The following is a 129,709-nucleotide window of genomic DNA, read 5'->3' on the forward strand; positions in this document are numbered from 1 at the left end:
AGAGGTGTCCGCATGCAAAGAGCCCGACGCAGACCCAGCACTTATGAAGACTGAGATTTTCTTACAGGACACTGGAATGGCATCCTGCCTAGCTGAAGGAAACATTTGAGCCGCCTTGGCTGCCCGCCCTTCAGGATTGGTTAGCAAGCACTCCATTTCAGTGGAAGCCCAGAATAACAAAGGCTTCAACAGAGTAAACGTGTGCTTCTCTCCCACGTGACAGGAGCCCAAGCTGCCCTGTCCAGCTCCTGCCTTGCTGCATCACTCAACCAGGGCTAGCTTTCAGTCTGTGTCGCTCCATGGCCCCAAACAGCGGCTGGTGCTCTAACCATCACCTTACATCTCTCAGACAGACAGGAGGGTGGAAGGGGAAGCCGGCAACGCTGCCCCAGCAGATGAACCCTTTGCTGGAAGATCTGCCCCAGAGATGAGGAATGCCGGGCCCTGCACCAGCGCTTCCCTCTGCCCCACCATACCATGGCTGGTAGAAAGCGGGTTTTCATCTTTTCTGCTCACATCTCACTGGTTGGAGCCCCATCCTATGCTACATTGGCAAGGCAGCAGCACTTTAGCTGAGTGTGTCATGGGCTAACTAAAACAGGCTCAAAGGAGGTCGCTTATCAGATAGACCCACCTGCTGGCCTCACCTGGAGGAGACCTGAGACTGGCCACCCATAGGGCCCAGTGGCTGGGACTGTACCCCACACAATAATCTCAGCCCATAACAATGGAACTTTCTGGAAGCAACCTTGAGTGTCCTACACCAGTCAGGCATGGGCCATGGGGGCAAGGGCAGTGTGGACAGGGTGCCAGTGGGGCTCCACCTCATCGTTTTAATGCCACTCCAAGCCCAACATGGGATTGGCCCAGGAAACTGTGGTACCTTCTTCCTGGCTGTACCCAAGCTGATGGAAGATGGGTCCCTGTTTCTTCTCCCAGCACCCTCCCCCCCCCCCGCACCTGCTGCACACTGACCTTGGGGACCAGTATGAGCGGAGTGCAGGTGCAGAGAATGCCTGACCCTGGCCCCGCTCCACCAGTCCCAGGGGCCCATGCTGGGTGGCAGGAATATAGCACATCCTCGTGCAGGGGACTGGCAGGGCGGGAGGGAGCTGGAGGAGCGACAGCTGGGCTGGGTTAGATTTAGCTTGCTGAGAGCCAAATGCGTTGGCCGGAGCCGCTGGCTGGGCCTCAGTGCCAGGGAAGCTGCACACCGGATGGGAGGGGCAGGTTAAACACGCCTGGGAGCCTAAATGGAGACAGAGAAGGAGTTCTGGACAAAGAATGGAGGTGTTTTCTTCTTCCTGGTGTTAGCCCAGGCTGGTGAGGAAAGCTAGTCAAAGCCACCCTCCTTTCCTGGCACCGCCATGCTTGCTCCATAAGACGGAGCCAGGGACGTGAATAAGAAGCAGCCAGGTAACTGGGGTCCTTCTGGGAGAGGTGATCAGGGAAGACACAGTCAAAGGCTGCCTGTGTACCAGGCTGGGTTACCACAGAGGGCAAGGTGCCCTGCCCTGGACCCCAAGTTGTGGTGGAGAGGGTCTCACTGGACACAAGCTGATGGCAGTGTGCAGGACCCCAGCTGGGTTTACTGCACTGATGTGTCTGTCTTGAAATTGTCAGGCCACATCTTCCTCTCAGAGCTGCCACCCTGTAAAGGGAATGGGCTGGGCACATGGCTAACGCCTTAACCAGCTCAGGGACCTATTCCCTCCAGGTATGGGAATGGGCCTGGCTATCAGGTTGGGGTTGTTTGGGGAAGATGAAGGGGCTGATAAAGGACCTCTCTCTTAGCACTTTGCCAGGGCTGGGAAAAGCCAGGAAACCCAAGATATCCTTAGCCCTGGCTTCAAAGGGCCTCAAGGCAAGGCCTCCCCAGGACACCCCTGAGAGATAAGAGCTAATTCAAGGCTTCCCCAGAATCCTAACCTCAAAAGCAGCCTGGCCTTCTGAGCCCTTGGTCCAGCTGCACACAGTAAAGGATGGAGAAATAGTCCCATTGACAAGAAGGTGTGAGTAGATCAACACAGACAACCGGATAGGACAGAGCCGACCATGCCTATAGGGAGAATGAAATGACCAACCCCATTGGGCACCCTAGGCTGGGATCCCACAAGTCACCGACCACACAAGTCGGGAGTGGCCATGCACACCTTTAGTCCCAGCACTTGGGGAAGCATAGGCAGGTGGAGCTCTGTGAATTAAAGGCCAACCTGGTCTACATATAGAGACCCTGTCTCCAAACAAAACAAAAACCATAGTCCCACACAGGTGACTCACTCAAGACAGACTCTAAGGCCCTGGGTGTACAGAGTGTGTTTGTGTCAGGTGTGTGTGCTAACAGACGCATGTACCCAGGCCAAGGACCAGAGGGAGTGGGGGTAGAACTCAGGAACCAGAAGGAAGGCAGTCGGGAATCTAGGCGGGGACAGCACAGGAACCTGGGGCGCAGACACAATCCCTCAGAGACGCAGGGACCTACGTGGTCTGCACTGGGCGACTTTGGCTCCTCTCAGTTCTCGGTTCTAGCACTGCCGTTTTTTCTACACATGACCCCTGTTGTCCCAGCTGGGACAGGTAAGCACTAGCGCCACTCAGCTGGTTTTTGTAGAACTACAACCTCAGGAGTCAGTACTGTGTAAGCCCTTACAGGCGTCAGTCCCAACTCCATAAGCCCAGACTGCCACCAGCGCCTCAACTCTGCTGTCTTTGACAAGTCTGGCAGGCCTTTGGGGACAGCCTAGTCTCTGATTTCCTGTTACGCTCTGACTCTGTGTGCTATGAGTGTGTCAGGTAAACAGATGACTGTGTGGGATGCAGGTGTCAACAAGGGTCTCAGATACCCACCCACCCAGCCATCCTAGGCCTTTCTGGAGATAGGACATGTTTCTGATACTGACTTGTCTCTATAGGGCGGGTCAGCTTCCTACCGGTGCCCCAGCTCCTCCTGCTGTCACCCAAACACACATTCACAGGCACACATACAAATACACATATTCACAGGTGTGTAAACACGCACACCCCTTCACCCCTTACTCTGCATCCTTCGTCTCTCAAGGATCCAGGGACTTGAGTCATTAATTGCATTCACAGCCCTGCCCTGAGCATGGTTTGGCTTACTTTTATTCTCCTGACAGATGCCTGTTCCCTAAGGAGCAGCCTGGACTCGCAGGGGACATTGGGAGTAAATAGAGTCACCTCACAGCGGGCAGGGTTTTCCAAGCTGCTCTAAGCCAACATGGACTCACCTTCTTTATCCTTCTGTGTTTCTGAGAGCTTCAGGGAGGGTTCAGGACTCTAACCTCTTAGGTTAGAGGGAGTCCACACAATGCTGTGGGAACCGGGTATATTCACAAAGGTGCAGGCACCACCCTGATCAAGGACTCTGGTTTAGCACAGCAGAGTGGAGAATCCCATCCTGAGAGCACCCTCTGGGATGCCGGTGGGTTGAGTCTGAAGGTATGTGACTGGGAGGGGTTTTCAAGTGGGGCATGGGAAGACGTTGGCACCTAGGACACTTGCTCCACTTGGCTGGAGTGCCCTTCTGCCCAGCCATGAGACTCCATGGCAACCCCAGTGAGTCATTTCAGCAGGTATACTCACCCAGGACAAGGACAGACTAGACAAGGGAATGCCTGGTCCTCCCCATGACCCCAGGAGCAGGAGGCAGTGGTTGACCACATGGAGAAGTCTAGTATAATTGGGCCCCTACTTGACCATCTAGCCTCTATGCCACCAGACTGGGGTCTACATCAGAGTGAGCGTCACTAGGCCTGGTCACAGTGACATCACGTGTGTGGTGACTACAGAGAGCAGAGGGCAGGAGATGGCAAGACCAGGAGGAGCACTCAGCCTGGACAAGCCATGGTGCCAATCAAATGCACAGAATATGGAGCCATGACCTTTGCAGAGAAGGTGGCATTTCCCAGGGCAGACAGCAGGTGGCCAGCCACAGCCAGCACAGGTCAAGAGTTCACGCAGAGACCAGGCAGAGTGGTGCACACCTTTAATCCCAGCACTGGAGAGGCGAGAGGCAGATGGATCTCTGAGCTTGAGGCCAGCCTGGTCTCCAAAGTGAGTTCCAGGTAGCTATGGGTACACAGAGAATCTCTTTCTCAACCCCCACACAAAGAATCCAGATGGAGGAATACTCAGACTTACCTAGTAAGAACCAGGCTAAGGGCATAGAGGGGCTCAATGTGGGTGCCAGCTAGGCTGCTGGGAGGCCTGTGAGGACAGAACACTGGGGGCTGTGCCTCTTCTTTCTCTAGAGCAAGGCTCTCTATTAGAGCACCTGTCCCCATCTCTGGAGACAAAGTAGTCGGAGAGTTGGCCCAGCGATGCTCCATCGCGTGACATTCACCATTCACAGCTGCTTGGAACAACTCTAGTCCAATGGTCCCAGCAGAAAGCTGGCGATAAGAAGGGGTGGGAGCTTGGCTGAGTGGGCAGGCAGGCCTGCTGTTACCGTGTCACAGTCGTGAGAGGTTCCTCCAAACATTCCAGAGGAAAGGGTAGAGGCTTCTGACTGTGGGCTGGGCTCCACCCCATCATCAAGCCCCACATCAACCCTCACCCCGCCTGAGGGCCTTGCAGGGACTCTGGACTCTGGGAGAGGGCAGCTTCCTCTCTTCTCTTTGGCTTTCCTGTTGTGGTCGACTTGGACAAGATGCCTGCATGTGCCAGGGCCGAGTTCGACCAGCTGCAGGTGCTCATCGCCCACCCAGATTCCACGGGTGCCAGTGTGGACCGTGGTGGCACCTCAGGGAGCAAGTGGTCTTCCGAGACACCGTCCCCTGTTACGCTACAACAGCCTCTCCAGCAGCCTCGCCAGCAGATGTGGCATCAGCAGACTGATGTCTCACTCACTCTGCCTCACCCCACTGCTCACTCTGCCCTACAGGGCAGGGTAGACACAGGTTCTCAGAGAGCTGGCCCAGCAGCCCTCACAGACCCCACTACCCCTCCTCTAGCCAGATCATGTCTCTTCAGGACAGTGTGTGGGCTTCTCGGACACCACCAGCACAGGCTACTTGGTTGACTGGGGAGCCCAAGGGCACCTGCAGGGATGATTGCGGCGATGGCTGCCAACGCGCACCTCCTCTCTTCTCCATGGTCATTATGGGGTTCAAGTTATATGGACCCATACCATCACAGACATTTGCCACGGTTGTCAGAGACAGACCCGTGTGACAGACTCTAAGGTGGTTGCTGCAAGGGGAGATATCGGGGACAGTCTGGGAAGGAAGCAAACATGGGGAAAAGCAAGCTGGAAAAGAAAGCTGTTCTCTGAACACCCTGATGCTACTGTTCCTGAATCTGGCCTTCCCTGGACTTTTGAGCCCTAAGGAACAGCAACCGTGTCTTTCTTTAGAGAATTTTGGAATTGGGTTTTGTCACATTTGGCCAAATAGCAACTCTAGCTCCCGTCTCCTTTGTCCTTCCTGACACCTGGTTCCTAAAGTCACAGACAGGGCAGTCGGACCCCATGTGTTCACAAACCATGGCCTTAGACAACATTTTCATCACATTTGGGCCCTGAGCTTGTCAGGATGCGCCTGGAGCTGGCTCAGAATGTCCCGGGATGGGGGTGGGGGGACATGGAACAAAAAAAGAAAAATCTGCATTCCCATATTCAAATGAGCTTCTGCAGGAGAGAACAGGCATCATTTCCATTGAGGAAGTAACGCGGTGAGGGACCAGACCCTAGGGCAAGCTCCTTGGCCGCTACAAGCTGGACAGCTGTCCTGCAACTAGCCCTTGGTGGCCCCTGTTCCTTCATTATTTCTCATTAGTGAGCCATGCCCACGCACATCAGGGGCAGAGTTCTGCAGGCAGTGGCACCAGGCTCACCCTTAGTTCAAAGGAGAAAGGTCTTTTCTGGCAGTGAGAAAGAAAGCTGGAGGCAGAAGACCCACTGGGACAGCACCAGAGGTTGGCACTAGCTAAGCTGAGGCTGTGACCTGTGGTGGGTGTCTTCAGCCCAGAGCGACTCTTGTCCTGGTCCCCAGTAACGCATTCTCTTGAGTGTGAACTGCAATTCAGTCTTGGAACATTCAAACCCAGCACCCTGCTCCATGTCTCGGCTACAAACACTGTGCTATGCGGTACTTAAACCCTAAACTCTGGAGGTAGGCGGGACTTCTTGTCCCCTTTCCTCCACTGCTTGTACCAGCCTTGAAAGGCATCCAGAAGTCCTCAGGTCCCCCACTTGGACTTCATTACACAACCGCCTGCAGCTGGCTCTGGGCTTCTGCCCTCCTCCTGCCCAGTTAACCCCACTGTGGCCGGGGATCTTTTAAGATGCCTCTCAAACCCTCTCGGAGTTCCCGAACCACCCCTAGGAAACATCAGCATCAGCAGAAGTCTCTCCACTTTCCTTCAAAAGCCCTCCCGGCTGCCCGTCTATGCTTCAGCCTCACTGATTTCCTGGCTCTGTTAGACTGGGCCACCCTTTTCTGCCACTATCCGCATTCCCAAACCTGTCCCCCCCCTTTTCTATGTCTATAGTCCATGACCTAATAAACCCCTCTTAGTGGGAAATCCCTTTGAGAACAAGAATCTGGTCCTAGCCCACTGGGTCTCACCAGCTATGGTAAAGACAGGAGGTGAAGAGAGTGACCTATGAAAGAGACCTGGGCAGAAGCAGGATAGTGGGTCCCCCCTCTCCATGCACCAATCCCCACCATGCTGCAGCTATCCCCTGTGTGGGTCTTGGGAGCCTACCTTCATGTTTAAGGGGTCTGAATCCCGGCTGTGCCACATTTTTCTGCTGACCAGAGCTACTCACCCCTCCCTAATGTCCTTAGCTGCTGGTCCCTGCTCCCGAGGAGCTCCAAGAAGAACATCATGTTCCCTGTTGGGTTATTGAAAGGGATACTAGGAATGGCTTTTTTACTTTTTACCCCTCAGCTCCAGTTCCTTGACACTTATGTTTGCCTTTTGCAGATGAAGTTCCACAGAAATGTCTCTGATTCACAGTATATAGCCTGCAGGACACTAGCTATCTTTCTAGGCCGTTGTCTCCACCCTGTGTGCCTGCAGAAGGCTGTCCCTGCAGCACAGAATGCTGCTGCTCCTCCAGGGCGTGGGGTTCTGGTTTTGGACCACTCCCGGCCTCTTTTACTGAGAATTGATTTCCTAACCAGATACTGCATATGTGGGTACATGTGCCCAGAGATGGAGACTCTGAAAGCTCTCACATGGTGGCATAGGCTGAGTGGGTAACCTGAACCAGAATGAGGCCACAAGGTTGGCTCCTTACTAGGTACGCTCCTTGAAGGGCTATTTCTTTGGAGTTTGCTCCTGAGATGGGTCCATGGCCAGGCATCCAGCACATCAGGAACAAGGGTTCAGCACATTGGATTAGAGCTTCTGGGCCCACATGAGCCTCCAGTGTGGCCACCGCACTTTGCTAACATGCCAGTTCGTAAGGTACACTCAGGTGGGTGTCTGCACATGATACACACACTGTCATGCTCATATCGCATGGCATTCACATGGTCCCAAGCCAAGGCTCCCTGTCTCCATCCTCAGGCCTTTTCCTCCAAGGCTCCTGGCTCACCAGGACACTGGGCATTGCCTCTGGCCTTGTATTCCCTTATCTAAATAAAATTCTTCTTGGGCGAATCCTTCAGGGTAGGGTGCCACACAGCCACCTTTCCTATTTATACATTGCCTTGGTCCAATTGGTGCCAGCCAAGTTCCTGAGCCTGTGTGCTTGCCAGTGAACCAGGACTACAACCCTTGAGAGGGTGAACTCTAGGTCTGTGAGTCCCTACACAGGTGACCCTACATAGAGCATTGGCTTTCAACCTTAACACTGTGACCCATTAATACAGTTCCTCACATTGTGGTGACCGCCAACCATAAGATTATTTTGTTGCTACTTTGTAACTGTAACTTTGCTACTGTTATGAATCATAATGTAAATATCTGATATGCGACCCAGAGAGGACATGACCCAGAGGTCGTGTCATAACATAGGGTGTCTGGGGGTTAATGAGGTCATGCATGCAAGCAGTGAGTCTGGCCTATAGGGGGCACACATCACCATCAGCCACTGTCCTTATTAAACCTCTGGATTAACTTAACCTCCCTACCTATTCTGGCCTCCAATTTCAGAAAAAGATTTCCAGGCTCCAAGAGATTGCGTAGCTTCCTCCCAAGATCACGCAGCTGAACCTTCCACGCTAGGGTCTGAAGTGACCCTAGCTGGGTGTCCTTATGAAGCTTGGCTTCCTCAGAGTTACTATGAGGGTGCAGGGAGCTGTAGGACGTGGGCACCCTGCCTGCTCTCCATTTGTGCTGAACATAACACACCAGCACCACAGACAGCTGTGGGGCCATGGAGTTGAAGTGTGTCCACCCAGCTGCTGGCCACCAGGGAGGGCTCTTTGTCCCAGGTGGTCCCTGGGTAGCTCTCTGGGGGTGGGCAGCAAGTAGAAACATCTACGGAGGCTTAGACAGGAGCAGTTCCTGAAGGGAAGGGAGACACACAGCAGGTGGGCCCCTGTGTTACCCAGTGCTGAGTTCTTCAAAAGGTCCCAGCTTTCACTTGTGATTTGTGGGCCAGATCAGAGTCATGACCAATGCCAGGGCAGAGCTCAGAGTGGGGCTGTGACTGACTAAGACTTTAACAAGGATTTTGCAAACTTTTATTGACTGTCTCAATCCTGTGTTGAGATGGGGACACTGAGGCTCCAACCAGTAAATGAGATCTAGAGGTACCTCTACATGCCCTCCAACTCCATCTGAGGACTCCGGGAATTCTGAACATGTCCAGTTTGTCTCACTTCGCCAGAGGTAGTTGAGGGAGCAGAACTTTGGGGGAGGTGCCGAGTAGGGCTGGTGCAATGAACTCTGCCCAGCACCACAGGAAGACTTGAAGGGCAGGGCGTGCTTGACCGTGCCCACAGGTCAGGTGGAGTTTGCTGCCCAGTTTCAGGACACATTCTATTTTGACCACTAGTTAGGTGCCTGATCCCAGCTCAGCTTCTGGAGAAGTCTGTGTGGTGAGGAGGGGAGCCTCGGGGCTTGTAATAGCAGAACAGGGAGGAATTTCTGGAGAGGCTCTGTTGGAATTCACCCCTCCCCCTGCAGGAGCTTCCGCCGCCGAAGGTGCTATTGAGGGGTAGGAACTCCTCTTTTCCAGCCCAGAGGCTGGATCATAAGAAGGCCTGTCCCCACCGCCCAAAGCTCTCCGAGGACCACTTGGAATTGGGGGAGGGGCGAGTCGCCACATGACCAGCAGCAGGCTGTCAGTGTGGGGTGCTTGGAGCAGTGCCTGGGGTCCCCCTCCCCCACAGTCACACAGACTGCCTTTCTGTCCGCTGTGAGGCATCCACTGATGTGTGCCGCTGGTGACAGAGGACAGTCGCTGCTTCCCTCTCCCTCGGGCACTGTTCCCTGTCTGCTGTCTGACGACTATTCGTGGGTCCCAGCCCGATGCCGGGTAGCTGTTTCCCTGACTATAGATGTCTGTGTGTCAGAGCGTGGGTGTGTCTGTCTATCTGCTGGAAGCTTCTCCTGCTAACTCTGTCCTTGACCTCCAGTATCTGTGTCAGAGGAGGGGGGCCGGCTCTCCTCCTCCCCCCTCCCGTGGGCACTAACGGAGCTGCCACCACCCTGGCTGCACCCAGAACTCAGCGACCTCGCTTGTCCACTGCAGCTTGACCACCCTAGTCTGAACGATCTCGGAGCATTGGTGGCCCGAACCACGCTGCTTTGTGGGTCGCCCCTCCACCCAGGGCTGCTGAGTCCTGGGTGAACGTGCTCAGCTCTGGGCTGGGTCCGCTCAGGCTCGTTTTTTCCCTTATGTAACTCCACATCTGTGTGCGCCTTGCAGGTCACCCTGGACCCTGTTCTGAGCTCTGCCTAACCACGTGGAGACTGAGACCCACAGCTCTGTGCATATGAGGCTAGAGAGAACCCCTGTCCCCGGCGACTTTTTCAGAGACCCCTCCCCAATCCTTCTTTGGACATTGCTTACCCCAGAAACCTACTTTCCCAAAGCAATATGCAGGAGGCAATCCTGGGGCGCAAGTTCCCCAGAGCTGGGGTGCAGCCATTTCCCCACCCGACCCGGGCCCTGTCCCAGGACCTCACAAGCTCAGGGGCAACGGGCAAGGGTTGGGCAGGGATCACCAGGACTGATGGCACGAGAGCGGACAGATAGCCAAAGGACCAGCTTCTAGGTTCGACCTAGACATGGCCCCCAACCCTGTGGTTGGTTAGTGCCCTGGTCGGGCTCTCCGCCAGCCGCCGTGCGCACCCGGGCAGGGGCTCTAGTCGGCCGGCGGGCACGCGGCGCTGTCCGTGGTGCTGCCCGCGCCGGGCGGGGCGGAGGCGGGACGGAGGCGGGGCGAGGGCGCCAGCCAATGGCGGGGGCTCTGAGCGGGGCGCGGGGGGCGGCGGGCCGGGCGCGGGGCGCACTCGGCTGCGCGCTGAGCTCGGGGTGCACCGACGCGCCGCGGGCGGCTGGAGCTCGGCTTTGCTCTTGCTGCAGCAGCCGCGCCATCCGCCCCACTTCGCTCAGATTTCGACCCCAGCCCCCTCTGCACCGCTCTCCGGGACTCCAACCCAGGCTCTCGTACCCGGCCCCGCGGACCATGCTCCGGGCGCCCCCCGGAAAACCGGGCTGGGTGAAGAGCCGGCAAAGACTAGGCTCCCGAGCAGGGGCCCCACCCGGCCACCCTTCTCTTGGCCCACACCCTGCCCGGTGTCCCTGAGCCGTGTAAGCCTGCTGGGCCATGGAGCGCGCGCCGCCCGACGGGCTGCTGAACGCGTCGGGCGCTTTGGCCGGTGAGGCGGCGGCCGCAGGCGGGGCGCGCGGCTTCTCGGCTGCCTGGACCGCTGTCCTGGCTGCGCTCATGGCGCTGCTCATCGTGGCCACAGTGCTGGGCAACGCGCTGGTCATGCTCGCCTTCGTGGCGGATTCGAGCCTCCGCACCCAGAACAACTTCTTTCTGCTCAACCTCGCCATCTCCGACTTCCTCGTGGGTAAAGCCCCCAGACCCCGTCCGCTGCCAGAGTCCAGGGGCGCAGAGCCCGGGCTGGGCAATGGGGCTTGGCGCTCCGACCTGGGGTGGCTTCTTAGGGTCTGGGCCTGGGGAAGGGACCTCTAGAAATCTTAGGATGGTGGGCACTGGCGAAGTTCCTCGCCTTCCGGGCCGCAGGACGGGGGCTGTAGGGATGTCCCCGGGGATGCTGCCCCAGTCGGCGGGAGTCAACAAGGCGCAAGGCGCAGCAACCGCGGGTACAGCGCTGGCTCCTGCGCCGAACCAAACAAAGGCAGCGGCGCCGGACTCAGGATGCTGTGAGGACGCTGGGCGGGGGGTGAGGGGGTGACATGGAAGGGGGATTTGGGGAGCTGTACTAGGGAAGGGGACCGTGAAGAAGGCGCGCGCGGGGGGGAGGTGAGATGAAGGAAATGCTCCTAGGAGCTCGTTCTCACGTGTCCAAGCTCTGCTCCCGACTGGGGGAGGGGGGGGCGGGGCAGGAGGTGGGGGCCGGAGCGCCAGACACCTGTTGGGGCTGCGAGCTGCTGCGTCTCCTAGACGCTGGAAGCCGGTTTGGGCGGCGAGAGCGGCTGGCGCGGCTGCAGCCAAGAACCTTTTAAGCCAAGAGAAAAATCTTTCTCGGTTTTTAAGCTGAGAAGGGAGGCTGTCCAACAGCCAGGGTAGGAATGGATGATCGGCTCCAGGACCAGACAACTCGGGAGGACATATACCCGGGTCTTTTCCTCCTTGGCGGTTGATAGGATTGGCAGGAACACAGGTTCTGGGTCCAGAGGTCCCTACGTGGAGGTCCTTCCTCCTGCCTCCAGGTCCAGGAGACATCGGTTTTGTGGAGGCTGGAGGCTGGCAGCTGCCCAGTTGCGTAGGGGCGGGGGGGGGGGGGCGGCGGATAGGGTAAATAGAATTGCTGGCCCTAGAAAGGTGGTGCTCTATGAAAGCCAGGTTCTGCCCTCTCTCCATGTGGTCCGTCGGTCTGGCTCCAAATCCTGAGCCATGGTCCCACCGCAGCTGCTCTCCCCTAGGTGCCTTCTGCATCCCGTTGTATGTTCCGTATGTGCTGACGGGCCGCTGGACCTTCGGCCGGGGCCTCTGCAAGCTGTGGCTGGTGGTCGACTACCTGCTGTGTGCCTCCTCAGTCTTCAACATCGTGCTGATCAGCTATGACCGATTCCTGTCCGTCACTCGAGCTGTGAGTTCTGGGATGTGGGCATTCGAGTTTACTCTGTGTGTCGGGGGCACTGGACCGGGAATGGCTGCTTCTGAGCTGTAGGCAGATGCCTGGTGGGCTTGCTCCCTTTTGACATGTGAGCCAATTTTCAGTGACCATTAACGGCCAGCAGTACTAGCATGGGACAGGAGGTTAGCTTGGAATCCCATAGCCTTGCAGGAAGGGGTGCCGGTGTACAGCTTCTGTCCTGGGTATGTCCAGAATCCCTGGAACTGAGGGAGGGTCTTCATCCTTCCTGCTTTTGTGTATACGAAAGTGTACACACAGCCCCAGGAAGGCCGGTCACAAGCTCCACTGGTGTTGAGTGGGTCCGGCAGCTGTTGCTTCATCGTTTCTCCTTGATGGCTCACTCACCTTAGGTCTTATCAGGGGCAGCCTAAGGATTGACTTGCAAAGTGCACCAGTATGAAGCCCTCTTGAGCCTCCCTAGGTTCCTTCTTCCAACCCTTGACCCACTGAGAGAGTGGTGCAATCACAGGGTTATTGTGATGGGAGCCCAGTATAGAGCTGGCATGTGGCAGGTGTGCCCCAGACCTGTGGTTAGCACAAGCTTTGATTGTTGGTCTTGTGGTTTCCAAGGTGGCCATCAAGGACACTTCTTTCAGCTGTTTCACTGAGACTCCATAGCAGGATTGTTGCCCCCTTGTGCACCCTGCCTCTTGTTTACTGGTTGCACTTGGAGACTAGATGCGCTGCTTCTCGGAAAAGATTAGCTGACCCCACCTCGCCACCTTTTCTAGGCATTCTCCTTCTAGAAAAGGGTGTGGGTAGGGGGGTGGTCTCCAGCACTGGGCCAGCTGGCAGTTTCCTTTCTGTATTCCCAGCTCCACTAGTGGAGGAAAGGAAGTACTAGAACAGAGACAGGGCAAAGTCAGCATGACTAGCCGCTGAAGAGGGCTGTGGCCCTTGCAAGAAGCAAGAATCAGAAACAGTTGCATGTGGTTCCTGGGTGTGGCAAATGCTAATCTGGGTGCTGGTGGTCAGTAACCAGAGGCAGGACCCCATGGAGCTTGGAGCTGGTTGGGCATGGTAAAGAGGTGAGATTCTGGTCGGCTGTGAGTGGCTCTGGGTCTCTGGGAGAGAGGCAGAGCACCCATCAGCCAGGGGACACAGGCAAGGGAGGGCTTGTGGAGAGAAGAGCCATGGCACCTTGCTCACGGCCGACATGGAGTCCCAGAGGCTGCTCTGAGCTTCCACTTCCTGACCTCTTGATCTGTACGACCCCCTGCAGGTCTCCTACCGGGCCCAACAGGGGGACACACGGCGGGCGGTGCGGAAGATGGCGCTCGTGTGGGTGCTGGCCTTCCTGTTGTATGGGCCTGCCATCCTGAGCTGGGAGTACCTGTCTGGTGGCAGCTCCATCCCTGAGGGCCACTGCTACGCTGAGTTCTTCTACAACTGGTACTTTCTCATCACGGCCTCTACCCTCGAGTTCTTCACGCCCTTCCTCAGTGTCACCTTCTTCAACCTCAGCATCTACCTGAACATCCAGAGGCGCACCCGCCTCCGGCTCGACGGGGCCCGTGAGGCTGGTCCAGAACCCCCACCTGACGCCCAGCCCTCACCACCTCCAGCTCCTCCCAGTTGCTGGGGCTGTTGGCCAAAAGGGCATGGGGAGGCCATGCCACTGCACAGGTATGGGGTGGGTGAGGCAGGCCCCGGTGTTGAGGCTGGGGAGGCTGCTCTCGGGGGTGGCAGTGGTGGGGGTGCCGCTGCCTCACCCACCTCCAGCTCCGGCAGCTCCTCGAGGGGCACTGAGAGGCCACGCTCACTCAAAAGGGGCTCCAAGCCATCAGCATCTTCAGCATCCCTGGAGAAACGCATGAAGATGGTGTCCCAGAGTATCACCCAGCGCTTCCGGCTGTCACGGGACAAGAAGGTGGCCAAATCGCTTGCCATCATTGTGAGCATCTTTGGGCTCTGCTGGGCCCCATATACACTCCTAATGATCATCCGGGCTGCCTGCCACGGCCACTGCATTCCCGACTACTGGTACGAGACGTCCTTCTGGCTCCTGTGGGCCAACTCAGCCGTTAACCCTGTCCTCTACCCGCTGTGCCATTACAGCTTCCGCAGAGCCTTCACCAAGCTCCTCTGCCCCCAGAAGCTCAAGGTCCAGCCCCACGGCTCTCTGGAGCAGTGCTGGAAGTGAGCTGCCGCTCCACCCTTCCGTGGCCGTGGCCTGGCACTTGTTTCGTGGGCCCTGCCTTGTCTGTGGCCACTCTAAATGCCATGACAGCCTCTTAGATCATCAACCATCTTGCAGTGGGGGAGCCTGGTAGGCTAGCCAGGGGGCCCTTGCTGGTGGAACTGGAGCGTGCTGGCCGGCTCTGCCACCACATGCTCCTTCACCAGAAGAGACAATTCAGGGGTCCCAGGCATGTGTTCCGCCTCCACAGACAGTGCTGTGCTAGTGGTGCCCGTGGTGTCCCCTTGTGCACACTTAGTGGCTGGTGTCCTCTCTGATGCAAACCTTGGTGTGTGCTCCAGGCTCCTGCCCCAGCAGTGTGCCCTGCATGTGCACACACCCGCCGCACACCCGCCATACACTGTAACACCTTCCCTCTTCCAGACAATCTGGGGACGATGCCCTTTGCTGCCTCTGTCTCCTGCTTAAGCCCAGAGCCTAGTTCCTTTGTCCCTCTCCCTTCAACTCTTTGCCCCACAAAGTGGCAAGTGCCCCCAGGAACCTTGAAGCCTTTCTCTGCTTTTCCATTCTGGATGTTTTCAGAAAGATGGAAGAGAAGAAAACACGTCTGTGAACTTGATGTTCCTTGGATGTTTAATCAAGAGAGACAAAATTGCCGAGGAGCTTGGGGCTGGATTGGCAGGTGTGGGCTCCCACGCCCTCCTCCCTCAGTGCTGCAGCTTCCGGCTGAGCCGCGCCAGCTGCTTCTGCCCCCCTCCTCCAAGGCTTGGGACGATGGCCCTACTGGCAGTGATGCCTGTTCAGCTGGCCAAAGCCTGCCCTGCTTGCCCCATCTGTGCGATCAGAATTTGAGGGTGGGTGCATGGGTTGTTGGGCAGAAGAGTTCGTGACTGTGCCCTGAGGGCCCCGGGGCTTACAGGGGAGTGGGCAGGAGAGCAGGCTGGGGATACCTGGGAGGATCGCTTTGCCTTGTCCTGTGTACCCACCTCAGACTTCTGCATGCTCTGCTGTCTTTGTGCCCTGGTGTGCTGCCTCTGCCAATGTGAAGACACAATAAAGTGTATTTTTTTATTGGTGCTGACTTTTGAGGATTTTGTGGGAGTAGCAGCTATTGTTCAGGGTTCCAATTGGAGGCCCCATGGAGACAGAAATGTGACCTTGGTGTTCTAACTGGGGAACTAGGTGGGAGAACCCAGGCTGTCGCCCCAGGGTTTCGTTCCCGCAAAGGACAATTCCCAGCACAAAACTCCTGAAGGACTTGTAGGGCAGAGCCCCAGCTGGTGCCCCTTTCCAGGAGGGTAACACAGTACTGGGATGGCTCACATATGCCTTCAGAATCCAGGTGGGCAGCACCAACGTAGCCAGTCTGTTCCAGGACAGTGGCTCAGCTTTCTTGACAGAACCTGTTCATCATCATGGCCCTGACTTTACACGTTGGTCTCCCGGCTGTGTTCTGGCAGGACACAGGCCGCAGGAAGAGCCTTGGCCATGCTCCGTGCTTCAAGAGAAGCTTGGGAAAGTGGTAGCAAAGGAGCTGATGTGACCAGAGAGGGCTTCTGGGGTTATGAGGACTGAAACTGGACTCGCGGAGACTGAGAGATGGTTGGAAGTTAGGGGCAGTAGGAAGAAGACAGGATGGAGAGGGGGGTGATTCCGCTTTCAGTGGACAGCCTTAGGGCTAGCCTCAGCACCCAGAACAGGACAGCCTGTCCTTCGGGTCGCCTCACCCCCACCTTGATCTTCAGAGCTTTCTCACCTCTGAGCAGGGCAGGAACTTGCCACCATAGCCTCACTGTAGCGAGGGTCACCACACACAAGCAAAGCTCCACGGTAGCTCAGTGCTGCACAGGGGAGCATCCGCAGAGCTCTCTCCTCCTCCAGATGTTCTCCCTGCAGCTGTGCCTGCACTTGTCTTTCCCAGCTATTTGACAACTCCCAAAAGGCAGGACACCCCCCCCCACACACACACACACCTTTCTCTCTCTGGATTTGAGAGAGATCCTCTGGGCTCAAGCAGGACCTTCTTCCTCAGTCCAATCTCTAGGGTCCCTCCTTAGTCACTAGAGTGTGGAGTGAGCCTGGGGACTCTGGACCCTCCTTCACAGCCCTTGTCCCCTGCCTCACCGGGCCCTATTCTGGGCTGTTGGGAGTGCTGAGAGTGGATGCCACATTCTTTACTCAGCATCCTCCCCATCTTGTCCCTGAGAGCTGAGAGGTTTTGTGGCTCCCCCAGCAGGCTGACACTAGCTCCCTCACCCTTCACCGGGGCCTGGCCTCCCCAGCGGGTGTCTGTCCCCAAAGCCCTGAGAGATCTGGGGAAGGACAAAGACTGCTCTCTCCAGCGACGGGCACTTCCAGCATAGCCAGCGCCCAAGCTGCCCCTCCACCCGGCCCTACTAAATGGCTACAAATTGGAGGATAAAAGCACAGGCTTTCAAGCAATTTTGCCTTCAATCTCTGGAAACTGCCGCTCCCGGAGTCGCTGTGTGAGGACGGAGGAGGAGAGAAGAAAGACACGGAGTCTATTGGGCCCGAGTCTGCAGCAAACAAACAGGCAGAGGGGGCCTTCTGCAGTCCCAGCCTGGAGGATGCGGAGCTGTGCTGGGACTCAGCGGGGCAGCTGTTGTTTACTGGGCACCTACTGTGCACTGGTACCAGGGAGGTGGGTTGCCCACAAAGCAGCACAGATGTGGGCCCTGAGCCAGAGGTGGCAGAGGACCCTTGAGATAAGCCGTAGAGGACCAGCTATCCAAGATGGAACAGACATCTATTTGGATTATAAATCAGGGCCATGGCCAGGTTGAGGGCCACCCGGAGGAGTGAGGCTCAGAGGCAGCAGGGTCCCGTAGGTGCTGACACTGGCTGACACTGGTGGGTGATGGCAGAAGTCAGTCATCTCTTCACCTTTGACACTGGCTCTGAAGATGCCGCACAGGGAAAAGGTCCTGACACATACTAGCTGGGAACCTTCCCAGACTAAAGGAAGAGCCTAAGCTACTGGGGGCCCCATCAGGTAAACCCAGTCCTCTCCTTCACAAATGGAGAGATGAGTCAGAGCCAGGGCTGTGAGTCGGGGTGGCTGGGGTCTCCTTGGTAAGGCTTCCAGAGTCATAGGGCCACCCCTCAGTCCTCCATCCCACCCCAGGGCTTCTGGATAGGTTCCAGGATGTGTGGAACATTTCACCCGCAACTAGCAACGCTCCTGCTGGGTGCTAGTCAGAGTAAGCACCCTGTGTCCTCATAGGGACCCCTCAGTACTGTGCACATTCTCCGTCCAGATGTGGCCCATGTCACACATCAGCAGTTGGCGAGGAGCCAGAATTTGGAGCCAAGCCTGATGTGGAACCCACACTCCTTCCACTCCATTGCTTCCTCACTGAGCAGGACTGTGTTTCAGATACCATGGGACAGCAGGGGCTGAGCCATCTGCAGGAGGACAGCATCCAAGCTCCTATGACCTTAGCGCATAGCGGCTGGCAGGGGTTGTCCCAGGATGGGAAGGAAAAGCAGGGTGTTTGAGGAAGGCTCTGTTGCTCTTAACACAAAGCATCTGTTGTTGAGATTTTAAGATGGGGATTTATGCAGCTCAGGCTGGCTTCCAATTCATTATGTAGTTGAGGATGGCCTTGAACTTCTGATCCTCCTGCCTCTACCTTCTGGTGATAGCACTGGGAATGGAGCTCAGAGCCTCAAGTACACCAAGCAAGCACTCACCAGAGGGCAGAGTTACCCCTCCAGTCCTTGCTGAGCTGGGTGGTGGCTGCACACACATTTAATCCTAGCACTCAGAAGGCACAGGCAGAAGAATTTCTGAGTTTGAGGCCAGTTGTCTAGAGAGCGAGTTCTAGGATGGCCAGGACTACACAGAGAAATCCTGTCTCAACCCTTCCAAACAAACAAAACAATCAAACAACAAAACCCTGCACTTGCTGGATGCTCATTGCATACCCTCTGCTGAGCTGGGACAAGGAGTCAAGAAAGCAGCCGCTGTCTTCCCTGGGCAGCAGCTGAGTCAGTGCCGCGGGGAAGAAAAGGGAGGAACAGTGGAGTCAAGGCTCAGTTGCCCAGGTGGTAGAGAAGTGTGCTTCAAACAGACACTGAGACTTTGAGACCAAGAGTTGCCTCAGCCTCCCCAGCTGGTCTGTGCTGAGGGTAAAAGTAAAACCTACCCATCTTAAGGGAGTACCCAGTCCTCCACCTGCCCATGCCAGTGTGTATGAGCAAGCAGGTGGGGGTGGGGCGTCGGGGGTCCTAGGCTCTCTCCTCTGCAGCTTGGGCTCAGTAGCTTGGGCATCACTTGGATACGCAGTCAGGAAGGGCTCTCCTGCCCCCACTTGCCCGTCTACCACCCACCAGCAGGAAGTGGCTCCTGGGCACTGCAGGTCTCCTGTCATTACTACAATCGCTCCGTGGTTGGCAGTGCCCGCACCTGCTGTCAGTGGGTAGTGCCACCCTAACCAGTCATTAAGTGCTTGGGTCCCAGCTCCCTGCAGGAAGGCAAACTTCCAGGGGTGGGAACTGGTTAGGGAAGGGCCCACCGTCTGTACCTGTACCCGCCTTCCCACAGCTTCTCTCTGTCTCGACCCCACAGTGGGGCAAACACAAGATCAGGAGTGGCTGGCAGGATGGGGAGTCGAGTCCAGACTGGCTGTTTCCTAGCTGTGTGGCCCCAGCAGGTCCCTCAGCCCCAGGACCAAAAAGCCCTTCCTTTCCCTGGGGTCTAATGAGTACAAAGGGACTTCTCAATCTTGATGCTATGGCCTTAAGGTGCATGGATGACCGCAACTGAGGTGGGGACACCCCGACTCTAAAGGAGGCTTTGGCTGTACAGAGGCCAGGAAAAACCTGCCTGTACTTGGGTCATCATGGTACCAGTCCAAGGACTGTGCCCAGATCACAAGGACGCCAAGGGCAGCTTTGGGTAGCTACACCGTGCCCCAGACCCTACTCTGAGACCTTTTCTTAAACGCTAGTTCTCCAATACAATGACTTCTATTGTTCCCGTTTTACAGATGCAGAAGCTGCGACACCGAGGGAGGGGTTAGGCGACTTCACATTTCACAGCTGAGAAAAGGTTGAGCCTCAGATGGCTCCTTCTGGGCTTACTTCTCAAGTAATTTATCGTCCAGGGCTTACCTTCTCGTATCTCTCTTGAGCCTAACCTGAGAGGCCCTCCACAGAACCGGTTCTTCCTTGCATTCAGTTCTGTGGGGCCACAGGCAGAGGCAGGGGGTGCAGAACTCCAGGGTCATTTTTGACTACACAGTGCATTGAAGCCAGCCTTGGCCACTTGCAGCTTTGTCACGCAACCAAATGAAATCAAGAGAGGGAGTCGGGTGTGGTTTATGCCTGTAATTCTAGCCCTTGGGGAGTCTAAGGCAGAAGGCTCATCTTAGCACTTTGTGAGTTCAAGGCCAGCCTAGTCTACAGAGCGAGTTCCAGGACAGGTTCCAAAGCTACACAGAGAAAGAAATAAACAAATAAAGGAAGGAAGGAAGCAAAGAGAATAAAACAAGACCCAAATCCTGGGTGCAAATGTTAAACACTGCAGCTCCACTGGCATCTGGGGATGCAGTGCCTTGACATGAGCTACAATAGGCAGCTCTGCTCGCAACCCATGGTTGGTCTAACTCACTGCCAGTGGGGCTCCTAGGCAGACAGCTCATATTTCTGGTGTCTCCAACACCCCGGGGTCTCAGTTGCAGTTTGGGCTTCACCCCCACAGCTTCACCTATAGCCTTCTTGAGGACTTCGGTTGTCTTAAGCTGTTTTCTTCTTTAGACAGGTCTCCCTCTGTAGCCCAGGCTCATGACAACTCTTCCGCCTCAGTCTTCCAAATGCTCAGGTCACTATGTTCAGCCCCAAATTCCTGCTGCAAACCTGGCTAAAAGCAGCCAGCAATATTCACGCCACAACCCCAAAGGCTGAGCGGGTTGAGACTTCATGAACTAATCCTTTATTTTGATTCACTCTCACATAAAGAATCAAGGCAGAGCAAAATATAGACAAATTCCTGGCCAGAATATATATAAATGATGACTTGTGCAGACCCCATAGTCTTCATATCTTCCCAAAATATCGTCAGGACAATCTCCTATACCTACTTCCTTCCGTCATTCTGCCCTGTGAGCTCCCATCACAATGGCCTAGTAGAAGGCACACTCAGAGCTTGGCACAGTGCTGCACAGCTATAATCTGTGCTCATGAGGCAGAGGCAGGAGGATCTCTGTAAATCTGAAGCCAGTCTGGTCTACAGAGCGAGTCCCAGGCTGTCTAGGGCTACATAGTGAGACTCTGTCTCAGACAAAGAGAGATTACTGACCCAGTGGTTTGACGTGGGAGTGTCATATCAATCTGTTGATTTCATTGGTTAAGTAATAAAGAAACTGCTTGGCCCTCATAGGTTAAAACATAGGTGGGTGGAGTAAACAGAATAGAATGCTGGGAGGAAGAGGAAGTGAGCTCAGATGCAGGGCAGCTCCTCTGAGAGACAGACGCCATGCTCTCCTCTCCAGAGCAGATGCGATGAAACTCCAACCCAGGATGGACGTAGGCTAGAATCTTCCCGGTAAGTGCACCTTGGGTGTTACACATATGAACAGAAATGGGTCAAGCAGTGTTTAAAAGAATACAATTTAGCCGGGCGGTGGTGGCGCACGCCTTTAATCCCAGCACTCGGGAGGCAGAGGCAAGCGGATCTCTGTGAGTTCGAGACCAGCCTGGTCTACAGAGCTAGTTCCAGGACAGGCTCCAAAGCCACAGAGAAACCCTGTCTCGAAAAACCAAAAAAAAAAAAAAAAGAATACAATTTGTGTGTTTTTATTTCGGGTCATAAGCTAGCTAGGCAGCCATGAGCCGGGCTGTGGGAAGAGGCCCACAGCTCCTACTACAGTGGTTTGCTCTTCTAATCCCAGCACTTGGGAAGAGGAGGCAGGAGGATTGCTGCAATATAAAGCCAGCTTGGGCCACAGAGAGACCCTGTTTGAATAAAATGAAAGAAGACAAGCTCATCTTTCACAGTTCTAGGGCTTCTCTAGCCCACATCTCCAAACTTCCAGATTCTTCCTATAGACTCCGTAGAAACTCTTTAGTTGCCCTAAAGGCTTATGGGCTGGGTGTAGTCACAGTGACAACCCCACTTCTCTGGCACCATCTTTTGGTAACAGGTACACTGGTGTCACTGTAAAAGAACACCTGACAAAAGCAACCGAAGGGAAGAAGGACTGAGCTGTTCCAAAGGTTTAGTGTGTACTCACTCCTCTTGATAGCTGGGCGGACATCATCAAGGAGTGCCTTTTTATTTTATTTATTTAAAAGATTTGTTTATTATGTATACAGTGTTCTACCTGCCTGTGTGGATGCCTGCAGGTCAGAAAAGGGCACCATATCTCATTACAGATGGTTGTGAGCCGCCCCGCAGTTGCTGGGAATTGAACTCAGGACCTCTGGAGGAGCAGCCAGTGCTCTTAAGTGCTGAGCCATCTTTCCGGTCCTGAGTGTCATTTTCAGTAGCCAGGAATCAGATAGAGAGAAAGGCTGTGGCCATGTATAACTTCAAATGTTCCCTAGTGCTTTAAAAAGACATTTTATATTCAAATCATAAAAGGAAGACACAACAATGAGGAGGAGGAGCCACAGACTTTCTCCAGTTCCATAACCTAGATCCAACACCCCTTAACCCACTGTGAGCTCCAACAGCCCGTCCACGGCGCGCGGCTTGCACTAATGAGGCTTCTCACCCGGCAGTGCCACCATGAGGGCAGGTGTCTTAGCAGAGGAAAGCAGTTGCTGGACCATCCCATCAGACACCAGGAAGGCAGCAGTTGCAAGCAGTTTTTGTCTCTGGGCTCCCTCCCGGGCCCATCTCTCAGCAAGCAGCTCTGAGCACAGCTGAAGACCAGGTGACCACTGCAGCTGGGCCCTCTTCCAGAGATGCTCCCTAAACTCTTCCTTTTGAGGTTTCTGCAGATCCACATGCTGTGGCACATATAAAATTCCCTTTACCTGGTTCCCGGTAGAACCTCAGGCAGGATGCCCAGCAGCTGCAGGGCCAAGCTAGCAGCCTGACATCTGCTTCAGCATTTTCCCATCCCTTCCCATCCCGTGTACGTGCATGTCATGTGAGCTCGGTTCTGCATGGCTAACCTGGCACTGCGGGGTAGTATCAACATGAAATCCCATTTGCTCATCCTCAAGTGCCCGTTCAGTGGCATCAAGTGCACTCATGCTGGCAGCCGCCACTGTCTGCTTCAGGAACACGTTTTGTTTCTAGACAGGGTTGATGCGTAGTCCAGGATTCATCTTCTTGCCTCAACCTCTTAGCTGCTGGGACTATAGGTAGGTTTTGCTGTGCCTGGATCGCAACAATGCTTTCATTTTCTCACTGGTGCCCGATATTGGCCAAACACCAAGTTCTAAGCTGTTTTTCACACATGTAGACTCTGAGTATCAGTCCTGCGGCCTGCCCCCGACCACCTGGGCTGCTTCTCTAGTTCTGGTGGTCAGTTAGGATCTTGAGGATATCTGGGTTTAGAGTGGTACCCTTAAAAAGAGAATAAGTCTGGTGTGGTCTCTCACACCTGAAATACCAGTACTTGGAAGGCTGAGGCAGGAGAATTCTGCATTTGAGGTTATCCTGAGCTACAGAGTAAGACCCTGTCCACAAAGGGGGGCAGGGAGAGGAGAGAAGGGTAGAGGGGCAGGGAGGGAGAGCAGGGTAGAGGGGCAGGGAGGGAGATGGTCCATCAAGACGGAAGCAGGGATTACAGTAACGCAGGCACAAGGCAAGGTCCCCTGGCACCGACTCTGCAAAGGTCCTTCCCAGAGTCTTAAGAGGCAAGGCTCCCTGACACCCGCCAACCCAGATTTCTGGTCTTGTCTTATACGTAGACAGTTCATCTCTGTCCCACACTACTTCTTGGGTCTCTATCTCTGCTGGGCTTCTCCACCAGAGTAGGCCCAGGTTGTGTGTGTGGGGGGCATTGTGGGCCCAGATAGCAGAGTGTGAGCCTTGAAGGCCCAGCCAGTGTCTCCTTGTTGGTCAGGGCAGACATGGGGCACCCAGACAGGAACGGTGGGGGCCAGGCTGTACTTATCAGCGGCAGCCAACGTCCCATGCCATCTGCCATCCAGTCATTTCCCGTGACATGCGTCAGCACGGAGGGAAACCTGGTGAGGTTCTAACTGGTTGGGAAGCCTGCAGCACCCCTTAGTTCTATTTCAACAAAAGCAGGAAAGATAGGGCAGGGGGCTCTACGTGCAGAGAAGGAAACAAAGTGGAAGAGGAACCCTACAACTTGACAGACCTGGCTATGAGGATGAGCTGATAGCAAGGCTCTTTCCTGGTATATCCCTGAAGCCCCGCAGGAGCTGGAGGCTTGGGTCCTGGAGTGGCAGGTCTGAGCGGGGAGCAGAGCCAAAGGTTGGGAAACCTAGGGGAACTCTGTACCCCAGATATTGGGCTCCATCCTCAGTCCTGCTTCCTAACCAGTCAGGCGGCACAGATGCCACAGGCAACCAGTGGCAGATGACTGTCAACAGGAGACAGACTGTGGAGCCCCAGCAAAGGCAGGCTACACCTCACAGGCAAATGTGCCAGGAGGGAGCACCCAGGAGCAGAGAAAAGCTGGCTTGCTGTGGTGTCTGGGAAATGTCACTAGTCCATGGGGACAGGTGTTAGAAGATGGGAGGAATCCAGAAACATAGGAGAGACTGGGAAATAACACGGGGCAGATGTGTGCTCCAGACAGCTGGCCACGGCACAGCAGCCCCTCTCTGCCCCCAGTGCCCGGATGTGTGCTCCAGACAGCTGGCCACAGCACAGCAGCCCCTCTCTGCCCCAAACAGTTATCGGGAGCCCAAACAACTCTTTGGAAATGGCCAAAAGAGAAGCATGGCATTCAGCTTGGAGCAGGGAAGGGATGCTACTGTCTCTCAAGTGAGCCTGGGACCTGTCCCTGCAGTCATCCCACACCCACACGCACTCACTAGCTACCTTGTTGGGGTCAGAGCCACTGAGGGTGCTGGGGAACAGCCTACAACCGTAGGCCCTACACTGGAGGCCATCACAGCTCCATGCTGCCTGTGGTCCTTCCATGAAACAAGGCAGCCGTAGCCACCTCAGAGACGGCACAGTAGGCATCTGTTAAGATGCTGTTACACAGCCGGGCATAGAGGTGCGCTTGATAGGCAGAGGCAGGTGGATCTCTGAGTCTGAGGCCAGCATAATCTACAGAGCTAGTTCCAGGATAGACAGGGCTACACAGAGAAACCCTGTCTCGAAACCCCACCGCACCTTAAAAAAAAAAAAAAAAAAAAAAAAGCTTCTGCTGCCAGGTAACTGACCACCACTGGGCCCGACTTATGGGGAGTCCAGTGGAGGTAAAGTCTGTGGGAACAGGTGGACTGGGCTGTGAGCAACTTGGGGAGGGGGAATTGCCACTGCAGACAGTGGTTTCTTCTGGGAATGGAACTGTGTTGAAAATAGGTGGTGAGATGGTTGCACAACCTTGGACGGCTTACACACACGTGGTGGCACTGTGAACTATTTGAAAACAGGGTCTCATGTAGCTCAGGGTGGTTTCAAACTGGAATTGGAACTGAGGATGTGACCTTGAACTTCTGATCCTCCTTTCAAATACAACCACAGCATGTACCACCGCCCATCACTACTTCACGTGTCTTGCTGCAGATGGAACTCAGAGCCTGGCATATGCCAAGCAAGTGCTTTGCCACCATGCCACACCACAGCCTGAAACAGTACAATCTTTGTTTTTCTTTTACGTGTATGGGTGTTTTGCCTGCAAGTATAGCATGCAGTGTCCTTGAAGGCCAGAAGAGGGCACTGGATCCCTCAACAGGAATTACAGACTGCTTTCAGTTTCCAGGTGGGTGCTGGGAACTGAACTCTGGTCCCCTTGAAGGGCATAAGTGTTCTTACCAGCTGACCTGCCAGCCCTCCCCTCCCCCTTTACTTATTTTGTGTATGGGTGTTTCCCCTACATGTATGTGTGCACTGTGTGCATGCAGCAACGGCATGACCTGCAGACACTTATCTGGAAGATGGAACCGGAGCCTGTGGGGAGATGACAGCAGCTGGGGAGGAGCCCCGCTTCAGAAACAAGCCCGGGGGCGGTCCCAGGATGATGAGCAAATGCGCTCTGGGCATGGTTCTGGGGAAGGCTTTCTGGCGTTCCTCAGTAGCCTGTGTAACTGAGTCTGGACTGAGGACTGTTGTGGTTCCCACGACTCGGCCGCTCTGAGGAGTCAGCCCACCCCCGGTCTCCAGGCCCTAGGGAGGCGCTCTGAGGTCTCCAGAGCACGGCGGCCGCAAAGATGAAAGCCAGTGGTGGATAATTAATGCTCTCAGGCCTGGCCTGACTACAAAACCCTTTTTGGTGGACTGAAAGAGAAAGCCACAGACATGAGACCCGCCCTGGCCTCGCGAACACCAGGACCTTTGAAATTATAAGACATTAGAATAAAGCTTTGCGGAAAAGGACCCCGTGTTCCAGCTGCAGATCACAACAGAATTGCTCCGGAAAGCTGAGGGCAGGCTTGCTGCTGCAGCAGCCCCACCCCAATATCCAGAGGGACACTTGTCCGTGTGCCAGAAGCATGACTAGCCTCACTCTAGGGCAGGGGTCCCCCGAAAAGATGGGCCTTTTTGTTTCCATTTGTCTCTTCATTGTACGTCTAAGGGCCATATTAGGGCATCAGCTTCCCTGGGGGAACATTCTGGGACATATGGTCCCTAGCCCGTGCCAGCTGGGGTCACTCTCCAAAGTGCAGTGCCTGGAGGAGTAGAGGTCCCTCCTGCGGAAACAGGCCCGTGTTGACTCACAGGGCAGGGCAGAGCGGTGACAGCACCTGTCACCAGGGACAGGTCCCCTGCCATTCTTTCACACACCTCGCTGAGTTGAGGCTACCTATCAGGAATAATGTCAGAAATTCAAGGTTCGCATCTCCCTTGGTTGACAACATGCTGGCGCATCACGGATGCACAGCCAGAGGCTGCGTGCCTGGTCGGATATTGGGTGCATTCAGTCGTGAAGCTCAAGGCTGCCTTGGTGTTCAGCCCCCACAGAGCTCAGCACAGCGTTCTGGGAACAACAGGGAAGGAGCTGGCCCTCGCTGTTCTCCTCAGTCAGCTGGCACTGGGGAACAAAGTATGGCCACGGCACCCTGCCTTTCTGACATGCTGGCCCAGTAGCCAGCATCGGGGCTCTGCAGGACCCCCACAAGGAGACCAAAGGCTGCTCTGTCGCAAATGCTGCCATGCATGAGAAGCCCAGCCGTGGCTCTGCTGCTGTTGCGTTTGCCCAGACCGCCTGGCAGCAGTGTTTGCTACCTTCAGCCAGCAGCACTGTCCTCCTACTAATGAGGTGTTAATTAGCACAAATGAGTCAACCTCAGCAAAGCAGGCAGCAAGGGTGACAGGCACACCAAGCACTGGGAGTCATCCAGGTACCAGGTGGCACAGAATACTCTATACCCTAGGCCAGAGGGTAGGGGCAGTTTAGGAGTATGCCTGAAATTGGTGGGAAAACAAAGACATTGACACACTCAAATATCTGCAAGTACTTTCTCTCAGGTGCTAAAAGCTGCCCACATTTTACAACACGCTGCATGCCCTGGGCCCACTACCACCTGAGAGGCTGGCGACCCTGTTCCAACTCGGCCTCCATGTGGGCATCGTGCAGGGCCTTGAGGTGCAGAAGCAGCTGCTCGAGGTTCTCTCCAGTCAGTGCTGACAAGGCGATGACCTCCTGCCCGAGGCGGGCCTGGAGCTGGGGCAGGTGGGCTCTGGCCTGAGGGATATCAATCTTATTTGCGACGATCACATGGGACCTCTCAGACAGGCCTTCTTCGTACTTCTCTAGTTCATATTTTAAATCATCAACCTGAGTCCATGGCTCAGGTAAGGAAAGATCTACCACAAACAGGAAGAAGCGACATCGCTCAATATGCCTGAGGAAGCTGAGCCCCAGGCCCTTGTTCTGGTGTGCGCCTCGGATGATGCCCGGGATGTCTGCCACTGCGGGAGGAAAGAGCTTAGTGTCAGGTCCAAGGTCATGTTTGGCTTCTCAATGCCACTCTCAACCTTGGGTCAGGAGGCTCCTCTCAGGGAGACCCCTTCTGGCCCAAACCTCATGTTCTACAGCTGCCCTTCCAGGAACACTTGAAACTGAAGTCATTCATCTTCTCCCAGGCCCTGAGCCCCCGGGTCTGCAACATGCTTTGGAATATCCGGGTGACAGGCACAGTGGACCAATCTAATGAGCAGGCTTTACACATTCCTGTCTCCCAGGCTTCAAACATGGTTCAAAAATGGAGATGGCTCCTACATTCTATGGCTAATTTGATTATGGATACAAATCACTATCGTGCACTTTGCAGATATAAAGTGCTGTACAAATAACCTTACCAGCAGGCTTGCTATTTTTAATGGGTACATTATCTTCTGGAAAAAAGTTTTCCTCTTAAAATGGTACAGGAAAGGCTTTTTAAACCACATGCTGTCTGCATGACGGATGCCGCCCAGCTCCACAGAGAGAGCTAGGAAGGCAAGACGCAGCCCTCTCCTCAGGCTCAGACTCCAGATCACAATTCCCAACTACAGAGATCAGATTTCCTGGCTGGAAGGGGAGGGGCTGATTTTGACAGAGAACAGACTCATTAAAATTGTTTCAATCAGGGAAAACAATGTCTCATTTTAAGTGGGAAGCTAAATTCAGGGGTTACATAATTGCTCTCCTGAATCACTAAGGCCATTTAAACCCATCCTCTGGCAGGGTTTTGGAGGATCTACCTGCTACCTGTTGGTGGCCTTCATAGTGAACGATCCCCACGTGAGGGTTCAAGGTGGTGAATGGGTAGGAAGCCACAGCAGGCTTTGCATTTGAAATGGCTCGAAGGAGAGATGATTTCCCAGCATTGGGGAAGCCAACCTAGAAAAGAAAAAGTAAAAGTGCTATGTGACCTCATGGAGGGTCATGGCTGGTATAGAGGACGGGTGACCTCATGGAGGGACTTGGCTGGCACAGATAGAGGACAGGTGACCTCATGGAGGGACATGGCTGGTAAAGAGAACGGGTGACCTCATGGAGGGATTTGGCTGGCACAGATAGAGACTGGGCTGGGAAGGGGAGTGTGCAGGTACCTGCTTGTCAGCAACATACACAGGCGATGAATGAGAAGTGCTGTCCTCTCCAGGTAGTCGCTGCCCCACCAGCAGGGACCCCCCCCCTCAGACTGTGGCAGTCAGGGACCTACCATCCCAGCATGCGCCACTGTCTTCAGCTCCAGGTAGAGGACCCGCTCCTGACCCGGTTGTCCAGGGGTGCAAGTTACAGGGGCACGGTTGTCATTGGCCAGAAAAAAGCGATTTCCTTTTCCTCCTGCACCCCCCAGGGCAGCGACGTACTCATCCCCTGGGTGAGACAGGTCAGCCACAACCTCACCTCCCTCTTTCACCAAGGTACCCACGGGAACCTGAAAAGCATCATCATCATGAAGGTCTGTACCAGCCAGAAGAGGAGGGAACACTGCTAACTACTCTCCTCGTCACTACCACAAAGGAAACGTCCCAGCCCTGAAGAGATTTTACAGGCCTAGTCTTGTGCTCCATACTGCATAAATAAGAAAATCTCCCAGCCCTGAAGAGATTTTACGGGCCTAGTCTTGTGCTTCATACTGCATAAATAAGCTGTCATGGCAACACTTGCCTCTAGTACTCAGGGGCTGAGGCAGGAGGATTACAAGTTTAAGGGCAGCCTGGGCCACACAGCAAACACAGCCTGGACAAGGGACTCTTCTGAATGTTTCTATAGTGTCAGAATCAACGAAGCACCAGGGAACCAGCCCTGTGTGAGCACGCCACCCTCATCCACACTTGGAAGGGGGTGTGTTCTTGGCTTCCTCTTTAGGGTCAGAAGCAACATGGCACACCAGTGCAAAGGAGTCTGTGTGGGGTGTGACTCCTACGACAGACTGCTGTCCAGTTGCTGGCTATGGGGTGTGACTCTTACGACAGACCGCTGTCCACTTGCTGGCCGCCTTCTGCTCCTACCTAGGTGCCGGTAGTCATCCGTGGACTCAGTGATAGGACCCAAGGGAACAGTGGTCATTCCAGCTCCTCAGCTCACCTGGATGTAGAGGATGGCACCACCTCGTCCAGAGCAGTTTTTACTGCCACCATCTTCTCCACTGAAACCCTGATACCGGGACAAGACTGAGGACAAGGACTTCACTTGCCGGTCAACTAGAATGAGAACAGAATCTTCTTGTGTGTTAAGACACAGCCAACACAGCTGTCACGCAGAGAACAGCGGCCTCGCACTTATTACCCTTGCCCTCCCCTGGCCTGGGCATATGGCTGGCTCCCCACACTCTCCATTATCCTAACCAAAATAGAATATGACCTTTTCTTAGACAGAATTTTATTATGCATCCTATTAGCCCTGGCTGACCCGAAACTTGCAACAGGAAGGCATCACCATATGAAGCAAATATGACTATTATCAATTAAAAAAACAAAAACAAAAAAGTCACCTAAGGGGCTAAAGGGATGGGCCAGAGATTAGGAACATTGGCTGCTCTTCCAGAGGATTCAGGTTTGATTCTTAGCACCCAATGGCAGCTCACATTGGATCCAGGAGATCCAATGGCCTCTGTGGGGCACATATGTGTAGACACACAGACATACACTTAGGTGTAGCATGCATACACACAAAATGAGAAAAATAAAAGAAACCAGCAAACTCATTATGCTATAAAGATGCCTGCACCTAGCTCCCTGGGCATTCACAGCTAGCATGTGCGCAGTAGAGCCCAGGCCCTCTGCTCCCGGGGCATTCACAGCTAGCATGTGTGCAGTAGAGCCCAGGCCGTCTGCTGCACTTTCTGACCCTGTTACATGTTATCTATCATCCAAAGTCACTCATCTTAGTACACTGGTGATGAGCAGCCATATAATTTATAAAAATGGTATCTATGCATCAGGGGTGAATGCAAATGCATGACAAGATAAGACAGTGGATGCTCCAACCACTAGTGAGGCTATTTTGTTGTCTCCTCCCCAGCTGCTCCCAGGGCACATGCCTCTCAGGATGATATGGCCACCATTTCCTCCATCCCCGCCATCAGGGCCTCCGAACTCCTTGCGGGGCTCACTGTGGAAACAGCTTATGCCGGAGCCTCCATTTCCTCCACGGACCAGCACTCTCCGGCGATCCACAAAATGTCTTTTCTACAGAGAATATAAGGCACCCAGAGATGTCAGCAACCCTGAAACCTTTCCAGGAGACACCCATACACGTGAGTACCCCCTTGGTACAAGCCCCTCTACCAGCATCAGAGGCTAGCCATGCTAAATGGCCCTCACAGAGCTCTCCAAAGCCACTGGTGAGGCCCAGCTCCCAGAGGTCACCAGCACCTGAGGGCTGATGCCAATCACTGCCGACACAGTGGGTGTCTGGTATGGCATGCACACTTCAAAAGGGAACTCAGAAATTCTAACCTGGAGAGCACAGCTTGTTTAGGAAATGTTTCCTGAACAAAGTGTCCTTCCAGCTTCTTTCAGGCAGAATTACATTGTTAAAACACCAGCTCTGTCTTTACCAGTGGAAAACGCTGCTGCTGAGGAAGGAATGAGGTGGAGTTCTTGGACAGCACCCAGGCTCTAGCTATGAGGAAAGACGACTCTCCAGTGGTAGCACCTGAGGGCTTATGTGTGAAATGCAGGAAGGGAGAGAGACCCTTCTCAGGAGGGCTCTCTTTAGGCTCTCAATACAGTGAAAGAATAAGAACTAGCCAGCTGGGCTGGAGAGATGGTGCAGCAGTTAAGAGCACTTGCTGTTGTTGCAGAGAAACTGGTTCCAATTCCCAACACCCACATGGCTCACGAACATCTGTAACTCCAATTCCAGGGCAGCCAAAAGCCCTCTTCTGATTTTTGTAAGCAGCAGGTATGTTTGTGGCACACATACATACACGCTGGCAAAACACTCACACACGGTACACACCAGCTCATCCTTCAGCTGGAGCCCCCTCCTCCTTCCCAGCACTGGATATTTAGAACATTTATTTATTTTATGGGTATATGTGTGTGTGCCGGACTATACGCATAGGTACCATGTGTGTGTAACGCCTGTGTCAGATCCCTGGGAACTAGAATTACAGGTAGTTGTGAGCTACTCTGTGGGTGCTGGGAACCGAACCCAAGTCCTCTGCAAGAATAATAAATGCTCGTAACGACGACAGAGCCACTGCACCAGTCCCCAGGACTGGGCTGTTTTTAAGAAAAAAGGCGCCCAGTATTCTCTCCTTTTTAAGGTCCTGGATTTGATGCTTTGCACCACAAAAATAAATAAAAAGTCTCCAAAAAGAAACATCCTAGGATTCCTCGGCAGCATGAGGAAAACCATGAGCTGCTACTTTGAAACGATGCGAGTTTGTGCTGTGCCAACAAAGATTCCACCTCACAGGAAAGAGCACAGGCTGAACACCACCAGGAAAGATTCGAAACAAGCATGAGCGGCCAGGAGGAGAGAACCCTGGGAGTCTAGGTGCTATGTCCCTCAGCCTGCCTGCCAAAGTTCTTTTCCCTAAGAAGCATGGCTTTTTCTCAGCTGCTCACCTAGAGACCCTCCACTAGGAGGAAATGAGAAAGCCCTAATGTGTAACTTCTTTAGTCAAAGGTTCTGGCAAACAGAATAAAAACTTTCTAAGGGCTGGGGAGAGGGTCAGTAAAGAGCTCCATGCAAGCATAACAGCCTGGGTTTGATCCCCAGCGCCCACATGAAAGTGCTGGTGTGGCCAGGGGTGGTGGCGCACACCTTTAATCCCTGCACTCGAGAGGCAGAGGCAGGTGGATCTCTGTGAGTTCGAGGCCAGCCTGGTCTAAAAAGCTAGTTCTAGGACAGGCTCCAAAGCCACAGAGAAACCCTGTCTAGGAAAACAAAAACAAACAAACAAACAAAAAAAAAAACCAAAAAACCAAAAAACCCAAAGCAATTTAAGCGCTGGAGTGGTGGCATGTGTCTGTACAGCAGAGATAGGGGCTCTCTGAAGCTCCCTGGCCAGCCAGTCGCTACAGCAAGACTGGAGAGCTCCAGGCCCATGAGAGCCTCCGACTCAAAGGAAGTAGACAGTGTTCCGGAGGATGACACAGAGATGTCCTCTGGCCTTCATATACACAGTGCCTGCACACACGCATGTACCTACATACGTTATACAAACCAACCAACTAACAACATCTTGTTCAGTATAAGCCTTAAAGAACTTAAACTAAAGATATACCCAGTCCCCAGGTTCAAAACAGAACTTGAATACTCAAAGACACCTAACTGCAAATAAATAAAAGAAATGTACGTAAAAATACTTTCAGGAGAGTTGGGCAGGGTAGCACATGTCTGAATTCTCCCACGAGGGAGTGTAGTGGCATTTCAATTATATTTTAATAAGTAAAGCTTGTCTGAAGGTCTGAGTGTAAAACAGCTCCCCTGGACAACCTTACAGCCAGCAGCAATGATACACACCTTTAATCCCAGTAGCCACACTAGTTACCATAGAAACTGGGCAGTGCATGACTTTAATCCCAGAACTAGAGAGGATTATAAAATGGGAGGAAACAGCTCTCAGACAAAGTCTCATTCTGAGATTCCTGGAGGCAGGATCGCCGTTTCGGACTGAGGTCGAGATAAGAGCCAGCGGCTGGCTGCTTTGCTTTTTGGGTCTTCAGGTTGTTTTATTTATTAAAATACAACTGAAATGCCACTACATGGAGACAGGAGGATCAGAGTTTAAGGTCATCCTCAGCTCCACAGGGAGTTAAAGGGTCTGGATGACATGAGTCGCAGTCTCAAAAAACTAAAATAAGGGATTTACTTGCCTAGCATGCAAAAGGCCTGGCTTCTATCCCTAATACCTTAAACCAACCAATCAAATCAGTCCTAACTCCACCTGGCCTTGACTCCTCCTGGGCTGCTGTGTTGCTGGCAAGGGTTTGGCACACAGGCCCCTCTTCAAGAGCTCCACGCAACCCTCAGTAGCACCGTGAGGGCAAGTCATGGTGGGATAAAGAATGCAAAAGCTGCGCTGCAGAGACAGCTGAGAAGTTAAGAGTACTTGCTGCTCTCCAGAGAGTCATGTTTGGATCACAGCACCTATACCAGGTAGGGCACAATTGCCTCTAACCCCAAGGGATCTACCCTTTACTCTGACCTTCACAGGGATGTGTGCACATGTGTGTGCATGCACATACACACACACACACACACACACGGGAGAGAGAGAACTCAAATGTGTCTTCCCTAGGCTGAGACTCACCAGTTTTTTCTCTGACAGCGGCTTCTTTCCAGGGGCTTCCCGGTGCTTAGCGTGGTCCTGAATGCCCAAAGAGAGCAGTCGAGATGATGCCTGCAGTGCATGGAGCTGGCTGGGCTTGAGGGCAGCCCACGTCGATGCAGCCCACTCTGAAACACCCAACACAGCAGAGGACCTCGCCAAGATAAGTCTGGTAGGTATCATAGCCCTAACAAAAGTCAGAAGGATCCAGTAAGACACTTGAGTTAAACATGAACTTCTGACAAGAGCTGGAGCAGGGCTTGGCATGTGGCAGAATGGCGTCAGGAAAAACAAGAAAACTGATGGACTGAGCTGGGGTTTGTGACGTGCATCAGCCTATCTGAACTCAGGCCAGGATCTGTGCATGCAGGATTTAGATAATTGAATCTCTTACAATGGTGAGTGAATCTCCCTGGAGAATGTAAGGTGCCTGCTTGTTGAGATTATTAAAAGGGAATCTAAACCTCAAGTCAGAATTTCTCCAAAGTAAAAATGGTCATTTGCTGAATTGTTATTGAAGAGTGTGCTGTGCTCTTGGGTAGCTTCTGTTAAACAGGAACACAAGAACACTGGACAACGGCAGCACACACCCAGACAAATGTCACCTTTGCCACTTTGCTGGGGACCTAGGGAAGGTCACATGGCTGTTGACTCAGCCTCCTGAAAGTGGAAAGGCTGGGCAAGGACAGGCCAACCCACACTGCACTGTGTGCCCTGTGCTTCTGTCCTGCTGAGAGTACAATGAACGCATCTCGTGGTCTCGGTCCTCTGCTCCCCGGGGACACAGCTCCCATCCTTTCAATTTCCTGAGAGATGAGAGCGATGGGAGCATCTGACCCAGAGCCACCGAGCCCCAGTGACTTCTGCTCTAATGAGGTTACGTGGGCTCTTGCAGCTCCAGGGTGAGGACCAACTCCCACCACACACTCTGCACCAGGAAAAGCAGCTAGGGATGTAAAGGCACGCTTCCAAGATAGCACAAACCATGTGGGTACAGGAAAGCGGGGCTGCTGAATACACAGCACGCTGGGCCATACTCTGGCTCCACAGGGAGGGACACTCCAGTTCGAAGGCCTCTGTCTTACTACGTCCCAGGGACCTAGGGAGGCACCCTGATTCCTGCTCCTTTATCCACCACCAGTTTATTAGTTTTATACAGGCACGTCTTCCCAGGGCAATCCACGAGCTATTGGCAGTAGGGCCAGCAGAAGTTCATCCTGGAGTGCTATGGGTCTCAGCACCTTTCCATGTCTTCCTCCAGCACAGTCCTGCAGACAGCCTCCTCTGGGAGCCCTGGAACACGCATCTAGAGGCTGTGTGACACTGCTGTCCCCTCTGATGGATACAGCTGGGAGTGTATAGGCTCCCTGGCTTCTCCCTCACACTCCACACTTACACTTTTAGTCAGGTCTACACCCGTCTGCCTGCACACACACACACATACACCTGCTGGAAACTAAAGTTCACAGAGTGTGGTGGCTTCAGTAAAAACGGCCCCACAGGCTTATAGGGAGCAGCACTATTGGGAGGTGTGTCCTTGTTGGAGGAAGTGTCACTGGGGGCAGACTGTGGCTCACTCTTCCTGTCGCCTGCTGATCTGGACACAGAACTCTTGGCTCCTCTCCAGATCATGTCAGCCTGCATGCCACCATGCTTCCCACCATGCGGACAATGAACTAAACCTCGCAACTGTAAACCACCTGCAATCATTAAATGCTTTCCTTTATAACAGTTGCCGTGGCCATGGTGACTCATCAGAGCAATGGAGACCCTAACTAAGACACATCCACTTGCCATGGTGTCCCTTCGTAGCTATAGACTCCAACTGAGACACAGGGCCATTCCTGCAGTCTAGCATTGCCCAAAAGCTTTCTGTCTTGGTGACTTCCTTTCTCCTTATGACTTTTCTTTATGTGTCCAGTAACCAGCCTAGCCTCATGGCCCATTCCCTCCTCTCCCATGCTGGGCCGCCACTTACGGGGATACCCTTCTCCTCTTACCCTTCTATTAAAGTGCCTCCCCACCCCCCACCCCCCAAGATGTATGTATTTCTCTATGTATCCCTGGATGTCCTGGAATTCACTCTGTAGACCAGGCTGGCCTCCAACTCAAAGTTTTTTTAAAAATTTATTACCATATTTAATAAGTGTTGGTGTCCTGCCTACATGCACAAGCAGTACATGCATGTACTACATGTGTATCCAGTGCTTTTGGAGCCCTTAGAATTGGAGTTCCAGACAGTCGTGAGCTGCCAGGTGTGTCCTGGGAATGGAACCCTAGTTTTCGGGAAGTGCACAGACATACTTTTAACCACTGAGCCCTCTGAAAAGTTTTTCGTTTTTGTTTTCATTTCTACCAATGCCAGGGATTGAACCCGAGGCCCACATATCAAGGAAAATGCTCTACCCCTGAGCTATAAGCCCCGTCCAGGAAAGTATTTTTTTAAGTAAATTACTTTGGAATGACTAGACTTAGAGAGAGGTGATGAATACACTTCACATGTGGGACTCTGAGACTCACTCAATAGCTTGTGTCAAATGGACATTATTTCTTACTATTGTTTTCTAAGACAGGGTTTCTCTGTGTAGTCCTGACTGTCCTGGAACTCACTCTGTAGACCCAGCTGGTCTCAGACTCAGAGATCTGCCTGCTTCTGTCTCCTGAGTGCTGAGACTAAAGGTGTGCACCACCACTGCCTGGCAACCAAATGGACATATCTTTAAAGATTCAAATAAACAACAACAGCAAACAACCCTACATCTCCTCAAGAAATTGCATTTTCCAGGAAACAATAGTCCCAAATTTTAGACTTGGTGGTAGATTCCTGGTAAATGCTATCAAGAAATAACCCCACATTTACACATACTAGATCACTATCCAATCCACCTTATGAGGTCAGTGTAGCCCAGAACTAAAACCCAGGTTTCACAGAAAGTAAAATTAGAGGCCAATAACCAGCAGGGTCTGGTGTGAGCACAAGGCCACCTCTGCAGCTGGGTCCCAGCTGGTGTGCCATGAATGCCTTAGCAAACAGGAGGGACGAGTGGCCAGGCCTAAGCATGCCACACTTTATATGAAAGCATGAATGGTACCCGGTACTTAGGGGGAGGCAGGGATGCCCATGCTCACGCCTGCAAACTGGCACTTTAGGATGCTCCAATGGTCAAAGAATGAGGATGCTGTGGGGCAAGGGATGGCTCAGTGACTAAAAACGTGAACCGCTCTTGCACAGACCCAGACTCAGTTCCCAGTACCCGTGTCAGGCAGCTTAACCAGCCTCAGTTACATAGTGTGAGGTCAGCCTGAGATACCTGAGACCCAGCTTTAAAAACCAATCCACCAGGGGCTGGAGAGATGGCTCAGAGGTTAAGAGAACTGACTGCTATTCCGGAGGTCCTGAGTTCAATTCCCAGCAACCACATGATGGCTCACACCCATCTATAATGAGATCTGGTGCCCAAAACCCTATATACATAATAAATAAATTAAAAAAAAAGAAAAAAAAAAACCAATCCACCAATCAAACTAAACCAAGCAACCAGCAACCAAATACTCCAGTCTCCTAGTATACCACTTGCAGAATTCTGCTTTTTTTTTTTTTTAAAAAGTGGTTTCCAGGGATTAACTCATTCTGTCTACTTAAAAGTTCTATAAAGCGCCGGGCGGTGGTGGCGCACGCCTTTAATCCCAGCACTTGGGAGGCAGAGGCAGGCGGATCTCTGTGAGTTCGAGACCAGCCTGGTCTACAAGAGCTAGTTCCAGGACAGGCTCCAAAACCACAGAGAAACCCTGTCTCGAAAAACCAAAAAAAAAAAAAAAAAAGGTTCTATAAAGCAATTTATTTTATTATCCCCATTTTACAGAGAAAGACACTAAAGCAAAGAGCAGGAATGTAACTTACCGAGGTCCTAAGGTAGTGGATGAGAGGGGTGGAGTGGAGTAGGAACACATAGGTTAAGGGGAAAAGCAAAATTCCCGAATCTGCTGTGGGCACCTGCTGGCCATTAGCAGCTAAATCTGCAAGGCACAGGCTGTCCACCATCCCAACACTGGCGGAGCCAAACCCAAAGGTCAGGAGCAGCTGCAAAGCCACCTGGAATCAGGCCTGTGTTGGTGTACTGGTTTGGTTTGGGGACAAGGTCTCACCATATAGCCCTCGCTGGCCTGGAATTCACAGAGAACTGCTTGCCTCTGCCGCCAAGCACTGAGACCAAACGTGTACCACCACAGCCCACTCCTTTCCAAACTCTCAATCTGTGTGCAGACTCTGAGTGATGTGGGTCTCTGCCAGGGAATAAAGTCAATCTTCTTCCCATTGCTGTTCAGCCTTTAATTGTGTTCCTAATGCTATTTCTGCACCATCTCATCCAGTGTCTACTAGCCACCTGGGACTGGCAAAGTTAAAATTAAATAAAACGGAGCTGGGGAGATGATGCAGTGAACAAGAACCCTTGCGGAGTAAGCATAAGGACTTGAGTTGGGATTCGTTTGTTTACAAAGCTGGGGTGGCCATGTACCCATAATCCACATGCATGACAGGGAGCCTGGAATAGGACGATTCAAGGGGCTGCCTGGTTAGCTTCAGACTCAGGGAGAAACCCTATCTCAAGAGAACAAGGCAGAAAGTGACAGAGCAGGACACCTGATGTCCTCCTGCCCACACAGGTGCATGTGTGTACAATGGCACACTCACATGCATGAGCATGAACTCTCACAGAAAGAGTAAACGAAATGTAAGATCCTAGTTCTTCAGTGCCACAGGCCACACAGGGCAACAAAGCTCAGGACACTGCCATCACAGACAGTCTTAGTGGGCGGGGGCTACCCGAAGCACACCGAAGAGGAAGCCTAGAAGAGTGTGCTCTCTTCCCTTCTAACAGACCCTCAGTTGGGCCTGAAGCCTGACAGCCAGATACTTTAAGGCTATACAGCAGGGCTTTCACAAACAAGGAGAACGGACTGACAGTGTGAAGGGTTTTACCCAAGACATAGTCAGTCTACAGCTGCTATCCAGGATGCTGAGTTCCTGGCTACTGTCCACAAAAGGTATCGCCAGGCATCTTCTGTACTGATTTTACACTGTATTGATTGAATTTATTGTGTAGCTGGGATTAGAAACTTGTCACAATATTTCCACTGAGAAAAAAAAAAGCATCCTGGGAAAGGGGATATAGTTCCATTAGTAGAATGCTGGTCAGTCTAGCATGTACAAAGCCCTGGATTGAGCCCTAGAGCCACACAAACCAGGTATGCCAGGCCAACACTTACCCGTGTCCTCAGCACCCAGGAGAGTAGGAAGGTCAGAAATTCAAGGTCATCCTTTATTGCACAGCAAGTCCAAGGCCAGTCAGGTAGCCAGAGAGACTTGAAAACCTGTCTTTGAGAGAGAGAGAGAGAGAGAAGCACTTGAGAAACAGTTCCATTTCTTATGTTGTTCTTTCATAGGATAATCACCGGAAGCATGGCACAGGCTTACCCAACACTTATCCTTCAACTTGGCTCATAGTACCTACAGTTAACTAACTTAATTCTAAGCATTTCGTTTCCATTTTGCTAGAGGATATTAAATCCCACGGGGGCATTACTGTTTCTGCTATACACTGTCACGTTTCATTACATGTATTTGTGATCTACTTCGCTTTCATGTGGAAAATGTTTAGAAACTGGATTATTTTGTCACTTGACAACGCACATTACATTTTCTTTCTCACTTAATTACATGTCAGTCACAGGAGAAAAAAAAGTGTCCCTGCTGTGTGTGGTGGCATATGCTTTTAATCCCAGCACTCGAAGCCAGACAGGCATCTCTTGAGTTCCGGGCCAGCCAGGGTTACATAGGGAGAGCTTGTCTCAAAAACAAAATAAAGCCACGTGTTCGTTCCGACAACGCTGCTGTCTGGCGCTTGCCCTAAGGGGTCTTGTGGGTCTTTTCAGCAGAGCAGACGGGAGGGACAACTGCCTCCTCCCCCAGCACTCAAGGTCGCCAGGAGGGGTTCCAGCGCCAGCAGGGAAGCCCCTGGCAGCTCCGGAACAACTGTTCCCTAGTCTAGTCCTTCAGGCTCCTGCGTAGGAACAAACTCTGGCCGAGAACCAGCACAGATGCATCTCTATCGGTCCTCAGTGAGCAGAATCTTCTTTACCTGATTTAAAAAAAGAAAAAAAAATGCTCCCACAAAGCAGCAGAGGCTGGGATTCAGGATAAGTCAACTGCCGGAGGGAGGCAGCACACTGCACCGCCTGCATCTTACAAGCGAGTCTCGACCCGGGGAGCGCATCCATAAACGCTTTCCAAAAGACTGGGCGAGGGGCAGTTTCTGCCACTGCTTTCTGTTCACGGTCTCACTATGCTGCCTAGCCTGGCCTCGAACTCCTGGAAACCCTCCGGCCTCAGCTTCCCGGCATGCTCCGCCACACTCTAAGGGAAAGGGCACATCTTCAGAAACCAGTGTTGTGGGCTCGGGGTGGACCGGCCATCCCCACAGACCTCGCCACCCAGCCAGCCCTCAGTATTAGAACACACACCGGGGAAAATACACCACGCTCGCACCCACCGGCTCCGGGCAGCTACGCCATCCGGCCGCACGACTGCTTCCGGGTCGAGCTCCGGCCGCGGCTGCGCAATGGACCAGCGCGCAGACGCAGAAGGCGCGCCGCCGCCCCCAAGCCCGCGTGCCTCTGCTGGCGCCGACGGGCGGCTTCCGATGGTGTCTGCAGCTCCGCCACTCAAGAGGCCGAGGCAGAAGGATCGCCGTGAATTCCAGCCCAGGAAAAAAGCCAGGGTGGGGAGCACGCCTTTAATTCTAGCCCCTGGGTTTGAGGCCAGCCAGGGATGCACGGTTGAGTCTGTCTCAAAACCAAACGAAAAGGGGTCAAAACGAGAGGGTACTGCGTTAACAAATAACAAGGCGGATTTAACCTGCTCGATAAACAGAAATGAAGTAGTGGCTAAAAAATGTTTTAATGGAAACGTAGTCTTCCTCTTTTTACAATTGCGAATGGACGCTCGTTACTGAAGCCCACGTCTGAAAACGGGCACGGACAGGAAAGGCAGACACTTCTCCCCGGTCCGTGGCCTCTGCAGACATGGCCAGTCTCCCACTGTGCTGTGCTCTGCTTCTGGAGAGGCGTCCATCCTCCAACCATAGCCCCCGTTGCGGGGCTTCTGCCAAGCACATCTGAAAACCTCAATCATCACTGGTCACGTTCACCAATTGTTGGACGGGTTCTGGGAAACAGGAGGAAGAATGAGCAGCGATTCCCAAATCTCCCACTTCACCTTTTCTGGCCTTCGGTAGGAGGAGTCATAAAAAAAACTGCACAGTCAACCACACCTGCATGAATGAATAGTCATTTCAGCTATGACTCCCCGAACATTTACGTTACAGAAGAAAAAGCTGTAATACAGTCAATGAAAAAGAACTGCTGGCATTACTGTTCCCCACAAAATTACATAAAAATGAACAAAACATTAAATAAACATTATTATTAATCATTAAATATATTAACACCAAAATCATGTATAAATTAGGAAATAAATGTACAAACTATTTCACAAAGTGCTTTTAAAAATATATACACAACATTCAAGAAATTCTTAATGTAAGACATTTCAGATTGAAGTTTTGGGGTGATACATTTTTTTTAAGTGTCCTTTTCTTTCAAAAAGTATTAACACAGCACTTGCACACACACACACACACTAATACAGCCATTTAACATACACACATACTAATACAGCACTTAACACACACGCTCACACACACACACAAACATACATGCACACACACACATAGAAGGCATATTCCCAGATTGGCAAGGAATAAAAACCATTTTCACAGTTACTTAAAATGTTTCGACATTTTCAACAGGAAATTTTAGGCCCCAATTGAGCTTGTAGACGAGTTTTATAAAAATTGCCAGAAAAGAAAGGAGCAAAAGAGATGACTCCCTAAAATGAAGTTGCCAAATACTTGCGTCACTTAGCAATCAAACTCGTTTCTGTAGAGTTAATACCGTCACACAGCCAGCCTTGCCTGTGTTAAGAGATTCCTACACCCTAAGCCTACAAGACACATCTGCCCACGCTTGTTGGTGTCAGCCCCACAGGAGAGGGAGAATGTTCTAGACTAGGACTGCAACCAACACAGTCCAGTTTCTTCAGTCTTCATCTCTAAGTAAAACAGTCCTTGCTCTGTACTTCCCAGGAAGGCTGTCAAGATTAATTCAAGTAAAATCCACAAAAGTGCCTTGCAAATCCTCACCCACTGAGCTACCGGTAAGTTTTATGTTTTAAAAACTATCAACTGAACCACCAGGTGTGCATGCCTGTAAACTCAGTAACTGGGAAGTGGAGGCAGGAGGATCATAAACTCAAGGTCAGCCTTAGCCGTGCAGCAGTGAGTCTGTGGCCAGTCTGGGCTAAAAATACAAATAAAACAAAAGCTTCAAACTGGATAGGCCCGATGCATCAGGCCCTGGATGCTTGTGTGTGTGTGCGCGCCTGTGTGTCTGTGTATTTGTATCTTCTTGGTTTTTCTTAGAAATACACCAGCACTTATCTTGAAGGTTTTTTCCCCTTTTCATAGTAACATGATTATTATCCAAATAAAGGCTGAGAGATGCCAATGCTACATTATATGTGGTATTTTCCTTTGACATTAACTTTCCAAAAAGTCTGTGTTAGGTGTTTTGCACAGAATTAAAATGAGATTGAACATCCTAGGGATGTAAAGAAAAAAAAGAAAAAGAAAAATCACTCAAATTTCACTATATAAAACGTGTACTTTTCATTTAAAAGAACGTTAATAAAGCTATTTAGACTTGTTAAAGATACGATGTGGATTTCAGATTTCCCTAATGCAAAGGACACTTGCTTGGCAATCTTGAACTTGGAGGTCCTGAAGAAGTAATACAAACACTTGCCAACTTGTAAAATTTAGCATCGGTACTTTCAATTCTCCTTAAGTTTAGGACTGGGCATACTCTTGAAATGACTATTAAATAAACACACAGCTGGTAGACAGTGAGCCTTGCTCTTCAGAACACTGTCCTCCCTGGGACAGGTCACCCTCACACTGCCCTCATGGACACTGATCCCTCTTCACTGTTTAAAGACACAGACTTTTTAGGATCACGAGGAGTGGAGAGACACAGGCAATGGGTAAGTTCCAGAAAGGATAGCTCATCGTCTTTCCACGCAAAGCATATTTTCTTTGTTACAATGACACACGAAACTAGTCCAAGACACAGGTGGTATTCCCAAGCCCTATCTAGGCACAGGAAGAGATGGCCACCCAGGGTTGTATATGTGTGCCAAGCTAAGGGCAGTCAGGTAAAGAAACACTTACAGTCCACTTTGCAACAATGGTGTGAGGAGCACACCGGGTCTGTTCACAGTAACATGGATCATGGTACCTTTTAGATATTGTCTCATCACTGGGCACAGAACATGTGATGACAGTATGACCCCCAGAGCTAGCTAAAAACATTGAGGAGGGGTGAGGGGCAAAAACAGGACAACCTCTCCATTGTGTCGATATACAATACTTTACACAGCACCAAATACTTCACACCATCGCAGCCAGTCGTGCACGCGTAGCATCATACCCAGCATGAAATCAGCCTGCGTCACATGCAGGCATGGCACTGGGCGCAGGGTAACCAACATGTCATGACTCATCAGAACTGCCACTGGCTTGTCCAGAACGTACTACCACGAAGGGTCCAAAGACAACACTCTTCCCTTATTGCTGGTAATTTCCATACTGGCCCTAAAAGAGAACAAGACAAAGATTACACCTCTTTAGTCTTGAGTGGCAGGGTGTACACCCAAACAACAGGAAGTTTCTTCTCATAGCCAGACCCTGGATCATAGGTAGGAAGTGACTTCAGAAGCAAGCAAGCTAATAGCCTGCCCAAATCCACAAAGTGAGAGGTAGCCCTTCTCCAATCCAAAGGTATCATAGCTTGTTTTTTTTTTTTTGGGGGGGGGGTTGTTTCTTGAGACAGGGTTTCTCTGTACACCTGCTGTCCTGAACTCTGGAGACCTGGCTGGCCTTGAACCCACAGAGACCCATCTGCCTCTGCCTTGGACGCGTGTGCCACCACCACGGTGGCCCTGCCAGAAGTATCATGTTTTTAGCCTGACAGTTACTCCCCACCTTATTATTTCCCAGTTGGGACAATCATTTATTGACCTGATTTGTTTTTATCAGCTTTACTGAGAGGCAGGTGCTGGAGGACAACCCTTCTGTATGCTGGAAATATATTTTTCTCTCATCGATTGATAATAAAAGCTGCTTTGGCCTACAGCAAGGCAGGAAAGCCAAACTGAATACAGGGAGAAAGACGGGCAGAGTTTAGGGGGATGCAAGTCAGCCTGGTAAAAGCCACGGCCACATGGCAGTACATAGATTAATGAAAATGGGTGTGGAGGCCCCAAAATGTGAGCCTATTCCACCTGGTCTGCAGGGCAGAGAGTTTGAGCTTATTCAAAGTTGTTAACAAGTATAGCTACACACCCTGACCTAGGGTATAGTTACTTGGTGTTTTGGACATTAAGATGGCCCATAGAGGTGTATCCTCTCCACCCTCATTAAAGGTCAGAGAATTTAAGTATACTTTTGCTCCTTCTTTTGAAATAGGAGGTTTGGCCTTAGGGTACCTGGTCTGGGGGTGGTTCATTGCCTAAATAATAGAATACTTTTCTCAAGAATTAATGGCTTGGTGTCTCAAGTATTAGAGCAAGTAACTGTTCTGGTTGTCCACTGTATCATGTTAAAGCAGTCTTTTGCCTTCTTCTCCCTTTTGTATTGGGCTATAAAAGTGTGGGAAAAAAAGCACAGGCAAATTCAGCACTCAGAACTTAATGTGCAAGAGGCACTGAGTGGCCCTCCTGATACTCTCCTATGTCTCTGTTTCTTATCTCTGTTCCTCCTACCTAAGGTTTCTAATCCTCACGCCCCTACCCTGGAGCCCCTACCCTGGAACATAAGAACCCGCCGTGGTTAGGAGCCTGGCAAAACTCACCCCAAAAAGGTGGCTCCCACAAATGGGTTAATTTAAAAATAAGAGCTAGTTAGTAATAAGTCTGAACTGCAGGCCAAACATCCTGTAATTAAGCCTCTGAGTGATTATTGTAAGTGGCTGCGGGACAGGGCAGGACAGAGAAGCCTCCATTTAGAGGCAGGGCCTGTGAAGACAGCAATGAGCCCTCAGCGATGCACTGGGCTCTCTGAGAGGTAGGGCCTGGCTATGTGCCTTACCAGACATCATGCTGATCCTCTAGGAAAGGAGTCCCCCTGTGCCCTGGGCTCCTTCGAGTGACTGGTGGAACAGCAGGGCTGGTGCCAACACAAGCTTCACTCTTAGGAAATAGCTTAGCTGGTTAACAAGGTCAGTCAATGCATAATCTGAAGAGAGACCTGAGCTTGAATACAGCACAGCTGCAGCTTGGAAGAATCCCGTGCCCAGGGGAGGACTCTCTCAGCTTCCTTTCTCCACAGAGCCCACAGTGAAGAGTCTGACAGAGACAATCTGCCAGGTGACGGCACAGCAGGCGGCACCTCTGTAGAGAGTGAGTCTAACCCAGTGCCCTCAGGCCAGCTAGTTCTTCCTGCAGGGATATATGGAGCCATTTCTTGATCCTCAAAACTGGGGAATCGAGTGGGGGAGTGGTGTGCATCTATGGGTAGTGGCTAGGGACACTAGGAAACGTGAAATACACACAACTGCTGCCTGTACTTGCCTAGGCCCATCAGCCAACTGACTGGACTGGGACCTTGAGACCCACAGCTAAAACTCTTGTTTTCTGTATCCCACCCAGACGTGGTTTCTCTGTGTAGCTGTGGCTGTCCTGGAATTCACTCTGTAGACCAGGCTGGCCTTGAACTCACAGAGATCCAGCTGCCTCTGCCTCCTTGAGTGCCGGGATTAAAGGTGCCCACCACCACCCAGCTCTACAGCTAAAAGTCTCACAGGCTGCATTAAAGGTCTGAAGAGAGGACACAGTCCTGAGATGTCCTGCTGCGTCTCTAGGGGCCAGTGATGTCATGACACTCAGCCTATAACTAAGTTAGCATGCCACTCGTTGGTCCGCAAATTCTTGAGATATTCTTTTTTTGGCCTCTGGGAAAGAAGTATCTGTGTCATCAAGATCACCCTAGCAACTCCAGCCCCACAGTGGCTGTGCACCACCGCTGTCCTGGAAGCCAGCTGGTACCATCTGTCATTCCTCGGGACCATGAGAGAGATCCTTGCCATGCCTCACTCGACACTTGGCAGACAGCACTTCCAGAAACATCCAGAAAGCTTGCCTGCTCATAGCCATAAGGCCGTTGCTGCTGGGCGGAAGGTCCTGTCTGCGACGCTCTGTAGCTTCCATACTGTTGGCCTTGTCCTTGCTGGTAGCTTGAGTACTGTGAGGGGGCTCCCTGGGCAGGGCCTGTGGAGACAGCGGAGGTTGAGTGGCCAGCCATGACCAGTCGTCATGTTTGTGAACACCCAGATACCAGGCACCTGTCCCTCAGTGGTCAGGCTGAGTGCCATCTCTGACAGTTCTGTGAAGACCTGGGACTGTGCCCAGACACACGTGGGGCACTGAGGGTCTGTCCCTAGCACACTGGGCCTGCCACCTTGCAGAAGTGGGTAAGGGGCTTCTCCAGAACCATCTGGGGTCAGTTATGGTGGACACAGCAAAGCACAGTATTAAATGGCAACAGGAACAAGGGAAACTAGGAGGCCGAAAAGAAATGTCCGATCCCGTGAAAACTAAGTTGCAGGCTCAGGAAAGGATAAAGTACAGCACCTGCTTAGTTATCACCTGTGTGTGCATGTGTGATGCTGAGGACAGAACGCGGATCATCACAGATGGCAGTGCTCCACCACGGAACCACGGTCCAGCCCCTATGAACACTAGGCAGGCTTTCAATGCTACAGCTATGGCCTGTATGTAAGCTATTGCTCAATGCTGTTTTCCTTTCTCCTGCATACCTCGTGCATCAAGCAGAAACCAGAAGAGGGGAATCAGATCTCCCCCTGGGACCGGAGTTTCAGTCAGCTGGGAGCTACCGTTTGGGTGCTGAGAACCAAATACAGGTCCTCTGCAAGAGAAGTAAGTGTTCTTAACAGCCTAGCCAGCTCTCCAGGCCCCAATCCTGGCTTCTGAATTGAAACCACTGTACTGGGTAACTGACGATCTTAGATACGGGGGAGGCATGTAGTGATATTTTATTTGTGTTTTAACAAATAAAGCTTGCCTGAAGATCAGAGAAGCAAAGCAGCCAGCCACTAGTTCTTACCTCTACCAAATCCTCAGACTGAATGGGGTATCCTGTCTCTACGAAACCTCAGACTGAATCCTGAGCTCCTGTCTGCTCCCAGCTTATATTCCTTTCTCCGCCCAACCTTATCATTTCCCGTCTCCATTTCTTCAGTGCTGGGATAAAAGGTGTGAGCCACCACCACCTGGTTCTGTTTCTCTTTGAGACTGGATCAATCTTGTGTGTCCTGGGTGGCCTTGAACTCACAGAGATCTGTCTGCCTCTGTCTCCTAAGTGCTGGGATAAAAAGTGTGTGCCACCAGCGCCTGGCCTCTAATGTGGATCGGTCTGCAGTCTGATCTTTAGGCAAGCTTTATTTGTTATAGCACAAATAAAATATCACCACAGAGGCAGGATACTAGCTACATGGGAACTCTGTGCACAATCCCCCAACCTACCCAGAACCAGCATCTTTGCCAAAATAAGCTTACTAAGCATCTGCCTAAACGACAGCATCACAGTATATGCGGTCCTCTTACCATAACCCTGCTGCTGTCCGGGGTAGCTCTGTTGGTTGGGGTACTGCTGCTGGGAGTACGTCTGCTGCTGCGCTGAGCCCTGCTGGTACCCAGTCTGCTGCTGACTGTACTGAGAGTTTCCTGAAGGAAGAAGGGGGCACAGTCTCATCTCCGGGCACAGGACAAGCGAACAGTTATGGAACCCTTGCACCGTGTCTCCAGAGGTAGCATGTTTCCACAACGGCTCAAATAGCATAGGACATTTTTGTCTTATTATGTTACAAAACACAAATGAAAAGCCAGACAATACAAAATGGGTGAGGTGGCTGCTAAGAGAGAGGCTAACAATCGTGCTGTACACCGAACTGTCAAGTTCTGCTCCACACGGTCGATCTTAATTGTCAGAACACCCTAGGAGACACACCCGAGTGTACCTCTGAAGGTCTTTCTTGAAAAGCTTAAGTGAGCTGGGCAGTGATGGCGCACGCCTTTAATCCCAGCACTTGGGAGGCAGAGGCAGGTGAATCTCTGTGAGTTCGAGACCAGCCTGGTCTACAAGAGCTAGTTCCAGGACAGGCTCCAAAGCCACAGAGAAACCCTGTCTCGAAAAAAAAAAAAAAAAAAAAAAAGAAAAGAAAAGCTTAAGTGAATGTGGGTGGTACCATGTCATGGACTGGGGTCCCAGACTGGATAAAGAGGAAAAGTGAGCTGAGCACCAGCATTTGGGTTTTTTCCACTTGCAGACGCAGCTTCATTGTGACCAGCTGCCTCAGGCTCCTTCTACTGTGAACTGTTAGCACCGCTAGCTCTGGGAGTGTGTTTACACACTGGGGCACAGTATGGGTCCCACCATGCTCCTTACCCCCCTCATAGTAGTGCTGTGTGGAATCCTCAAACGAGCGGTCGTAGCTCTGCTCTGTGTAAGACGATTGCTGGTAGGCGTAGTCACCGTGGCCTGCAAGAGACAGGTGACTTACTGTCGCTGGAAATGTCTCCCTGCCTAGGCCTGCAGCACTGAGTTCAGGTCAGGGGATGAGGGGGATGAGGCTGAACTGGTTGAGCCTATCTCTCTAAGCCCCTTTGTTCTGTCTGTCTGTCTCTCTCTTTCTCTCTCAAATGCAGACTCACTGTGAGGCTGCTCCACGTTGTGGAGAGAATCAAGCTTTCTTGACAGCACTGGCTGCTCTCTCCTGCAACTGTCCAACTCCTGGGGCTTCCTGGGTAGTGATGCTGTGACCATGAAAAGGTCTTTGGGACAAGCCGCCATCTGAGACCAGGCATCATGGCTAGCTACAGACTTGTCTCAGCCACCTACCCTGCTCTTATTCCCCAACGCACCTGCCTCATGCTATGGCTTAAACCAGAGACCTCCGTCGTTATCTCTCAAAATGTATACTTAAGATAGATATTTATTGAGACAGAGTCTCCTGATGTAGCCCAGGCTGGCTTCAAATTCTTAATCCTCCTGCTTCCGTCATCCAATAGCTGGCGTTTACAGGCAAGGGCTACCATACCCAGTCCTTAGGATCACTTTACATGCCATGTCCACAAATTCACTTAAAGGGGACAACCTGCAGAAGTGAGGGCAGGAGGCCGGACGTTGGGACCTACCATGTTAAACACACCTGCCAGTGACGGGTGGCTCTACCCAGCTCAGACTCCTACACCTTCTAGGAAAAGGAAGCAGAGAAAACCCAAGGACATGGATGGTGTCCTACATGGAAGGTTTTCTTGTGGGAGACCAGCCTCAGCCACGCCCCAGAGTGCTCAAGCTGAGGGGACACGAGGCTGGGTCTGAAGGGCGGATGAACAAGCTGTCAGGAGCATGCCTTACCGTCTGGGTAGTACTGCTGACTCATGGGCTCTGCAGCTCCCTGGCTGTGGCTGTACTGTTCGCTGTAGTACTCCTCCTGACCTAGGTACTGCTGGGAAGAGCCTGTGGGGATGTGACCAGACACTCAGGACAAGGACACAGTGGGTAAGACAGGCTCACACACCTGGTTCAGCCATGCTAAGCAGCCTTGTCCATGGGAGGAACACTCCCAGGACCATTCAAACACCAATCCTCCCTCTCCTATTAGCCCAGCTGCCTAAACACTCTGGAACTGGAACAACCACCATCTGTCCCTTCAGCCCAAGACACCTGCTCCCTGGGCTAGCAGATGCTCCCTGGGTCCCCACTGCACCTATAGGCCCAGAGTCCTTGCTCATGCCAGGGACAGACATTATGGCACGTGGGGCAGACCACTGGCTCTTTACCGTGGGCTGGATTAGGCCTCAGCCTTACCTTGCTGGGAGGGTCGGTAGGGCGCCATGGGCCGCTGTCCCATCATGCTGCTCCCTTGGCCACCCTGGCCCATCATGGCAATGGGTGCCTGGCCCTGGTAATGCTGGCTCCCGCCCTGTGCTGAGTTGTAATGGGACGTGGCTGCCTGCTGGTGCATCATGGAGACTGTGTGACAGGACAGAGACCCCAAAGTAAGCGTGAGCACGCGCTAGGGTGTATGGGGGGAGCTGTGTCCCCTGCAAACCTGACTCTCTCCTAATGCTACTTGTTCATCACTTCCCATGTAAGATGGCATCTCTGCTTCCAAGTCAGACCTCTAACACTGTGAGCCATCCCCAAGCCCTGGCACGAGGTCAGGCGTCAGCTCTTACTACTAACGTTTGGCTAACATAGGAAAGGTCACTGGGCAAGAAGAGGGTCCTCAGGGCCCCGGCTCCTAACCACAGAAACTACAGTACTTCCTTCCTTGTCCCTAGGGCTTGTCTTGAAGCAGTCAGTGTCCTCTTTCCATTTCTTGAGCAGCAGCCATACAGCCACTGTGGACTGCACCCGCCTGTTTGCTGGCCTCTCTACACACTGCTCAGAACTCACTGGAACAGCACTGCCCAACAGAAATGGGACAAGAGCCATTTACTTTAAAGCCTGTAGTTAGTCAGGCCTGGTGAGCAACCTGTCTCCCTAGCTACTCGGGGGATGGAGGAAAGAAGATTCCAAGTTCAAGACCAGCCATGGCAATTGCGTGAGGGGCTGGAGCTCACTAGAATCCTTGCCTTACATGCAAGAGGCCCTGTGTTTAGTCCTCAGCACTGGGGAAAAAAAAAGAAAAGCTTCTGGTATCACGCTGAAAGAATAAAATAAGCCAGGCAGCGGTGGCGCATGTCTTTAGTCCCAGCACTTGGAGGCAGAGGCAGGTGGATCTCTGTGAGTTCGAGGCCAGCCTGGTGTACAGAGCCAAGTTTCAGGACAGCCAGGACTACACAGAGAAACCTTACCTCAAAACAAAAACAAACAAACAAACAAAAAAAAGAGCCGGGCGGTGGTGGCGCACGCCTTTAATCCCAGCACTCGGGAGGCAGAGGCAGGCAGATCTGAGTTCGAGACTAGCCTGGTCTACAAGAGCTAGTTCCAGGACAGGCTCCAAAACCACAGAGAAACCCTGTCTTGAAAAAAACTAAAAACAACAACAACAAAAAAAAACAAAAACAAAAACAAAACAAAACAAAAAAAACAAAAACAAAAAAAGGTGAAGCGATCTTCAATAAACATTATAACAACGTGTTTGCAAAACAAATCTACAGCGCTATGATCACAGAGAACACAGGAGACACTCCATCTTGTTTTGTAATGTTCCTCTGAAACCTACCTGACGCTCAGGGAACATCTGGATTGGGACCTGCCCTTTCCCAGGTACTTCCTGATCTCACCATCAGCACCCACCATCAGGACAGCCCCCAATCCCGGGTCCCTGCTCTGCTGAAAGGCCTGGACCTCCAGCTTAGTATTTGTGACCCTTCATTTTTTATACTTTTGGCCTTTGCCCAGGGTTCCCTGTGTGGGGAAACCCTATACCTCACCCGAGACCAGTGTTTATCCAAGTCCCACAGCCAATGGGACTTGGGATTCAATTTCCTTGGAATTCCTAAGGCCTCTGAAAAACTACTCCAGGCAAGTCACTGTGTATCCACTAACCTGGCCTCGTGGAAACGCCTAGGGAAGATCCACAGCACCCACCAGGAGGGCTGCCCCTTAGGGTCACACAGACAAGCTGCCTGAGTTTGCCAAGGTTTAGGAGCTGACCAGGGGTGTGGACCAGTACCTGGGTTCGACTGCATGTTGATGTTGGTCCGAGACACATAGTTGCTGATAGCACCTTGGCCTTGCATGGGGACACTCTGTGAGGTGGGTCCCGAGTGGCTGTAGCCAGGCCCAGTCCCATGGCCACTGCCTGACATGCTCATGGAGGTTGTGGGCAGTGTGCTCTGCGCCGTCTGCTGCATGGACACATGGTTTGGACCTGCCAGGAAGGGTAGGAGACAGCATGTCAGGCACTGGAGGCCAGGGATCCACTTTAAGGTAAAGACATCCAAGTTCCCTTCAGACGGTTTTGAGCAGGAAGGTTAATCCCTGGTCAATAACACCAGTAACACCAAGGGAGTGATTTACGCACAGACACATAGCATTGTGTCATGGTTGCTGAGATCCCCCAGTTGTCATTAGTTCTTATGCTGCAGCAATAGCAGCACCACCACCTCTTCATTCTAGGGGACCCGTGCAGAAGCACACGTCTGTACACTAAGTGGACAGAGTCAAGTGGAACTGGGCACGTGAAGTAGCTTCATGCCTTCTGCACATACACGCAGGCTTAGCAGAGTACCCATGGCCAGGACAGTGGGAGAGAGGTGGGCAATCACAGGCTAGGACAGCACAGTTACCCAGCTCTGCTGGGTGTGGGCTGACCCTGCAGCCGGTCAGTCGCCTATGGCTGGCTACCTTGGTGACAACGCTGCAGCAAACCTGCTCACCATTACCGATCTGGCCCTGCATGAGGGAAGCAGGGGGCAGGCCTGTGCTGATGGCATCACTGAGGCTGCCCTGGGGATGCAGGCCCTGGCTGGAACCGCTCTGGCTCAGTGCTCCGGGGCCCAGGTTCATGTTCTGTGTAGGTGGCTGTAGAGGACACAAAGGTTAGGACAGTTAACTCAGAGTGAGCACCAAGAGCCACTCCAGAGACATAGGAATTGCACAGCTACTTGCCAGCAGGGGTACGGGGCTAAGACAGAGACCAAACATGACATTCAGTGATGTGGGAGTCCCCTGTGTGCTGTGACTACCATTAATGAATAAAGAAACTGCCTTGGCCTGTTGATAGGGCAGAACTTAGGTAGGCAAGGAAGACAGAACTGAATGCTGGGAGAAGGAAGGCAGAGAGGGAGACGCCATGGAGCCACCAAAGTCAGGCATGCCAAATCTTTGCCAGTAAGCCACTGCCACGTGGCGATATACAGATTAATAGAAATGGGTTAAATTAATAAAAGAGTTAGCCAATAAGAAGCTAGAGCTAATGGGCCAAGCAGTGTTTTAGTTAATATAGTTTCTGTGTGGTTATTTTGGTTCTGGGCAGACAAACAAGCGGCCTCCTCTTAAAACAATTCAGAACATAAATCAGTTGGCCAAGTGTCTCAATGTCCCATCTCATCAATGACCTGCATGAGCTGGCTTCCTGCACTTTTATTTCCTGTGTCCCCTCCCCTCTCATCCTCTATCCCCTCTACATAAGGTGCTCAGTTAAACATAAGGTGTAAGGGAGACGGATCGTCGCCTAGATCAAACAGTGGCTCCAAAGGTTTGCATGCACGTGCTATTTGTACCTAGCCAAGAAAGGGAGCCCTTACTCAGGCCTGGTGTTGAGAAGCCCTATAATCTCAGCTGAGAGGTGGAGGCAGGAGAATGAGAAGTTCAAGGCTTGAGTACAGAGTGAGTTCAAGCTCAGGCAGGGCAAAATAGTTAGATCATAATACACTAGCATTTATTTCTAAGAAATAAAAGGACAACTGAGGACATCACATGCACACAGCTCTAGGTTCAATCCCCCAGCACTGAAGACGAGAAGGGGTGTGTCCGGCAGGACCAGCTGCTATCTGCACAAAAGTGCCCAATCGACATCACAGCTGACTGAGGGGTAGCACCATTCACAATGCCTCCGCTTTCCAAGGGGGCAGTGGTAGCAGGGGTTGAACCATTCCTGGTAACGTGTCTACCCTGCACCTTGTAATCAGCCCTGGTCATCCTGGGGTGGCTCCTTCCCTTGGCCTCACTTGGTCACAGGCACACGATCCAACTTCACAGTAAAAATTTAATTTGGGGAAAATGCAGTTACAGAAAATTAAACAGACAATAAAATATTTATACTAACATCTGGAATGTGACTGCACAGGAGATTTTTTTCCCTTTCAACTGCCTTTTATTTTTAAGACAGGGTTCATATAGTGTAGCTCTAGCTAGCCTGGTTGGTATTTGGGGTTTTTTTTTGTTTTTTTTTTTTTTAAATAATTATTTATTTATTATGTATACAATATTCTTTCTGCGTGTATGTCTGAAGTCCAGAAGAGGGCACCAGACCTCATTACAGATGGTTGTGAGCCACCATGTGGTTGCTGGGAATTGAACTCAGGACCTTTGGAAGAGCAGGCAATGCTCTTAACCGCTGAGCCATCTCTCCAGCCCCAGCCATCTATCTCTCCAGTCCCCCTGGTTGGTATTTGATATACGGCCCAGTCTGGTTTCAAACTGACGGCGATCCTACTACCTCAGCCTCCCAAGTGCTAGGATTTAAAGGCATGCATCAATCTCGCTGAGAAAGATTTGTTTGGCTTTTGTTTTTTTAAAGTCCAGGTACTGCTCCCACAGACACTGGAAGTGCTCACACCATCTGGAGCCCTGATACGATAAATGAGGCCCTGCATTCAAGCCTCAGCACCACAAAAACAGAAAATAAACAGAAGGGTTTGCAGCAAAGGCACAGAGCCCCCTCCTGTCGGTCATGACACAGCTGACATTCCTTCAGTTGGTTCTGGGGTCACTTCCCTACGCTAAGCAGTCAAAGTCCCAATTCTACCTGTCTGGCCATTATAACCTCACCCACGTGATGGGGTTTTCCCCAGAATCCCTCCTTTCTGCTGCCTAATAGCACTGGGTTGCTGCTGGTCACCTGCCTACTAAGGTGACATACTCAAAAACTGGCTGCAGCACCTACCGCGGGAAGCAGTGACTGCATATTCTGGTTGGAGTCTGCTATGGTGGCCAGGTAGACCAGGTTCCGGTGCAGGATCTGCTGGTACCTACGGGAGATGCAGACAGGTAAAACAGGACAAGATAGAAGCACGGTCTACCCAAGTCAGCCTTGACCTCACACTGGCCCCCAGGACACTCTGGAAACGGAACGTTGCAGCTCTCCACAGTCTAGGGTGGGGAAGGCAGGGAACAGGTCCAGTCAAGTTCCAAGCAGGTTCCCGTTCCGTGAGTGAACCTCGGGAGACCCCGAGATGTGTGCCAAGTGAAAAGAGGCCGTAGGTCAACGGAAAAGGAGGAGAGGCCTAAGCATGATAGATGGAGACCAGGGAACAGAGCCCTGCTAGAGTCAGACACCAGGCTAACTCCACAGCAGCCGAAACAGGAAGGGGCCAGGGACTGAGGACCCTCACCCACACGTCACACCAGGCAAGGTCTCAGGTCGTCTCAGACAAGCTGCACCAGGTGAGCACCAGGGCCTCGCACACTTGATACCTCGTGAAGGCGAGAGAGACGTCTAAGGTACTTTGCCCACACAGAGGCACAAGTGGTCTCCTGGTTGGGTCTACTCCTGGCCCATCGATGGAGTCTGTGGAAATCCCAAGCCCTAAATGGTGAGGGTTCCCACCTCACCTGCATTCCCAGAGCCAAATCTAACCTCACTCTGTTCTGCACCCAAGGAAGCTTTCCCAGTGCACAGAGGAGGCAGCGTCACATGGAGAAGGCAGTGTGGAAAAGCCCAGGGGAGGGCTGGGTCCTGGGCCAGCATGGTTACTACTTACTGTGTGCACTCGGCCGTCTTGCCCTTGCTCTGGTAGTCCAGGATGCACTGGATCAGATGGTGATTCTCATCCAGCATCTGGAGGGGAGGGAAGCAGGGCACATGCCAGTCACACAGCAGCTGGTTCACATCTGGACACCAGGATCCTTGGGGAGAGTGCTGGGGACACTCACTCCAGGTCCCAGGCCCCTACCTAGAGAGTGCCACAGACCCTCAAATCAAGACTTCACAAGAGGGTAGAGGCAGCTTACATCTCTGAAGGCTACATTCAGTCTAGGTCAGTGAGGGAAGGCAATGAGACATCACGGCCAGCAGGAGGCACTGCAGATACGTATGACCAGGCTACACACGGAGGGAATCACGGGGCTACTAATCGACAACCTCATTCCTTTGGAACTCTTCCAGCCCTGAGCACAACACGAAAAGAAGCGGGACAGAAGACCCAGGCTGCACTCTGCGGAGATCAGCACTGTATCCAGACTCTCTCACACATAATAAAGGGTCCAGATTTGAAAACAATCTCATGGGGTGATAGGTGAGCGGTCAACCGTGAACAGGTCGGGGATGGGACACGGGCTCCCAGAACTGTTCCTAGGCCAGTGTCGGTTCCCAGCAGTAGGAAGCTGGTCCTCACTCCACCAGGCATGGTCCACCCTCAGCACTTAGCACCGCAGGGAACTAACTGGTCAGACACGCAGACCCCCAGGCCACACCTGACAGGTGGCCATGTTGGAAGGCATTGGGCTGAGCTCCCAAGGTGTCCTGGAGGCACTGACGTGTCTGTAGGAGAATCCAGCACTCTTCCCAAACCCCATAATGTGAGGGTCAGACCGCCACAGACCCCAGGGCTGGTGCACATGGGCTGGCAGGGGCTGGCACCGGTGATTGGCAGCACTGAGGGGGACGACAGGGACACCGGGCATGAAAATGCCCGGGGGTGAAGGGAACGTGCCTAGCATGGGCAGGTACGGTATACAAGAGCCTTCTACTATTTAACAGTCACTTGGGGCAGTACTTTAAATCACTGAGAAAGGCAGAGGGAGAGGTGGCAGGGGACAGAGGAAGTGTGGCAAGTCAGTGGGCACAGGACAACTGGAAGGTAGTGTTGAGTCCCTTTCTACCTGGCGTGACCAGTCTCCCCGAGGGAAAAAGCCTGGCACACCTGCTACCTCCTGTGCCTTAGCTCAACAGCTCACAACAGGCAGGTCCTTCCTTCACCAAGACACACACTTGGCCTGTTCCTTTACGCTGCCCATTGCCCCGCCCTCTACTTTGTAGCTTGGGTCCCTGAACTACTTCTTGCTTGAGGCTAGCTGCCCACTTCCACCCCTCAGCCCGTACAACCTCAGGGGTGGTCTCTCCTGCCCTGCTCCTTCATAGGTTAAAACACCTCTCTGTGACACAGATCCTGGACTCAATGGCCACCAGGGGGCGCTGCTGCAAGAAGCTGCTGCTGGTCAGGTAAACCTGATCTAAAACTCAGGGTTGGACTTTCTCCAGGTTACCTAAAGAACAAACCTCTGATGAATGCCCCCATATACAAGGCTCCCAGCATGCTCTTCTTCAAGAAAGGGCTCTCTCCAACGACACAAAATAACCCCCCCCCCCCCAGCATGCCTAGGATGTCAGCCACAAGGCAGACAGAGAGGTCAGGGGCAGCACCTCATGGTACAGCCACAAGGCAGACAGTGCTACATTACAAAGTACCTAGCATTTTATAGGCACGAGGTAATACTGAATTGTTACCATGTTCTAAAATTTTAATTATGTGCATACGTGTTTGCTTGTGTGCTGTATGTGCAGACACATATGCAGGTACCCACAGAAGCCAGAAGAGAAAGGTCAGATCCCCTATGAGTTACAGGTGGCTGTGAGCTTCCCAATGAAGTGCTAGGAACTGAGCTTGGAACCTCTGCAAGGGCAGTGCGTGCTCTTTTTTGTTTTTCCGAGACAGGGTGAAACTCGCTCTCTAGAACAGGCTGGCTTCAAACTCACAGAGATCCGCCTGTTTTTGTCTCCCAAGAGCTGGGGTTAAAGGCACAGCCACTACCATCCGGCTCAGTGCATGCTCTTAATTGCTGAGCTAAATCCCCACCTCATGCCTTCTTAAAATAGCAAATGGGATGCTGGTTCACTTAGTTTAAAAACATTCATAGGAAGTGGGGCATGGTGGTGCGTGTCTTTAATCCCAGCACTCAGAAGGCAGAGGCAGGTGGATCTCCGTGAACTCAAAGCCAGCCTGGTCTACAGAGGGACTTCTAGGACAGCCAGGGCTATTACACAGAGAAACCTATCTTGAAAATCCAAAACCAAAACCAAAACCAAACATTCCCAGGAAAGACAGGCGCATGCAGAGAGCTCCAGACCCTCACGGATCTGCTTGCAGGAGACAAGCACAGTATAAAATCCCAGGACAGTAAGAATGGGACATGAGCTGACGGGTGTGATTCTAGGGAGAAAAGCAAACAGACAGAAAGAACTGAACCGCCCCAAGACACTGGGTCTCAGCCAACTGTATGGAGAGCCACCCTGGGGAAGTCCCAAGAGGCTCAAGACAGCAGGGATGGGAGCAAGGGACTCCTGAAGTGTCTCTATGGAAAGGGGGAAGGCAGAGAGCACCCCACAGGGAGGACTGCGGAGCCTCTGATCCTGTCCCCAGTCTCAGCAGGGCTAACCCACGATGGCCAGCATCAGCCTACGGAGGAAGCCTGTCATGTGAAGGGCAAACACTAACACCAAAGGCCGGGATGCGGGTCAGGGGTAGAGCATTTGCCTAATGTTGCAGAACTTCAGTCTGGTCCAGTCAATGGCCAGAACTTAGAGCAACCAAGATTACAAAGGGGAAAAAAACAAACCAAAAAACAAAAAAACTATATTCAAATCACAACAATAAAATCAAGTCACTATATAAATGCAAGACAACAAGGCTATTAAAATTAACACAGGAAGCCTGTTGTGGTGGCGCACGCCTTTAATCCCAGCACTCAGGAGACAGAGACAGGTGGATCTCTGGGAGTTTGAGGCCAGCCTGGTCTATGGAGCAAGTTCCAGGACAGCTAAGGCTACAAATAGAAACCCTGTCTCAAAAAAAACAAAATAAAACGGGCTGGAGAGATGGTTCAGTGGTTAAGAGCACTGGCTGGTCTTCCAGAGGTCCTGAGTTCAATTCCCAGCAGTCAAAGGGCAGCTCACAACCTTCTGTAACGATATCTGAAGCCCTTTTCTGGCATGCAGGTATAAATGCAGACAGAGCACTCACATATAAACAAATCTTTTTTTATTAATTTTACATTTTTTATTCATTTTTACATACCAACCACAGTATCCCCATAAGTAAATACATCTTAAAAAAAAAAAAAGCCGGGTGGTATTAGCTCACATCTTTAATCCCAGCACTCAGGAGGCAGAGACAGGCATATCTCAAAAACCCAAACCTAAATATAACACAAACAAACAATAAAATTAACCCAGGGGCTGGGGAGATGACTCAGGATAAACTCACAACCTGACTCCCACAGGTTGTTCTCAGCCTTCATTCCTCTGCCATGGCACCCATGCACAGACACACTGAATAAATCAATAAACAAACGTAGTTGAAGGCTAAGCTGGCCTAGTGAGTTCTCGGCTACACAGTGAGACCTTTCAAAACTCAAAACAAACCAATGGGGTCGGAGAGACGGTGCAGAGGTTAAGAGGGTCCACCGGTCTTGCAGAGACCTAAGCTCCTAGCACCCCATCAGGAAGCTCACAACCTCCAGACTGAGGTGAGAAGACCCACCCACTACGAGAGGCACCGTTCCATGGCCTGAGGCCCTGAATAAAAATCTGAACACAAATGGTCACCTCATCTCCCTGCTTCCGCTGAGATGAAAACCTTCCATCCTCTTAAGACACAGGACGTGAGCCGGGCGGTGGTGGCGCACGCCTTTAATCCCAGCACTCGGGAGGCAGAGACAGGCGGATCTCTGTGAGTTCGAGGCCAGCCTGGTCTACAAGGCTAGTTCCAGGACAGGCTCCGTAGCTCCAGAGAAACCCTGTCTTGAAAAACCAAAAAAGACACAGGACGTGAACAGGGAGGTGAAACATTCCATTCTTCAGGGAAATCCCTTAGGACAGAAAGTAAAGCAAATACCTTTCGGGAAGTCCCTAAAACTGACCAGAATTTCCAGGCCTCTGCCACCCAAGAGTATAAAAGCAGGAAGGACAGCCGAGAAGACTCTCAGATGAGCCTACCCCTGTAGAGAGGCTCAGACCAACGGAGCCACCTGGAAAGGCTCGCGGCAATCTGTTGGCCTGCCTGCAGCCCGTGCAGTGTGCTCGCTCCGGGGTTCGCTCCTGCGCGCTGTCGAGAGTGCTGGGGAGGCTTCTGGTAATGGAGCTGTCTTTGGGTCATTTCTACGTCCACAAGTAACCCCAATAAAACTCAGACGGGCACTGCAGGACGGCTGGGGCGAGCAGACGTGTCACACAGCACCCTCTGCTCCAGGCTATGGAAGTGCTATGAGCAGCTGCCTGGAGTTCCTGCCACCATGGCTGAACCCTCCAAGTGTGAGCAGAAATAACTCTTTAACCTCTTAAGTTGCTTCCTATCAGGCAAGGAGATAGGGATCCACGATCTGAGGATATTTCTAGAAGGCTGATGACTAACCTTGCTGCAGACCTACAGCTAGGGAGAAGCCAACGAGCCACCTCGGAACACTCACCCCACTGTGGACGATGTGAATTAGCTGTGTGAGCCTTTCAAAGCACGCGCAGGCAGGACACGCAGAAGGCACAGCCTTGCAGTCTCACAACCACGTTTAATACTTAGGTCCACTTTGCAATGACTACACCCACGATAACGCTCGTGACCGCAGATAGACTATTTCCACCTTCCTGAGACAACATACATGTCAGTTCCGGTCTCGTACATCTTTGGATGCTTAGAAAATTTAGTTAGCACAGCTCAGCCCGACCAAGTCGTCCTGACTCCATGAGAATCTCCGTGCAGAAGAAAGATACACAGATGGCAGATGACGTTAAAACCCAACACGCTCAGATGAACTTGAACTGGGTGCCAGAAACCGCCTCTTTACAAGAGTCTGCACTGCCCAGTTTTGTAGCAGGATTTCTTTAGGGCTACCAACCAGCTTCCAAATAAAGACACGGAAACTTCTTATTAATTATGAATGCTCAGTCTTAGTTTAGGCGCATCTCTTCCTAGGTTTATAACTTATTTTAGCCCGTTTCTTTTCATCCACATTTTGCCTCAGGGCTTTTTAGATTTCCTTCATTTGTACGTCTTACTCCACGTCTGTCAGGCTGGCGCTTGCCTCCCTGGCCTCATCCTCTTCTCCCTACCAGCCCCGCCTAGCTATCCCTCCACTGCCTAGCTATTGGTTGTTCAGCTTTGTAGCAGATCAATCAAGTGCCTTCCGCAGGCAAGGTAAAACAGCAACATATCTTTACATAATTAAATAAATACAACATAAACAAATGGAACACATCTTTTCTTTCTTTGTTTTTCGAAGGCAGGGTTTTCCTGTGTAACAGTTCTAGCTGTCCTGGAACTAGCTGTTGTAGCCCAGGTTGGCCTCGAACTCAGAGATCCGCCTGCCTCTGCCTCCCGAGTGCTGGGATTAAAGGTGTGTGCCACCACTGCCCGGCTACATTTTTTTCATAGTTAAAGTAATATTCGGCAACAGTTTTGTACCGTTTCCGACAGAGCTCTTGCCAAAGGACACTGAAGTGATCTGACCCGTTCTCCACTGCTCAAGCGCCTTTACCTCAACGCTGTCTTCACTAACTGAGGCCCAGAAAGCACACACGAACTAGAACTGACGAAAGAGAATTCGAGCCTAAGAAGCCCGAGCAGCCCTGCTTTGCTCCCCTGCAGCCGCAGCCCAGAGGATCCTAAATACACATGCCTAAAACCGGGCACAATCTGAGACGTAGCCGAATGGGTCATATCCACAGCCTGCTCTACACAACATCCCATAATCCCTCTCCTTCACTGCCCACACCTTCAGGCCTTCAATTCCTCCTTCACACACCACACACTCGGCTCGTAGGCTTCAAGACATCATCGGTTCCATGCCGTCTGCTAGTGGTCATACCTGGCGCTTACTGTACCTGCTGGATACAATGTGTTCATCACCTGCAGCTTGGGGACTTTCCTGGCTAGAAACAAGCCAAGCTAAGGCTGGACACTCATTCTTCGTATGTGTTGGGAACTGTGTGGCGGGCCCCCACAAAAAGTGAAAGCGTAAAAGCAGTCAACATTTTGGTGCTCCAACGAGGGGCTAGAACAAAAGAAAATCCAGCAACACATGCCTAGGGTAGAGAGTCTTGTACCAAACAGTACAGGTATTCGCTTCCCAGGCTGACAAAGGAGGGGGTGTAAGGAGGTGGGGGACACTGAATCCTGCTCTAAGAGCCTCTCCCCTTTACTGGGGAACAGATGGAAAGGCAAACAGCCTTGGGGCATAGATGCCTCCCCTGGAATGTCCAGCAGGAGTGCTCCCAGCCAGGCTTCCCAAAGAACCATCCCTGCTTCTCCCCATCCTCGGAAACACAGGGCTCGAGCTGAGAACCACGCAGGGTGGCCCCTTGTCTGACAGGAGGCAAAGAAACCAAAGGACTGCTCCCACCCCAAGGTGGATGCCAGACGGAGTAATGAGGGGTATCATTCTCTCCCCATTCCAGGGATGGGAAGAGAGACTCTGTGCTCCCTAAGGAAGACTCTCGCTCAAGAACAGCTACCCACGAGCCATCATTCCGCCACAGCAATGGCAGACACACTTCCACAAGCCATTCAACACTGTGGGGACAGCTCTAACTTTCCGAGTGGCCAAGTTACCCTCCTAGCTGGATTACTGGCTGTACAAGCCTAGACACCTGAGTGTTCAGTCTCTGGAACCCATGTAAAAAGAAGGAGGAACTGATTGCATGAAGTTGTCCTCTGACCACTACAAGTACACGGTGACACGTGAACCTGTGCAAATAACAACAACAATGCCAATACAATCAGCAACAGATATGTAACTTTTATTGTGCAACTGCTCTGTGAAACAGCAGGGGGCGTTCAGCTGTCCCTCTAATAGGCATGCAGCCATGGGAATCACTGTCCTGTACCAGGCTAATTGCATCAGCTGCACAATGCCGGTCACAGGTATACGATGGCCTTTAGTGGAGAAGAAGGTTGGGCCACTGGCATCTGTGAAGGCAGGAGCCAGCTGCAGCTTCATGTCAGGATCCCAGGCATACCTGTCCAGGCTGTCCTCGGCAAAGCACACTTCTGACTACATCTCTCAGGTGCCAATGCTCTGTCACCACAAGGTCACCTGCTCCAGGTCAGGCCAGCCCTCCAGGCCTCCACTCTGGGTGCCCATTCTCTGCACATCTAGGATTACTCTTGGCTTGTTCAAATTTCCTGACCTCACGAAACATCTATACTTGGAAGGTGGGCCATCTTAAGTGGACCAAATTAATGTTACCATTATTCTCATAAGAGGGAGAATAACAGACAAGGAGGTGCAGGAAAAGGAAAACAGAGACCTCGCTGCAGACAAGGACACCAAAGGCTTTGGCAGCCACCAGAAGCTGAGGAGGAAAGGGGCAGCCGTCTCCCTCAGGACTGTAGGAAGGCAGGTGGTCAGCCACTCCTTCACACCTTGACAAGTGAATTACAGACTGTTATCTAGGGAAATGCAGGCCACTAGTACATCCACTTAGGCAGAACTGTGTGTAAATTCTGCAGGACGTACTAGCTGCATCCAAGTCCTAAGCAAGGGCCCAGCAAGGAATACCTCAGTCACGTTCTAACTCACATGCCACAAACAATACCTCAGAGTACTACAGTGGCCTTGTGACTGTCAAGAGAAGATTAGGAGGATACATTTGTGTGGGACCTTGAAGGTTGAGGGAGTCCTGTCACTCCGAGAACAAGCTGTTACTTCCCTAGCTTCCACCGGCCTCTCAGGAAACCCTGGCTCTCCCCAGGGATCTCAGCGTGGACAGGCTAGCACACACTGATTGTGCATGGAGTTCAGGCATTTGTGAACGCCAGACAAGAGTTCTCCCACTAAGCTATATCCCTCGCTCTTGGCTTTGATACAGAGTCTTGCTAGCTAGCTTGGGCTACCCTTGAACTTGTCATGTAACTTAGGCTGTCCTAAACGCTTCATCTTCCAGTCTTAGCTTCAGAAGGTGATCAGTGGTACATCATCAAGCAAGGTCGAAGTACCCATGTGAAGTACATATGACGCATTCTCCTTAAGCCTTCCTACGTCCTCAGTAAAGGACGCAGAGAGGCAGCAAAGGGATGGTTGGCCCTACCAGGTCAAGCACCTAGACGGGATAAAGTGAAGATCCGCTTCCAAAGCTGTACAGGCTGTTTCTGCCTGGACTAAGGTCAGTAAATTTCCCCTCTCTGCAATCTGATGTTTGCGGTGGTGCTCCAACACACTTTAGCCTAGAGAACCCGAAGAGCTTCGATGAGCAGGTGTGACTACAAAATCATGGGTAAATGCTGAAGCCGACGGTGGCTTTGAGAACGGTCTCTCTCAAGCTCCAACAGCCAGAGTGCCGGGATACTGCCGGGTCTTCCAATGTAGTGGCCATCAACCAGGGCTCCCAACCCATGGCCACAGGGGACGGCAGCTCCTGGAGCTACCACAGAAGGAGTTCATAAGTTCCCACTTAGCCTCCCCAGTCACGTTGCTACTTTAAATGCGATAAAAATCTACAAAACTGGGCTCAGTACCTGGAACGCCTTGGCACCCCACCGTTTTCACAGTCAATGAAAAACCCACACTTGAAAACCTGCTCAAGGACCTGCCAATTTCGATAATCATTATATTCCAAAGGAGCAGGCCAGCAATGGGGCTCTGGGAAACAGGTGACAAGCTCAGGAAATCCCAAGACCCTAGGGTCATGAGGGACTAAAAACCTGGCTCAAGAGAATTCAGAATTCTTCTGTAGAAGGAACCCGAATTGAGAAAAGCCAGAGCTTAGGAACAGCTTCAGAACCGAAAGACAACCAGTAAAAAGCTGAAATGCCCAAGGCAAAACTTAAAAGCTTTTGTTAAAAGAAGTCCCCAAACCCGTGCAATCGCCTTCTCTGTAAAAACAGTAGCCCGAACTAAAGGATGTGCCCAAGGCTGTAGGACGAACCTCGGTTGTCAGAAGTCTGCGCGCAGGCGGCTGGGCTCGCGGTTGCTCAGTGACCCGAGCGGGGGCGGGGCTGCGCTGGCCGCAGGTCCACCGCGTGCAGCGAGCTCGGGACACTGCTGCGGGCCGTGGGGATGACACGCACACTCTGGATGCATCCCTTTGTGCCGGGCACCGCAGCACCTCACGACAGCGGCCAGCTCGCCGCAGCGGCGCGCCCCCAGGCTGCCCGCGCCCCCTTCTCCACTCGCCAAGCTGCGCGCAAAGGCGCGCGACCGTCGCCACCAAGGCTGTCAGCGGAGCGCGACGAGCCCCCGCCCCGGCTGGAGGAGCTGCGGGCCCCGGCGTCCCGCACTGCTGCGTCCGCTGCCAGGGGCGCTCTCTAAAGACACCGCGCGACGCGCTCCGGGGGTCTCCACTCCCTGCGGCCGCCGGGCCTCCGCTGCCAGCGCCTCCGGCAAAGTTGGCGCAGGCTCTCGTGGGGGCGCGCGGGGCCGCCGTCAGGGCTCCGGTACCCGGGCTGTGCCTCGGCTTTGTTCGCGCCCCGTGCCCACCCTTTCACTCCGCACCCCCGCGGCCCTGCCCACCTTCTGGATGGTCTGTTGTGTAACCTCCCCTTTGCCTCTCGGCCGCGCCGACGCGAAGGCCACGGACATGGTGGCGGCGCGGACTCAGTCCGTGATCATTGGGGTTTATTCTCCGGCTGCGCCCCACGGCCCGAGGTGCCCATTCTCCGCAGAGCGGGGGCGGGGGCGCGGGGGGGTGTGCCGTGCCGTGGGCTCGCCCGCCTGCCTGCCGCCAATGCGCGCCCGGGCCTCCCGCGTCCCCGCGCCTTAAACCACGGCCTTCCGGGACAGGACCCCGCACGGAGTCCCCCGGTGCCCGGCCCGCGCTCTGCGTCCAGCCCGCCGCCGCCGCGCCGCCCCCTGTGCTGGGCTTCGGTGGTTCCGCCCGCCCCGCCCCGTCGCGCCGCACGTCCCCCTGACGCCGGACGCCGCGGACGCCGGCAGCGTGGCCCGGGCGGGCGGGGCGCAGGCGGTGAGTGTGCGCTTTTGAGCGGCGGCAGCCCGAGCTCGCGCGTCCGCCGGGATGAGCTACGACCGCGCCATCACCGTCTTCTCGCCCGACGGCCACCTCTTCCAAGTGGAGTACGCGCAGGAGGCGGTCAAGAAGGGCTCCACCGCGGTGAGCCGGCCCGGGCGAGGCCTGTGCGCGGCAGGGCACACGGGGAAGCAGGGCACGTAGCCCTGGGCGCGGGGGCCGGGGGTTCTGCTTGCGGCGGGTGGCCTGGGAGGTGACGGGAGCTGAATGGTGGCCACCTAGGAAGGGAGCCGGGCCGCGGGGCCTGCGCCGCGCTCCCTGGAGAGCCGGGGGCTGCAGCTGCCAGGTTTTCCCGCTGCAGGGCGTCTCGGCGAGCGCATCCCCGCCACTGGGCCGGGGCCATCTTGGTGCTATTGGCACGGCGCGGGCCGCGGAGGCCGCAGGTGCGCGCGGGCGTGGGAGGCTGGCCGTGAGTCGGCACCCGCAGGGACTTGGGATCTCCCAAGTTAGGCCCAGATGGGCGTTGTGAACAAAGGGCGGCTCGTCGTCCCTGCGACGGTGACAGGCTGCTTCCGGGTTTGTTTGCTCCACCGACGCTGTGTTCTGGTTCCGGTGGACCTTTCTCCCCGCGCCCCAGTTTTTTGTTCCTTAGCACCGTTTGCCCCCCCCACCCCCATGCGTGCATCAACCGTGAGTTGGTTTTGTTTTTTGTTTTACCCGAGTCACCGGGTCTTTGGGGAAACACACGTGGTTCTGAGTCTTGCAGCGCCTGTATTTTTCAAGTATTTAAACTTTGAAACTTAAGCCTCAAATCTTTCGGTGACCTAACCCATCTAAAAAACTCTAGTGTGAGCAGGTTTGGAGGGGTAGGCCTGTAATCCTGGCATTTAGCGGTTGAGGCTTGAAAATCTTACAAGTTCAAGACCAGCCTGGACCTATAAGTGAGAGAACCTCTTTACACCCTCTCTTCCTCTGTGTATGTATGATTTAAAAAAAAAAACAAACAAACTTACTTTTACTTTATGTGCATTGGCGTTTCGCCTGCATGTATTTCTCTGTGAGGGTGTCAGATCCACTGGAACTGGAGTTCCAGATATTTGTACGCTGCCATGTGGGTGCTGGGAATCGAACCCTGGTCCTCTGGGAGAGCATCCAGTGCTTTTAACCGCTGAGCCATCTCTCCAGTCCTAGTGGGGAAAACAACAACCAGTGAGACAGCCGGCCAGGTTGCTAAAGCGCCAGCTTTGCCAGGCAGAATACCTGGTCTTGTCGTGTCCGTCCTGTCGTGTCCGCCCCCGTGTCTCCCCCTCATCTGCCCCCCCTTGTGGGGTAATTTGATCAGTCTGTGACACTCCAAACTGTCAATAAAGTTTACCTTGAATTTGGGGGCGGAGCCCCTGACTAGCAGAAGGGAATTAGCCATAAAGAAGCCAGCAGTTTTGATAGACCTACAGGAAGGAAAGGGCAGGGCTAGGGTTTGAACTGCCTTTTGGTTCTGGGCTCTTGAGGTGTCTCCAGATAAAAACCAAAGGTCAGCTAGTTGCTACTCAGCCTCTTTGAGCTGTCAGGCTTTCACCCCAGTCTTTGATTCTCGGGTCTGATTGATAAATAGAACGATAGAGAATTAATTTAAACCTACACATGGCAGCCGCCAAAGCCCAGTCTGGAGGGGCTGACTGGGCACATAATGCAGGCAGTGGGGCCGCAGACAGTACTTAAAATATCAGATTCCTAGCCGGGTGGTGGTGGCGCACGCCTTTAATCCCAGCACTAGGCAGAGGCAGGCGGATCTCTGTGAGTTCGAGGCCAGCCTGGTCTACAAAGGGAGTTCCAGGACAGGCTCCAAAGCTACAGAGAAACCCTGCCTCGAAAAACCAAAAAAAAAAATCAGATTCCTGTGCGGTCAGTAAGCCAACAGAAACAGCATTTGGTGCTCCACAGATGCAGCAGTACTTTCCCATCAGGACTCCTAACCCACAATAATGACATGGAGACTTAATTATGAAAGCTTGGCCTTAGCTTAGGCTTGTTCCCAGCTAGGTCTTATAACTTAACCCATTTTTTTAAAAATCTACATTCTGACATATGACTTGGTTACTTCCTAGTACTGTACAAAAATCACATGTGCCTAGATTCCTTCTCCCAGTTTCTCTCTCTCTCTCTCTCTCTCTCTCTCTCTGCCTGCCCAGAAGTCCCGCCTATTCTCTTCTGCCTAGCTGTTGGCGATTTAGCTCTTCATTAAACCAATCAACATCTTTACAGTGTAAACAGATATTCTGCAACACCCATGTGTTTGTTTTGTTTTTTAAGTTAGCTTCACAGAATGACATCCCTGGCATCCCATTTCCTAGGAGACAGAGACTGGAGGCTACGCTAGTTTGCTGGTCAGCAAGTGTAGCAGTCTGCCGGGTTCAGTGAGACTGGCTCTGTCTCAAACATACCTCGGAGCAGCTGGGGAGATCGTCCAGCAGTTAAAGAGTGCAGAGCTTAGTTTTCGGCACCCAGGTGGTCAGTCTCAAAACTGCCTTTCATTTCTGCTCCAGGGGATTAACACCTCTGGCCTTCATGCACACTCGGGGACACAAAACCATAGGAAAGAAAGCTTTGGAATCTGGAGGTGCCTGTCCCCAGTTCCCCCAACTGGAGCTGCCGTTGTACCCAGTTAGCTTCTCAGAACCTGGAAGCACAGAAGAAACTTGTAAAATCCAGAGCAGGGCTGGTGCGGACTGCGCTTCTCCCTTGGTAGAACCTCGTAGAAGGTTCCTGCAGCTGGAGGAGTGGAACCAGGTTGCTGCCCCACTGGAGAGTGAGCTGCCACCTAGTTGTGCCCTCTGCGCTCAGCTGGCTTGTTGAGGGATTGCTGCATGTTTCTGTTCTCTCTTGAGTACTCTGGGCTTATGGTGGGTTTTTTGTTTGGTTTGATTTTGGTTTTGGTCATGCTAGGCAAGCACCATTCTGCATCCATAGCCCAGCTTCACTTGTTTAAACCATGGCCACTTCCTCCCTTCCACAGTACGAGACATAATCAGGGAATGGTGTGTCAAACTCACAATGGGTAGTGGTTCATTTTGTAACACACTAGATCCTACCAGCAGGATGTGTGGTGTGAGGATCCATGATTGTGGTCTGGGGCTTTGTGCAACTCCAGCTTCCACTCAGGCCTTGGGGTCCTGTGCAGCACCGTTTAGCTGCAATGCTTTCATGTTTTAGAGGTGTGAGATTGAACACTCGGGTCCTGATATTGTCCTAGTCCACAGAAGTGGATCCAGTTCCTTGGTGTGGCACAGTGTGTTGAGCGATAGGCCGAATATAGGTGGCGTACCTTCCTGTGGGACTGTTGCCCCAAGCTGTGTGCCTGGCCGACCCCACCCCACTCTGCTCTGCCAAAGGTTAACAACTGTCCTGCTTATTATGTAATTCTTAAAAGTGACCTGCGTTCTCATTTAAGGTTGGTGTACGAGGAAGGGACATTGTTGTTCTTGGTGTGGAAAAAAAATCAGTGGCCAAGCTACAAGATGAAAGAACAGTCCGAAAGATCTGCGCTTTGGACGACAATGTCTGCATGGCGTTTGCAGGTACAGGTTGCACCAGGGTGGTAGGGGGAGCCCTGGTGACCAGTTGGTGGGGATAGGCGGTTGTGACACATGGAGACTGGCTAACGGCGACCCTTGAAAAGAAAGGGATTTGGACATTAAGAGACAGCAGTTGCTGGGTGATGGTGGACCCTCCTTGCCGCTAGCACCCCAGGGATGGCGGTTACCACTTTCAGCAGAGCCAGCTTGGGAAGTCTCGTTCCCTGAAACAAAATGAGGTGCAGGGTAACTCGATTCCAAGTTGTTCGTATACTTGCTTCTTGGAAAGCTTGCAGAGGCCGGTGTGCCACCCTTGTACTCCCGTGTAGTGACGAGTTACCCTGGCAGAGCCTCTGCTCGTGTTTCAGGCCTCACCGCTGATGCACGGATAGTCATCAACAGAGCCCGGGTAGAGTGCCAGAGCCACCGGCTGACTGTGGAAGACCCAGTCACTGTGGAGTACATCACCCGCTACATTGCCAGTCTGAAGCAGGTAGGCGCTTCCTCAGGCACTGCTGTCAGGGGGCCGTGTGACCTCATCTGGCCCCTACAGCACCGTTGTCTGATTCTTCTGACCTGGAGCCATCCTGACTCTGGTCTCTAGAGGTGAATATAAGATTTTGTCTTGCTACTTAGTCTAAGCTACCATTTGTCAAGCAGTTGAGAGGGCTGGAAGGCACCCCTGCTCTGTGGTAAGATGTGCTCTAGTACTCTATAGACCACCTTGTAGCTGGAACATGTCTGTCTGTGTTGAGGAGACTTCCAGTAGTCTCAGTTAAGATGTGTGATGCAGGACACCGGACACACATGCAGGCAAATAGATACAAATAAATCTTTAAAAAAGATACATAATGCATTTTCAGTCCTGGGTGTGTCTTAGAGGAAAAGGGAATGTTACCATCTGTGTGGCAGGTCTCTTTGGATGGGTTTAGTTGTCACTAAGCAGTTGTGGTTGTCGCTTCCTTTCAGCGCTATACTCAGAGCAATGGGCGCAGGCCATTTGGCATCTCTGCCCTCATTGTGGGTTTTGACTTTGATGGCACCCCCAGACTCTATCAGACTGACCCGTCGGGCACGTATCATGCCTGGAAGGTAAGTCTGTGTCGAAACAGTGGGACTTTGGGCATAGGGAAGGACTAAAGCGGCATCAGCAGACAGACAGCAACCTCTTAGCATGTTCCGTGTGTACTGCCTATTTGTCTCACGGTGCTTCTATGAAAGCAACACATTCTACATTGCTGTTTGGCATTGCATCAAAGAGGGCCTAAATTGAAATCTCCCCAAGTGTCTCTTGACAACGAAAGAACTTCCATTCTTGGCAAAGGATCAACCAGTGCTAATAGCCTTAAAGGTAGGATCAGGGTCAGTGCCACCGCCTCCCTCTGCTGGAGAGCCATCTGCAGGCCATGGAAGAAGGCAGCCACTGGCCAGCCACATAGACTGGCTCTACTAAGACCCATCTGTTTTAGGCCAATGCCATAGGCCGGGGCGCCAAGTCAGTGCGTGAATTCTTGGAGAAGAACTACACGGATGATGCCATTGAGACAGACGATCTGACCATCAAACTAGTCATCAAGGCACTTCTGGAAGTGAGTGCACATGGGACACCCCAGGCAGAGTGGGCCTGCTGTGTCTGAGGGGGTGGTGTGACTGGGACAGTCAGGGCTTGCCTTAGGGCAGAACATGAGAGGCTGTGTGCTAAGTCAGGGAGGTAGGAGGCGAGCAGGTGAAGCCACAGTAGCTGGAACACAGGTATTGGGTTCCTGTATGAGGAGTTGCTGTACAGACTGGAGGTTACGTACGTATCCTCCACAGGCCTGACCAGACACACACCTGCATTTGGGACAAAAGCCATAGATGTTCACTCCCATCTGGCTGGTCTGGTCATGAACCAAACTTTAGGTCCATGTGAGGTTAGACACACCTAATTAATGCTTTGCTTTCTTCAAGGTGGTTCAGTCAGGTGGCAAAAACATTGAACTTGCTGTCATGAGGCGGGATCAACCTCTCAAGGTAAGTCTAATTTTGGTAGAAGGGTTCAGATATAGAGGGGAGAGCTCCTACCTTACATACCCAGTCTGAGGTTCCAGGTGTGTACAAATACACTGACTATCGATGGCATTTTCATAACCCTCCCCTGGCCCTGTTGTGTTGCTTCTGAAGAGGTCACCTTCTCATAGGCCATTGGTTGTGCTGCGGCACTACCTCCCTCCTCTTGACTAACAACACTCCCAATGCCCTTCTGTTGTGATGTGCTGTGTTCTGGTGTAGACTGCCAACACCCGCTCTACTGCTGTCGGGGCCACTTGCCTTATTCCAAGCAGCATAATGCAGGCCCGCAGAAGTAGTTGCACCACCAGGTGGAGGCGTGCTTACACCTTATGCAGATTAATTATAAATGTGCTTCTTGTGGGGTAGATTCTAAATCCTGAAGAAATTGAGAAATATGTTGCCGAGATCGAAAAAGAAAAAGAAGAAAATGAAAAGAAGAAACAAAAGAAAGCATCGTCATGAAGTGTGCGGTATTTGGAGCGGCTTTCAGCATTGGTGTTGCAGGCCTTCTGTCTGCTTCTCCCGGAGCCCAATAAACATCTACGTTTTTTAACTCTGTCTTGTGATGCGAGCACATCATTCGGGCACAGCTGTAGTTAGATGGGATCTTTGCGTGAGTGCTGGCCTCGTACTCTCAGCATGTCTGCCTAAGGGTCCAGACCCAGGGTTCCCAGAGCTTTCTCCCAAATAACTCTGGAGCCATGACTTGCAATGGCCTTGCATGCGAGGCCCGGGTCCCTTCCTTAGTGCTGAGGTTTGGTGCTAGTTTTTTTTAAAAGATGGCTCAGTACAAAACACTTGGTGTTCTTTCAAAGGACCTGGGTTTGGTTCCCAGCACTTACTTACATTAGATGACCGACGGCTGTCTGTAATGCCAGCTCGTGAATGTGGTATATACTCAGTCATGCATACATACACGAATCGAACTTTAGGTGGGTAGTGGCACAATGCGCCTTTAATCCCAGGGGAGGCAGAGGCAGGCAAATCTGAGTTCAAGACCAGGACAGCCAGCCTACATAGAAACCCGAGCTCCATAGTAAGACCTCCCATGCCACCCCCAAAAACAACTTAGTACTGACTGTCACCGTGTTGTTTTTTTTGGCCAAGAATGCACTTCCTCTTGGCTTCTTAACCAGTTTATCATTCTACCAACTGCTTTGGCTTACAGCTACAACCCCCACCCCCTTAACCAGTTATGTTAGAACAGAAATTCTTTGGCCAAATTTATGCCTATTATAACGCCTATAAACTACTTGTGTCTTGGCAGAGAAAAACCAGTTTAACTAGTTTAAGGTTTGTAGCATATATACTCTTATTAGTAAAGGACAGAATGTCATCGACGGTCCCAAGGCTGCCTGCCACCTTCAGCCTGCCAATCCACCGACCACATTATCTGTCCTGGATACTGCTACAGCAAAGCAAGGTGGTTTACACTTACACCAGTTTCCATCCATATCAGACTGGGGTGCCCAGTGAGAACCAGCCTTCCTTCTTCATCTGTGGTCATTGGGTCACTTTTCTGGCATATACCTCCAACTCCTAAGTAGCCTAGGTGTGCTCCAGGCCTGACTAGTTCTTGCTTCTGGGTAGGCCTGGACATGACAAAGGCGATGGAGGCAGCATTTGAAGGCTTGAATGTTTATTTAGAGTTTGCATTACCCCAACAGTAGCCCCAGTGCTATGTTCTAGTCTCAGCTATGAAGTCCTACAAAAATAAACCCAAGCTTTTGCAATGTGACTTCATCAATACAGAACTAGAGCTTTATAGCTATTTTGAAGGGGTTTTGGTTATCAAGGTGCTTATTTTCAACAAAATGCCCTGTCAGTCGAGGATGCATGCTTACACAGAAAATCTGACCCATTTACTCATGCAACAAGTTTATGTTCCCACCCTCCCTCCACCTCCTTTAAAATAAACACACAAGAACTATTTACAATTGAGGAAATAAGGCCAGTGACCTTTTAAAAAAAAAAAAGACTGGCTCATTTCAAAGTGGATGAGAATACTTAGGTGCAGCCAGAGTCTTCTAACAATGGCTGACCTGGGCCAGAGGCAGACAAGGGCAGGAAGCCGGGCACACCACATCCCTTGTCTTGGATCTCGACACTAAGCCTCAGTAGCTGTGGAAGCCAGGCTCTACAATGAACTTCTTCACTCATCCCTCTGTCAGCCTCCAACACTGAACATCACTGGTTCATTACACAACATGATCCATGAAACCCCACCCCCCTTCACTGCCCTTGGCCCTCCCACCCCATATGACTGGTTCACCCTGTGCTGGCCCTGCCTGGCTCCTGAGACTTCCCATTTTAGCAGTTGGGGTACCAGGCCAGCAGCACCAGGGGCCAGATGGGTTGCAGAGACATTTGGACACCACATGTGCCAAATAAAATTTGGTTCTGTTTTAAGAGTCAAAGCTGTCATTTAAAAAAAAAAAAAATTACAAAGTGAGGATTGAGCCTTTGCCTATAGAAACCTTTTTGCAAAATACCAAAACCTTACAATTAGTCTGTGTGCAACCAAGAAGAAAATGTAGGTCAAGATACCTTCACAAGGTCACCCACAAAATACTTCCCCCAAAACAAGTGGTTCTAATCAGACCACATCCAAGTTTAGGTTGAGTCCAAAGCTAAGTAGCTAAGTAGCATCCAGACGTGGTGAACAAGATCACTTCTCCCGGTGACTGCAGCATTCACTTCCTTCTGTCCTCTTCAGGAGCCTGTGAAAGGACAAGAAGTCCGTGTGTCCAAAGGCACCTGTCACACGGCTGTCTATTCCCTCACCACCATGGGGACCAGGAGACGGAGGAAGGAAACCCTGGCCCTCCACATCCCACCCAGCACCGCACAGGACTTCAGCCAGACTTATTTCTGTGCGCGCAGCTCTAAACACAGTCTAGGAATCTCACCCCACCAGGGATCCAGAAGGTTCCTCACTTACTTGTACTGCACCCTCACACCCGGCCAGTCCCAGCTCGGTGGGAAGTGGGGTTGCGCCGTGTTGTTCCATTGCCTCTGCCTCCTCGGAATCCACCACGTGAACTGCGGCCCCGAAGGAACCTCCCAGATACCCCAAAGGTCTCGGTGTTCAGCTTCCTCTCTTCTGCCCATGTTGTTCGCCTAGAACTAAACCAAAAGATAAGATGTGTTAAGATCTAAAAGTAAGCTGGGCGGTGGTGGGGCACACCTTTATTCCCAGCATTGGGGAGGCAGAGGTAGGTGGATCTCTGTGTTTGAGACCAGCCTGGTCTACAGAGCAAGCTCCAGGGGCAGCAAGAAAACCTTGTTTGAAAAGGGAAACCCTGTCTTGAAAAACCAAAAATCAGACTGTAGTGGGCAACAACTGATGTTTCTGAAATAGGCTTTGTCCTTCAAATAGCAGTGAGAAGGAAGGATTGAGCTACTGCTGTGGTTGCCAGAGGCAGGAGCACACTACCCTGGAGCGCACACTTTTATACTGCACACCAGGCCTACGGTGGCTCAAGACCCACCTCTATCACAAGAGTAAACAATGGACACAAGTGGACGACAGCGAAGCCCAAAGAGCCATCCAGGTCAGCTTCCACACCAGCTCATCTTCAGCCACTGTCACCAGGAGGCAGTGCAGTTCATTGCTTAGAATATAGCCAGCACCATCAACCTGCCCATTCTGATGGAAGTCCTGTTCCTCACTCCTACAGCTGTTGCAGAGTCCTGGCCACACCCCTCCTACGATACAGCTGGGCCTAAGTCCTTCTCTTAGCTTGTATCTTTCTTGCTTCAATTGTTCCCCTGACAGTGTGTATGGCTCAGACTACCCAGCTCATTTCCTGTTCTTCATTAGCTGGCAGTGTGCCTAATACTCAACCAACAGGACTCCTAGGTCTGTGTTTGCACACCATGCCTGCTCTGAAAACTACTGTACAGTCTGGGGGTGTTCATCCACAGTGCTGACACATATATCACAATCACTGACTTCGAAGACTTGGGAGGACAGGGTACTCAGTCAATTGCTTACGTGTATCTATGCCAGTAGGCAGATGGGCAAGAAAAAATAGCACAAACGGAACTCTTGGAGGCAAACAGGGAGCGCAAGGACTTTGACCTCAGCAAGTCCAAATCATGCTAGGGGACAGCCAGAGGCTTTTGGTACTACACCCTAGCTGACAGAGGCAGACCCAGCTGGGAGTCTCGTACTTATCATAAGATCCCAAAACACCCACCCAGAATATAAACTCAAAACCTCAGACTTAATGTTAGTATATTTTAGTCGTGTGCTTCTAGGACTTACAAACCAGCCATCCTTCCCACAGTGCACTCAGGCCCTGACCTTGTTTTGAGTTCAGAAGAAATGTTGTCAAAGAAGGACTTGGATTTGTCATAGTAACAGTTGGGCCCCAGAAGATCTTCCTCAGCAGGAGTCTCTTCACTCTGGGTCATCACAGTAGGGTCCTTCTCTTCCCCCTTCTCAGCTTTGTCTTCTACAAAGAAAAGCAGGGCACAAAGGTCCAGAGACAAACACTACCCAATGGTTTCCTGTTGGGGGTGCACTCAGACCCAGAGGATGACCTAAACATTTCATGCCAGAGACCCTTTCTTCTCACTGCGAGTCACAAGCTTCACAACCCCCACCCCAACCCTTCCTCATCTCATCTCATTCAAATTTTCACATTGGTCAGGACCCCACGTTCTTCCAGAGCAATGCCAGCCGTCATGTCTTAACATGCTCTAGGGAATCTCTTGGGGGATAACTTTCAAGTAAATCAGACCTTTAAAATTCAGCTTCTTCTTAAATTCTTTATCGAGCTCTTCTCGGTTGAACTGGGCATTTGCACTCTCAAAATCAAAGTCACCTTCAAACTTGATTGTGTTTTCCTTAACATTAGTTGGACGGTTTTGACCTCTGGAACGATTTCTTGTTCGCCTATTGCCTATGTGGAGAAAAAAAAAAAACAAAAAAAACAGCACAGCTGAAGTCACCAACTTATTTCCAGTTTGAATTCAAAAGTAGCTCACAGACACACTGAAGACAAAGAGGGCACAGCTCACTAAGGCACCACCTTAGCCCCAAGTCCCCAGCACAGGCAAGCAAAGTGGCCCTGCTGCTCGTGGCCATGGAGTTACCTGACCGCCTCCGTGGAGGTCTTCTGTTCTCATCATTCACCTGCCCTTGAGTGTGCACAGGTGCCGACTGGACTACATCTAAGGTGCAAAGGGAAAAGTGAGGCAAAGCTCCTGCCAAAGCCAGAACCCAGCCACCAAAGCAGAGTACCACCACCACATGCAGCCTATGGGACTAGGCTGCTTGCCCACACAGCCCAGTGAGTACTACATTGGGAACATATAGCAAACTGCAGGGGGATATCAACTGCAAGTACCGATGGCAGTCTTGCTGCTTGGCTGAGCCTGGCGACCATTGAGTTGTGTCCCCGAGGTGACCTTGGTGGGTAAGAGTTTCTTAGCATTCAAGTTATCAGCAGAACTAGTCTGGACAGCCTGTTCCACCATGGGGCTCTTGCCGACTGGGGTAGATGGAAAACCAGCTCCTGAGTTGAAGAGGGAAGGCAGGTTTAGAAATAGCTAAAAGAAATTTACCACCTCCAGCCATTTCTCCTGGATGGTACCTTGGGGGTGGGGTTAGGGCAGGGGTGACATACTGTCTAGAGAAAGTCTGAACTCAAGGTTTACTCTCCCAGACCGGCCCACTCCCTCTGAAGCTGATCCAGGTAACAGAGGAAATTAAGTCACAGGGAGGCACCCAGGCCTGTTCTCTAGGAATGCCGATCTTTGAACTACGATGAGGAAAGTCATTGTGCTACCAGCGCCAACGGGTACTTCCTCAAGTTTACCAATGGGTTTTCTAGACAAGTTTTGACCAAGCCTGAAGGAGTCAACAGTCCTGAAATGAAGTTGGAATTCAAGAAATATTACTCTGGTCTATGCAGGAGAACCCACCTAGCCTGGGATCTTCTAGAAAGTACAGTAATCAGACTCTGAAATTCTAGAACAGCTTTATGAGAAACAAGATGAGGTAACCAGGACGTACTGCAATGAAGGTTAACAACCTACAGCTTCTCAGAGAGTAAAAAGCTCTCATAAGCAAGGACGGGTTACCGGGTGCCCAGTGTAAGGGACTATACCTACACACAAAACGCACCCTCAAAACAGAGCTTCAGTGGTGGTCCCAGTATGAATCCTCTAAAACTGGCAAAACACAGGAGCCACCAGTACCGTCTGTGGCCCCCTTTGACCTGTCCCACATCCCATAACCCATGGGGAACATTAGCCTTAGGGACTATGTGGGACTGGAGTGAGACGTAAACACAAGTCCTGGTCACGGCAAAACAAAATGAAACACTGCTGTGGCACACGGTCAGGGACACACTCCCGGCAAGCATTCCTAAGGTTCTCTCTCTGACAGAAACTAAGATGGACTACTTTTCCAGGCCTATCATCTCACTCAGTAAGAAGACCCCAAAAGATAAACAGCAAACAGTCACACCAAAGTGGCTTCTGGGTACAGTTTTTTAAATATTTATTTGTACATATATGGGTGTTTCTCTACATGTAAGTCTGCACCACATGCATGCCTGGTCTCCTTAAGAGTCCAGAAGAGGAGGTCAGATCCCCTAGCACTGGAGTTATAGACGGTTATGAACCACCATGTGGACCCTGGGAATCAAATCCAGGTTAACCATGAGCAATCTATCCTGCCCCTCGTGTGCTTAGTAAAGCAATTTTACCCTATGGTGGATTTCCGTGAGCAATCCTAAGGGCAAGGAAACCATCCTCAGTGACAGCTCTTAATTAGAAAGGGTTATGCATTCCCTCGTTTAGGTACAAAGAGGCCCTACAGGACATGACAACCCACACAAATAGACCGATTGTACTCTGTGCCCCGGCCCGGGAGGCCTCCTGGACTAAGCTGGGTAATGATGAAGGTTTGAGCTGCTACAACGATGCCACATGTAAAACAGACATGCAGAAACATCAGCACAAGAACATGAGGAAGGTCAAGAAACCCTGTAAATGCTGTATCAGCAGAGATAAGGTGGGTGGATAGTAACACTAGTCAGCTGGCTCTCAAGATGGCATTGTTCATGCAATCAAACACCTGGGGGCTGCCATTCAAGCTCCCCACCTCAAATGCCCTTAAGACAGAACTACACGTTTCATCTGAGTTGTTTGGGAAAGTTCCACAGCAGAAATCCAGAACATGTTTAGGACTCAGAAACCCAAGAAACAGTTTTATGTCTTCCCATGTAATGGCCATGACAGGCCAAACCATAAACCCAGGCAGAATGAATTAAGTCCTCTGTTGGCTCTTTCTAACCCTTTAAAACTGGCATTAATCAATCAGGCCACATGCCGAACCAAGCAGAAGCAGTGTCCTGATCCCTGGGCCTAGTGGAAGGTCTGTTCCAGTTCCTGCCATCCTGGCTCTGTTCACCCCCTGGCTCTCACAGTCTACGAGAAAGCATGCAGTTAGTTCTCCAAACTGCTGTTACCCTTGGAAGTGAGCTGAGGTGGCTCTGAGGACATGTCAAGCTCTGAAACAGGCTGTGGAGATGGAGAAGAACTAGGGCTGGAAGCAGCGGCTGAGGCTGGAGGGCTTACCAACTTCTCTACAGAAGAGAGAGAAGAGCAAAGAGAAAGCACACAAATAAGTCAGGACATTCTTGTCTTATGCCTAGCAAGCCTGGAAAGAGCCAAGCAACCTCTCAAATGATGTATTTTAGAGCGAGGCTGAGATGTCGCCTGTCACATCAGAACAGCAATCACAAGTGGCCCATAGCATTGGTCTGGAGTCTAACTAACATTCCCTGCCTCAGCTGCTGGAGTCTTGAGCAAGGACAGAAGGACAAGATGCAAACTATGTTCTCAGGGGTGGAGGAAACACGCATGTCAAGGCCACAGGTCAACCTGGGGGTTGCTTCCTTGGGTGTCATCCACTTTGTTTTTAAGGCAGGGTCTCTCAGTTGCCCAATAATTAGGCTTAACCTGCGAGTTAGCCAACCTCAGGGGTCCGTCTGTCTCTGCCTCCCCAGCACTGAGAAAGTGCCCAATTCTCTATGCTCTGAACACAGCATCATGGTCCAGGTCAAAGACAGGGCTGATCTCACTCCCAACACAGAGATACTCTTATTCTAAGGCTAGTAAACCTCAGTAGAAACCATGTTTGAGCTGGGCTCCTACAACAGATTAATATAGGCTATAATAAGATATAGGGCACTAATAGTCTTAGATCCCACCTGTAAGAGACTACAGCTGCACCAGAACTTCTGATTTCAAGTGCATTCTGAACTAACACTGCTGCCTCTTAGTCTCAGAAAACGGGTAATTTATCAGGAGTGGTACGATGCAACAGTCCAGGAGCTGTATGACACCAAGAATTAATTGTCCCACTCTCAGGGTATGTAAGACTCTTTCACTATATGGTGATCACAGGCAAAGGTAGTTGAGCACACAGAACGGTCACTCACCTAGACCTAAGGAGGCGGCATACTGCTGGCTGAGCAGGGAGCTGGCTGCCAGCTGGCCATACGGCGGCATCCCTCTGAAGGGGCTGTAAGGCACATGCGGCTGGAAGGGCGAGGCGGAGGCAGAGCCCAGGGAGGACTGAACAACGAGACACACAGGTAAGAGCGCTGCAACATCCCGTTACCTCTCAAGCAGTCTCCACATACAGCACTTGCCAAGTCTGTCAGCCTGCACTCCTGATGTGGTAGGCAGTTCTGGGCAGTTTCCAGTGTTGCCAAAAGTGCATGAACTTCACAAAATTAAAACCTTCTCACAGCTCCCCTCTGCCAACAGCGGTCTGGCCTTTTTAGTTGGAGAAAGTTCCCGTGAAGAGATGTGGGGCCATGAACTATTCACATATCTCCAGATGTGTTTGTCCCCTCCCCTCCTTTGTCTCCCCACACAAAATTCAGGATCATGCCTGTTCATCTGAAGGCTGGCCTATTCCCACACTCACCCTCAATACCTATGCACCAAGCTGGGTCCTTCCAGTGCCACAGAAGCCATCGCTGCCTGCTGCTACCTTTCTATGCACAGCCTCATCCCAGAACCTGAGCAGCTTGCACTGCAGAAGCCAACCAAGGCCTGACTTTATGTAAGATAACCATCTAGATGCCCTGTCCCTGACGATCCTGACATATAACCTACCAGGCAGTCAAGCTTAGCTTAAGACTTTCAAATTTAGGGTTCTACAACAACAGAATATAACAGCATAAGACTCTCAAGACAGCAAACCAACCCTATCATCCTGAAAGCGTCTGATGCCCTCACACTGTGGCCCCTCAGGGCTTGAGTGCAATGTTTCAGGTCCCCCGGGACCAGGCAAGACCAGCAGCACATCACACACAGCAAGCTACAGTTTTCTTTCCCTTCTGGCCTTGCCATACAGAACACACGACCCAGTAGAGCACATGCTGTATGGGTACAGAAACCATCCAGGTGAAAACCAGGCCAGTGCTCACTAGAGGACAAGCTTCAAGTTGACTGCTCTGGACAAAAAGATGACACCAAGTTCTATGTGGAAACCAAGATCTCTTACGAACCACACCCACACACTTACCTGAACAATAGCAGGATCCTGAGGGAGTGTGTGCTGAGCTTTTGGAGGTTCACACACAGTAATATCTTTGATATCACTTCCCCGGAAAATGATGTACTCATAAATTTCCTCTCTTGGGGGAGCAGGCCTATCTGTGGGACGGTCTTCAGTACCAAAGGACCTCACTTAGGGGTTAAAAAAAAAAGAAGGGTTAAGTTGTAGTCCTGTGCCAAGTCCATTTGATCGAGCTTCTAACGCTACAGCGCCCTCTCTGACACAGCATTCTACTGACAATTAACAGCTCCTTAATCTCCCACTTTACAGCTGACATCACCTATAAGGCACCACGTCTCAAAGAAAGCAGGGGACGGTAGTTCAGGAAGAGGGCATGAGAAATGTCACAGAAACCAAGCCTCCCAAAGCTCCCTGCACATCTGCACAAACCCACTGATTGTTTCTGCAGAACCTCCCTCCTCACATCTGACTGCAGATGGAACCCTTAGCAGCTTCAAACCTAAACCCTCATCACAGGCTGCAGCTGAGGCGGTTTTCCTAGGCAAGCAGGGAACAACAGGCCTGGGCTGATGCAGAGACAAAAGGAAGGAGCCCCTGAACTCGGGCCCCCAACACTAGCTTCTGTGTCCACAAGGAAATCCGGAACCCAAGGGATCCTCCATGGGATCTAGGAAGGCTACCACACCTCTCTTTGGCAGGACTCCGGGGCTGATCTGAGTCTGGTGGCAGGACTTAAGCAGCAAACTCCTACTGTGGACAGGGGTCTACTCTGGGCCTGTTTCTCCAACTGGGGATCTCATGTCAAAAGTAGTGCAGCAAGGAGAGTTCCTAACATTGAGCTCTCCCCGGCAGCGCCACAGTCTGGGTCCGGGAGAATGGCTCAGGACTGGCCTCGACCCTTCCATCTGCACCCTCGAGGGTCTAACACACACCCCGGGCGGCCTGCTGAGCTCGCGCTTCCGAGGAGCAGCAAGGAAACGAGCGCCCCATTTTACGCGGAGAACGGAGACAAAGAAGCCCTGGGGGCCTCACGCTGCCGGGACCAGCGCGCACCGACTCTTGGACTTCTCTCATCACAAACCAACCCCTCAAGTCGACAGGGTCGGAAGAGTGCGGGGCAGGGCAGCGGCAGCTCTAGCGACGCCCCGGCTCGGCTGGAGGCTGCACTCGGACGCGGTGGGCCGTGGCTGCCACGGGGTTCCAGCAGAGCGCGCAGGACCCGGGCCCCCCGCCACGGCACGCGGCTCGCCCTGCAGGGACGTCTCGCAGGCGGGGAGGTCCGCGGCTTCGGAGCCGCCCCGCCCCCCGATACCTGCAGGACCCGCGGTCCGCTCCTCCCCTGGCCCCCGCCGAAGCCGGCACCACCATTGTGCGGGCAGGCGCGGGGCAGCCGAGCTGTTGGGGCGGCGGTTGGGCGCGCGGCGGCGGCGGGCCGCTACCTTTGGCGAGCGCCACGGTGGAATTGTCGGTGTCGATGGTGTAGAGAATGCCCTCGTAGCGGATCTGCGCCTTGGAGATGAGGCTGATCTTGCTGCCCAGATACGGGGTGCCGGACGAGCCGCTCATGGCGGCGGCCGGGGCGCGCCAGGCGCGGGGGACCAGCACCGAGCCCCGCCCGCTCCGCCGCCGCGCGGTCGCCTGGCCGCCCACTCCCGCGCACCTCTGCGCCGCCGCTGCCGCCGCCGAGGCGCCTCCTGCAGCGCCTAGGGGCCTGCGGGCCGCGAGCGAGCCGGAGAGGGAGCGGAGCGAGGCGCTTAGCCCGAGTCTGAGGGGAGCGGGGGGGAGGAGCTCCGCCGCAGCCACATCCGGGGCCTCCCGCCGCCACGCGCCGCCCCCGCACGCTCGCAAGCTCATTGGCTCATCGCGCCGGCCTCCCTTTAAATATGGCCGCGCCGCCGGCTGCGGGCGGGGCTGCGCCTGCGCAGCTTAGCACGGCCGGCTGGGCGGGGGTCGGGGGGTGGGGGACCGGCCTCTCGGGCTCTGCACAGCCGGTTCCGGGCGGGCCCCGCGCACGGCTTAGGGGCGTGAGATCAAGCGGGCGGGGCGGGGCGGGGCGGGAGGCGGAGCGCGCGTGCGCGGGGCCGGCAGGCGGCCGCTGTTTGCAAACTCGGGGGCGGACTCGGGACTGGTCCTGGAGGAGCGCCAGGCTCCTCCCCCCGCGCGTGCCAGCGTTGCCCTCCGGGCGCCGGGGTTCCTGTTTGTAGGAGACGGACCCCGGCAGCCGGACCCGGACCCGGGGCTAGGAGGAGACGCACCCCGACAGCCAGCGCTGGACTCGGGGGCCCAGGAACCGGCCGCGGGCGCAGCTCAGCACTGCAGCGCTTCCGGCAGGCGGCCCCGAAATAGAGCAGGCAGGGGATGCCCGGGGGAGCCCTGCCCCTCCTCCCAAGCCTGCGGCACTGCTGTCCTTAAAATAAACCCTGGCTGGCTTGAGCGGTCCCCGCCGGCCTAGGCCACCCGCAGGCCTCCCCGCGTCCTTAGACTGCGCCCCAGGCCCTGCCCCCGCCTTACAGTTCGGGTAGTCCTGCTAACTCGTTCCCTGTTCTTGCCATGCTGGCTCCGCGCCATGCATGGTTAGTAATTGTAATAATGTGGGAGCGCATATCTGTTTACAGTTAGTCTCTACCCTCAGATTAGGGCCCAGTATTGGGTACTATGAAAATTTTGACATAAGAGTGAAATAGGATGAAAGGCGGTAACAGAACATCTCATATAATGAACATAAGTACTGTTTTGTGAAACTATTTCTCTTAAATGTGAGACATAAAATGTACTTCTTACTGTGCTGACATCAGCCTAACACATGCCAAGTGGATGCCAGGAGTACAGTTTTGAACATTTAGAAAAATTTTAATTTGTGTGTACATACATACGTCACGACGGGTGTGGAGGTGGAGGTCAGAGGACAACTGGAGTCAGTGCTCTGCTTCCACTCGTGAGTCTGGAAATGGGACCTCTCAGGTGGTCACACTTAGCAAGTTCCCGTACCCACTGAGCCCTCCTGCTGGTCCGATTTTTTTTCTTTCACTTTTAGTCGTGACAGGGGTCCTACTCTTAGCTCAGGAATTCACTGTGCAGCCCCGACTGCAATCCTTTGACAATCCTCCTGCCTCAGCCTCCCACATGCCCAAAATTTGGGCATGAGCCACAGCACTAGAAACCATAGTGGGCCGACTTCCCCCAGTTGACAGAGGCAGAAACCAGTGTAGTATGTGGGTGAATTGTGGGTGAGCCTACATACAGTCTTTGGAGGTGTTAGCCTGGGTCTCAAAACACCGTAGTCCAATTCCATACCGCCTTTGTGAGACCCACTGAGCAGCGCCAGCAGCCACCATCACCAGGCAGCACTGACAGAGGAAGAGAAGGCAGAAGTCTGTTTGGTCAGCCGTAATTCAGCTCATTCTCCACAGCCACTTCTTGATGTCTAGAAAACTGTGCTCAGGAAAACTGAGCCAGCCCTGTTGGAGAAGAGAGGTCTCCTGGCCTGGGGCAACCAGGTTGTCACCGCAGCCTGACCTGGCTCACTCAGACATCTGGGTTGGACATGATGGGATGGATGGGTGGACTAGACCTGTGAGCACCTCAGTGACCGTCTGGCTGGTGGTGATCCCTGTGTGCAGCTGAGGCTCCCCTTCCCCCTGCTTCTCAGCTGAGGAATCCAAGGTCACAGAGCAGGAACCTCTGTGTGTTGGAGGGGTGCATTCCTCCCTTTAAAAAGGCTGATCCTGTCTTCCAGAAGGGAGTTGGATCCTGAGCCCTAGAACCTGAGATGGGAGGGGGGGTCCAGCTCCCAGTGGCCCCTGCATTTGCAACTGGGTGGTTCCCTGAGGACACTAGATGCAGTGTAGATACCCACACAGTAGAGGCTAAAAATATACACACTGCCCAGGTCCAGGAATACAGGCTCTGCTGTTCATTCCTGGTGCCCTGCCTAGTACAAGGAATGGAGGGTACTTGGGCAGGACCAAGAAGGAGAGCAGCTGTACTGGACTGAAATTTGACCCAGCTATCCACTGGCAAAGTGTTTGTTTCCTGGCCGGAGCATCTGCCCGGCACCCTTACAATGCTAGCTTTTTACAAGTGTGCAGGTCTGGAGAGCCTACTGAGCCCACCTATTTGATAATCACCAAGCCAGTAGTGGAAAGATGAAGAGAAAGAAGTCAGACCTTCTGGAAAACTCTGACCATGTCAGTTCCCCTATCTCAGTTTCTCCTTTTCCCAAGTGGTGATTTAGCTACCTTGCTCATCTTACAGGTATACTAGAAGTCCCCAGGAAATAATGGCTGCATGAAACTTTGAGGGCAGCCACGTTGGACGTGTGAAGAACCTGACAGGTAGCTGCAGAAACCTCTGCTGCATGTAGGCAGTGGGGTCAACAGTCCCGAGACAGGAAGGTAGAAGGCAGGAAGGGGAGTCCCTACCCACACTTCAGTACCAATCAGCTAGGGTTACACTGGCCGGTATTCCACAGCAGGCGAGCGTGCGGTGCCACACAAAACCATTTGTTAACTCGAAGCACACCTGAGAAAGAGTGGCTGGCACACCAGATGTCACAGGTGAAATTGCTTAGTACAAAGAACACAAGATAAGAATTAGAGAAAACCATGGCTAGGTCGGTGGTTCGTAGGTAAAGAGGAATCCAGTGAGTGGTCTAACATATAGGGATTTGCTAGGTAAGGTCTCACCTAGCCCCTGCCCATGCTCAGGATCTCATCACAACCCTGGGAAGAAGTCCTGATCACAACTGGCTGGGATGGAACAAGGAGGCACAGATGGGAGGCAGAGATAAGAGAGTGGGCAGCCCAGGGTGGCTGTGTTCAGAGCACAGTGCTGCACACGTGACTGGACTATAAACCGGGCGGTGGCGGTGCACAACTTTAATCCCAGCACTTGAGAGGCAGAGGCAGGTGGATCTCTGTGAGTTTGAGGCCAGCCTGGCCTACAGAGCAAGTTCCAGGATAGTCAGAGGGTTAGAGATACACAAAGAAACCTTGTCTCAAAAAATTGGGAGAAAAAAAAAACAAAAAAACAAGCTCTGCACAACTAGCACCCCTCCTGAGGTCATACATGTTATCTGTGGTTCCAGAGGAACTCCGTTTCTCGCTGCCGTGTCCCACTGCTCAACAGACCTGTTGTTCCAGCATGAGCACAACTAGGCTAAAGTTCATGTGCTCTGACATCTCTCCACTTCTTTCCATTTAGCTCCTCTTTCCTCTTTCCCTTCCTGCTCTGGCATTGTTTTGTGAGACAGGGTCTCTCATGTAGCCAAGGCTGGTTGTAAACTATGTAGATCAGGTGACTTTGAACTCCCATCTTCCTGCCTCTCCCTGAGTTCAGGGATCACAGGCATTTGCTACCACATTAAACACAGGTTGATGCACACTAGGCAAGCACTCTGCCAACTAGGCAACATCCCAGCCTGCCTGGTCCTATTTCTGACCCTACTCTTTCTAAAAATTACATGTATTTATTTATTGTGTGTATGTATGTATTCTGTGTTGGAAGGTCACCGCACATGTGTGATAGTCAAATGTCAACTGGTGGGCGCTGGTTCTTTCCTTCCACCATGTTGGTTCTGAGGATTGAACTTTGGTCACCGGGCTTGGCAGGAATGGCCTTTACCCACTAAGCTCATCCAGACCTGCACACTTGTAAAAAGCTCATCTTTCTGTCCCTACTCTTGCCCACCCCGTCCTCTCCATCCCAGATGGCTCCTTGCCCTCTTTGCTGCCTTCCTCTTTACAACTCCCCCATACCCAAGATTCCCAGGTATGGAGCATACGGTGTCGATGCTGTGCTCCAGGGAGGAGAGAGAAGCATGTGAGACCCTGCACACGATCACCAAGGCTTGGCCGCTCTCACGGGGATTGCTGGTCAGACCTGATGGGGTTACAGGAAATCCTTGGATCCCTAAATATCAGAGAGGCAGAAATGCTTAGAGAACACTGGAGGACCGGAATGGACCATCTCCTTGGAGGCAAGCCTCTTGAAGACCTCAGGAACAGTTTAGGGTGAGGGGTAAAGTCCGTGGGCCTCTGTTCTTCTTGGATAGAAATAAACAAGAGCTCATTTAGAACCAGTGCCCACCCCGACACAACAGCCACATCCATGACGCTCCAGATGCCATCCCGGCACACCTGGCAATGCACTCTCCCCTCCAGGCCTCTGAGGTGCGATGCAGCTCATCTTGAGCTGGGTGACTTCGTTTGAGTCATACAGCCATGGAGGTAGGGCCTGTTACGGTTGGGCTCTGTCCCTCAGCTCACGACAGGGATGCACAAGGCAGGATGCCCAGATACGGTTTTGCCCTTGAACACAGGCTCTTCAGATGTCCAAAGGGAGGCTTCCCTGAGGCTGCAGCAGGACAGCGGGGAAAGAAGCAGCATATTCTTCAGTTGTTTTCTCTGGCATTTCATCCTAGCGTGGCTCCACTGGAGACACAGGATGCCATGACAACCCAGAAGCCTACCTGGCACTTTTGGCACCTGCCTGATGGTGAAGGGCACCTGCCAGGCAAAGTCACTACCCCAAGAACAAGGTCATGTAAATGAGAGATGTTTACATTCCCCCAAGAATGGTCCTCAACCGAGCCCTAGTACTTAGCTAACCCAGGACTTGTCTCTGTTTTGAGTTTGTCACTCAGCCCAAGGCTGGCATGCCAGGCACAGAAGCTTCTATTTTTACTCATAGGTAGGTCTGACTTAGTAACTACAGTTCTTTCCTTCTGTCCCCACCCTAATCACCCCAAAAGGAAAGGGCGAATTAGGACTCCAGGTGACGGAACTATCGTGTACTTAGCCGTGGAGGACTTCAGAGCCAGGCACTGTCTGTGAAGCAGGCGGAGCTTTGCAGTGGGAGGAGCGGAGTTGGAGAAGAGGGCGGAGTTGGAGAAGAGGGCGGAGTTGGAGAAGAGGGCGGAGTTGGAGAAGAGGGCTGTCCCTAGGGGAAGCTGGCTTCCCCAGCCCAGTGAACTGTTTCAGCAGGTTACCAGGCACTAGTTAGTAACTCATTCCCATTGGCTATCTTTCCTAAGTACCAAAACTCTTGCCATCAGCAGTCCTCTGCCATCAGAGTGACATCAAGTGACAGTCACCATCAGTGGTCACCTTAGAAAGCATGCAGTCTCCTTCCATACCAGGCTGGACCCGAACCATTTCCTATTTACTTAACGGCTTTACTGAGATACTATTTACTTACTATGCTAGTCTCTCCAAGCGTGTGGTTCAGTGGTGCTTAAATATGTCCAGTTGTGTAACCATCATCCTAAATAGAAATCCCAACCCATTAGCAGTTTTTCTCTGTTCCCTCTTCTAGTACTAAACAACTTAGGACCTTCTGTTTCCATGGATTTGCCTAGTCTGGACATTAAATAAAATCTCCTATGAATGGAGCTAAGCACAGGCTCCCTTCACTTGACATGTTTATGCGATTTCAAGGATCATCCGTGTCACAGCTCGGATCAGTGTTTTATCCCTTTGACAACTGGACAATGCTCTGCTTTATGACGTTTCTCGATACTTCACCACCTGATAGGCATTTAGGCTATTGCCACCGCTCAGGAACACCTGTGCCTAAGTATTTCCCTGGCAGTTTTAATTGTTCTCAGGAATATGGTATCTGGGTCACGTGGTCATCACATTGCGTGAAACTGCTGACTGCTTGCCAAAGTGGCTATACCACCTCATAATCCCATCAGCCATGTGTGAGGTGGACCCCATCTTTACAGTGATGATTGTGGCGAAGGACAGAGTGTTAACACTTCAGTGGCCTATTCTTTCATTCAGGCACAGGGTCTCCTGCCCACCCTCCCTGATCACAAATGCCCAGGGTCTCGGGTGAGCAAGGCAGATGGAGGCTTTTCTTCTGGTGGAGATAGGACTAGAAGCCTCTTTTCTGGAAGCCGCTAGAGTTACAGCCTACAGAGCTGACTCTTCACTGTAGCAAGTCCCAGTGTGTTTGTGTATGGGATGTGTGAGAGGGTGTATGTCCATGTCTCTCTCTGTGTGTACAAAAAACGCATTCACATGCGCATGAATATGCGTGGAGGTCCAAAGCTAACGTTCCGTGCCTCCCTATGGATTTCTACCCATTTCTTAGAACTTGCTGAATGCGCCAGTTTCTGCTGGTCTAGTCAGCTTGCCCCTGAAATCTGGTCTCTGCCTCCTGATTGCTGGATGGGAAACCAGCTTTTATGTGAAACTCAAACTCCAGGCTTCATGTGTACAGGGAAAGTGTTTATCCGCTGAGCCACATCCGCAGCCCCACAATCCTCTGTTCTTTCTGCTCCCCTCAGTCCTCTACCTGCTAAGGCCACACCATGCATCTGCTGCATGACAAAACCTTTCCTTTTCATGGAGAGACGCAACACACGTCTACAAACCCCAGATAGTGGAGCCCTACAGATCAAAGTACAGATTCCACCCAAATCCTCTTTGGTGAACTGCTGCAGCCAGCGCAGCCGGGATGGCTGAGACTGAGACACTGAGGCTTCTTTTCAGGTGGAAGAACAGCAACCTTTATTGTGCCCAGCAACCTTTTATACCTCTACTCCTTCTGTGGAGGCCCACCGGCCAGAAAGAACACAAACATCCTTGTCAATTACAGACCACAAAGAAGTTCCGCTGTCAGTCAGGGGGAGTGAGGGCAGCTGGATGGGATCACAACAGTGAACCAGTGAGTTTTACTGGGGTTGTTTACAGAAATGTGGGCAGAGTTACTCATAGGAGCAGAAGTGACTTACAGACAGCCGCTTCACCAAAAGCCACCGGTGGCAGCTCACAGAGCTGGGAACATGGAGCACACCGCACAGCCTGCAGGCAGCTGCTCAGGTTAGAGAGCGTCCCTTCCAAGAGATTCGGTTGATCTAAACCTCTTCCAGGCAGCTGAGCTGGTCTGAGAGTCTTATTTGCAGCTTGGCTCTGCTCATCAGAGAAGGACTCTCAGCTTTTATTTTTTTTTAAAAAAAAAAAATTTAACTTTATTTCATGTGCATTGGTGTGAAGGCATTAGTTGCTCCTGAAGCTGGAGTTACAGGCAGTAGTGAGCTGCCTTGTGGGTGCTGGGAATTGAACCCAAGTCCTCTGGAAGAGCAGCCAGTGCTCTTAACCATTGAGCCTTCTCTCCAGCCCCTCAGCTTTTATCTTACTTTGACAGGGAGGAGACCTGGTGAGTTTGGTCAGTTTCAGGGACTTCCTGAGTTCTTTACCTTCCTGCTTAAGAGCCTTCTGAAGCTATTTTGAGTTGTTTCTCTTCCTGTTTTAGAAGCTTCCTGCAGGATGGAATGTTTTAATCCCAGAGGAAACTGTTCCACAACATCATCCTAATTCTGAATAGAAAAATAAATCATGCAACAAAAGCCTTGAGCTTAGTGCTTAAAGAAGAAGTAGCCGCAGATGAAGCTGCTCACCTGCATGTTGTTGGGCACTGTACCAAGACTTAGCCACTGATAACCTACACAGATGACGGGAAGTGAAGAAACAAGACAGTTGAGTACCATGACCTGCCTCCCAGTACAACCAGACAGTTCAGTACCATGACCTGCCTCCCAGTATAACTAGATAGATGCAGACCTCGATTGGGGAATTCCTGGTCTTCAGTGTGATGTAACACATCCCTCCCAAATATTTGCTGAGCGAGTAGATGAACTCTGTGGCCCTTCCTACCTATCACACACGACTGTGAGCGGATGCTGTGGACCACTGTCCTCCAGGTGTAACATGGCAATTGCCATCTTAATTAGAATGTCTGAGAATACTCACTGGTGACCTTCACAAGTCCAAGAGTGTGGAAGGGTCATTTAAGCCTCATCTGAGATTCTGGCCACTCCCTTTTAAGCCTGTCTGTAATTCTATCCCAGATACATGTCGTCTTGGAAGGTGCTAGAATATGCAGGATAAGGAAGGTATCCTATGGGCTTGGAGCAGGTTAGGACTTCTCAGAGGTGCAGCTGTTTTGGGGGGAGTCACCCATACATCTGTAAGGAAGCCTAGTAAACAACTCCATGGTTTACCAAGCCAGACTTGGATAGACTCACTCTGTTTGACTGTGGTCAGTGCATTCTTTGGAGTAAATAGATTTTTTTTTTTTTTTTTTTTCGAGACAGGGTTTCTCCATAGCTTTTGGTTCCTGTTCCTGTCCTGGAACTAGCTCTTGTAGACCAGGCTGGACTCGAACTCACAGAGATCCGCTTGCCTCTGCCTTCCGAGTGCTGGAATTAAAGGCGTGCGCCACCACCGCCCAGCTAGTAAATAGATCTTTGTTCGCTCTCCCAGGATAAGCCATAGGCCAACTTCTCTGGGAAGCTGAGCTGGAGCTCAGGGGCAAGTGAGTCTCAGGAGGGAAGTAGAGATGCTGATTTTATAAAAGCCTGCCAGGCCAGCAGGGAACTTGGAGGCAGTGGACAGTGCAGAGCCCACGCCAGGCAGGCATGCGTGGGTTTTAGTACTGTTAGTAGTGGCAGGAGCTATAGCCCAAGGGTTATCAGAAACCTGAAGAATTCCCTTGTCCTTACGGGCCTCCAAGTAAGGCCAGATCCCTGACTATATCACAGACAGGTCAGAGTAAATCAAGTTCATGACAGGGTGGGCTCCTGGGAGACTTGAAGCCTAGTTCATGAACGTGAATACATGTGACACACGTGACAGGGGTAAGATCCTGGAGGACTTGCACGTCACTGTCTTTATAATGACTGTCTACAGATTTGGCAGCCTTCGATGTTCCTCAACAGATATAGTTTACAACAAGATTTGAAGATTAAGCAAAACTTAGAACATGAGGTTTAAAAGTTAGGTGAGAGAACACATGAGCTGGTTAACTGTTTTTCTTTAAGGATTTTCTTTTGTAAATTGGAAAGACTCGGTGCTGAATCCAGTTAAACTCAAGGTCACAAACATTTTGCCTGAGTTAGTACAGTTCATTTTGTTGTTGTTGTTCTGTTTTGTGTCTTTGGTTTTTTTTTCAAGACAGGGTTTTACTGTAGCTCTATCTATCCTGGAACTCACTCTGTAGACCAGGCTGGTCTCGAACTCAAATGTGTATGCCACAACCACCTGGCATAGTAGTTCATTTGTTTTAAACCTCTTTTAAAGATATATTTTGGGACACAGAAATTACCTCTGTAGGTAATTTTGGGCTGTATCAATTGTGTTGATGTTTCTTAGTTTAGTCTGTGGGAAAGGCAGATTAGACCTCAGTGTGCAGGGTTTTCCCCTTCTTGTGCCTCCTCCATTTTGCCTGTCTTTTTGTCCTGCTCCAGCATCGCTGTCTAGTTGAGGAGGCAGAGCCACAGCAGGTTGAAGTAAGCCCTAAAGTGTCAGCTGGTAGACAGTCTCTTGCTGAGGGTGACTGAGGGTTCTGGAACCTAAGGACTCACAGGTGCTAAAGGAATACTCTGCCACTAAGCTGCCATCTCTGGCTCATTTGTCCCTTCCTGAGAAGAGGTCTGATGACTGACTTTCGCACATCCCAAGCCTCTTTCTTGTGTCTGTGAATAGCTCAGTGTCTGTAGCTATAGCCTGGCTTTCACTTGATGGACTCCCCCTAACTCCGTCCTCCATGCCCAATTATGTTTGGGTTGAAGACTCACCCCAGCCCCTGGCATCCATATATCCAAAGAGTCTGGAATGTTTAGGTGGAAGTTCTATCCCAAACCCCCTCCCCTAGGAGTTGCCTCAGTTCAGGCTCCACCCCCAAGAAAGCCTGCCAAATGATGACTCCTCTTCAGAGATGCTCAAGACCATTCCCACAGAGTATATAAACTGCCCTCCAGACACCAAACAGGTGGTTTTCCCGTCTTCCTTCCCCAGCCCCTGTCTGGGGGACTGAAAAGCCATCCGGGAGCATTGGTATCCATTAAACCTGGGCTTTTTCTAATTTGGTTTAATTTGGTCTGATTCAGATTATTGCATCAGCGGAGAGGCTTACCAGGGTGCAAAAACTTTTCACACTATATCCCAGCTGTCACCATCATAGGGCTGGAGGTTGAAGCCACTGTAGCTTCTCAGGCTAGGGAAGCTGTACCTCTCCATTCACAGAAAGAACATGTGAAGAAGACCCCTGGCACCCCAGGACCCCAAGCACCCTCAGAGTTCAATCCCACATCTTCATCATTAGCCCAGCATTTCACCAGCTGGGCTGTGACTGAACAGGTCTGGCCAGAGAGAGAAGATATGGACAGCAACTCCCACCAAAGGAAAAGGTTGTCCATCGTCACCACCACCTGGAGTGGGGCTGGATTGGGATAGGAGCAGCTTCTGTGGCTCATGTGGGGTCAAACTATAAACTCCTTGGGATATCTGCCCACCTTTTTGGGCTCCATCCTTCCCTGTAGGGGCCCTGACTTTGGTCTAATAGTTGTGCTTACCTGAGTACTCAGCTGTCTCTGAAGTCCATCACTCTGGTCATAAAATCTGGATTTGAACTTGAACTTTGTTCTTTCTGAGAAAAGGGCTTTGAAGTTGGCGAGTATAACTGGCGGCTCTTGCTCTCAGCTTCCAATTGTTAGTTAATTGCCCTCTGCTCATCATTGCCCATCTGCAGGGAGTTAACAGCTCTCCAGTGCTATTAGCCTCCCCTCCACTCTGTTCAAGCCCCTGAGTCAGCGGACTGCCAGCCAGCGCAGCACTGGCTCTCGGGCCAGTCTAAGGAGAATTGTCAACTTGACGCATTGGTCATGATGTACGGCCGCCACCTCAGTGATGCAGTGAGGAGTGATCTGGTACAGCCCGTCTTATTGTCCTCCTCATTTGGGCCACTCCATCCCCAGTTCCCACCCGGGCTTTCTAGGAATCAGACGCTAAAGTGACCAGAGGTTTCTTGGGAAATCATAACTTTGAGAGGAGTGAGGAGGGGACCAGAGACAGTCAGTGAAACCTGGTAACGTCTGAAACATCTGTGTGATAAGAAGCCCAGACTGCCAGGAAGGAGGCTGTGTGGGCAGAAGGACCGCCCACTGCTCCAGCTTTGCCCAGCTGGCCTCTGGAGACTCCTCACAGCTGGGCAAGCATTGGCCTCTGTTTGCTACCAAGGGGATGGCAGGGGTCAGGCAAACCCGCGTAGTTCTCCCTCTAGTATTGTGCGTCATTTGTGGGAATCCAGCTGAATGTGGCTCCCAGGGATCATCTCCTCGGAAGCTCCTGAATGGGGTGGTAATCTTACCCGCAGCCTCTTCCTAGCCACACCTGCCAGCTCTCCAGCTGGGTGAGGGAGGGAGGGGTTGGTGGCTGAGGTCAATGCAGTGGGCCCTCATACCAAGGACACTTGGTGGAATTGTCAAGGCCACTTGGGTACGTGTACTATGGAGCTGCAGAGAAGCCCTTGATCAGAGCAGGGAACACATCCCGCTGGCTGTCACCCAGAGGAGGGAGAGGGCATACCGATGCCAGTCTATGCAGTGCCACTCTGAGTCCTCATGGCAAACCCTCCTGGGTCCCAGACCTCAGGATGTGTAAACGTAAGAGCAGAGTTCGTTCTGGGTTTGCTGGCTTGCTGCCCTTCAGCATCCCAGCCCCAGAAATTAGATCTCAGACTGCCATTCCTGTCACACTTCAGTATCCAGGAGCTGTGGAAGATGGCTGGGATGCAGATGCACCAGGTCCGATCTGTCCCCTCTACGGTAGGCCAGATCATACACATTGGCTCAGGTCCATGGGCAGGTGATGGAGAAGAGTATGGTCACATGACTAGCTATCTGGAGGGAGTACGGCTTCTCACCCCAGCACAGCTGTCAGGTGAGGCTGGAGCTGCATTGGGAACGAGGCCTGCTTCAGACACAGTCTCCGAGTGGACATGGGCAGACATCTAATAGCTAAGGAGCTGCCCCAGATCAACAGTCCCTTGCCGCTTTTACTTTGAGATAGTTAGAGTGGAGTTTGCCATACGTTCCCATCTGTGGCTAGAGTTCATTGTCAGCCTGACAGAATCTAGACTCCCTTGAGAAGCAGGACTCTAGGCTGGGTGTGTGGACACTGTGATGACACTAATTGCTGTGTGAAGACCCATTTTAATTATCAGACATCATGCCCAGGATTATGTCCTGGGGAGGGGATTCTGGAATGTGTAAAAAGACAAGCTGAGTGCAAGCTCCATGCATTCATTCTTCTCTGCTACTGCAGTGGTCACGTGACCAACGGTTTTTTTGTTAATTGTTTTTATTGAGCTATACATTTTTCTCAGCTCCCCTCCTTTCTTTTCCACACCCCTTCTACCCTTTCCCATGGTCCCCATGCTCCCAATTTACTCAGGAGATCTTGTCTTTTTCTTCTTCCCATGTAGGTTAGATCTATGTATGTCTCTCTTAGGGTCCTCATTGTTGTCTAGGTTCTCTGGTATTGTAAATTGTAGGCTTTTTTTTTTGCTTCATGTTTAAAAGTCACTTATGAGTGAGTAGATATAATATTTGTCTTTCTGGGTTTGGGTTACCTCACTCAAAATGATGTTTTCTAGATCCATCCATTTGCCCACAAATTTCAATATACCATTTTTTTATGCTGTGTAGTACTCCATTGTGTCAATATAACACATTTTCTTTATCCATTCTTTGGTCTATAGGCATATAGGTTGTTTCCAGGTTCTGTCTATGAAAAACAATGCTACTATGAACATCATCGTTGAGCACATGTCCTTGTGGTACGATTGAGCATCCTTTGGGTATACACCCAAAAGTGGTATTGCTGGGTCTTGAGGAAGGTTGTTTTCTAATTTTATGAGAACTCGCCATACCGATATCCAAAGCAACTGTACCAGTTTGCATTCCCACCAGCTATGCAGGAGTGTTCCCTTTACCCCACTGTTGTCTGAGGTTTGTTGTGGGAGCTGTGGGCTGTGTTCTTGCCACCCAGCTCCTGGCTGCCTGACTAGCTTATGCCCCAAAATAACAACATACAAACTGTATTCTTTTAAACACTGCTTGGCCCATTATATCTAGCCTCTTCTTGGCTAATTCTCACGTATTAATTTAGCCAATTTCTAATAATCTGTGTAGCACCCCAAGATGCGCTTACCAGGAAGGTTCTAGCCTACGTCCATACTGGGTCGGAGCTTCATCGCGTCTGCCCCAGAGAGCAGAGATAAGGCGTATGAGCTCACTTCCTCTTCCTCCCAGCATTCTATTCTGTTTACTCCACCCACCTAGAGGCTGGCCAATCAAATGGGCCAAGGCAGTTTCTTTATTAGCCAATGACCTTCCTCCATCAGAGGATTTCTGTCCTGCCTGGTTCCCGTAATCATTAAGTCCCAAAGAAATCACACAGAGGTCTACATTAATTATAAACTGATTGGCTCATTAGCTCAGGCTTCTTTTTTTTTTTTTTTTTGGTTTTTTCGAGACAGGGTTTCTCTGTGGCTTTGGAGCCTGTCCTGGAACTAGCTCTGTAGACCAGGCTGGTCTCTAACTCACAGAGATCCACCTGCCTCTGCCTCCCGAGTGCTAGGATTAAAGGCGTGCGCCACCATCGCCCGGCTAGCTCAGGCTTCTTATTAACTCTTATAACTTATATTAGCCCATTATTCTTGTCTATGTTAGCCACGTGGCTCAGTACCTTATTCGGTGAGGCAGTCACATCTTGCTTCTTCTGTGGCTGGGTCACACTGCAGAATGGGACTTCCTTCTTCCCAGAATTCTCCTGTTCTTGTTGGCCTGCATCTACTTCCTGCCTGGTTGTCCTCCTGCCTATACTTCCTGGCTGACTACTGGCCAATCAGTGTTTTATTAAAATACAATTGACAGGGTACAAACCATTGTCCCACAGCACCCCACATCTTCTCCAGCATAAGATGTCATCAGTGTATTTGATCTTGGCCATTCTTACAGGTGTAAGATGGAATCTCAGAGTTGTTTTGATTTGCATTTCTCTGATGGTTAAGAATGTTGAGGATTTCCTTAAGTGTCTTTCAGCCATTTTAGATTCCTCTGTTGAGAGTTCTCTGTTTAGGTCTGTATTCCATTTTTATTGGATTATGTGATCTTTTGGTGTCCAATTTCTTGAATTCTTTTTATATTTTGGAGATCAGACCTCTGCCTGATGTGGTTAATGAAGATCTTTTCCCATTCTGTAGGCTGTTGTTTTGTCTTGTTGACAGTGTCTTTTGCTTTATAGAAGCTTCTCAGTTTCATGAGGTCCCATTTATTAATTGTTTCTCTCCGTGTCTGTGCTACTGGGTTAGATTTAGGAAGCAGTCTTCTGTGCCAATGCATTCAAATGTACTTCCCACTTTCTCTTCTATGAGGTTCAGGGTTATTGGTTTTATGTTGAAGTCTTTGATCCATTTATTTGGACTTGAGTTTTGTGCATGGTGATAGATATGGATCTATTTCCATTCTCCTACATGTTGATATCCAGTGATGCCAGCACCGATTGTTGAATGTGCTTATGACCTGTTGCCTTGACTCCCTGGCCATGATAGACTGTGATTTGAACTGTGAGCTAAAATAAACTCTTCCTTAGGTTGCTTTTTAGAAAATTATATTTATCCTTTTATATGTGTGGAAATGGGGGTGCAGTGCATATGCTTCGGTGTGCACATATGTGCGCATGTGTGTTTGTTTGTGTGTGTTGGAGCACAACTTGATAGGGTTCATGGTTCCCTTCCACCTGATGTGGGAGTGCCATATATCAATCTGTTGATTTCATTGGTTAAGTAATAAAGAAACTGCTTGGCCCTCATAGGTTAAAACATAGGTGGGTGGAGTAAACAGAACAGAGTGCTGGGAGGAAGAGGAAGTGAGCTCAGACTCGACAGCTCTGCTCTCTGGAGCAGACGCCATGCTCTCCTCTCCAGAGCAGATGCGATGAAGCTCTGACCCAGGATGGACGTAGGCTAGAATCTTCCCGGTAAGCACACCTTGGGGTGCTACACAAATGAATAGAAATGGGCCAAGCAGTGTTTAAAAGAATACAACGCGTGTGTTGTTATTTCGGGTATAAAGCTAACCATGCGGGAGCCGGGCTGTGGGAAGAGGCCCGCAGCTCCCTACTACATCCACCACATAGGTTCTGTGAGGAACAAAGATCCTCATTTCATAATAAGAGTCTGAGGAGTGAGAATGAAGCAGTGTATTTTGTTTTATTTTTTTTGAAGGTTTTTTTTTTTTTGTCAATGACTTAGGTATATTCCTAGATAGCTCTTACATCTTTTTTTCATGGTTATCAAAACATTTATTGAAAGTTCTTTTTTTAATTGAGCTCTACATTTTTCTTTGCTCCCTTCCCTGTCTCCCCGCTTCTCCTTAGACTCTTCCCTAAGGTCCACACGCTCCCAATTTATTCAGGAGATCTTTTCTTTTTCTACTTTCTACTTCCCATGTAGATTAGATCTATGTAAGTCTCTCTTCGTGTCTTCATTGTTGTCTAAGTTCTCTGGGATTGTGGTTTGTAGGCTGGCTTTCTTTGCTTTATGTTTAAAAACCACCTATGAGTGAGCACATGTGGTAATTGTCTTTCTGTGTCTGGGTTACCTTACTCAAAATAATGTTTTCTAGCTCCATCCATTTTCCTCAAAATTCAAGCTGCTGTTATTTTTTTCTGCTGTGTAGTACTCCATTGTGTAAATTACCATATTTTCCTTATTCATTCTTCTATTGAGGGGCATTTCAGTTGTTTCCAGGTTCTGGTTATGACAAACAAAGCTGCTATGAACATAGTTGAGCACATGTCCTTGTGGTATGATTGAGCATCCTTTGGATATATACCCAAAAGTAGTATTACTGGTCTTGAGAAAGGTTGTTTCCTAATTTTCTGACAAATCGCCACACTGAGATCCAAATGGGGTGTACCAGCTTGCATTCCCACCAGCAATGCAGGAGTGTTCCCTTTTCCCCACATCCTCTCCAGCATAAGTTGTCATCAGTGTTTTTGATCTTGGCCATTCTTATAAGTGTAAGATAGAATCTCAGAGTTGTTTTGATTGAAGTAGTGCATTTTATGAGCAGCCTCAAAGGGAAGTCACTCTGAGTACCAAGAACAGTCTGGAAAGGGAGGCACAATACCTTGCTTCCTGTTTTGAATCGGCAGGAGTGACAGTCTCACCTGGCTTTTATCTTCCCTCTGTTGGCTCAGTTTGTCTTTTTCTCAACAGTAACTGTAGCAGCTTCATCCCCACACTTTACATCCTCTTTATTTAAAGCTGGTCAGACTCCTGCCTGACCTTGCAGGCAAGCATGGCTGGGAGTCATTTTCTACTCTAACTTCTAGGGCTGTGGGGGAAGGGTAGCAAGACTAGCAGGTATCTAGGGGTCTAGTGTTTTCTGTTCATGTGTGTCTAGACCTAAGCTAGCTCAAGGCACATTTGAAAATGAACCTTCAGATTTTATCTCTAACAATCCCAGGGCGCAAACTCAGGCCATCTGGTAACAATCACACTCAGCCATTGAGCCATCTTACTGGCCTCCTTAAATTGTGTTTTTCAGAGTATTTTGTCAAAATAACAACAAAAGAAATTAATACTGGCCTCCTTAAATTGTGTTTTTCAGAGTATTTTGTCAAAATAACAACAAAAGAAATTAAGATACCAGCAGGAGACTCATAAGACAGCCCTCTGGCCACAGCCAAGCATTGAGCTCAGGGCTTGTCCCAGGACTCTGCCTAGTCTTCAGGGCTTAAAATAATGACAACTTTATTGGCATTCATTGGCCAGAGAAATGACTCAGCAGTTAAGAGCATTGACTGTTCTTCCAGAAGTCCTGAGTTCAATTCCCAGCAACCTCATGGTGGCTCACAACCACCCAGAATAAGATCTGGTGCCCTCTTCTGGCCTGCAGGGACACATGCAGGAAGAACACTGTACACATAATAAACAAACAAATAAATCTTTAATCAAATATCCAATAATATACTTGTAGTTGGAGGCTGCTCATTTGTTCCTGGCTTCCCAGACCCCAAATAATCACACAGAAACTGTATTAATTAAATCATTACTTGGCCTATTAGCTCTAACTTCTTATTGGCTAGCTCTTACATCTTAAATTAATCCATTTCTATTAATCTGTGCATTACTATGAGGTCATGGCTTACCGGCAAAGTTTTAGTGGACTCCAGCGGAGGCATCTGTCCCTGGCAGCGGCTACATGGCTTCACCCTGACTCTGCTTACTCTTTCTATATCTCTGCTTACTCTTTCTATATATCTCTTTCAGCCTGGCTTTACTCTGTTAAGCCACTGGCCAAAAGCAACCTCGTTATTAACCAATGGCAATAAAACATATTCACAGCACACATCACCACCCACATCACCTCCCCTTTTTTGTCTAAATAAAAAGGAAGGCTTTAACTTTAACATAGTAAAATTACATATAACAAAACAGGTATCAAACAAGAATTATAGTTACAATATTTATATCTACTTTATCTTTTATCATAACTAAGGAAAACTCTAATTATAACTATCTTTCTTCCTTTTCGTTTTTTGAGACACGGTTTCTCTGTAGTTTTGGAGCCTGTCCTGGAACTAGCTCTTATAGACCAGGCTGGCCTCAAACTCACAGAGCTCTGCCTGCCTCTGCCTCCCAAGTGCCAGGATTAAAGGTGTGTGCCACCACTACCTGGCATAACTATCTTTCTTCAATTCCATCAAAGACCCCAGAAAAATATAATATTACCTAAGTAAACAGGAAGTGCATTATAAGCAACTTCCAAAACTCTAGAATTGACAGAGACATCTTGCTACCTGGCTAGTCACCCAAAGGTCTTCTGTAACACTGTGGGCATCCATCTTCAGCTACTGGCCCATAGTATCTGGAAGACTTTTCTATGAAGCAGGAAATTTCAAAGACAATTCCACCTATATTGGCAGGTTATCATTCACTTTCTTCTGTGTCCTGCAGAATGTCTGGCAGACTCTTTCATGAAGTAGAAACCCCAAAGTACTGTCTCACCTTTAGGCAAGTTCAGCAATCGTTTTTCTGTGGGTCCCACATGTCCAGCTCACACAGCAGAACATCAAATAGTACAGGCAAGAGTAGTTTCTTGCCCAAATGGCTAGCAAACTCCATAAGGAGCCTCTTCGGTGCCCATTATTCTCTTGAAGTATATTGGTGCTGCCAGGAGCAGATGAGTCTCACTGTCATGAAAAATCCTCAATTTTTAAAACATTTTAAATGCCATATTCTGTAGGTCTTTGAAAGGTTTCACGATTATCTAACTTAAATATATCTCTATATACCTAGAACTAACTAACTAACATAACTACAAGCTTGACTATTATAGGTAATTATCTATTAACCTATATTTCTTAATTAAACATTACATTTTTTAAATGAGCTGCACAAACACAATACCTTAAACAAGAGCAGAAATATATATAATAAAATTTATCTTAAATTTGTATCAATAAACCAAGATCCATATCAATGCAAATCTCTATAACATATCTTTAAAAGTAAACAAACATTTATAAACAATATTTGGGAATTTGGGTGTAGTTCTCTCCAAACTGCTTTCTGCTTTTTGTTGGGAGAAGTAATTTTTGGGGATGTTCACGGCGACCTTTCAGGGATCTTGGTCCATCAAACCATGTTAGTCTAGAAGGAGTTCATAGGTTCTCATTCTCTGTGAAAACAAAAAAAGGACCTCTTTTCCAAAGCAATATATTCTTTTTTTTTTTTGTTTTTTTGTTTTTTTGTTTTTCGAGACAGGGTTTCTCTGTGGTTTTGGTGCCTGTCCTGGAACTAGCTCTTGTAGACCAGGCTGGTCTCGAATTCACAGAGATCCGCCTGCCTCTGCCTCCCGAGTACTGGGATTAAAGGTGTGCGCCACCACTGCCCGGCAAAAGCAATATATTCTTAAATTCAAAATTTGAAGTCAAGATACTTTAAAATTATATATGTTGTATATTGTATGCAGCTCATACAATGAAATGTCTCTCTGTACTCATCTCCTTCACAGTCAAAAAATTCAAAGTAAACCCAATAATATACATAATCTAGACTCTCTGTATATATTCCAGCTTTACATGGCTTAGTTTTCTTACTATATTACTTTTTCTACAAACTTACTCTGTCTCTTTAAAGACTTTGTTTTATTTTTTTTTTTTTAAAAAAACATTTACTTCTTTTTTTTTTTTTTTTTTTGAGACAGGGTTTCTCTGTGATTTTGGAGCCTGTCCTGGAACTAGCTCTTGTAGACCAGGCTGGTCTCGAACTCTCAGAGATCCGCCTGCCTCTGCCTCCCGAGTGCTGGGATTAAAGGCGTGCACCACCACCGCCTGGCCCATTTACTTCTTTTTATAATTCTCTATACTCTTTTTCTTCCCTCTCCCAAGACTATACATATTTTTTAAATACACGGTGTAACGTTTAGAGGTCTTTTATGTCTGAAACTGTCCTATTGTGCATCTGTAATCTTTTCTGACTAGGACCGCTTCTTACAATGCTAAGCAGCTTGGCTAGAACTAAGGCTGCTTTGCCTTTTGGCTCCGCCCAGCCCATCATGGCGGAGGTCCATTCATTCACTGCTGAGACTGCCGGGTGGGAGTCGTCTTCACCACAACTTTGGTAACCAGCTGGCCCATGATGCCACCAAGTAACTTGCATCATGCTGCCCACAAACCCCATTCAAGTGCTTGGCCTCCTGAAAGAGACAGAGTTCATGCTGGCAACATGGACCAGAAAACAGCCATTTCAAAACCGTATGTTTTTTTGCTGCCAGCAAACAGAGCCCGTCCGAAAAAAATAAATGTGGTTAAACTTTGTGGTTTTGTGTGTGTGTGTCTAGAATTCCTTTCCAAGCTTTCTCAGGTTTTACGTGGATGTAGTCAGCCCCATGTTGGCGTCAATTGTAGTTGGAGGCTACTCATTCATTCCCGCCTTCCCAGACCCGAAATAATCACACAGAAACTATATTAATTAAATTATTACTTGGCCTATTAGCTCTAACTTCTTATTAGCTAGCTCTTACATCTTAACCCATTTCTATTAATCCATGCATCGCCATGAAGTTGTGGCCTACTGGCAAAGTTTCAGAGGGCTCCAACGGAGGTGGAGATTACACAGCTTCTCTCTGACTCTGCCTACTCTATATTTTCAGCCTGGCTTTACTCTGTTAAGCCATTGCCTGAAAGCAGCTTCTTTATTAACCAATGGCAATAAGACATACTCAGAGCATACATCACCTCCCACATCACATACCTACTTAAAAAATAAAATTTGCTAGGTGATGGTGGCACACCTTTAATCCCAGCACTTGGGAGACAGAGGCAGGCAAATCTCTCAGTTCCAGGCCAGCCTGGTCTACAGAGCGAGTTTCAGGACAACCAGAGCTACACAGAGAAACCCTGTCTCCAAAACAAAACAAGCAAACAAATAAAGTATGCATTTCAATGGCTTGGGGTGTGTTAGCCATTGTCGTGGTTTTAAAACCATTTGCACACCCAGCAAGGAACCCTGCCATTATTTCCTCTCAAGCCCCTCCCACTCATCTACTCTTGCATATTTAAGAGTTGCCTCCTCTAGACATTTTGTGTGAAGGGAAGCACCTATGATGTGGACTTCTCCTTGGACTTCCTTCATACAGCACATGTTGAACATGTGTCAGCAATCCACTTCTTCATAGCCGGGCAGTAATCTATCCTATAGACATGCCATGTTACATTTTTTGTTTAAAGATATACTTTTAGTCCATACGTGATGGTGCACACCTTTAATCCCAGCACTTGAGAAGCAGAGGCAGGTGAATCCCTATGAGTTGAAAGTCAGGCTGGGCTACACAGCGAGACCCTATTTTGTTCCCACCCCCACACAAAAGATTTGTTTTTAATTTTTACTTATGTGTATGCGCCACACGGGTGTGGGTGCCCACAGAGACCAGAAGGCATCAGATTCCCTGAGCTGAAGTTACAGGTGGTTGTGAGCTACCTGATAAGGGTGCTGGGAACCAAACTCAGATTCCACAGAAGAGCAGAAAATGCTCTTAACTACTAGGCTACCTCTCAAGCCCCTTGATTTTTGTTGTTTGCATTGTGAGTTTGTTTGTTTTGTTTTGAGACAGGGTCTTGTTATGTATCCCAGGATGTTCTGGGATCAACTCTAAAGCCCAGGGTGGCTTCAAGCTCATGGCAATTCACCTGCCTCAGGCCTCCCCAGAGCCAGTGTACGAGCTGTCACTCCTAATTTTCATATTTTGCTCACCTACTCATCAGTGGCCATTTGGGCCTTCTTCATTTTTCAGCTGGGTAGGTCAGTGCTGCTGTGACCTTGGCGTTCGAGGCTTTGTGTGGACAGTGTTCATTTCTCTTGGGAGTTGAACCCAGGTCCTCTGGAAGAGCAGCCAGTTGTTCTTAACTCCTGATCATCTCTATAGTCCCTCATACTACATTATCTTAATTTCATTTTTAATTTGTTAATTTGGAAAATATTACAGTAGTAAAGCTGATTTTTGTGTATTGATTTGGTATCTTGCAATCTCAACAAATTCATTTATTAATTCTGAGTTTTTGTAGTTTCAGACAGGGTCTCACTGTCCTGGAACTTACTATGAAGACCTGGCTAACCTTGAACTCACAGAGATCTGCCTTCCTCTGCCTCCCGAGAGCTGGGATTAAAGGCATACGCCGCTATGCCCAGATTAATCGTTTTTTTCATGTTTTTTTTTTTTTTGTGTGTGTATTCCTTAGGATTTCCATCTCTTCTTATCATATTTTCATTCTCTCTCTTTCTCCTTTCCTCTCTCCCTCTCCCTGTTCTCCCTCCCTCCTTCCTCCTTCCTTCCTTCCTTCCTTCCTTCCTTCCTTCCTTCCTTCCTTCCTTCCTTCTTCCTTCCTCTTCCTCCTTCACAGTACTAGCAGAACCCCATCCACGATAAGCAGGTTGCTATATGACTGAGCTACATTTCTGGCTCTTTAAAAATATTTTGTTTTCGGAGCCCCAGTCATTAAGTTGCCTACGCTGGATTTGAACTTGCAGCCCTCTGGCCTTAGTCTCCCCATAGCTGGGAGACAGAGACAGGCTTATAGCCTTAGGCCAGCTCCTCTAGGATTTTCAGTATACAGGTCCCCATCATCTGCAGACCGTCTTACTTCTTTCTTGTTTCTTATTTTATCGTCATCTACTTGTCTCTCTTCATAAATTGGGGACTCAGAGAAGAGTGATTTGACAAGCTACACATTAGCACCAACAACCGAGCCTGAAGCCCCATGGAGTGGAGTCAGCTGTGTCTTCCTGCCCCAACTGTGGCTATCACTTCTCTCCTAAGTCCTTCTCTGGCATCCTGGGTCTCATACCAGCAAGTCTGAGGTCTGGTTTGACTATAGGATCTAGGATGCTCTGGCATTTTCAGTAAAATCTACGAGGATCTCCTCTGTCCCCCTAGCGGGATGCTTTGGAGCTTCCCTGACCTCAGTGGCCTGCCGTGGGGAAACTGGCCCTTACCTGTCTGCACAGAACAAGCTGGGTCCTCAGTGACCACTGACACTTTGGATGTCCCCAGAGGCTCTCTAAGGAGTTTTTGCTTTGTTCTCTTGGAAACCAAATCAGGGTCAGAAACTGATCTGACCCTGACCCTGAGAAGGTAGGGCTCAGCATGGACATGAGGCATCCTGGGTGTGGGGATGGGGGGGTGAGAGGTGGGGGTGGGGTGGGTGGGGTGCCGGGATTGAGACATGGAGGCTTCTTTTCAGGTGGAAGAACAGTAACCTCTATTTTGCCCAGCAACCTTTTATATCTCTACTCCTTCTGTGGAGACCCAACGCCAGAAAGAACACAAACATCCTTGTCAATTACAGACCACAAGGAAGTTCCTCTGTCAGTCAGGGGGAGTGAGGGCAGCTGGATCACAACACTGAAACACCCCTGAGGCCAGTCAGACAGAAACAGAATCTAGCCTCCTGCCTTGTCCTGTGGGGCACAGAGTGAGGGAGAGCAGGCTGGGACTGCCCTTGAGGGGGAGGGAAGCAGGTGATCACCCAGCTGACTACTAGTAGGGTCAGACAAGAACAGAGAAGGGCAGGGAGAATATCTTAGGCCTGACCCTGACCGGGGTGGCCGTGGGTGTAAGAGTGGAGCCTCAAGCTAACTAACCGATTAGCCAGATAAAGATGGAATTACAAGTGTGAAGTCCTGTGGAAGGAAGCAGAGAGGTGTACAATGTGGTAGAGCTCTGGTTATTACTTCAGCTACTTCAGGGAGGATTTATTTCGGTTCATGGTTTGTGGGGTTATGGCCCATCACATTGGGGGGCACAACAGCAGGAACATAGGCAGAGGCGGCTGGTCGCATTGTACCCTCCCTTTGGGAAACAGAGAAAGACGATGCTGCCACTCAGCTCTCAGTCCCCTTTCTATTTAGCTTGGGACTTCAGCCCATGGGATAGTGCCAGTCACATGCACGATGGGGTTTCCCTTCTCTGTTAAGCCTCTCTGGAAATGCCTTCTGGCACACATCCAGAGGTGTGTTTTCTATGTCATCCCAAATCTAGTCCAACTGATGATCAAACTGACCCACTGTAAACTCCAGCTCATGGAGTTCACACTGCTGGTGGCCGAGAGAATCATGGCACATGTCAAAGGCACAAGCCTCCGGCTACCCAAGGGACCAGCCAGCCAGCAGGGAGATGGCAGAAGCAGAATGGGGGTGGTCCTCCATCTGGAAACCTGAAAAGGGTTTCCTGAGGAAGGAGCTGGAGTCAAAGGGCTTCTTTAGGAGGACAGTCACCTTGGGAGCCCAGGTACCACACAGTGTGAGGAACCCAAGCCAGTGTTTATACAGGGCTGTGTGACGCTATGGGACACCAGCCCATAGCCAGTATAGCCAGCAGATGAGGGTAATGGGTGCTCAGAGGGTTCTACACTCAGCGTCGAGCCCAGATGAGGCCCTGATCAAAGCGGAACAGATGAGCTGTGGACTTTGTGCTCCTGACCCACAGGTCTGAGGGTCTCCTCACCCCAGAGCTGGTCGCCGATCCCCTGTGGGCAACCATGACTTGAAGGAATGATGTCACAGGGAGCAGCAAGGTGGCCTTGGCCAAACAGGTCTCCTCAGCTCCCCCACCCCAGCCCCTGACAGGTGGCTGTCCATCCCCTTTTCTTCTTGAGTGTGCAGGGACATTTATCTGTAGGACTGTGGAGAAACACTGAATTTGTCTAGCTCAGTTCCCACAGGACTTCCCCAACCCAAACTGCTCGTTCACTCTCCAGCACTCCGACTGGAAGCTTTTGCTTAGCTCATAGTCCTGCCTCGAAGGTCAGTCTCTCCTCGCTCCTCTTCCAGGAAGACCTTGACTGGCATGTGTGGTAACCTGTATTTCTCAGAAGCTCTGAGAGAAGTCAGTGGATGAAGAAAGCCACACTGACACTTATCTCAGGCTGTGAAGTGGCTGCCAAGTCCCCTGCCTTTGTGTTTGTGCCAAGGCTGCTGCTTGGCTATGGTGAGCATGCATAGAGTTTCACCTAGCTATGTGGTGACATCATTTCTTGTATTGACTGGCACCTGTCTGAAACCAAGCCCTTCCCCTCAGTCTCTGCCTCTTTTCCCACCATGCATGTGTCTGCTCTCTAACCCCTCTCCCTCTCTCTCCACCCTGCAATGTTGTCTGCTCTAATGCATCCCCACAGCTCCCTGGCTAACTTGCCTCATTTCTCTCATTCCTTGTACAGCAACGGTCCTCCAGAGGCCACACCACTCTCCTCCATCACTGCCCACACGACTCTGTCCCACAAAGCAGGCTTCTGCTAAGACAGATAGAGCCGGCAAGGTTACCAGTGACCTCCAGGATGCTAAGCCACTTAAGCACATCTCTGGGGAGGGAGTGGGTGCCCGAGCAAGCTTTCCCCGTCCTTGCTGGCTGCCCTGCCTCTGGTCCTCCTTGGATTTCCTTGGGACAGGATGCCCAGCCTTGGGTCGGCCCTGTGACGCTTGCTGAGGGATCTTTCCTGTGGGCCATTGTCCCCTGCAGCTCCCAGAATGCACACATCTCTCATTTACTTGTGGCTGGCACACAGGGAAACGGCACAAGGAGAAGGACCCTAACCTGTCTCCATTACCTTTTTCTGTGGCCAGGAAGTCCCAGTGCCTGACTTTCTACATGTATCCAGAATCCAGATATGACTGTGGACCCGTCTGCAGACAGGTTCAACCCCCATCTTTGATTGTATTGCACGACATTTACCTGACCTCTGTATTCTGATTGCAGTGTGGGTGGAGGCGGGAGATTCCTTCAAAGCATGAACCCTTGGGCTCGCTCCCGCTGCCATGGAGTATCCTTGCTGCTACTCCTGCCAGTTTCTTCACGTGCTTTTTCAGGGATGGCCCTCCCCACTGGGTCCCACCCTCCTCCTCCTCAAAGAGGTTGACTACTCGCTCACTGGCAAAGCAGTTCCACCTGGCCACCCTGGTCCCTCTCAACCCACCCACCATCCAGGTTCCGGACATTCAGTGGCTCATCAAGAAGATTCTAATCAAGGGCTGAAGAGATGACTCAGTCGGTAAAGTACATGGTTAAACGCCAAAGATGACTTTGAACTTCTGTCTCCTAAATTCTGGGGTTACACTGTGTGCACTAGGCTGAGTTTATATTATATACAGTAGGGACTGAACTCAGGATTTAGAACCCAACTACCCAGACCCTCTGTAATATTTTTTTAACATCCCGGCCACAGGTTTCTCCTCCTGGTCCCTCTGAAATTCTTAAAAAAAATTTTTTTTGGTTTGTGCGTGTGTATGTGTATGTGTATGTGTGTTTGCTCTTGCTTGAGGATACCCATACCATGGCACACATGGGAGTCAGAGGACAATCTCAGGGGTTGGGTCTTGCCTTCTACCATATTGAGGCAGGGACTTTCTGCTTGCTGCTGAGATACGTATTCAAGTCTAACTTGCTTACAAGAGTCTCAGGGATTCTTTTGTCTCTGCTTTCCATTTCTCCATAGCAGTGCTCATATTTCAGACATGAGCCACAGTCTGACTTACATGGATTCCGGGACTTGAAACTCAGGTAGTTGGACTTGCAGGGTGAGCATTTTTACCTGCCGAGACATCTCCCTGGCCTTTGATTTCTTTCGCATTTTATCATTTTAAAAAAGTTATTATTTTACTATTTTATGTGTATGAGTATTCTGCCTACCTGTATGTCTGTGCAGCACATACATGCCTAGTGCCTATGGAGGCCAGAAGAGGGCACTGAGTCTCCTCAAGCTGGAGTTACAGGCAGCTGTGAGTCACCATGTAGGTGCTGAGCATGGAGCCCAGGCTCTCTAGAAGAGCGGCGAGTTCTCTGAAACATCTCTCCAACTCTCTTTTTATCTTTTATACCCAGCTCTCCTGTCCTCATTGAACCTGAACTTATTCCAGATGCCATGGATATTCTGGAAGCCAAGGTGACCAACATGGTCATGTTTTCCAGCTCCATAGGCTGAGCCCTCTGTCCTCCAGGCCTTGCTGGGACGCCTCAAGATCCTTCACTGTTCGAAAGAGGCACTTGGGGTGCTGTCCAGAGCGGAGTGAAACTGCGCACTTATTTTCACGTTGTTTTTCTGCCTCCTGCTCTTGCCACGGCATCTTCTAACATCTACTCTGGAGCCATGATTCACGGTGTTGGTGGTTCTCACCCTCTGTGCTCAGCCTTTGGCCTTGACTGGACAACAAGGCTAAATTCCTGGCTTGCAGGTGGCAGCTCATGAGGCTTAGTCTTCTTAAGCCTGCCAGGCACCACCTCGTTATGTCTACAGCCAACTGGGCATGAGGACGCTTTGTTCAATGGTGAGCTGTATGGACAGTGGAAGGACCATAAGATTATAGTGGAGGTGGAGAACTCCTGACCCAGTGACATCACAGCCCTCACGGGGCAATGCATCCTTCTCATATTTGTGGTGGTACAGACGAACCTTTTACACTGCCTATTAAGGCACAGCGTATGATTAGGAGCAGAACATAGTGCTTGATAATGATTATAAATGCTAGTTCCTGGTTTATGGATTTACTATGCTGTACGTTTTATCACCAGCACGCATCCCTTCTGCTTCTAAAATTAAATGTTGTAAATAGCTGTGGCGGTGTGCTGTAAGCAGCAGCCTCATGTCTTGTGGTACCAAGGGTTAGCTCTGCATTGTTGGTTTACAATAGTCCTGGAAGCAATGTGCCACAACATACGTGTATATAACCTCTGCATCTGATGACATCCACGCAATGGAGAACTCATCTAAGGATGCTTTTGCAGGCTGCACCTGTCTCCTATCTGTTCTGAAGAGCCCTATCATTTTGGTGCTTATGATGGAGTTTGGGATCACTGATAGACACAGCTCCTAGAGGGCAGATGTCCTACTTGGCGTTCACTGTCAACTGACATCACTGTAAGAAATGGGTCGGGGCGGGTCTCAAGCAAATGACCACACAATCCGAAGTATTTCAGGTGAATTTCATTTCTGCAGAAGGGCGTGTAGCCATGCTTAATCAAGCAGGCCCACCCAAGAGGTATGTCTGGGTTTTTATTCCTGATGCACAGGGGTCCTGTGCCCCCACTCTGCATGGTCAAAGCTCGCTTCATATTCTTATGTGACTGGCTAATAGCAGTGCAGTTTCTATGGAGAAATGAAAGAAACATATACTTTGATTTGAAGAAGTGCTGACCCTGGGGGAATTTGAATTTTTGCCAAGTGGCTTTGTTACAAATTTTCTAATAGAGTTTTGTCTTATTTAGCCCTTTGGTGAAAAGTTAGCAATTTGTTTACATTTTCCACACAGCCTCCAGTCTTCTGAGAAGGAAAGCTTCAATTGAAGAATTCTCTGGACCAGAGTGGCCTGTGAGATTGTCTGAGAGGCACCGACTTGATTATTAGTTGATGCAGGAGGGACCAGCCCACTGTGGGCAGCACCCCTCCTCGGCTAGAGGGTCCTGGTTGAGTGAGAAAGCTCGCTGTGAGCCTGTGAGCCCCCAAGCAGCATTCCTCCTGCTTCAAGTGTGGATGCTTGCCTGACTTTCCTGTGATGGCTGTGACCTGGAAGTGTAAGCCATATAAGCCCATTCCTCCTCTAAGGTGCTTTCAGTAAGAGCATTTAATTGTAGCAACAGAAAGGAAATGAGGATATGAGAAAGTAATTTCTGAAAGGATTAACCAAGGGGGAAACCCTCTCCCAAAGAGGGTAGCACCTGGTGGTAGCCCAGATAGAAAGAAATCTGAGGGAAGGCTGGAGAGGCTCAGCAGTTATGAGCACGGTCTGTTCTTCCAGAGGACATGGGTTCAAGTCCCAGCACCCGCCTGACAGCTCACAATTGCCTCTAACTTGAGCTCCAGGGAATTCCATGCCTCCTTCTCCCTCTGAGTACACACATAGTACACAGGCAGACATGTACGCAAAACACCCCTACAAGCAAAATAAAAACTAAGCTTAAAGCGCAAAAAAGAAGTCAGGTGTGGTGGCACACAACTTTATCTCAGCACTCAGGAGGCAGAGGCGGGCAGATCTCTGAGTTCCAGGCCAGCCTGATCTACAGAGTGAGTTCCAGGACAGCCAAAGAAATTCTGTCTTGAAAAGCAAACAGAAAATCTGGGGAAAGGCCGCTGCTTTTGCCTGCCTACCTTACTTGCTCCTGGTAATTTCATCTACTCTGTTTCTGTTCCTGCTTCTGCCATTCTGAAGTCGGAGCCCAGATTCTTCAGTCTTCGCATGTAGATAAAGACCAGCAACTTTCCAGGAGTCCTCCAGGCCTTCATCACCAGTTTGAGACGACAGAGACACCCAGCCTTGTGGAAGGAGCAGGTTCTCAGCCTCTCCAGCATGCAGACAGCCACTGTTGGGCTAATGGGCCATACTTTATGAGTCAGTTTAGTAGATCCTCTATGTAGTATGCCCATTCTATCTTTCTGTCCTTCTAGAGAACCCGACTGATACAAACCCTACCATGCTACCTTTAGGCCTTTATTTTGAAATACTCTAGACCTGGCTTGTTCCCAGATGCCCTCACCTTCAGCGCTGTAGCCATTATCATCGTCTCACTGAGTACTTGTTAGCCATGGCTCCTGTGTTAGCTGAGGAATGCCAGAATGGACAGAGAAGATGGGAAAGCCTGGGAGAACTGCTGAATGGCCCACCAGCTGGAGAGGTTGAACCGTTCAATCATAGACTGAATCTTTATCTGATGAGTCCAGACTGAAGGGCTGTTCCTTAGCGCCCAGCTCCCATTGGCTAAAACCTCCCGTCACATTCTGGTCTTGTGTTGGGTGGCGTCTGGGGATCAGGGTAGGAAACGGTGGTAGCAGAGCTGTGGCTGTGCCTGTGTGAAATGACTGACATCTGCGTTTGGCTTGTACAGCAAACTCCAGAATGCAAGGTGGGGCCGTGAGAGTCTGCAGAGGGGCCCAAGAGATGCCAACCACAATCAATGTTTATTTACATGTTTATGTGCTTATGTGGCTTCCACATTTATGAGTAAGTCTCCAACATTAAGCAAAAGAGAAAATTATTTTCAAAAAAAAAAGAAAAAGAAAAAGGAAAGGAAAGTTATTCTCCATGGGGTTGATTCGTTCTCAAGGCTCTGAAGAAGAATCTATTCCCAGTGTCCCCCAACTCTGATCACTTAGGTAAGGACCCTCCTTGAAGTTTCTGTTAATTCCTTCTGCCCTCCTTTTTTCTCTCTCTCTTCCTTCCTTCCTTCCTTCCTTCCTTTCTTTTTTTTTTTTTTTTGGTTTTTCGAGACAGGATTTCTTTGTATCTTTGGAGCCTGTCCTGGAACTAGCTCTTGTAGACCAGGCTGGCCTCGAACTCACAGAGATCTGCCTGCTTCTGCCTCCCGAGTGCTGGAATTAAAGGTGTGCACCACCACCGCCCGGCATCACCCTCCTTTTCTTATAAGGACAGATGATGCTCTCATTTCAAGATTTATTTTTTTCTTAAGGGCAAGGTCTCAGTATGTAGCTCTGTCTGTCCTGAAACTCACTGAGGCCTGCCTCTGCCTCCCAACTGAAATATTAAAGACTTGTGATACCACGCCTCATTTCCAAGATTCTTTTTAAATGACTAACAATATTTCCGTTTTCCAACAGATAAATTTTCTGCTGTGCTTCAGCATTTTTCCCTCAGACAATCCGAAGGCTTTAGAACCAGATCCCCTGGCCCTTTTCCCTCTAGTTTGCCACAGTTCAAAATGCTGCATCTCCAAAGGCTGGCACCCTCTGGGATCGGCAGTTGGGTGCCACACTCAAGTCTGGACGCTATCTTTTCTGTTTTTTTTTTTTTCCTTTTCCTTCTCCTTCTCCTTCTTCTTCTTCTAAAATTTGCTTTTTCTTTCATTCTACCAAAACTGTTCTGTTTCCGATTGCAGCTTCGCTTCCCTTGGGTGTATAGGGGTTCCAACCCTTCTCAAACTAGGACACTTCATGAGGTTAATGCTTCTGGCACTTGCCGTACTCCTTACAGGAGGTTTTCTCTTCAGGATTTGGGTCCACTGACCAGCTTTACAGGAGAGACCCAGTGACTGCGATAGCCATGGCCAACAGCCTGCACCAAACAGGAAAACACAACTCAATGTTCTTAAATCAGGCATGGCAGCTCATGTCTGTAATTCTAGTGCTGGAAAGGCTGAGGCAGGAGGATTGCTATGACTATGAGGGCAGCCTGGGCTATTTGAGACCTTGTCTCAAACAAAGCAAGCAAAGTAAAATTCTCAAGTACATCACACACACACACACACACACACACACACACACACACACACTATTTCCAATAAGCTTCCAATAAGCTCCTATTCAGATAATGGAGTAAGAACTTGGAGATTTTAGTATATATTCATTTGTTCCCCTCCTCTCAGTCCCTGTCAGTCACCTTACCATTTTATGTTTTTATGGATTTGGTGATATCTTTTAATCATACAGTATGTATTGTTTGGTGGTTGACTTATTTTACTTCAATACTCAGTATTTTCTATTTTTTTCTTTTACTGAAAATAGATATTTTCTCACAGAATATATCCTGATTACAGTTTTCCTTCCCCTTACTCCTCCAAATTCCTTCCCATCTCTCCTCCCATCTGAATCCCCCCTTTCTGTCTCTCATTAGAAAATAGACAGGCTTTTATGGAATAATAATAAAATAAAATATAGTATAAGATAGGACAAAAACTAGCACATAGGAATTGGACAAAACAAACATAAGGAAAAGAGCCCAAGAGAAGGCACAAAAAAACAAAGTCCCGTTCATATGCACAGGGACCCCATAAAACAGTAACCTGGAAGCCATGATACATATGAGTAATTATGCAGAGGACCTGGTACAGACCCGTGTAGGTCCAGTATGTGCCACCCAGTCCCTGTGAGGTCTACGTACTTGGTTCATGTTGATTTAGAAGGACCCGTTTTCCTGGTGTCCTTCATCCCCTTTGATGGAGACATCCCATTTAGGACTGAGTATTCCAACTTCTCTCATTTTCTGCATAATGTCTGGCTGTGGGTGTCTATATTTGTTTCCCAATTGTTGCAAGAGGAAGCTTCTCTGATGATGGCACTGACGTTCTTAGGAGTCATTTTATCTTTTTTTTTTTTTGAGACAGGGTTTCTCTGTGGTTTTGGAGCCTGTCCTGGAACTAGCTCTTGTAGACCAGGCTGGTCTCGAACTCACAGAGATCTGCCTGCCTCGAGTCATTTTATCTTATTGGTTTTTAGAGACAGGGTTTATTTGTGTTGCCCTGGCTGTCCTGGAACTAGCTCTGTAAAGCAGACTGGCCTCGAACTCACAGAGATCTGCCTGCCTTTGCCTCCCTAGTGCTGGGATTAAAGGTGTGTGCCACTTTTTTTTTTTTTCTTTTTGAGACAGAGTTTCTCTGTAGCTTTGGAGCCTGTTCTGGAACTCACTCTGTAGACCAGGCTGGCTTCGAACTCCCAGAGATCTGCCTGCGTCTGCCTCCCAAGTGCTGAGATTAAAGGTGTGCACCACCACCACCAGGCTCTGTCCCCCATTTTTAAATTTGTTGTGTACTTGTTATTTAATTTTGTTTGTTTGTTTTGTTTTTTCAAGGCAGGGTTTCTTTGTGTGTAGCCTTGACTGTCCTGGAACTCACTCTGTAGACCAGGCTGGCCTCAAACTCACAGAGATCCACCTATCTTTGCCTCCTGAGTGCTGGGATTGGAGCTGTGTGCAACCACTGCTTGGCCTAGTTTTTTTTTTTTTTTTGAGTTATTTATACAAATTTGGATATTAGCTTTTGTCTTAGTTGGGGTTTCTGTTGTTGTGAAGAGACACCATGACCTTGGCAACTCTTATAAAGGCAAACATTTAATTGAGGTGGCTGCTTGTAGTTCAGAGGTTGAGTTCACTACGGTCATGGCGAGGAGTATGACAGTGTACAGACAGACAGACATAGTGATGGAGAAGCAGCTGCCACTCGTCGATATTCAGGCAACAGGAAGTAGACCATCTCACTGGATGAAGCTTGAGCATATATGAATCCTGAAAGCCTGCCTCCACACTTCCTCCAGCAAAGCCACACTTCCTAATAGTGCCACTCCCTTTGGGGAGCATTTTCTTTCACCCCCCCAACCAGATGTGTAGTTGATAAAATCTTTTCCCATTCTGTAGGCTGCTCTATTGTACAAATGACAGTGTCCTTTGCTATGTAGATCTTCGGTCTCATAAGGGCCCATTTATTAATAGATCTTAGCACCTGTGCTAATGGTGTTATGTTCAGAAAGTCTTTTCCTGTGCCAGTGAGTTCAAGTCTGTTTCCCACCTTCTCTTCTATACATCTTCAGTGTATCTTGTTTTATGTTGAGGACTTTGATCTATTTAGTTGAGTTTTGTACAGGCTGAAAAGTGTGGATCTATTTTGACCACCACTATTTGTTGAAGACGTGTTCTTTTTGGCCACTTTATCAAAAATCAAGTGTCCATAGGTGTGTGAATCTGTGTCTGGGTCTCCAATTCCATTTCATTCACCAACAAGTCTGTTTTGTGGTTTTTATTACTATAGCTCTGTGGTATAACTTAAAATCAGGGTTGATGATTCCTCCAGAAGTTGTTTTATAATTCAGGGTTGTTCTAGCTATCCTGGGCTTTCGTTTCCATATGAAGCTGAAGCGTGCCCTTTTAAGATGTGTGAAGAATTGTGTTGGAATTTTGAGGAGGATTGCAGTGGATCTGTAGAACACTTTTGGTAGGATGGCCATTTTTATTATATTAAAAATTAATGCTACCAATCCATGAACATGGGAGTTCTTTCCAATTTCTGATATCTTCACTTTTTTATTTAATGCCTTAAAATTTTTATCATACAAAGTCTTTTATTTTATTTTATTTTTATTTTTATTTTTTTATTTTTTTTTTGGTTTTTCGAGACAGGGTTTCTCTGTGGCTTTGGAGCCTGTCCTGGAACTAGCTCTTGTAGACCAGGCTGGTCTCGAACTCACAGAGATCCACCTACCTCTGCCTCCCAAGTGCTGGGATTAAAGGCGTGCGCCACCACCGCCCGGCTACAAAGTCTTTTATTATACAAATCATATCACTCGCTTGGTTAGAGTTACCCAGAAATGTTTTTATATTATTTGACACTATTGTGAAAGGTGTTGCTTCCCTGATTTTTTTCTCAGTTCATAGGACAGATACTGTTTTTGTTTTTTGTTGTTTTTTTTTTTAATTTGGATTTTCAAGACAGGGTTTCTCTGTAGTTTTTGTTGCCTGTCCTGGAACTAGCTCTTGTAGACCGGGCTGGCCTTGAACTCACAGAGATCTGCCTGTCTCTGCCTCCCGAGTGCTGGGATTAAAGGCATGCGCCACCACCACCCAGCCAGATATTGATTTTTGTGAGCTAATTTTGTATACAGCTACTTTTCTGAAGGTGTTTTTCAGCTGTAGGAGTCCCCTGGTAGAATTTTTAGGGTCACTTACATATACTCAAAGATACTTTTACTTCTTTCTTTGTAATTTGTATTCCCTTGATTTCCTTCAATTGCCTTATAGCTCTAGCTAAGATTTCAAGTACTGTATTCAGTAGCTCTGGCAATAATGGACAACCTAGTCTTGTTCCTGATTTTAGTGAATTTGCCTTGAGTTTTTCTCCCTGTATCTCTGAGATGAAACCTACTTGATCATGGTGGATAATCCTTTTGCTGTGTTCCAGATTTGGTTTGCAAATATTTTGAGAATTTATGCGTCTATGTTCTTAAGGGAAATTGGTCTGTAATTCTCTTTATTGGTTGGGTTTTTATGAGGTTTGTGTATCAATAACTGCAGCATTATTAAATGAATTGGGCAATGTTCCTTCTGTTTCTATTTTGTGGAATAATTTGATTAACTCTTCTTTGAAAGTCTGGTAGAAATCTGCACTAAAACCATCTGTCCCTGAGCTTTTATTTTTGTTGTTGTTGAGAGATTTTAATTACTGCTTCTATTTCACTAGGGGTCATAGGTCTGCTTAAATTGTTTATCTGATTTTGAGTTTTAACTTCAATCAGTGGTATGTATTGAGAAAATTATACTTAGGTTTCCAGTTTGGTGGAGTACAGGTTTTTAAACTGTGCCCTTATGTGAGGGTTCAGTCTCTGTTCAGACGGTGTCACTAAAAGGCAGGGAGCATGAGAAGCACCGACACCTCCTGCCGCTGTTTGGGCAGACCTGAGTCTCTGGAACACTAGATGACTCCCAATGGAGTCCCAGCTAACTGGAGACCCTCTAATTTGGTGCCAAAGCGCAGGGTGTTGCTTGCTTACTGCCCTTTGTCTGCAGACACACTGCCTGGATGTACTGACCCCCATACACCCTCACACAAAGTGGATTGTGTGCCATTGAGACTCATTGAATAGTAACTCAATATGCCCTTAGCTGATTAGATAATGTGTGCGTGTATACCCGCGAACATACACATCAGATAATGTGTGCATATATACCCGTGAGCATACACATCAGATAATGTGTGCATGTATACCCGCGAACATACACGCTAAAGCAGATCTGCACCTCCATGCTGGTCTCCAGAGTCTACGTCTCGGGGAAACTCATTGTGACTCAGTCTTCCTTGCCTTCCCCCCACCAAGATGCTGGTGTGAGAGAGGAAACCTCATGTTAATAGTTCTCTAGGTTTCCTTGGTGTCTGTTGTTACATCCCCCTTTTCATTTCTAATTTTATTTATTTATTTATTTGGGTTTTGAGACAGGGTTTCTCTGTGGGAAAATTAATATAGGTAAAGGCAGGATATATAGTGTTGCTCCCACCCCTGATAAAGCAGGGGCTACAGAGGATAGAAAATAGGACCAAGAAAGTGTCGCACAGCAAGGACGTATGAGTTTCTCTTGAGGAGTCGTACAGACTATGGTTTAGGTTAATTAAGGAAAACAACCAAGTCCTGAGAGTCAGCTCAAGATCTTTCTTGATTATTATCTGTCAAGAGTACTTCCTTTTCTGGTTCATCTATTTTGTTTTCTGTATGCTTTTTGTACCTTGTGATGGGTCTCTTTGTAGCACAAACAATAAAAATTCAGAGACAGATATTGGGGTTCAATCTGGAGATTAGAAAAGAAAAGCAGCAGAGCCACTAGAAAGTTCTTACCTCAGGGCTGGAGAGGTGGCTCAGAGGTTGGGAGCCATTGCTCTTCCAGAGGACCCGGGTTCAATTCCCAGCACTTACATGGCAGCTGACAACTATCCATGACTCTAGTTCCAGGGGCTCTGACACTTTCTTCTGACCGCCATGGGTACCAAAAATACATGTGGTGCGCATACATATGTGTAAGCAAAACACTCAAATAAAAAATCTAAATGTTTCATTAAAAAAAGAGAAAGTTCTTACCTCTATGAAATCTTCAGACTGAAATGAGAGTGAGTTCCTGTCTCATCTCGCCTTATATTCCTCTCTAGTGCTGGGATCAAAGATGTGCACCACCACCACCGCCTGGGTGTGTTCCACCACTACCTGGTCTGTATGGCTGACTAGTGTGGCTAACTTTGCACCTTGATCTTCAGGCAAGATTTATTTATTAAAATACAAATAATATGTCATTATATTTCCCCTTTTGTCTAAAATAAAAAGAATGTTGTAACAAATATAAGAATATATATAATAAGCACAATAACTATATACAATATATACAAGCAATAAGTACATCAACAATGTCTAGTCCATTTGCATTTGACAAATTCAGAGAAAATACTCCATTATCTATCCTATCTTGGTGAGTCCAAAGTCTTGTACCTAACTAACTTTCTATCATAACTTGCATTACCATTCAAAACAATTTTTTGATATATCTCTACTTTATACATTTTATACTTCTTTAGTAAATTTCTTTTCTGAGTCGTGTAAACAAGAAAAACTATTTCCTAGTCTTCAAATCCCCCAGAGACCCAAGAAGGAAATAATATTAACTGAGTAAGCAGGAAGTGCAAGCAAGCAACTTCCAAAAAGTGTGAGAAATGACAGAAACAGCTGAGTGCCTACACAGTCACCCAAAGTTTCTCTGTAACGTTGGGGCAGCCATCTTCAGCCTACAGGCCTAGAATATTAGACAGACTTTTCTACGATGCAGGATTTTTGAAGGACTGTCCTGCCTTGTCTTGACAATGTTTGGCAGTCACTCTCTTTTATGCCCTGTTTGTCCAATTAGGAAGCATACCCACAGCAGCCGAGGCAGGGGCATTCTCTTTCCCAATGACTTACTTTTGTCACAAAGAAAGTAAACTCCATGTGGAGTTTCCTCAATGTCCATTATCTTTTCTGAAGTAGATTGGTGCTGCCAGGAGCAGACATGTCTCATTGACATAAGAAGAGTCTATGGTAAAGCATCTTAAATTCCATATTCTGTAGATCTCTGAAGTGTTTGAAGAAGACCTTAAAAACATACCTAATATGACTACAAGTTCAATTGTAATAGATGACTAATGACTAGCCTTATCTTTAGTGGCTTGGCTGCTTTGCTATTCTGATCTCCAGTTTGAACCCCAATATTTGTCTCTGGGTTTTTATTATCCTGCTACACCTTTTCTTTAGGTTGGAGAAATTTTCTTCTATGATTTTTTTGAGAATATTTTCTAAGCCTTTGACATGGGTTTCTTCTCCTTCCTCTTAGTCCTAGATTTTGTCTTTTCATGGTGTCCCAGATTTCTTGAATGTTTTGTGCCAGGATTTTTTAAATTTAACATTTGCTTTGATCATGGTTTCCATTTTTTCTGTTGTGTCTTCAATGCCTGAGATTCTTTCTTCCATCTCTTATATTCTTTTTGAGAGGCTTGCCTCTGAGAGTCCTGTTCAAGTTCCTAAATTTTTCATTTCCAAATTCCCCTCAATTTTAGTTTTCTTTATTGAATCTACTTTTACTTTCAGGTGTTCTGCGCATGTGCGTGTGTGCATGTGTGTGTGTGTGTGCGCGTGTGCGTGCGTGCGTGTGTATGTGTGTGTGCGTGTTTCAGCTATGTTGGAATACCTAGGGTCTACTGTGCTAGAGGGTTGCTGGGCTCCAGTAGAGACATATTTTCCTGACTACTGTTGATTGTGTGTTTGCACTGGTATCTAGGCATTTGAGTTTGGGGTAAATGTAATTCTAGCTGCTAATATCTGGTCTTTGTTGGGTGAGTTTTTTGTTTGTTTCTTGGTTTCTGTTGCCCTCTCTGATTCTTAGGAAAATGTGGTGGCTGTGTGTTACCTGGTAGGGAATTCTTCTGGAATCCTAATAGGTGTGGCCACTGAGGGTTCCATGTCAAATGGGATGGGGGGGGAGCTGGAGGGCGGAAATCAGAGTGTTCCACCAGGATCTGCTTAGTCTCCTGGGAGTGGGGGGCAGAGAGTGAGAACAGGTTGAAGCAGATTGTCTGTAACAGAGCTAGGGATGAGGCTGGGGAGTTGAATTTGGAGAAGGTTCTTAGCTTACCTGCTTTCCTGGCTGAAATGGCCTAGAGGGTTCCCAGGACTGCCTGTTGGAGTTGAAGCCTGGGATAAAGCAATGAATGGGGGGGGGGGCGGTTAGGAGGGAAAGATCTGTGTGATCCACTGGAGACGGGGTGGTGGTGGGAAGGGAGGCTTCCATAGGTGTTCTGAGCTGGGATAAGACTGGGGTTGGTTTTGGAGAGACTGAAGGAGAGGTGAAGATCTGCACTTAGCCTACCTGCTTTCCTGACTTAAGTGCTAGTTTCTAATTTTTTTGTTTTGGTTTTTTAAGATGGGGCTTACCTGCGTAGCTTTGGAACCTGTCCTGGAACTATCTCTGTAGAGCAGGCTGGCCTCGGACTCACAGAGATCCACCTGCCTCTGGCTCCCGTGTGCTGGGATTAAAGGTGTGTGCCAGCTTTAAAACTTTTTTTTTTTTGGGTGCTATTTTCTAATTTTTAAAAACTGCTAAACTTGGGGCTGGGCGATGGCTTAGTTGGTAAAGCATGAGAACCCAAGAGTGGATCCCCAGAACTGACCTAAAAAGCCTGGCACAATAACAAGTATCTGTAACCCCAGTCCTGGGGTGGGTGGAGAAAGTGAGATCACTGAAGCTCCTGGGCAGCCTGACTCGATGAGACACCATCTCAAACAAACAAACAAACAAACAAACAAACCAAGGTGGAGGGATTTCTCAGTGGTTAAGAACACTTGTTCTTGCAGAGGACCCAGGTTGATTCCCAGCACCCACATGTCAGCTCACAACTGTCCGTAACTCTGGTTCCAGGCATCCAGTGCCTTCTCCTTTCCTCTACAGGCACCGGGCATGTACATGGTACCCAGATATACTGGTAGGCAAAACACTGTAAACATAGTATAAAGTATGGTGTGGGAGGTCCGTCTGTCGGGTGTGTTGCTTTTATTGGTTAATGAATAAAGAAACTGCTGTGAGCCTACGGCAGGGAAGAACAGAGCTAGGCGGGGAAAACTAAGCTGAATGCTGGGAGGAAGGTGGAGTTAGGAGAAGCCATGGAGCAGACACGTTAGACAGACGCTGGGAACTTTAGCTGGTAAGCCACAGCCATGTAGCAATATACAGATTAAAAGAAATAAGTTAAATTAATATGTAAGAGTTAGCCAATAAGAAGCTAGAGCTAATGGACCAAGCAGTGATTTATTTAATACAGTTTCTGTGTTTATTTCGGGTCTAAGCTAGCTGGGTGGCCAGAAACCAATAAGGTCCCTCTTCCAACAAAAGTAAATATTAAAAAAAGGTAGAAAATGGTAAGGATAGGTACCTTTTGTTGACTGTGGGCCTCAACATGCATATGAATACAGGTACATATGCAGTCACACCCACATAATGCACACACCACACACATACACAACCCTCCATAATACAGAATTGTGATAAAATATACATAGAGTTTACCATCTTCGAGTTGGCAGTTCAATTCAGTGGTAGAGCCATTAGATGGGCAAAGCCCTGTATTTGATCCCCCACCTATCTCTCTCTTGCTCTCTCACACATAAAAGAATCCCAGCCATCTTAAGTATTTAAATTCTATTATTGTATTTTAATGGAAAAATAATAGTTATATGCTCTTAGGAGGTCATAGAATGATTGGATAAGGTTAATAAACTAAACTATCACCTCATACATGTGCCATCTGTGTGGTTATATGTATTAGTCATGGTTTTCAACAGGAACAGAATTGAGAGAATGAATGTGTGTGTGAAATACATACATAATATAAATCTTCATACATATATGGTTTATTAGACTGGCTTTCTGTGTTTCAGGGTCATCCAACAATGGCTGTCTCCCGATGGAAAGGCCAAGGATCCATGTCTTTTTCAGTCCACGATGCTGGAGGTCTCAGCAATCCCAAAATGGTGCTAGAGTCACAGAGGATTTCTAGAGAGCTGCTGATCTTCTGTGTTGGAATCGAGAAGAAGTAGGTTCTAATGCCAGCAAGAGTGAGGGCAAACAGGCAAAACCAAAAAAGCTTCCTTCTTCCATGTCCTTTTATATAGGCTGCCACCAGAAGGTACTGCTCAGATTCAAGGCGGGTCTTCTCACCTCAAATGATCAATCAAGAAAATCCCTCACAGGTGTGCTGGCTGCTGGGGTTTTAGTTGATTCCCGATGTGGCCAAGTTACCCTCCAAGGTCAGCCATCATAGGTAGAAATACTTAAAATTCAGCTTTCAGAATTCTGATAACAGCAACACATTTTTCTTTCAGCAGATTGTTTTGAGACACAGTCTGGCTATGCAGGTCTCAGACTTATAGTGACCCTTCAGCGTCGGCCTCCTCTGTGCTGGCATTATCGGTATGGACACCATGCTTGACTTTACAGTGTTTTGCTCATCAACAAGGTCACCATCCGGGCAGCAGGTCTCCAGAACTTAGCCTCGTACCTAGAAGGACTCTCCCTGGCTGTCCTTGTCTACTCTCGGCCCCTGCTCTCACTCCTAATGCCTGGTAATACCTCCTCTGTCCGCATTTACCAACTTGATTTCCTTTGGATTCCGCATCTAAGTGAGACCGTGTCTTTGTCCTTTTCTGCTTGGCTTGTCGTCACCTAGCGTGACGCACTTCAGGCTCACCCAGGTTGCCACACTGACAGAAGTTCTTTTCTTCCTCCATAATGCTGAACAACATTCAACTGTGTGTGCACTGTATTTTAAAGATTTTCTTAATTTTTAGTTATGTGTGTATGTGTCTTTCTGTGCGGATGTACACGTGTGCAGGTGCCTAAAGAGACCAGAGGAGAGTGTCAGTCAGAGACCCTGGAGATGGAGTCGCCTGATGTGGGTGCTGGAAGCTGAACTTGGGTCGGCTGCCAGAGCAGTGCTCTGAATCACTGAAGCGTTTCTCCAGCCCTCGGCCTGGATTTTAGACAGCGTTTCTCACTGAACTTGGATTGCCACTGGGCCCCTGGAATTCACCTGACTCTACTCCTTCCCCAGCCCCAGCTTTTATGTGGGCACTGGGATTCAAACTCAGGACCTCAGACGTGTGCAGTAGGCACTTTGCCCACTGACACACATATGGAGAGCAGCTTGTCGGCCGAGAATTCGGAAAGTTTGGTTTGGGTCACAGCCTTCCATTTTCTGGAGGCCCAAGGCCAAGTTCATCTCTGGGCTCAGGTTTCTGCTTACTTGCTTGCTTGCTTGCTTCCTTTCCTTATCGCTTCTCTTCTTTTTCCTTCTTTCTTTTCTTTTTAATAATTAATTTTATTTATTTTTTTACATACCAATCCCAGTTTCTCTTCCTCCTCCAGGTTTCTGCTTTCTACAAAATGAGTTTATTCTTGACTTCCCAACTCCAAAAGTCAGTACGCAAAGAAGAGCTGCACCCTGCACTGACTTTCGTGCAATACACTACAGCACACTGAAAACTGCATACACCAATGATCCTATAAGAAGGGCGAGTGGCGGAAATGTGGGCTTGTCCGTGTGTGGCTATCGGGAATAGGACTGTGAATCTGGATGTGAAAAACGCTAGTCTGTGCGGGATGCGTAGGGTAGACTTGCTGCACCAGATAGGAACAATCATATGGCTTTATTAGAATTTGACAAGTATGAAAGGGTCTGCGAAATGGCTAAGTATCTAAGACGTGTAAGCATGATTTTGGATCTCCAGAACCCATGTCAAGTCAGTTTCAGTAACGTATGTATCTGTAATCCCCGTGCTCCAGTGGTGAGGAGATGGAGACGGGAATCCAAGGAACCTCACACACAGCAGCAAACACACACACAAAAAGAAGGTGGAAGAAGGTGGAAGGGGAAGACAGACCATTGGGATTGTCCCAGCTTCCACACTGATGCCATGGAACAAGTACACGCACAATACATGTATACACACACACACACACACATGCACAAACCCAGATTCAAAAACTTGCCCCACAGTTTGGACAGTGGGTGTAAGGCGGCATAGAAAGACCAGAGAACAAAGCTGATGTGAAAACAGAAAGAAGCCTCCGACCCTGGGACCCGGTTTCCACTTCCTGCTGTCTGAGAGTCAAGCAATTTCAACACAGCCGGCAAACTCTCAAATGTGCCTGCAGAGATGGTGCCTGTCACAGAGACAGCTCAAAGAAGAGGCCAGAAGCATCAAGCTGTGTTTACGTGGGGTCAGAACGTACGAGCTCTTCAGTTTCACCGCTAAGGCTCCCCTAGTCCCTAATCTAAGCAGCATGCCTCATAAAGCCACCTTACAGAAATATTTTAAAAATTCTGTTTCATTTCTGTTTGTGCATGTGTGTGCAGTTACCCAGAAGAGGGTGTCGAAGTCCCGGAGCTGGAGGTGTAGGAGGTTGCTAGCTACCCACCCAGCTTGGGTGCTGGAGACTGAACTATGGTCCTCTGCAGGGCAGTGCGTACTCTTCACTGCTGCGCCATCTCTCCGGTTCCCAAAACAAACTTAAAAACACTTATTACCCTGCAGCGTGTGTGCGTGCGCGTGCGTGCGTGTTTGTGTGTGTGCGCGCGTGCGCGCTTACTTGCACAAATACACATGTACCACAATGCACCTGTGAAGGTCAGAGGACATCTTGTGTGAATCTTTTCCACCTGGTGGGTTCCCAGGATGGTATTTCAGTCATCCCTCTTGGTAGTGGGCAGCCTTACTCTCTGAGCCTTCTCACAAGCTCCCAAACTCTCCTTTTTAAAATTTCTTTATTTTTTTCAGAAAAGAAAACAAACTACATGTTTTCATTTTACATACCTGTTATATGCAGGCCAGAGGACAACTTCAGGGTTTTTTTTTTTTCAGAACAATTTGTTTGCTTTTGTGTGCATGCACGTACGTAACGTGATAAGCACATTCATATGTGCAGGCGTGCAGGGGCCAGAGGACTTCGTGTTTGGGATGGGATCTGTCTCTGAACCTGGAGCAAGTCTGGCAGGCATCAAGCCCTAGGTAACTCCTCACCCATGTCCCTCACAGCACCGCAGTTACAGGTGTGCGTGAGGCCACACCTAGGTCTTCACACGGATGCTGGGATCTGAACCCAGACCCTCATGACTGCATAACAAACACTCTTCCCCAGTGAACTCTTTCAGCCTTTTACTGTTTCTAAGGTAGTCTTTTTTTTTTTTTTTTTTTTTTGTTTTGTTTTTCGAGACAGGGTTTCTCTGTGGTTTTGGAGTCTGTCCTGGAACTAGCTCTTGTAGACCAGGCTGGTCTCGAACTCTAAGGTAGTCTTTTTGCTCACTGGAAAATGTTAAACTTGGCTGACTGGCCTGTGAGTCCCAGAGATCTGCCTGTCTCCAGTCCCCCAGTACAGGATTACAAATCTCTCTCTCCTTTTTTTAATCATTAAAAATTTATTCATTTTTGGTTTCTTGAGACAGATTTTCTCTGTCTAACTTTGGCGCTTATCCTGGAACTTGCTCTGTAGACCAGGCTGGCCTCCACGTCACAGAGATCCGCCTGCCTCTGCCTCCCGAGTGCTGGGATTAAAGAGGTGCCCCATCACTGTTTGACCTTAGGATAATATTATCTTGGTACTGGTTCTTTTGGGGTTCTAGCCTGGACGCTGTGACGGTTTGTACCACTTGGGATTCTCTCCTATTGGCAGCACTGAGTTCTGTTAGCTGACAACCGACTTGGGGACTGAGACCTGGCTGCCATCTGTCACTTGGGCAGCTGCTCATGTCTCTTCCATGTCTCTTATTCTTAGCTGTGTTGTTTGGAGTCTGCCCAGGACACAGCTCAGAGTTCAGCTGGAGATGGAGGCAACAAAAGCCCAGTCTGACCCTTCTTCTCAAGCTTTTCCTTTTTGGGGATGCTCTGTACCTTCCAGAGGGTTGTGACACACAGCTCTGACATCCAGCTCGTTGGGCCAGGAAGACTTCAGGCCTTTCTAGAGTCTTCTTTTTTCCCTTCCACATGGCCTGCGCCATGCTTTGACCTTAGTGACTCACTTGGCACCATTCCCTCTTCCTGTTTGGCCCCTGTCCAGAGCCTGAAGTCGATGTCATGGTCTGAGGTCACGTTCTAGAATGCCAGGCAAATGTTGCTATATCGTTTCATCCAGAGTCTGAGGTGTGACCCGAGGAAGAGTTAGTTTTGCCATATGAGAAACACAAGCTATCTTGTCAACTTTTGTAATCAATGACTAAAAACAAAACAATTGTGACAAACTTAATTTTGCACCAAGTCTGTAGCTGATACTGAGAAGAAATGATATTTCTACAATGTCAAGACTTCTCATTCTTTAATTTGGTATATTTCTCTACGCATCTATTCTGTGTGCACGTGTGTGCAGGCCTAAAGTCGGTGTCTCCTGTTTTCCTCTGTTGCTTCCTCTTTTCCTGTCGAGGCAGGGTGTCTTGAGGAACCCCAAGCTCAACAGGGCTAGCTCGCCTAGTTAGCTTCCGTGTGCTTGGGTTACAGGTGCTTGCCACACCTGCCTGGCTTTCACAGAGGCTCTGGGGATCTGAATTCTAGTCCTCAAGCGCGTACGGTGGCACTTCTTATCCACTGAGCCGTCTCCCCAGCTCTTCTTCAACTTTATTATTTTCACAGTTATCGGATTATGGGTCTTGTGCTTTCATTAATTTCATATTGAGGTATTTGCTTTTATTTCATGTGTGGCTATTTTTGTGTGATTAAATATGTATGTGTACCATATACATGCCTGGTGTCCACAGAGGCCAGAAACATGTTGGATCCCTCGGATCAGGAGTTACGGGCAGTTGTGAGATGCTATGTGGGTGCTGAAAACTGATCCCAGGCTCTTTGCAAGATCATCCAGAACTCACTCATTCATTCATTCATTATTTTTTTATATATCGATCCCAGTTCCCCTGCCCTCTTCTCCCACCACCCCACCTTCATCCCACCCCACTCCACCCCCCCATCTGCTCCTCAGAGAGGGTAGGGCCTTCCCTGGGAAGTCAGCTAAGTCTGTCCTATCACCTCATTGGGACAGAACCAATGCCCTCCCCCTCCTCCCAGTGCCTACGCTGAGTAAGGTGTCTCTCCATAGCGAGCTGACTTTAAGGAGCCCATTCCTTATGGTTAGATCCTGGTCCCACTGCCAGTGGCCCCACACACTGCCCATGCCACACCACTGTCACCTGCCTTCAGGGGCCTCGTTCTGTCCTGTGCAGGTTCCCCAGTTGTCAGTCTGGAGCCAGTGATCTCCCCCTAGCTCGGGTCAGCTGACTCTGTGGTTTCCCCATCATGGTGTTGACCCCGCTGCTCATATTATTGCTCCTCCCTCTCTTTGTACTCTGGGAGCTCAGCCCAGTGCTTAGCTGTGGGTCTCTGCATCTGCTTCCATCTGTTTCTGGAAAAGGGAGCTAGCTTCCCTGGGGTTGTGGACTGTAGACTGGTTATCCTTTGCTTTATGTCTGATATCCACTTATGAGTGAGTACATATTTGTCTTCCTGGATCTGGGTTACCTCACTCAGGATGATTTTTTTCCCTAGTTTTGTCCATTTGCCTGCAAATTTCAAGATATCATTGTTATTTACCTCTGAGTAGTACTCCATTCTGTAAATGGACCACATTTTCTTCATCCATTCTTCAGCTGAGGGGCATCTAGGTTGTTTCCAGGTTCTGGCTATTACGAATAATGCTGCTATGAACATAGTTCAGCAGGTGTCCTTGTGGTATGAGTGTGCCTCCTTTGGGTATATGCCCAAAAGTCATATTGCTGGGTCTTGAGGTAGATTGATTCCTAATTTTCTGAGAAACCACTGATTTCCACAATGGCAGCCAGTGCTCTTAACCACTGAGGCATCTCTCCAGCCCCGAGGATTTGTTTTTTTGTTACTCTTCTTTCTTTCTTTCTTTCTTTCTTTCTTTCTTTCTTTCTTTCTTTCTTTCTTTTCTTTCTTTCTTAACAAACTATCTCCCTTCACTACACACACCAATCCAGGTTCCCACTCCCTCCCCTCTTTCCACTCCTTCCACTCCCCTCCTACCCCACCCCCATCCAATCCTCAGAGAGGGTAAGGCACAGTGCTTTAGGGAAGGTCTAAGGCCCTCCCTACTATATCTAGACTGAGCAAGGTATCACCCAAAGAGAATAGGTTCCCAAAACGCCAGTACAAGCGGTAGAGATAAATCCTGGTGCCACTGCCAGTGGCCCCTCAGTCTGCCCCAGCCATGCAACTGTCTCCCACATTCAGAGGGACTAGTTTTGTTCTATGCTGGTTCCTTCCCAGTCCAGCTGGGGTTGGTGAGCTCCCATGAGCTCAGGTAAACTGTTTCAGTGGGTGTACACATCATGGTCTTGACCCCTTTGCTCATATTCTCACTCCTCCCACTCTTCAACTGGGCTTTGGGAGCTCAGTCCAGTGCTCCAATTCAGGTCTCTGCCTCTGTTTCCATCAGTTCATGGATGAAGATTCTGTGGTGATATTTAAGATATTCATCAGTCTAACTACAAGGCAAGTCAAGATCGGACCCCTCTCCTCCATTGCTTAGGGTCTGAGCTGTTTTTTTTTTTTTTTTTTTTTTTTTGGTTTTTATGAGACAGGGTTTCTCTGTGGTTTTGGTTCCTGTCCTGGAACTAGCTCTTGTAGACCAGGCTGGTCTCAAACTCACAGAGATCCGCCTGCCTCTGCTTCCCAAGTGCTGGGATTAAAGGCGTGTGCCACCACCGCCCGGCTTGAGCTGGATTTTTTGTTACTCTTATAAAATGGTGTTCTTTCATTTTTCTAACCCAGAGTAGCTTCAAATTCACCCTCTTCTCAAGTCAACCTTTGAGAAATGGATCAGTGGGCAAAGGTGCCTTCCGTGTCAGCAATGGGGAACCGCGTTCAACCAGGAACCCATGAAGGTGAAGAGGAGGATTGGCTCCACACGTCCTCTTGCAATCACACATGCTGTGGAAGGCATGCGCTTCTCTCACATCATATACACACAGACACAACATTTTTTTTTATACAGGGTTTTTTTGTGCCTAGCTTTGAAGCCTGTGCTGGCACTTGCTTTGTAGCCCACGCTAGCCTCGAACTCCCAGAGATCCGCCTGCCTCTGCCTCCCGAGTGCTGGGATTAAAGGTGTCACCACCACCGCCTGGCCCAACAAAATAATTTTAAAGTGTTTTTGTTTTTGAAATAGTCTTATGTAGTCCACAGAGAGAGGCGGTATTTCACATTATTTATTTTGTTTATTTTCAAGACAGGGTTTCTCAGTGTAGCCCTGGCTGTCCTGGAACTCTGTAGACCAGGCTGG

The 129,709-nt window shown here is 50.0% G+C and overlaps 5 protein-coding genes across 17 annotated transcripts; 2 read left to right on the plus strand and 3 right to left on the minus strand.

The window, feature by feature from the left end:
- Positions 1-10,428: 10,428 nt before the first annotated feature.
- On the plus strand, positions 10,429-15,476 carry Hrh3 (histamine receptor H3). 5 transcript variants are annotated; one of them, XM_057781950.1, is made up of 3 exons: positions 10,429-11,001; positions 12,041-12,207; positions 13,478-15,476. In XM_057781950.1, the coding sequence occupies exons 1-3, from the start codon at positions 10,752-10,754 to the stop codon at positions 14,396-14,398; spliced, it is 1,338 nt and encodes a 445-aa protein (XP_057637933.1). In that variant the 5' UTR covers positions 10,429-10,751; the 3' UTR covers positions 14,399-15,476. The 5 variants fall into 5 exon arrangements, with proteins under 5 accessions (XP_057637933.1, XP_057637935.1, XP_057637932.1 ...); XM_057781952.1 differs by having other exon boundaries at positions 10,809-10,997; XM_057781949.1 differs by lacking the exon at positions 10,429-11,001 and adding an exon at positions 11,012-11,317.
- Positions 15,477-26,971: 11,495 nt separating this feature from the next.
- Positions 26,972-40,372, minus strand: Mtg2 (mitochondrial ribosome associated GTPase 2). Of its 6 annotated transcripts, none has more exons than XM_057782035.1 (8): positions 40,294-40,372; positions 39,011-39,115; positions 33,725-33,929; positions 30,497-30,644; positions 29,542-29,657; positions 28,670-28,888; positions 28,206-28,344; positions 26,972-27,431 (listed from the first exon to the last, which is right to left on the minus strand). In XM_057782035.1, the coding sequence occupies exons 3-8, from the start codon at positions 33,923-33,925 to the stop codon at positions 27,037-27,039; spliced, it is 1,218 nt and encodes a 405-aa protein (XP_057638018.1). In that variant the 5' UTR covers positions 33,926-33,929; positions 39,011-39,115; positions 40,294-40,372; the 3' UTR covers positions 26,972-27,036. The 6 variants fall into 6 exon arrangements, with proteins under 6 accessions (XP_057638018.1, XP_057638016.1, XP_057638017.1 ...); XM_057782033.1 differs by having other exon boundaries at positions 39,011-39,119; positions 40,265-40,329; XM_057782034.1 differs by having other exon boundaries at positions 40,265-40,326.
- A 66-nt stretch (positions 40,373-40,438) lies between these two features.
- Ss18l1 (SS18L1 subunit of BAF chromatin remodeling complex) lies at positions 40,439-65,500 on the minus strand. Its single transcript, XM_057780444.1, has 11 exons — positions 65,113-65,500; positions 55,377-55,453; positions 54,560-54,644; positions 52,329-52,473; positions 51,623-51,820; positions 49,807-49,971; positions 49,354-49,455; positions 48,382-48,474; positions 47,541-47,660; positions 46,057-46,184; positions 40,439-43,512 (listed from the first exon to the last, which is right to left on the minus strand). Exons 1-11 carry the CDS (start codon positions 65,179-65,181, stop codon positions 43,486-43,488), a joined length of 1,209 nt encoding a protein of 402 aa, XP_057636427.1. The 5' UTR covers positions 65,182-65,500; the 3' UTR covers positions 40,439-43,485.
- Positions 65,501-65,528: 28 nt separating this feature from the next.
- Psma7 (proteasome 20S subunit alpha 7) lies at positions 65,529-71,748 on the plus strand. Its single transcript, XM_057780445.1, has 7 exons — positions 65,529-65,710; positions 69,015-69,141; positions 69,507-69,631; positions 70,108-70,230; positions 70,608-70,727; positions 71,089-71,151; positions 71,557-71,748. Exons 1-7 carry the CDS (start codon positions 65,615-65,617, stop codon positions 71,650-71,652), a joined length of 750 nt encoding a protein of 249 aa, XP_057636428.1. The 5' UTR covers positions 65,529-65,614; the 3' UTR covers positions 71,653-71,748.
- A 1,385-nt stretch (positions 71,749-73,133) lies between these two features.
- Positions 73,134-82,536, minus strand: Lsm14b (LSM family member 14B). 4 transcript variants are annotated; one of them, XM_057781282.1, is made up of 10 exons: positions 82,183-82,535; positions 80,750-80,913; positions 79,653-79,788; positions 78,678-78,794; positions 76,548-76,715; positions 76,294-76,371; positions 75,939-76,100; positions 75,500-75,650; positions 74,132-74,316; positions 73,134-73,910 (listed from the first exon to the last, which is right to left on the minus strand). In XM_057781282.1, the coding sequence occupies exons 1-9, from the start codon at positions 82,307-82,309 to the stop codon at positions 74,145-74,147; spliced, it is 1,275 nt and encodes a 424-aa protein (XP_057637265.1). In that variant the 5' UTR covers positions 82,310-82,535; the 3' UTR covers positions 73,134-73,910; positions 74,132-74,144. The 4 variants fall into 4 exon arrangements, with proteins under 4 accessions (XP_057637265.1, XP_057637266.1, XP_057637267.1 ...); XM_057781283.1 differs by lacking the exon at positions 76,294-76,371 and having other exon boundaries at positions 82,183-82,536; XM_057781284.1 differs by lacking the exon at positions 78,678-78,794.
- Positions 82,537-129,709: the final 47,173 nt, after the last annotated feature.

Source organism: Chionomys nivalis, chromosome 9 (genome assembly GCF_950005125.1).
Source record: "Chionomys nivalis chromosome 9, mChiNiv1.1, whole genome shotgun sequence".
Taxonomy (NCBI): domain Eukaryota; kingdom Metazoa; phylum Chordata; class Mammalia; order Rodentia; family Cricetidae; genus Chionomys; species Chionomys nivalis.

What these genes read in the sequence shown, in the direction of transcription:
- Hrh3 (XM_057781949.1), top strand. Translation starts at nt 11,062, where the DNA reads ATGGGGCTTGGCGCTCCGACCTGGGGTGGCTTCTTAGGGTCTGGGCCT. An exon ending in GGCGCCGGACTCAGGATGCT is followed by an intron (nt 11,318 to 12,040) that starts GTGAGGACGCTG and finishes GCTCTCCCCTAG; the next exon opens with GTGCCTTCTGCATCCCGTTG. An exon ending in TCCTGTCCGTCACTCGAGCT is followed by an intron (nt 12,208 to 13,477) that starts GTGAGTTCTGGG and finishes GACCCCCTGCAG; the next exon opens with GTCTCCTACCGGGCCCAACA.
- Mtg2 (XM_057782035.1), bottom strand. Translation starts at nt 33,925, where the DNA reads ATGATACCTACCAGACTTATCTTGGCGAGGTCCTCTGCTGTGTTGGGT. An exon ending in TGGCCATATCATCCTGAGAG is followed by an intron (nt 29,658 to 30,496) that starts GCATGTGCCCTG and finishes TTCTCATTCTAG; the next exon opens with TTGACCGGCAAGTGAAGTCC. An exon ending in CAGTGGCGCATGCTGGGATG is followed by an intron (nt 28,345 to 28,669) that starts GTAGGTCCCTGA and finishes TTTCTTTTCTAG; the next exon opens with GTTGGCTTCCCCAATGCTGG.
- Ss18l1 (XM_057780444.1), bottom strand. Translation starts at nt 65,181, where the DNA reads ATGTCCGTGGCCTTCGCGTCGGCGCGGCCGAGAGGCAAAGGGGAGGTT. An exon ending in CTACCGACCCTCCCAGCAAG is followed by an intron (nt 49,456 to 49,806) that starts GTAAGGCTGAGG and finishes ACATCCCCACAG; the next exon opens with GCTCTTCCCAGCAGTACCTA. An exon ending in TCAGCAGTACTACCCAGACG is followed by an intron (nt 48,475 to 49,353) that starts GTAAGGCATGCT and finishes TGTCTCTTGCAG; the next exon opens with GCCACGGTGACTACGCCTAC.
- Psma7 (XM_057780445.1), top strand. Translation starts at nt 65,615, where the DNA reads ATGAGCTACGACCGCGCCATCACCGTCTTCTCGCCCGACGGCCACCTC. An exon ending in ACATTGCCAGTCTGAAGCAG is followed by an intron (nt 69,632 to 70,107) that starts GTAGGCGCTTCC and finishes GCTTCCTTTCAG; the next exon opens with CGCTATACTCAGAGCAATGG. An exon ending in TCATCAAGGCACTTCTGGAA is followed by an intron (nt 70,728 to 71,088) that starts GTGAGTGCACAT and finishes GCTTTCTTCAAG; the next exon opens with GTGGTTCAGTCAGGTGGCAA.
- Lsm14b (XM_057781282.1), bottom strand. Translation starts at nt 82,309, where the DNA reads ATGAGCGGCTCGTCCGGCACCCCGTATCTGGGCAGCAAGATCAGCCTC. An exon ending in CACCGTGGCGCTCGCCAAAG is followed by an intron (nt 80,914 to 82,182) that starts GTAGCGGCCCGC and finishes TTAACCCCTAAG; the next exon opens with TGAGGTCCTTTGGTACTGAA. An exon ending in TCTTCTGAACTCAAAACAAG is followed by an intron (nt 74,317 to 75,499) that starts GTCAGGGCCTGA and finishes CTTTTGGTTTAG; the next exon opens with TTCTAGGCGAACAACATGGG.